The sequence below is a fragment of the Rhinoraja longicauda genome, chromosome 31, assembly GCF_053455715.1.
Source record: "Rhinoraja longicauda isolate Sanriku21f chromosome 31, sRhiLon1.1, whole genome shotgun sequence".
Taxonomy (NCBI): domain Eukaryota; kingdom Metazoa; phylum Chordata; class Chondrichthyes; order Rajiformes; family Arhynchobatidae; genus Rhinoraja; species Rhinoraja longicauda.
In genome coordinates this window covers 13,392,543-13,536,721 of record NC_135983.1, presented here as the reverse complement: position 1 = coordinate 13,536,721, position 144,179 = coordinate 13,392,543, and the positions used below count along the sequence as shown (strand labels likewise).

The following is a 144,179-nucleotide window of genomic DNA, read 5'->3' as shown; positions in this document are numbered from 1 at the left end:
CTTCCTGGGGCTCAACCTTATGGTAATTGTTAAGAGGCCCAGTCTACTCTGTGCTCTTCCTTTGTATCCATTTCCTGTCCTTTGTAAGATTACAACACCCCTTCTGCAATCTCAAGCCGGCATCTACACAGAGATATTCACAAAATGCTGGAGTAGCTCAGCAGGTCAGGCAGCATCTCAGGAGAGAAGGGGAATGGGTGACGTTTCGGGTCGAGACCCTTCTTCAGACTACACAGAAATAGACTTGCAGGCATCTGAGGTATGCAATTTAATTTAGTGACAGTTCATTTTCATGTAGCATTTAGTCACATACACCTTAACCCTTAAATCTCCTTTTCTCCTTTACACTATTAGCTTTGTTTTATTTTAATAAAGAGAAAAATAAAGTTAAAATAAGTAGCAGTCTTGGAGAACTCAATCCTACACTGTCTAGGAATGATTGCTTCACTAAGATACTCAAAAAATAGAACGTTGGACCACACCAAGAGATGGAAGAGACACACCATTCACTCATTGGGAATATGTCTGAGATCATGTTTGATTTTCAAAGAGCAAAAGATGCAATTCCAATTCAAAAAATGCTGATGAAGTACAGCAGGTAAGGCGGCATCTGTGAAAAGAGAAAAACTGTCAGAAGTGAGAAAGAGATGATTGGAGGACAAAGGTGGGGGTCGTTTTGGAAATAAGTTGTACACATTCTCCACCAGCATCTGCAGTTCGTTCCGACACCAAATGACTGAAAAGAGCAATTAGGTGATAATACAGACAGATATCTTTCATTTTGCTAATGGTTAAGCTGTAGGACATGCCCATGAGATTAGGGAGGCCTAATGGAAGAGAGATAGACACAAAATGCTATAGTAACTCAGGACAGGCAGCATCTCTGGAGAGAAGAAAAGGGTGACGTTTCAGGTCGAGACGTTTCTTCAGACTGATGGCAGGGGAGTGGGAGGTACATAGGTAAGGAATTACTTGGGTGGCAACTATGCATTTCATGTAATAGGGCCATCAGATTCATCTACATTTTATGGTTTCACTCGGTTAAAATACTTTTTCATGGTTTCGTCCAAAGTGCAAAACTCAAATTTATCCACATCATATGCCGCCTGCTATCTTTGCTCACTCACTTAATCCATCTACATCCTTTTATATGTTCTTTATCTTCCTCAACTTGCCAACTCCCCTCGGTGCATCATTAGCAAAGTCTCTTCATCCAGGATATCAAAAAACATGAATAGTTGAAGCCCCACTGCTGATCTACGAGACCCAACTGGTTACTGATTACCAGTTTGAAAATGACTACTATCTAAACATTGTTGGTTAGCCATTTCCTTATCCATTACACCCAACCACATGCTCTTGCAAAAACCCAACTAACATTGCAGCAGCACAATGGCACCACTGGCGAGAGCTGCTGACTCACAGCGCCAGAGACCCGTGTTCGATCCTGACATCGGGTGCTTCGGTGTGGAGCTTGCACATTCTCCCTGTGACGATGTGCACTTTCTGCAGAGGCTCTGGTTTCATCCTACATCCTAAAGACATCGGGGTTTGTAGGTTAATTGGCCTATGTAAATTACCCCTAATGTGAGGGAGCAAATGCAAAAATGGGATAACATAGCATGAATGAGTGATCGCTGGACTAAAATGAGTTTCCATGTTGTACCTCTAAACTAAAAATATTACATCTATTGTCTTCCTTTTATCAATCCTTGTAATTCTCAAACTCTGTCCAATCTGTTACTGCAATGTGATAATGCCATGTTAACTCTGTTCTTATTTTCTGAATGTCCAGCTAATACATACCGGTACTTCTCCAATCCGAGATACAGGCTATCATATATGTTTTCCCCACTTTCCTTGAACAATGGCATTACATTTGTAATTTGCCAATTATCTGGGATTCAGAATTTGGGCAGCTTTATTAGGTTATCACTAATTCATCAGCCTATCCTTCAGCTAATGCTTTAAGATCTCATTGTGCAGGCATCAGGTCTAGACAATCAGACCATGCTGGAGCTATATACAGTAGATTTGTTTTGCTGCACCACTGCACTGCCCATTTCCCCTTTATTCCCCGAGCTTCCTTTTCATGTGCAGAAGTCCTCCCTGTTTAATATATCATTCGACTTTGCTCTCAATTATATTCTGCTTTTTATTCTTTAACCAGTATTTTGACTTTTCATACCATTCTTAACTTTAGTTACTGGCAGGCTGAGCTTCTTCATTAGAATTTGCAGATTTAGGAAACATCTTCCATTGTTGTCTGTCATTAGCGATCTACCATCTTACCTTCTAATTCCAGTCGACTCCAGCCAACCATCCGCACTACAACGTGAATATCTTGATTTAAATTTAACCCACCACCATTATCAGATGAGGCACCCAAAAGCTCGAATTCGCTTTTTGGATCGAATCGATAAACCTTCGAAGGGAGGGGCACGTCCCCGGTGCAGTTACTATACCCAGACAAGTTAAAATACCCATTTTTATTCCTCTAAGATTTAGGAGCCAAACATTTAGCATTATCCCAGAGCCCTGCATTAATTTGCGACAGTTGGTATCCGCGATTACTTTGCTATAAAGCTGTTGAAAAGCGTCAGCATCCACGCTCACCGCAGGCCGGGGCGGGTCCCTGCAGAGGCTCAGTTCGGCTCAGCCCGCCCATCCCCGCTGATGCGCAGAGATCAGGGCGTGGCGCTGCGCAAACCCATGTCGAATACCGGGAGGCAGAGCGCGTCGGGCTCCCACGCCCAACTAGGCCCGGCACCCCATCCAATCCCCTCCCCCACCCCGCACCCTGTCAGAGGTGCAACGGAGCCGCCGGGTAGAACCTAAAAGCCACCGCGCTACCCCGACCGCGGATTTGCGCCGTCACTTTGATCCTCGTCCGACCAGGCCCGCTACAGGCGGGCGGACGCGGCACGCACCTTGGCCCCGATCTGGTTACCGCACTGGCCGGCTTGAATGTGCACGATTTCCCTCATACTGCCGACTCCGCTTCCAGTTGGTGCTGCTTCTCCACGATACAAAGAACTGATGCTCAACTGCGCTGCCGCCCGCTGCGTCGCGCTTTATATAGAGCGCACGCCTCCTGCGCTTGGCGCCGGCGCCAACGCCGCTGCTGACTGGCTGCCGTCACGGACCGTCGACCCGCCGCCGCCGCTGACTGGCTGCGGCGACTGTCCGTCAACTCGCCGCCGCCAGCCCCTTTGCACGCGGCCCGCGAGGCCGCCCGCCAGATCGCAGTCGCTTCGTTTCCCATTGGCTGCTGGCAGGCGGCCGTTGCAGCAGCGGCGCGCGACGCCTCCTTGTTGGCCGGGAGGGTCGCCCATTGCTTTTGATGAGGCAGGCAGAGAGAGAGAGAGATAGAGATATATCATCTGCAATCACAATGCGTTCAACTGACTCAGCCCCACCCCATTTGTCCTCTACTGCAAATGCCTCGGCCGTATAGGGAGGTGGCCAAGGTGGAGGGGAAACAAATGGTTTGCTGCAGCAAGTGCCAGCCTCCATGTTGCCAAAGTCTGCCACGAGTGAAGTTTCTGGAAGCAATCTGTGCTGCTGACAAATGCAGGATGGAGAGAGAGAGAGAGAGAGAGGGCGGGCTGGCCGGCACTGCAGTCTCACAGTCTACCTCGCCTCCCGGGTCCAGCTGGAACAATCGATGGTAAATTACTTGCCCGTTACACGTCAACATTCAGACTAAACTTGCCACCAAACCTATTTATAAATGAGTCGTAGAAACTGAAGTACTGTCAAAGAGTGTTTAATTGTCATATGTGCCGGCAGCAGAACAATGAAACTCTTGCAGTAGCTTAACAGAGGCCCGTTAACGCAATTGTACACAAATATATCTACAATAGTGAATAATAAAATACATTAATAATCAATAATACTAGGTAACCACAATAGTGCAAAACTGAAGTCAATAGAAGATCATAGTTGCTGAGGTAGCGATTAGTGTTGTGCCGTGTTCAACAGTCTGAAGGTTGCTGGGGAAAAAAGCTGTATTTGAAACTGTTGGTCATGATTTTCACGTTCCTGTACCATCTTCCTGATGCTAGAAGGGAGGTGAGAATGTGGCCTGGGTGGTGTGGGCCTTTCATATTAGCTGCCTTTTTGATGCAGCACTTCCAAAAGATTCCTTCAGTGCTGGGGAGGTGAGTGCCTGTGATGGCCCAGGCATCATCTACCATTTTCAGCAGCCTTCTTTGTTCCCTGGCGTTCAAGTTATTGAACCAGGCAGTGACCCAACCAATCAGCATGCCCCCAACCATGCCCGCAGAGCTTTGATAGAGTATTTGGCAACATAATGAATCTCCTCAATCTTCTCAGGAAGTAGGGACCCTGATGAGTTGTCTTTGTGATTGCATCAATGTGCTGGGCCGAGGACAGATCTTCAGTGATATTAATATCCAGGAGCTTGAGCCTGTTGATTTTCTCCACCGCTATCCTGTCGACGAAGACAGGATCGTGGATTCATAAACGTAACAATCAGCTCCTTGGTTTTCCGAACATTGAAACAAAGACTGTTGTTCTAGTACCATTTAATCAGATTATTAATCTCCCTCCTGTACTCTGACTCAATCTGTACACTGAGTTGGCAATTCACAACTGGACTACGAGTGTTGGAATAAATCTCTTGTTCTTCCAGCTCCTCTTGACATTTTTTTTAGATCTGGATAAATACATAAATGCCATCATTAATACAATGGCAATAACATTTTATACAAGTGCAGATGCAGAAGTTTTAAGAAGAAACAATCTTTAAGATGTAACAAAGCGGAAAGAGTAGGAGAGATTTTAAGAGTTGTAGGATTTGACCATCTCACCTGTGATAACAAATGGGGAACTGCATGAAGATACAATTGGGAGAACGTAGTCATTTTGGTGGTTTGTAAGATGGGATGAGTCACAGAAAGGGCGGTAAGATATTCCAGTTCTGGGGAGTAGGAGCTCGCACTGGTCTGAGCACCATGCGGAGTTAATTAGAAAGCAGACCCCTCCACCCTTAACCTTGTCTGAGGATGCCACGCAGTTCATCCGGTGCAGCAAGAAGCCCTTGGGTGGAGTGGCACAGCCTGATGAGGCAGAGATGAGCTATGTCTGTAAAATAGATTACACAGCAGTCCTTCTGTGGAAGGTAGACACAAACTGCTGGTGTAACTCAGCAGGACATGCAGCATCTCAGGACAGAAGGAATGGGTGTTTCGGGTCGAGACCCTTCTTCAAACTGATGTCAGGGTAGAGGGCCAAACATAGATAAGGAAGTGTAAGGTATGAAAATAGGACAAAGGGAATGGAGATCAAGGAAATGTAGAATAGATCATTGTTAGCTGGGAGGAGAACTTCAAAGTGGACATACCTTTAGATTTTGCAGTGGAGCAGACAAAATGTGTAGGAAAGAACTGCGGATGCTGGTTTAAATCAAAGGTAGACACTGACTGCTGGAGTAACTCAGCGGAAAAGGCACCATCTCTGGAGAGAAGGAATGGGTGACGTTTCGGGTCGATACCCTTCTTCAGACTGATGTCGGGAGAGGGAGATACATGGATAAGGAAGTGTAAGGTGTGAAAATAGGACAAAGCTAGCTTGATCATGGAGTGTATTGGAAAGGGCCACAGACTTTTAGATATCAAGAGATATGGGGTTGTTATGGTAAAGTGATGCTGAGGTTAAAGATTAGATAATTTCTTATTGATTGATGGAGATAGCACAAGTAGCCAAATGACCAGTTATGGGTGAGGTCAGGGAGGAACAATGAGAAGTTTTAAATCAAGATGACCTGGAACAAATAGGTTAAATTTGTGTGGTAAATGTTCTTGACGAATCCCCCTACTGCCATGTTCCATTCCAATGCTAGTACAAAAAAAACCATATGGTAACTATATCCTATTGTTCTGTACCCTATGCTCCTCCTGTTTATTGAAATGGATGGATTTTATTTTCTGTTATTTTCTAAACGACCAGCAATGCTTGACAAATAGCAATTAGAGATTATATTTTTGTCTGCCAAGTCTCCTTGTATTAATCATAGATCCCCCTCCATGAGGAAGTTTTATTTATTATTTTAAGAAGCATAGGGTTCTTTGTAGTTGGTGAACTCAAAGGGCAAGGTGAAATTCTGGTGCAATTTCCCATAAAGAAAGAGAAGCAATTAAAGCCTAGGTGGGCTTAAAGGTGGATGAACTCCCAAGGTTGGATGAGATTTATCCCTGGCTGCTGTGGGAGGTTGGGAAGAGATTGCCAAACATTGAGCAGGCAAAAGCTGAAGTACCATGTGCAATTCTCTTCAACATGCTGTAGGAAAGATGTGATAACGCTGAAGTGGGCGCAGAGGAGATTCACCAGAATATAATTTGGAATGGAACACTTTAATTATGAAGACAGAATTGAGAGGTTGGTTCTGTTTTTTCCTGGAGCAGTGGAGTTTAAAATGGGACATGATTGAGAATTATAAAATTGGGAAGAAATATCAAAAGGGTAGATGGCAGGATTTTCCTCTTATCAAAGGCAGATAAAAACTACAGGGCGTTGATTAAGGACAAAGAGTAAGAGATTTATAGGGGATTTGAGGAGAACCTTTTTCAGCCAGAGAGTGGCGAGTACCTGGAATGCACTGCCAAAGTACTTGGTGGAAGCAGAGACACTGACAGCATTTAAGAGGTGTCTAATCAAGTTCTTGAATTGCCTAGATACTTAAATGCTACAGTCCATGTGCTGAAACTTGGAAGTAACATGGATGGTGTCCACTGGTTGGCATGGCATGGTGGGCTGAATGGGCTGTTTCCATGCTGTATGACTGCAGAGAAAATTAGGATTTTTTTAGTACACACGGTGAAGTTTTATAATTTGATTGCAATGTCTAAAAATATGGTGAAACAAGATATGGCAATAATTTCAAAACCAAATGGACATAACAGGGGAAGAAAAACTGCAGCAATGAATGGAGAGAGCCAGTAGTGACTGGATAGACATGTGAAGGTGGTGTCCAATGCTCATATTTTGAACTATACAATAAACAATCCTGTCCATATAATGCAGTTAACATTTGGTTTTGACACGTTTTAGAATTTTTGATCCATGTTTCGCAAAAACCACAAGGGAAGGAGTTATATTCAAAAATTGTTTATTTTAAACAAGGAAAACCCACAAATTTAAAAGAAACAGATGGTAGCCACTGGCTTGGAAGAGGTGGGAGAGGAGGGCGATATATTAATGAGCAAACAATACTTAAGTTTGCCAAAACATTCATACAAACAGGCAATAAATTTTAACTGTCACCCCATGCCATAAAGGCAGGAGATTATCAGGATGACATAAAAAATTAAGGGTTGATCAAATTTTAAAAATCTTTTCAAATCCAGATCAGGCTAATGTTGAGTCTCTCACAGCACCTAGCTAACATTCATCAGCAACATCCCAGCTGCTGCCTTTCATCCAGAGACCCTGGTTCGATCCTGACTATGGGTGCTGTTTGTAAGTTCTCCCCGTGACTTGCGTGGGTTTTTTCCGGGATCTCCGGTTTCCTCCCACACTTCAAAGACTTACAGAGTTGCAGGTTTATTGGCTTGGATTATTGTAAATTGTCGCTATTGTGTAAGATAGAACTAGGGTACGGGTGGTCGTTGGTTGGCACGGACTCGGTGGGGCGAAGGGCCTGTTTCCACGCTGAATCTCTAAACTAAACAAAGCTAAATATCCGCTGATCTCTGTGTGAAAAACCTTACCCTGAGAACTGATTTAAATTTCATCCCACTCACCTTAAACCTATGCTCTCTTATTCTCTGCTCTCCTGCCCTGGGAAAAAGACCGATCATTGATCTTACCTGTACCCTTCAAAGCTCTATAACGTTACCCCAGAGCCTTCAGTGCGTATCCAATCCAGTTAACTAATGTTTTATAAAATTAGATCATAACCTCCCTGCTCTTACATTCTACATCTCGGCTAATAAAGACAAGTATCCCGCATGCCTTCTTCACCACCCAATCTACCTGAGCTGCCAATTTTGTGGATCTTGATACTTGTACACCTGGGTTCTTTCGTTTCTCAATACACCCATGGGCATTGTTATTCATGGTATATGTCGTATCCTATTGATCCATCAAAATACATTAACTCACACATATCATAAGTAAATTCCATCTGTCATTGCCCTGCTGATCAATATCATTCTGTAGCCTAAGACTACACTCCTGACTATCAACAACACCACCAATTTATGTATCATCTGCAAACTTACTAATCTTACTTTCTACATTTACATTAGAGTCATTATTGTACAACAGCAAGGCTCCCAGCAATGATTCTTGTGGTACAGATTTCCAATCACAAAAGCAACTCTCAACCATCAATCTCTTGTTTCCTATTATGTCAATTTTAGATCTAATTTACCGCATTGCTGTGGATATGGGCTCTAAATATGGCATACCAAAGTCACGGCATCAACCCTCATCAATTGGTATGAACGTGTTCGGTCAAAGGGTCTGCTTTCATGCTATATGGTTGTATAACTTTGATGACAAATATATTTAGTTACCTGCTCAAAAAACTCAGTTAAATATTTCAGACAGGATCTCCCACCAACAAATTAATGTTGACTATCCCTAATTAATCCTTCCCTTTCCAAGTGTAGATTAATCCTGTCCTTCAGAATTCTTTCCAGTAATTTCTGTACCACTAACGTTAGTTTTACTGGCTTTTAATTACCTGGCTTATCCTTGCTGCCCTTCTTGAATATAGTTACCACATTTGCTGTCTGCTGGCCATCTAGCACCTCACCTGCAGCCGGCAAACATTTAAATATCTTTGTTAGGGTACCAGCAATCTTTTCCCTTGGTTTTCACAGAAGCCTACGATACATCTTAGGTTTATCCACCTATATATCCTTTAAGAAATCTAATTGGTCTTTTAAATTTTTTATATGTTTGAGAATTTCACCATCCAAATGGAAATCTCCAATTACGATGTCTTTCTCCTTTGTGAATACAGATGAAAAATATTAATTTTATACATCACCCATTTCTTCTGGCACCGTACACAGATCGCCGCTTTGGTCCCTTAATGGAACCCACTCTTTCCCTGGTTATCATCAGCCTTAATACACTGATATAATGCCTTAAGATCTTCCTTAAGTTGATCTGCCAGTGATCTTTTGCCCTCTTTGTCTTCCTAATTTATTTACCATATCTGCTCTATACTGAAGAACCTTTCTCGATACTTAACACATGCTTCCTCTTTCCCTCAATATCCTTAAAGAGGGTTATCTGTTATTTTTGTACCCATTTTTAAATTCTCTTTTCTTGTTGATGTTTAATATTTTTCCTACCAAGGTGTAATTTGTCAGCGTCAAATGTCACCTGCAAGTCTTTTTGACAATTCCACCAGCATGTCAATGCTTCCTGGAAGTCTCTTACTATCCTTTGCCTCAACAGTTTGAAATTATCTACAAATTTTGAAATTATGCCTCATACAACCAACTCCAAAGCATTAATATCTACTCCCTACACTTGTTCAAAAAATCTTTCAGTACTGGTATCTATTTATCTACCATTTAGCCAAATTTATATCTATGCAGTGCCTTTTATTCCGTGGGAGACAATTTTATGCCAATCCTATTATGTGACTCCTTATCAAAAGCCTTTTGGAAGTCTACATGTGCCACATTATTCATATTTTTCTCATAGACCTTTTAGTTAAAAAAACATGATTTACCTTTCACAAATCTATGCTATCTTTCTCTAATCAATTCACATTTGTTAAGTAAAATCTGTAACTGGATTATGGACTTCCATACCAATCGGCCCCAGATGGTCAGATTAGGCCCTCACACATCCTCTACTCTCACAATCAGCACCGGCTGCCCACAAGAATGCGTGTTGAGCCCCCTTCTCTACCCCCTCCACCCATAACTGCACCCCCACTCATCCTACCAACACCATCATCAAGTTTGCGGATGACACGACTGTGGTTGGACTCGTCTCAGGAGATGACGAGACAGCCTACAGAGATGAAGTCCAAAAACTGATAGGATGGTGTGCGGAAAACAATCTGGCTCTGAATCCTTCCAAGACAAAAGAACTCATAATAGACTTCCGAAGACACAATACGGGCTACACACCACTGCATATCAGCGGGGTTTGTGTGGAAAGGGTCCCTGCCTTCAAGTTCCTGGGCACGCATATTGCGGAGGATCTCTCCTGGACCACAAACACCATAGCGGCAGTCAAAAAGGCACAGCAGCGGCTCTACTTTCTGAGGATCCTCAGGAAGAACAACCTGCAAGAGCAGCTGCTAGTGACTTTCTACCGTTGCACCATCGAGAGTGTGCTGACGTACTGTATTTCTATGTGGTACACCAGCAGCTCAGAGGCAGACAAGAAAGCCCTTCAGAGGGTCATCAACTCTGCAAAGAAAATCATTGGTTGCCCACTGCCCTCTCTAGAGGAACTTTACTCCGTCCGCTGCCTCAGCAGAGCAGCCAACATCCTGAGGGATCCTTCCCACCCTGGTCATCAGCTGCTCAAACTGCTGCCCTCTGGTAGACGGTTCAGGTCCATTACATCACGGACTAATAGACTCAAGAACAGCTTCTACCCCAGCATCATACGTGAGCTGAACACTGTCAGACACTCACATAAAGCTGAATGGAAGGAACGGAACTGATCGGAACACTGTCAGTTACTTGTCAGAAAACATAAGCCTCAATTTAATACATGTTTACATCCTACTGCTTATATTGCTTAACATTTGCTAAACTTATTACATGTTACACCCGACCGCATCTTATATTTAATTACATTATTTATTTTATATTTTTTTAAAACGGCACTACCGATGTATTTGCAATATGTTAGCTCTCATTGCTGTGCAATAACTTGCTGTCTTGATTGCACTGTACACTGCCTTGTCATTGTTTTGTCTATATTGTATTAGAGGTCAGTTTGTTTAATTCAGTAGATTAGGTTTAGCTTGTTATGGATAAAGGTTTATCCTTTGTACTGTCTGCTGTGTGTGATTGCATCATCTGGACTGCTTTAATTTTGCTGTACTTTGTGTAGTGACAATGAAGGTTTTTTACATTTACATTTAAAATACTCATTTTGTCCCTGATTATTGTTTCTGGAACTTTTCCCACTACCAAGCTTAAAATGACTAGTTTGAGCTAATGAGCACCATCTGCAGTTTTCCAATCCTCAGGCACCACCACTGGATCCCTAGATTTTTGGAGTTTATGCCCAGGGCCTCTGTTACTTCCAGGCCTCCCTTACTACCCTCAGCAATCTCAGATGCATGCTCTCTGGACCAGATGACTCCAGCAGCACCTTCTTTCTTGGTTCATATTTCAGCCATGTTATCTGCTCCAGCAAATACATTTCTTTTTTGATATCTGATTTAACCTTTCTAATGAACCTGGTTTTCACTTGTGCTCATTTGCTCACTTTAAATGGTTGATTTTATGCTTTATGATCATCCAGGGAGTTCTGGCTTTAATTTCCCAACCCTTCTTTCTCTGGGTAATGTATTCAAAAATATTTCTCTGGGTAATGTAGCAGAAATATTTCCATTTTATAGGTCTTCCATGGGTCAATTACAGATTAACTGCCAAGCTTTGATTCCAATTTACTCAGATCAGGTTTATTCTTATCCATTGAAATTTGCCCCTTCTCAAATGACCTTTTTTTACCATGCAGTAGTCCATATCCTCTCCCACAGCTAGGATCGGATCTTTTGATTTAATCTCTTCTGATCAGTGGTTCCCGCCCTCCACTGACAGTAGATGCGTAGAAATATTGACAAATAAAAACCCTTTATTTGAGCCTGCTTTGGCCTTCAATATAACCATAGAACCATATTTCCCAATCACTGTCTGTACCCCTTGATTTTTTAATGTCTTGAGACCTAGCTTGTTCTTAAATATGTTCAAAAACTAGGCATCTACAGCCTTCTGTGGTTTAGAATTTCACCCCATGCAGCCCATCAAGCCCTGTCTGAATTTTGTAAATTTCAGTGAGATCTCCTTTCATTCTTTCAACTCTCTTAATTACAGTCTAATTGACTCAGTTGCCCAAAGTAAGCAAACCTTAAAGACCACCACCCAGTGGCTCTGACATCCACCATGACCAAGTGCTTTGAGAGACTGGTCATGGCGCACATCAACCCCAGACGATGTTAATTCACTGCAATTTGTCTACCGGTGCAACAGGTCCACGCGGTCACAATCTCTCTGACAAAACATTCATCCTTGGAACATCTGCACATGAAGGACACGTACTTCAGACTACTATCCATTTACTACAGCTCTGCCCTCACCTCCATTAGTGGGACTGAGAGTCTCGAGGAGAGTGCAAAGAGGTGTCAAGGAAATATAGATTTAGGCAATTATGTAGAGCCTTAGTGAGACTGCGCCTGGATTATTGCATACAGTTTTGGTCGTCATACCTAAAAAGTATATATTTGTCATAGAAGGATTGCAGTGAATATTCACTGGACTTTCCTGGGGATGGTGTGTCTGCCTTGTGAGGAAAAATTGGGTAGATTGGCATTGTCTTCTCTGGAATTTAGAAGCAAGAAAGAAGGATCACAATGAAATGCAAAAAATCCTTTTAGAGCTCAAGAGGTAGGATACAGAGAGGACATTTTACATGGATAGGAAAAGTTTGGATGGATATGGGTCAGAGACAGAGGAACTTGGATGGCATGGACGGGTTGGGCCGAAGAGCCTGTTTCCATGTTTATAGCTCTTTGACAATATGATATTTATCCTGGCTGAGGCCAGAACAGTCTCAGGATAACGGGTAAATCATGACTGAGATTGGGATGAGAAGACATTTCTTCAAGCAGAGGTTGGTGAACCTTTGGAATTCTCCACCATGGAAGTCTGTAGGAGCTCAGTCACAGAGATAATTAAAACAATCAATAGAAGAATATTAAGGTGAATAAAAGGGATGCAGGGATCGTGCTGGGAAATAGTGCTGAGATGGAAAATCCTGACTGTCCATCAAAGTCAAAGCTGACAAAGAATAATAACGCACGCTGGAACGGCCAAATGATCTAATCCTCCCATATTTTTCATGTTAAAACCTCCCATCCAAATATGTTAAGCCATTACCCTCCAAAAGACCTCCTTGCTATTTATCTCAATCACTCAAACAGTAATCAGTTCCACATTCTAACCGTTCTCTGGATAAGAAAAGTTAATTCTGAATCACTTATTGGAATTATTATCAACTCTTCATATCTTCCCTCATGTGCAAGTACCTGCAGCCAAACTTTAAAACTCTTTCAAAACTTTAAACCTTCCAGTGAGCCATAGAGAACAGTGCCCTTTCCTGAAAACAAACTTTCAGTTCTGTATCATCAATGTAAATCTTTGTCAGAATCGAATCAGGTCTGCACAATATAGACTATAACTTTGGAGTTGAACCTGAGATGTAGGTCTGTGTTTGTAATTGGAAGTCATTTTGAAAGAACAGAAATGCCCAAATAAAGCAACTCAGGCACAAAAGCCAATCTGAGGTCACACTTTTTTTTGGGGCTTTTTTGTTCCTGCAAGCAACATTTTAAATTCATTGAAATAAATCAAGTTGGTTTACAACTGCCCTTCTCGCTGCAACATAAAGCAGCTTAATGTTTTGAATGTATCCATCTAAATCATCCCACTTGAAAGAATGAGAGCGAAAGTGATAGACACAATAAGCAGTGGAATTTAGAACAAATTCTATCATTAAATCCATGCACTACACTATGGTATTATTATATAATGGGAAATATATGGATTCTGCAGAGCATAAAATACCTTACAGGTGTGTTTGGAACTGCAGTACCTAAGTAATAACTAACCAAACCCCCAAATCAAGGACACAAGCAGACAATGAAATTAGTAGAAATTGAAATGTAGAAGGCATTTGAGAGTTTTTGTACCTTATTTTGTAAAGTTTTAAGTTCAATCCTATAAAGTTATTGCTTACAAAATATGTTTCTAGGCTGAATATTTAAAAAAAATCAAGCTGCAGATGCTGGAAATCTGAAGTTAAAACCCTGCCAAAAATTAATGTTTCAGTTTGAAGACCTGTCATCAGAATTGTGAATGTTTCCCACCTTTCTCTTTTAGATCTGGGAGGAAAGCAGAGCACCTAGGGAACCACATGGTTGCAGAACAAGCAAACTCCACCGAGACAGCACCCATGGCCATGACGGTATATGCATTCACTGCTGCACCACCGTGCCGTCCAATTTTCCTCTAGTACAGACAATAGACAATAGGCAATAGGTGCAGGAGTAGGCCATTCGGCCCTTCGAGCCAGCACCGCCATTCAATGTGATCATGGCTGATCATTCTCAATCAGTACCCCGTTCCTGCTTTCTCCCCATACCCTCTGACTCCGCTATCCTTAAGAGCTCTATCTAGCTCTCTCTTGAATGTATTCAGAGAATTGGCCTCCACTGCCCTCTGAGGCAAAGAATTCCACAGATTCACAACTCTCTGACTAAAAAAGTTTTTCCTCATCTCTGTTCTAAATGGCCTACCCCTTATTCTTAAACTGTGGCCCCTGGTTCTGGACTCCCCCAATATTGGGAACATGTTTCCTGCCTCTAACATGTCCAACCCCTTAATAATCTTATACGTTTCGATAAGATCCCCTCTCATCCTTCTAAATTCCAGTGTATACAAACCTAGTCGCTTCAGTCTTTCAACATATGACGGTCCCGCCATTCCGGGAATTAACCTAGTAAACCTACGCTGCACGCCCTACATGGAGGCTGAGATACACTAAATTGAGGTTTATAAAAGTATGGATGTCCTCGACAAAGCAAATAGGAAGGACCAATTTCCTATAATAGGAAGATCAACAAACAAGGTGCATAGAACTAAATTGAACTGTAAAAAGGGAGATGAAGAAAAATGCTGAAGATGAAGAAAAATGGAACTTGCAGAATGAATAGGCAGTAATGCCAGAAATGTTCATTACATTTCAAAAATACTTGAATGTATACTTGGACAGTGGTGACGTTTGTTCCACAATACTTCCTGGAACCCTACCATTCATTTGCATGTCCTACCCTTATTACTCCTCCCAAAATGCATCACATCACACTTACCTGTATCAAATTCCAATTAATTAATCAGACAAGATCTTCCCTGACAAAATCATGCTAATTATCTTTGATTAACATTATTATGGGCACATGGTTGCCATGTGACCAGGATAGAGTGTTCACTGTTTTAGGGTTATACAAAATTAACAGCCTAGAGGGGAAAGCATATGGGGTAGCATTGTTAATTAAAGAAGAATCGGTGTGGTATTGAGTTCTGATCTGGACACAGTAAGCAGTAACAATGGTTTGGGTTGAAATCGAGAAAAGCAGGGGGAAAAAAACACGGGGAATCTATAGACCCCCAAAATGTGACTTCTCCATAAAGTTAAGCATAATGGGAAAATGTCCACGGCATGTTTGAAGGAAATGCAGGTATATAATACATAGATTTATGTGCAGATTTTAATCTAGATATTGATTAAATGAATCAAACTGGGAAGAGTATCACAGAGTCATAGAGCTACACTGCAAGGCAACAGGACCCTCGGTCGGTTAATCTGCCCTTTTTAGCAGAATTAGTGCAGTGTGTCAGTGATTGCTTTTTAGAGCAGTATGTAATGGAACCTACCCAGGAACAGGCTACCTTAGATTTGTTCAAATCAAATTGAGTTTACTGTCATATGCAGAAATACAATGAGGTACAATGTCAGGTTTCCAAGATGTTCTCTGCGCTAAAGATGCATGCTACCTCCTCCTCATCATTCCCTATCTTTCCAAGTGACCATTAAATGCTGCCTCTGAGAACCTTCTTCAACAATTTCAGCTACCAATAAAGCAAGGCTTACTGTCCTGCAGTTTCCAGGTTTATCATTGTTGCTGATTTTGAACAAGGGGACATCATTAACTATCCACCAATCTTCTGGTACCTCACCTTGGTTAAAGAAGATGCACAAATCTCTATCAGAGTCCAGCCATCTTACTCCGTAGCTTCACTGTGATAGATCCTGTCAAGGCTCTGGGGATTTATCCACCCTAATATTTGCCAATATTTCTAACAATTCCTTCTTCCTAATACAGGCACACTCCATCAAGATAGCTTTACCCCCATCACTTTCCAATACAAAGTAACTGTATTGGAGTGAAATGTACTGTGAAGTTTCCCTGTTATAAAGCTTGCAACATGTGGGAATTCCAAGATGCTCCTTGCAGTCTGCAGATGGTGCCTCCATTCTTCTGCCTGGTGATTACTCAATCCTCTGACTGCCGTTCCTGAAATTGTGATGTAACCATCTCTAAACACATACTTTCCATGCAACTTTCAGCCTGGTCATGCATCATGATGTCTCTAGTCGATTGATACTAAACCTCCCATTCCCAGTGCTAACCTGACAACAGGAGGCACCGTCTGCAGACTGCAAGGAGCATGTTGGAATTCCCACAGGTTACTAGCTGTGCAACACATGGGACTGAGCTCACCTGCTGCACATTTAATTTAGGAACAGCTCCTTAAATGTAATCCAATCTGATCCTACACTTAATGTGAATTATAAAAAAAGGTGAAAATGTTAACTTACCAAACTGGCACCATAAGCCAGTGTTCTTAAGATGGCACAAACCCTCCTCACCAAAGCCTACATTCTGAGATGACAGCACTCAACGGTCCACTGTGAGGAACCACTGCATACATCAATTTATTTGTTCTGGTGTTTCTATGTTAACAATTATAATTGTTCCTGTTTCTGACTAGGTCTTCAACATTTGTTTTTACTAACTTTTACTCTTCACATATTTACAGAAACTTTTATGTTCCATGATAGTTTACACTCCCATTCCATCTTTACTTTCTTAATCACGCGTTGTCTTTCTTTGCTAACTTCTAATTCCTCCCAATCAAAGATCTGCCGCTTCTGGCAATTTTGTATGTCTCCTCTTTACCATCATTATTTCCTTCCTTAAGTCCAAGAAAATTACTGGAGGTGATACTGAGGCACAGGACCTACCAGCATTTGAAAAAGCAAGGACTAATTAAAGATAGTCAGCATGGATTTGAGCTGGGGAAATCATGTGACTGAGTTTATTGAAGAGGTGACAAAGAGATTTAATGAGGGCAGGGTGTGGTGGATGTTGTTTAAGTGACCTTAAGGAAGGCCTTTGACAGGGTCCCTCATGATAGGCAAATCTGGAAGGTGAAACCTTATGAGATCCAATTGGATTTAAAATTAGTTTGATGGTAGGAGTCCAAGGGTGGTAGTGCAGGGTTTTATTCAGGTTGAAGGTCTGCAACCAGGGGTGTGCTTTAGGGATTCACTGGTGTTCTTCATCGACATTAACGATTTGGACAAGAATGTAGTTGACGTGGTTAGTATGGTAGCAGAGGATACCAATATTGGTGGTATCGTAGATAGAGAAGAAGGTTATCTATGGAAGTGGGTCAAGGAATGGCAGAGGGAACTTTACTTGGACAATTGTGAGGTGCTGCATTTTAGTAAATTAAACCAGGGTGGGACATAAACAATAAATGACAGACATGGAAATGTTTGCTGATAATCACATAACTGTAGTGAGTGCGGTCACCGCGGTAATCAGGCCAGACGCCAGGTGAGTAGTTAATACTTTATTACCATAGGCACCAAACACCGCACTCAAGAACTCGTGAGTCGACACACCCAAAACCTTACATAGTCCCAGACCACCTGACCCAGGAAGTGACCTAATCCCTCCCGTCCACTGAGTGCCGAGTGGAATGACCAAGGGAGTGGCCTAGCCCCCGGGCGCCGCCACAGGACCCCTCCCCAAGAACCGAAGGCACGAAACGGACAGGGGGACGGACGAAACGGCCAACCCGTGTGCGCGCCACGGCGGGCCCAGGAACCGGAACCACCCCGCCAGGGGAAGGCACCCGCGGGAACTCCGGGGGTAAGGGTCGGGACGCGGGACGACCCCGAGGGCGAGGCTGCGCCAGTAGAACCGGCTGGCTAATGTCCACATGCGCCGGCTTCAGCCGCGAAAGGGAGACCGTCTCAGGACGACCCCCCATGTCCAACACGAAGGTGGCAGAGCCCCGCTCAAGCACTTTGAACGGTCCCTCATAAGGCCGCTGAAGGGTTGGCCGGTGGGCATCCCGACGCAGGAAAACAAAAGGACAGTCCTGCAGGGCGGAAGGGACATGTGACCGCACCGAACCGTGGCGAGACGTCGGCACTGGCGCCAGCGAGCCCACCGTCTCCCGAAGGCGTTGCAGGGCGGCCGAGGGCTGTTCTGCCTGACCCTGGGCGGAGGGAACGAACTCCCTGGGCACCGTCAACGGAGCCCCGTACACCAATTCCGCCGAGGAGGTGGCCAAGTCCTCCTTGGGGGCGGTGCGGACACCCAGTAAAACCCACGGCAACGCGTCAACCCAGTCCGGGCCAACGAGCCGGGCCTTCAGAGCGGCCTTGAGCTGGCGGTGGAAACGCTCCACCAGGCCGTTCGCCTGCGGATGGTACGCTGTGGTGCGGTGCAGGTTAACCCCCAGCAGTTGGGCCATGGATGACCACAGCTCGGAGGTGAATTGTGGCCCCCTGTCGGACGTAATGTCGAGCGGAACCCCAAATCTGGCAATCCAATTTGCCGCCAAGGCACGGGCACAAGTAGAGGCACACGTGTCCGGCAGTGGAACTGCCTCCGGCCACCGCGTGAAACGGTCCACCATTGTCAGGAGGTAGGTGAAACCCCGAGAAGGCGGCAGCGGCCCCACGATGTCCACATGGATGTGGTCAAAACGGTGGCGAGGGGCGGGGAACTCCTGGAGCGGCGCACGCACATGCCGCTGTACCTTTGCAGTTTGGCACGGGATGCAGGTGCGTGCCCAATGCCCAACCTGCTTGCGTAACCCGTGCCAAATGAAACGGGAAGCCACGAGGGTCGTCGTCGCCCGAATGGAAGGGTGGGACAGCCCGTGGAGCACCTCGAACACCCGGCGTCGCCAGGCAACAGGCACGATTGGGCGTGGCTGCCCGGTGGACACATCGCAAAGCAGCGTCGCGCCCCCAGTGCCACAGGGAATGTCCTCCAACCTGAGGCCCGAAACGGCCGTACGGTAGGCGGACATCTCATTATCGGATAACTGGGCCGCCGCCAGGGCTGAGTAGTCGATTCCATCGGCCACTTGCAGGACGGCGTGGACCGCGGGTCGAGACAAGGCGTCGGCCACCCGGTTGTCTTTACCCCCGATGAAACGGATGGAGGTAGGGTATTCCGAGACGTAAGCCAGCTGCCGCTGCTGGCGAGCTGACCACGGGTCGGAAACCTTGGCGAAAGCAAAGGTGAGGGGCTTGTGGTCCGTGTACGCGGTGAAAGTCCGCCCCTCGAGAAAATAGCGGAAGTGGCGGACCGCAGGGTAAAGGGCAAGGAGCTCGCGGTCAAAAGCACTGTAGTTCCGGTGCCAACTGAAAAAAGCGAGAGGCTTCCAACACCCATCCGTGTGCTGTTCGAGCACCGCCCCAACCGCTACTTCCAAAGCGTCGACCGTCAGGCTGGTTGGTGCATCAGCCCGTGGATGCACGAGCATCGTGGCCGCAGCCAGGGCTTCCTTGGCGTGTTGGAACACCGCCACCGCGTCGTCGGTCCATTCGACCTCCCTGCGCTTGCCCGCCATGAGGTGGAACAGCGGGCGCATGATCCGGGCTGCAGACGGCACAAATCGGTGGTAAAAGGCCACCATTCCCACGAACTCCTGGACGCCCTTCACGGTGGTCGGGTGTGGAAACTGGCGCACCGCGTCCACCTTGTTCGGGAGCGGCAGCGCCCCGTGCGGGGTCACGTGGTGGCCCAGGAATTCGATGGATGCCACCCCGAAATGGCATTTGGTGATGTTGATTGCCAGCCCATGATCGCTAAGGCGTTGGCATAGCTGGCGGAGATGGGCAAAATGCTCCTGTCTCGAGCGGCTCGCCACCAAAATGTCGTCCAGGTATACGAAAACGAATTCCAGGCCACGGCACACGCAGTCCATAAGCCGCTGAAAGGCTTGCGCAGCGTTCTTGAGTCCGAACGGCATGCGGAGGAATTCGAATAGGCCAAATGGCGTCACGATTGCCGTCTTGGGAACGTCGTCGGGGTGGACTGGAATCTGGTTATAGCCACGCACCAGGTCGACCTTGGAAAATACCGTGGCGCCAGCCAGGTGTGCATTAAAATCCTGGATGTGAGGGACCGGATACCTGTCGGCGATTGTGGCATCGTTAAGCCGGCGGTAATCCCCGCAAGGACGCCAACCACCGTCTGCCTTGGGAACCATATGGAGCGGGGACGCCCACGGGCTGTCTGAACGGCGCACGATCCCCAGTGACTACATAAGGCGGAACTCCTCCCGAGCGAGACAGAGCTTGTCCGGTGGAAGACGCCGCGCCTGGGCGTACAAGGGCGGGCCAGTAGTGGTTATATGGTGCACCACCCCATGCTTCGGGGCGGCGGAGTGGAACCGGGGGTCCAGAATATCGGGGAATTCGGCCAGAATTCGTGAGAACGCGGCGTCCACGGACGACAGGGGCCCATCAGGACGCACGACCGGGTCACCCAAGCAGAGGAAAACGGGCTGCAGAGTGACAGAGTGCACTAAACGCTGCCGCTTAACGTCCACGAGCAGGGAATGTGCCCGTAGGAAATCCGCACCCAGCAGCGGCTGGGACACATCCGCGATCACGAATTGCCACGAGAAGCTGCTCACCCCGAAGTTGAGGGAGATCGTGCGCACACCATATGATCGGATTGAGGTCCCGTTGGCTGCGGCGAGGAGGGGACCGCGGTTGCCACTGCAGAGGTCAGCACGCGAAGGGGGAACAACACTCACCTCCGCCCCGGTGTCCACAATGGAGGCAGCCACACCGACACCGATTCAGATTAGTTATTGTCATATACATTTAGATTGTTCAGGTGTATATGATGGTCTTGATTGTCCAGGAAACCGGTGCAAAATATACCACTGACATTCTTTCAAAACTTCATTATGGTCAACGTTAGAGCCACTGGGCAGTATTCAAAGAGGCAGGTAACTTTACTTTTCCTGGAACAATCTTCTCACTTATGGAATGGCTTTCTGTGAGTGCCCCACCCAAGGGACATCAGCACAAAATATAGGCTAAGTCTCCAGTGCAGGGCAGAGTACAGCATTTGTTGACACCTGTCCTACATTAGACCAGACAACAGCTCTGGCTGAAAATGCTTTGGAATGTCTTATGGTTATTAGAGGATACAAAAGTAATAATAAACAAAATAATCTTGTTCACTTGAAAGGACAAACAAGTTTAACAGTTCACCCTCTGTAGAATCCCCCCCCCCCCCCCCCCCCCAGTACTGTCCTGCTTGGATTAAGAGCACAGGACTTCAAGAGGGGAAGAATAGGGGTATGGCAGTGAGGTGTGGGTGGTGGAGGTGCCCTGAACTAACAAATAACTAAATCAGGGGCAAAAACTGTTACCACTACTTTTCAGCCACTGTTAACACAGGTCAGTATCTTGCATTGAATGAGCAAATGGAGTCTATATTAATTCCTGTTAAGCCAATATTTATTTGAAGCTTCTGTGTTTTAATGCGTATGGGTGTGTACTCCACCATGGTTGATGCTACATCACTCAAGATGACAATATACGGGTGAACTAATCTTAGATAAAGATTTGTAATGTAAAATTGCTTTCTGAATTCTGACCATGGGGAAGAGAAGTGAGAACACACCTGTAATAATCCTTGGAAACAAGATGTGGTGTTAAATGAAAGTTCTCCTTTTCTCATCATCAATAACAGTGATGTGTTGCAGAGAGCTGAGATGGACAGTCTGGCTGTATCATTTCTAATTAACACTGCATTTCATTACAGCACCAAAGCAGAGCACTGGTGCCAGCTGTTTTGCACAGTACAATGCTCCCACCCAGCTGATTACTGGAAAGGTAGGAAACCACTGAATGGTTACAGCACAGAAGAAAATCATTATTCAGCCAGCTCAGACTAAGTCACTGGTCCACCCTCCCCCCCACCCCCCTCCCCCTCCCCACCCCCCCACCCCCCCACCCCGCTTTAGAGAGTCTCTGTCCCCTGTCCCAGGGGTTCACCTATCCAATATCATTGATCCTACAGCACTGGGGTTGACTTATCACAGTCTGTGGAGGCTAATGTGTGGTGACACAGCTGCAGCTTTTAATGTGGAATCCATCCCACCGCATTCATGTCGCTGAAGTGGTACTGAGAGAAGGCTCCAGGGCTGGGGGCACCTCCTATTGGATGAAATGTTCAACTGCAGGGCATCTGCCTTCTCAGATGGAAGTAAAAGATCCCATCACTTCATTCCTGGAAACAGCTGAGGTGTTCACTCTGGAAGAGAAGCCTGCGACGGCGCCTGCTCAATCTCCCGACAATTCAACGTGTAAACTAATTGCACAATACCAATTTCCTTTCCCTACAAATGAGCAGCAGCTTTCAAGTTGTAAACTGCACAAAATTAAAAATGCATTTGTTTACTTCAGCAAGCAGGAATGTGCAAGTCATTGTGGCAACATTTGTAATCAGCAATTACTGATGCAGCAACAAAAGAAAAAAAAACATATGAAGAATTTACACTCAGATGTCAGCACTGAGGCAGTGCAGGCACCAGAACGAGGCGTTATTAGTGGCTGTGTTCGACAAAGGCCTCCTCTCTCCCTGTTCACCATCACTCTTTATTCCTTTTTAACTCACATGTTTATTGGGTTCCCTTCAAATGCCTCCCCATCCACTTTGAATATAAGGAATGTGTTTCACAGTAAGGCTGTTAACTCCCAGTCCAAAACATGAACCAGCCTCCTCCCATTGTTTCCATCTACATTTCACACTGCCTCAGGAAAGCAACTGTAACATCCTTTGTCTGACTGAAACATGGCTGACCCCGCTGGTGCCTGACCAGGTGATCTGCCCATCCGAGTCCTTCACTGTTTTCCGGGCGGACAGAACGAAAGAATCTGGGAAATCCAAGGGCGGAGGAGTCTGCTTCTTGACCAATAATAACTGGTGTAATCCTGGGAATATTAAGACGCTTTCTCGTTCCTGCTCGCCGGACCTGGAACATTTAACTATCCTATGCCGACCATTCTACCTACCCCGGGAGTTCAGCTCGGTGATCATCACAGCCGTCTATATCCCACCGCATGCGGACACCGACGTGGCACTGTCCACCCTACACGATGTGTTGTGTCAACACCAAAACAAGAACCCTGATGCGGCTGTGCTGGTGGCTGGAGACTTCAATAGGGGAAATCTCAAAAAGGTCATGCCCAACTTCTACCAACACATCACGTGTGTCACCAGGGGGGAAAGAACTTTGGACCACTGCTACACGCCGTTCAGGAAAGGCTACAAGGCCGTTTCTCTCCCTCCTTTTGGGAAATCTGACCACGCTGCCATTTTCCTGCTGCCGGAGTACAAACAACGGATAGTACGGGAAGCGACAGTGACGAGGGACGTAAAGCGGTGGGCTGACCATTCAGAGGCCATGCTGCAAGATGCACTGAGCGAAGTCGACTGGAACATGTTCCAAGCAAGTTCCAGAGACGTAAATGAGTTTGCGGAAGCGGTTACGGACTTCATTGCCACAATAGCCGATACCATCATCCCCACGGTAAGGGTCAGTATCTTCCCTAACCAAAAACCCTGGGTGGACAGGTCTATTCGCGTGGCCTTGAATGCTCGCACCGCTGCTTACAACTCCGGCCTGGCATCCGGCAACATGGACGACTACAAGGGAGAGTCCTACCGACTGCGAAGGGCAGTGAAGGATGCAAAAAAGAGGTACCGGGACAAGATGGAGTCACAGATGGAGCAGCAGGACACCAGGCGCCTTTGGCAGGGGCTACGGACTATAACTAGCTACAGGTCCAGCACCCCCTCAACCGGAAGTGCCGGCTCCTCCTTAGCTGATGACCTGAACTCTTTTTACGCACGGTTTGAGACGGGTAACACCACCAGCTCGCCGTCTAAAAACAGCACCAAAGGGGCGCTGGCTAGCGAGGCTGGAGGGGGATCCACCGCCGGGGATGTGCACACATTCTCGGTGTCCGAGCATGAGGTGAGGTGGGCTCTGACGCGTGTGAACACGAGGAAAGCTGGAGGCCCAGATGGTATATCTGGGCGAGTACTAAAGTCTTGTGCTACTCAGCTTGCTCCAGTGCTCACCACAATATTCAACCTCTCCTTCGCAAAGTCCGTGGTCCCTGCATGCTTCAAAAGATCCATCATTGTACCGGTGCCAAAGAATGCCTCTCCAGCGTGTTTAAATGACTACCGACCGGTGGCCCTCACCTCGGTTGTCATGAAATGCTTGGAGAGGCTAGTCAAGAAGCACATCTGCGCCCTCCTTCCTCGCAACATGGACCCACTACAGTTCGCATACCGTCCGAACAGGTCCACGGATGATGCGGTCTCCCAGGTTCTACACACCGCTCTCTCTCATCTGGACAGCCAGGGGGGCTATGTGAGGATGCTGTTCATTGACTTTAGTTCAGCATTCAACACAATAGTCCCCAGCAGACTGGTTGAGAAGCTGCTGGAACTGGGGCTTAGCACCCCTCTGTGTGCCTGGGTCCTGGACTTTCTCACTGCCAGGCCCCAAGTGGTCAGGATGGGGGAACACACATCTAGCTCCCTCACCCTGAACATAGGATCCCCCCAGGGCTGCGTCCTTAGCCCCCTACTGTACTCCCTGTACACACATGACTGTAGGGCCAGGTTCAGCTCAAACTCCATCATCAAGTTTGCTGATGACACTGTGGTGGTGGGCCGGATCTCCAACAACGATGAGAAGGCCTACCGGGAGGAGGTGGCTGATCTGGCACTCTGGTGTCAGGACAATAGCCTCCTCTTGAATGTCACTAAAACAAAGGAGCTGATTGTGGACTTCAGAAGGGCTAAACATCCAAGGACGTACACGCCACTGGAGATAAATGGGTCTATTGTGGATAGGGTGAGCAATTTCAAATACTTGGGAGTCCGCATCTCAGAGGATCTGACGTGGGCAACGCACATTGCCGCACTGGTGGGTAAGGCTAAGCAGCGCCTTTACCACCTTAGACAACTGAGGAAATTCAGAGTGTCGCTGAGGATCCTCCATTGCTTCTACTCTGGGGCTGTAGAGAGCATCCTGTCCGGCAACATTACAGTCTGGTTTGGGAACAGCTCTGCCCAGGACAGGATGGCCCTGCAGAGAGTAGTGCGTTCGGCAGAACGCACCATGGGAACTACACTCGTCCCCCTGCAGGACCTATACATCAGGAGGTGCAGATCCAGAGCAAGCAAGATCATGAGGGACCCCTGCCACCCCAGTAACGGACTGTTCCAGATGCTACGGTCAGGCAAACGCCTCCGCTGTCACGCTGTGAAAACGGAGAGGATGAGACGGAGCTTCTTCCCACAGGCCATCAGGACAGTCAACTTTGATAACCCCAGAGACTAAATTTTTGTCGACACTTTTTGTGCTATGTTTAGTAACTTATTAACTTTATTTATATGCTGTAACTGTAATTATTTTTGTGCACAACCCGCAGGCATTGCCACTTTCATTTCACTGCACATCGAGTATGTGTATGTGACAAATAAATTTGACTTGACTTGACTTGACTTGATAATTAAGGTATTTATTCACAAAATGCTGGAGTAACTCAGCAGGTCAGGCAGCATCTCGGGAGATTCCTTCTCTCCCGAGATGCTCCCGAGATGTTGCCTGACCTGCTGAGTTACTCCAGCATTTTGTGAATAAATACCTTCGATTTGTACCAGCATCTGCAGTTATTTTCTTATAATATAATTAAGGACCAGTTACATCTCAGACATTCCCTCTTCTCCCCTCACTTGTGGGGAAGAAGTTACTAAAATGTTGTAGAGGTTCATGTGTAGTATAAACACTTGGTTTAATATTTAAACGATACAGCTCAATAATTAGTACAAGTGGGCAGGGTGTGTGTTAACGTGTTGACTGTGAGGCGAAGACTAGCTCCGTCGTCCGCTGCACACTGCCAGCAGACCACCCAGGTCGGTGTTGATTGGTCGGCCCAGATCACGCCAGGTCCATGCGAGTGCTTGAGCTCGACGAACGATTCGAGACCAAAGTGGTTTGGCCCGCCACATGACCCCCCCCCCCCGACCCCCCCCCCCCCCCCCGACCCGACCCGACCCGACCCCCCCCCCCCCCCCCCCCACCCCCAGAACCAGAGTATTGGAGGCGGTAAGGCTGTAGAGTGAGGCGGCCTGATCTTGTGCACGTGTCTCCTGTGTTCGGGGCTGCAGCTGGTTGAGTTGAGGGCGGGTTTGGTCGTGATGGTGGACGCCCACTGCAGCGGGGTTGTGCCACCTGCACTGGTTGGTCAATGTCCAAGTGTTCCGGCTTAAGACGGTCCACAGAGACAGTCTCGTGTCTGCCGCACATGTCGATGATGAAAGTCGCGGCATCGTTTTGCAGTACTCTGAAGGGTCCCTCGTAAGGTTTTTGCAGTGGTGTACGGTGGGAATCTCGGCGAAGGGAGACGTACTGGCAGTCCTGGAAGTCGGGTGGGACGTACGTGGTTGTGAGACCGTATCGGGACGTCGGGACTGGAGTGAGTTGCCCACCTTCTCACGGAGGCGCGTCAGCATGGTCGTGGGTGGTTCTTAATGTCCACACACCGCCGGGATGAAGTTCCCTGGGACCGTAAGTGGGACCCAGGTCGGCGTTGATTGGTCGGCCCAGATCACGCCAGGTCCATGCGAGTGCTTGAGCTCGACGATCGATGGTTCGAGACCAAAGTGGCTCGGCCCCCCACAATGTTATATTACTTATCACCCGTTTCAGCAACAGCTTCTTATACTATTGTATAGTTCTACTTCTTATACACTTATACTTCTTATACAGTTATCATACAACTGAATGGTCCTCCCAAAAGCTAGGCATAGTCCTGATTTCCAGACCTACTTCTTTGTGGCCCTTGCACTTTTTTTTCACCTGCACAAGTTTCTCTGTAACAGTAACATTATAATGCTGTAACACTATATTCTACACTCTGGTATTTTTCTCTTTGCACTACCGGTTGCACGTGTGTGGATTGATGGTACTCATGTATGACATGTTTTGATGGGATAGCACTCAAAACAAAGTTTTTCGCTGTATCATGGTACATGTGACAACAATAAACCAATACCAATACAGCTGGTATATCACTGCAAGGCTGAATAGCTCCACCCATAATCAGTGGACAATCCACAGTGCAACTCGTACACAGAATCATTGTTACCCTGGAGCTGAACATGTGAAAGAGTGGCTTCCACATGTTCAGCTCCGCAACTCATTCAACTTGGTACAGTACTGGACTGGTCACTTGGCTATCATTTCGTGAAGATATGAATCTATCTCCAGAACAAATTGGCTGGATTTTTGTGGAGTTCAGCAAAACCAGTGGACTTCCACAAAGATCTGTCTCATTTATTCACGTCCTTCAGGAGATGAAATCTTCCATTCTTATTCTGTCCGGCTCCAGGGAACGCCATGCCCACCAGGCTTTAGACCATTGGACCATTGAATCCTAAGCCACTTAGTCACATCGTAACCACGACACTGAGTGAAAGAAAGGTAGAACCAACAGACAACTTAGTGTTGGATTTGGACATGACAAAGTCGCTCCCAGCCCCGTCAGCCTTACAGACTCCTCCTCACAGAGGTTTGGGATCTGCTGACTACATTGGGAGAGGTGTCAAGTCAAGTCAAGTCAAGTCAATTTTATTTGTATAGCACATTTAAAAACAACCCACGTTGACCAAAGTGCTGTACATCTGATTAGGTTCCCATGGAAAAAAAAAAAGAAACATACAGTAGCACGCAAACAGTTCACAGCGCCTCCTCAATGAGCCTCAAACGCTAGGGAGTAGAAATAGGTTTTGAGCCTGGACTTAAAGGAGTCGATGGAGGGGGCAGTTCTGATGGGGAGAGGGATGCTGTTCCACAGTCTAGGAGCTGCAACCGCAAAAGCGCGGTCACCCCTGAGCTTAAGCCGACCTGAGGGACCTGGAGTTAGAGAGGGGGGTTAGAAGATTTTTGATGTAGGGGGGGGGGAATGTCCATTTAGGGCTTTATACGTGAATAGGAGGAGCTTGAAGTTGATTCTGTACCGTACAGGGAGCCAGTGGAGAGAGGCCAGAATCGGGGTGATGTGGTCCCTTTTACGGGTACCCGTCAGGAGTCTCGCTGCGGCGTTTTGGACCAGTTGCAGGCGGGACAGGGAAGATTGGCTGATCCCAGTGTATAGGGAGTTGCAGTAGTCTAGGCGGGAGGAAATGAAAGCGTGAATGATTTTTTCTGTGTCGTCGAATTGGAGGAAAGGTTTGATTTTAGCTATGGTTCGAAGTTGGAAGAAGCTGTCTTTTACCACAGCGTTGACTTGCTTATCAAATTTTAATGCAGAGTCAAATATCATGCCGAGGTTTTTGACATGCGGTTTGACTAGGCAGGATAGACTTCCAAGACTGCCTGTTATCAATTTGATAGAGTCGGGGGGGCCGAATAGGATGACCTCAGACTTGCTCTCATTTAATTGGAGGAAGTTCTGTGCCATCCAACATTTTATGTCCTCAAGGCAGTGTGAGAGGCTGTTTAAATTTGACTGGTTGTTGGGTTTCAGGGGGAGGTAAAGCTGAGTGTCATCGGCATAGCAGTGGAAAGAAATGCCGTGCCTTTGAATGATTTGGCCAAGGGGGAGCATGTATAGAGAGAAGAGAATGGGGCCTAGGATGGAGCCTTGTGGAACTCCGCAGGAGAGGCTAGCTGGAGCAGAGGAATAACTGCCTATGTTGATGGCGAAACTCCTATCTTTGAGGTACGAAGCGAACCAGCTCAGGGCAGTGCCATCAATGCCAACCGCGTACCGGAGACGGTCAATAAGGATGGTGTGGTCCATTGTATCGAACGCTGCGCTGAGGTCGAGAAGGAGCAGGATTGCACAGTCGCCGGTGTCGATGGCGAGAAGCAGGTCGTTGTGTACCTTCAACATGGCAGACTCTGTGCTGTGGTGGGCTCTGAAACCTGACTGGAAACTTTCCAGGATGGTGTTTTGGTGCAGGTAGGGCACTAATTGGTTTAGAATTGCCTTTTCAAGGACTTTTGACAGGAATGGCAGTTTGGAAATGGGTCTGTAGTTGCTAGGCAAGGTGGGGTCTAGGTTAGGTTTTTTCAGTAGGGGCTGGACCACCGCGTGCTTGAAACTGGTTGGAACAGTGCCAGTGGCCAGAGAACTGTTGATGATAGAGAGGATGCTGGGACCGGCTATTGCAATGACATCCTTCAGAAGGGCAGTGGGGGCAGGATCAAGGGGGCAGGTTGCAGGTTTCATAGCGGAGACAAGCTTTGCAAGGGAGGATAGAGTGACAGGTGTCACACAGACTGGTCAATCAACATCCTAAGACAGTCGTACTCACTTAATCAGATCCTGCTGGTAATGTGGCAGACTCTACCGGGATTCACTGTGCAAAACCAGATGTGTGCAGTTCTGGTCAGCATACTTGAGGAAGGACATGACTGCACTGGAGTTGCCTGGATAGAGAGTTTCTGTTATTGAGGGGAGCCTGGATTTGATTTCCTTGGAATGGAGAAGGCTGGATGGATTTGCACAAAAATTATAGTTTGGATAATGCGGATATCCTTTGTGGATAGTGAGTTAATGTTTACTTCATGTGATGAAGGGTCTTGACCTGAAACATTGACTGTGTTGCTCTCCACAGATGCTGCCTGACCTGTTGAGTGTTCCAGTATTTTCTGCATTTGTTTCAGATTTCCAGCATGTCAATTTTTTAATTTCTATTTACATGTTGGAAAGACTGCATACACATTAATACTGCAGCACCAGTCCAAAAAAACAGGGAAGTTACAGTGACACAAATATTTTATTCGATAATGAAGTTGCAGTCTGTTTCCTGGGCTTTTGATCACAGGTTCCAAATTGCTGAGGGCATTGGTTTAAAGTGGGTCCATAATAATTTGTCGAACAGGCAATCAACTGGGCTAATAGATTAACCCACAAAATTACTCAGATTCATTCCCACTGGATGAATGTTTATTTTCTACTCCCACTGACTTGTCACCAGCAGTAACATTTGTTCCCTCTTACGGAGTGACAGTGAAAAAATTCCACGCATTCTAAAGAGGTATCAAACACGAGTCACGTCTTCTCCCGCTGTCACTGCCCACTGATGTCTACTGCTTGGGTTTCGTATTCAGCTTTCAATGTCTGGCATATCTCCAACATTATTCAGACTAGCTCTCTGTTGTCCAGACCATACAGTATCCCATTCACCATGCCTGTGCACTGTCTCGGCTGTGTAACTTGTGGGTGACAAATGAAACAGACATACACTAGTCGGTAAGCACAGTGTGATTCTTTATTCCAAGGGTCTCGACTATCTATACACCTCGGAGAGCAGTTAAGGGCATAAATGTGAACCAACGAAAGCAGCATTAAAACCACAGCCACCCTTTAACAGCTGACTTTAAAGACAATGGAATCTCATAAAAAGATGAACGTCTCACTAACATCATGAAAGGCTTTCTGATTGGAAAATGTGCAGCTTATTCCAGAACATGGTTGCTATGGTGCTTCGCTAAGGCCCCAGAGGAGGCCTGTGTGCCGCTGCATTCAATAGATGTTATTCACAAATGGCTGGTTGAGGGGAAAAAAGCATGACAGCAATAGGAAAGTATTTAAAATCAGTGCTCAGAAGGAAATGGAAACTGTGGAGCCGGCTACAGCAGGAGGTGGAGTGCCTCGGCAAGCAAATTAAAATTGACGATTTCCCCAGGCCACTCCCTGCTTGTACAATAAAATATGTGCTGGCAGGCAAATCCTAAGCATTTATCTGCCGAAACTCTGTTAGAATTAAGCAAATAAATAATTAATCTCCCTTAATTATTGAATATGCAGTCTGTAAGTGTCATTGTTCAATCTCACCTCTTGACTGTAGTAATCGAGATTATAGGAATGTGGGCTGCACATTCGTACAATATACAGTAAAATTCTGATTATCCAGGCTCACCAGTTCTCTGTGTTTCCTGCTAACCAGACACCCCAATGCAAGGTTGCTTGATACACACCTTATTTTATTCCCCCCCCCCCCCCACCCTCAAACCCCTTTTTAATCTTCTCAGTATCTGCCCCCCTGCTTCCATTCTACTCATTGGGCCCTGTTTCCCAGTACTCCTTTTAAACAGTGCAGATGTTTCCTGCTCCCTTTGAGCTCACTGGGCAATGTTTCCTACTCCCTTTAGCTCACGAGGCAATGTTTCTGCTCCCCTTTCACTCACTGGGTAATGTGTCCAGCACTCCCAGAAGGACAGTAAAAGCTTCTTTAGATATTTTAAGAGAAAAAGATTATCAAAGACAAATGTGGGTCCGTTGAAGGCAAACACGGGTGAAATTATTATGGATAACAAGGAAATGGCAGAAGAGTTGAACAGGTACTTCGGATCTGTCTTCACTAAAGAAGACACAAACAATCTCCCAGATATACTAGAGGACAGAGGATCTAGGGGGATGGAGGAACTGAAAGAAATTTGCATTAGGCGAGAAATAGTATTGGGTAGACTGATGGGACTGAAGGTTGATAAATCCCTAGGGGCTGATGGTCTGCATCCCAGGGTACTCAGGGAGGTGGCTCTAGAAATCGTGGACACATTGGTGATCATTTTCCAATGTTCAATAGATTCCGGATCAGTTCCTGTGGATTGGAGGGTAGCTAATGTTATCCCACTTTTCAGGAAAGGAACGAGAGAAAGGGGAATTACAGACCAGTTAGCCTGACATCGGTGGTGGGAAGATGCTGGAGTCAATTATTAAAGAGGTAATAATGGTGCATTTGGAAAGCAGTAAAAGGATAAGTCCAAGTCAGCATGGATTTATGAAAGGGAAATCATGCTTGACTAATCTTCTGGAATTTTTTGAGGATGTGACAAGTAAAATGGATGAAGGGGAGCCAGTGGATGTAGTGTATCTAGACTTTCAGAAAGCCTTTGATAAGGTCCCACACGGGAGATTGGTGAGCAAAATTAGAGCACATGGTATTGGGGGTAGGGTGTTGACATGGATAAAGAATTGGTTGGCAGACAGGAAGCAAAGAGTAGGAGTAAACGGGTCCTTTTCAGAATGGCATGCAGTGGCGAGTGGAGTGCTGCAAGGCTCTGTGTTGGGGCCACAACTATTTACCATATATATTAATGATTTGGTTGAAGGAATTAGAAGTAACACTAGCAAATTTGCAGATGACACAAAGCTGGGTGGCAGTGTGAACTGCGAAGAGGATGTTAGGAGCTGGCAGGGTGACCTGGACAGGTTGAGTGAGTGGGCAAATGCATGGCAGATGCAGTATAATGTAGATAAATGTGAGGTTATCCACTTTGGTGGCAAAAACAAGGAGGCAGATTATTATCTCAATGGTGTCAGGTTAGGTGAGGGGGATGTGCAGCAAGAACTGGGTGTCCTTGTATACCAGTCACTGAAAGTTGGCGTGTAGGTACAGCAGGCAGTGAAGAAAGCTAATGTTATGTTTGCCTTCATAACTAGAGGATTTCAGAATAGGAGTAAAGAGGTTCTTCTGCAGTTGTATAGGGCCCTGGTAAGACCACATCTGGAGTATTGTGTATAGTTTTGGTCTCCTAATTTGAGGAAGGACATCCTTGTAATTGAGGCAGTGCAGCGTAGGTTCACGAGATTGATCCCTGGGATGGCGTGACTGTCATATGAGGAACGATTGAAAAGACTAGGCTTGTATTCACTAGAGTTTAGAAGGATGAGAGGGGATCTTAAAGAGACATATAAAATTATAAGGGACTGGAGAAGCTAGATGCAGGAAAAATGTTCCCAATGTTGGGGAAGTCCAGAACCAGGGGCCACAGTCTTGGAATAAAGGGGAGGCCATTTAAAACTGAGGTGAGAAGGAACTTTTTCACCCAGAGTTGTGAATTTGTGGAATTTTCTGCCACAGAGGGAAGTGAAGGCCAAATCACTGGATGAATTTAAGAGAGAGTTAGATAGAGCTCTGGGGGGTAGTGGAATCAAGGGATATGGGGAGAAGTTGGGCACAGGTTACTGATTGTGGATGATCAGCCATGATCAAAATGTATGGCGGTGCTGGCTCGAAGGGCCGAATGGCCTCCTCCTGCACCTATTTTCTATGTTTCTATGTTTCCCTTTAAATTCACTGGGCAATCATTCCTGCCCCCTTTGAACTCACTGGGCAATCTTTCTTGCCCCTTTTAAACTCACCCAGTTCTGCTTCCTGCTCCCTTTAAACTCATTGGGTAATGTTCCTTGCTCCCTTTAAACTCACACGTTTCTGTTTCAGAACTTTATTTAAAACAAAGGCCAATTTCTCCGCATCCTTTTTAAACTCGCTGGGTTCACCGGAAAATTTATCATTCTACTGTGTTACATACATTTAAAAAAAGTAAAATAAAAGTGTGTTGCATAGGAACAATGTCCACGAGTCCCGAAAATCCACAGTTCAGGACGGCATAGTCTTGAGGGTGCCGGACTATCAGACTTTTATTGTGTAAAACAGCCAATTGTTCCTATGATGGGGGCTAGGAATATAATTTGATACCCATCCACATAAAGAAATTAGAACAAGCGAACAATCTTGAAGCAAAACATTTCACAGATGGACTTATACGTGAGTGGTACAAAGACAGAAATATTCAGAGAGGCAACTTCATATTTTGGACCCTGATAGCTAAAACCAGAACTGGCAACAGAGAGAGTGAGGTGCAGGGAAAGGAAATTGGGGATGAACAGCCACTTGTATGTGCTCACAGTGTATCCAACCTTATTATTATTATTATATTATAGCTAAAGTCACTCAAATCCTGGAAATAAATGCTACTTAAAGCATTCATTAAATCTCAAACTACATTATTTGTGCATTTTATAGGACAGCTGCACCTGACAAGTGCCACCCTTACTCATCCGCCTTGGTCATTATTTACTGGCTGGTAAAACATTTTCCTTAAAGTAGCCAGGGTTTGTGATGTTCCCTGCTGGATTGTAGACTGCCACCACAAAGAACGTGCCTTGTCCATCCTTCGCACAACCCACGCCCAACTCTTTTGATGCCTTCCACACCAGCTGGGTGAAATGCCCTGGAATCATAACAAAAAGAAAGAAGGACTTGCATTATCAGAATCACACAGAATGAAAGCAGGCCCTTCAGCCCACTGAGTCCATGTCAATTGACAGCCACTTGTTTGCACTAATCTTTCATTAATCCCCACTTTTTCATTCCCCCTAAGAGCAGCACAGTGGTGTAGCAGTAGAGTTGCTGCTTTACAGCACTTTCAGCGCCAGAGACGGGGAGTTCAATCCCGACTACAAGTGCTGTCTGTACGGACTTTGTACATTCTTGCCGCGACCGGGTGGGTTTTCCCTGAGATCTTCGGTTTCCTTCCACACTCCAACGACGTACAGGCTTGTAGGTTAATGGCTTGGTATAAATGTAAAATTAGTGTGTGTAGTGTTAATGTGCAAAATCGCTGGTCGTTGTGGACTCGGTGGGCCAAAGGGCCTGTTTCCATGCTGTATCTCTAAACTAAACTAAACTCATTCTCATCAACTCCCTGCAAATTCACTCGCCCACACACTAAGGGCTTTGCACAGTGATCAATTAACCTACCAACCCACACATCTTTGGGACAGTGGAGGAAATCCATGCAGGGAGAACACGTACATTCCGTGCAGACAGCCGCGGAGGTCAGGATTGAACCCAGATCTCTGGCGCTGTCAAGCCATGATATTCTGCTGCCCATATTATGTTTTTCATAACTTCAGGATTCCCCAATGCGTTTTACAGTCTTTGAAGGGACTCCTGAAATGCAAGCACAGCAGCAACATTGGAAAATCTAGTCCGAGAAAAGCAAGCTCGCAGAAACTGCAGCAAGAGCAGAAAGTCTGATTTAGTAATCTTAGTGCAGCGTCAACCATTGGGCATGGACGAATATTCCTCTGTGCTTCTAATATTGCCATGAAATCTTTGAGAATATCACAGACAGTTTCAACAGTTAAGACACAAAGGAAGCCTGTTGTGTCAATGCAGGTTGAGAGTAAATGTTAGCTCAATTCCACTTCCCAGCTCTCGGTCTGCCGCTCCACAATCAGGGCTCAACGTGTATACATTCAGATGCTTTTTTAATGTGTATTTCTTTTTCTCTCTCCTCTATTCCCTGACTGGTCAACTGTCATTTTTCACCCAACTCTTTTCACAAATTAACTCAAATCTCAGTCCACCGGTTTCTGACCCCCCTACAAAGGGAAACACATTTGATTACCATTTACTGCATTAACCTCATTAAATTATATATGCGGCTTAATTATTCCAGCAACATTCCACATAGATTGTGAAAATCCCTTGGCTTGTCAGGAGGTGAGTCATTCACCACAGAATGCCCAGTCTCTAACCTGCTCTAGTGCCATGTTCCTTCTGTGGCAGATCCCATTGAAATTCTGATCAAAGGAATCCCCACTGATATTGATATGGGCTGTCAGCAATGGTAAAACCATGCTCGGTAGATGGTCAGATTGTCTCTTGTTGGCGGTGGTCTTTGCCTGGCACTTATGTGATGCACATGTTACTTGTGCATCTACATCGAGAGCCCTGACTATGGAGCTACAAACTATCAGCTTATTCCTGACTGTTGTCTAGGTCTTCATGTGTAGAGGCATGGATTGCTTCATTTGGTGAGTTGGAATTAAATATTTTACAGTTATCAGTGAAGATCCCCACTTGCAACATTATTATAGAAGGAAGGTCATTGAGGAAGCAGGTGGAGGTGGTTGGGCTCACAGCTACCTGACTCAGATCCAACCAAACTTACTGTTCTACTTCCAAAGCCTCAGGTCACAGGGTGAATCTTCCGTGGAAGTATAACCAAGACCAAATCTGATATCTTATCTGAGACTCAAAACATTTTTTGATGTTCAAAGCAGTGTGCTTAGTCCATTGCTCCACTTTCGTTACACCCACGACTGTGCGACAAAGCACAGCTACAATGCCATCTATGAATTGGCCAGGACACCATTGTGGTTGGCCGGGTCATAGGTGGCGATGAATCAGCGAACAGGAGAGTGATAGAATGCTTGGTTGAGTAGTGCCTCTCGCTCAATATCAACAAAACTAAGGAACTAATCGTTGACTTCAGAAAGAGGACGTCGGAAGACTACTTGCCAGTTTTCAAAGGTGGGTTGGCGGTGGAGAGAGTAAGTAGCTCCAAATTTCTGGACATTAACTTCTTAGATGACCTGTCCTGGGTCCAACACACAGATATGATTATGGAGAAGATGCACCAGCGACTTTCTTCGAAGTTTAAAGAGATTCGGCAGGTCAACAAACCAACCTATGCATAGTAAAAAGTATCCTGACTGGTTGCATTGTGGCATGGAATGGCAATTCCAATACACAATAATGCACGAAGGTCGCAGAGAATGGTGGATTCACCACAGTCCATCATGGGCACAGCTCACCCACCATCAAAAGTATCTACACGAAGCTTCTACCATCGAGGATCCCCACCATCCAAGTAATGCTCTCATCTCACTGCTATCATCAGACAAGGGGTACAGAAGCCTGAAGTCCCACACCACCAGGTTCAGGAACAGCTACTTTCTTGCAATAGTAGGGTTTTTGAACTGACCTACACAACCCTAATCCCACCTCAGCAACAGAACACTATGGACCACATTTTGCACCAACCTGGGCTTGTTTCCTAATTGCTTTGTATTGATGCCTTCTCTTTGTGCAGTCTTTTTTTTCACTGTCTTGCAGAATGTATAATTTGTTTTGTCCAGTATGTTGTCTGTATCAATGTGCCTGTGAGTATAAGAAAATAACAGCAGATGCTGGTACAAATTGATTTATTCACAAAATGCTGGAGTAACTCAGCAGGTCAGGCAGCATCTCGGGAGAGAAGGAATGGGTGATGTTTCGGGTCGAGACCCTTCCCCCAGACTGAGGAAGGGTCTCGACCCGAAACGTCACCCATTCCTTCTCTCCCGAGATGCTGCCTGACCTGCTGAGTTACTCCAGCATTTTGTGAATAAATCAATGTGCCTGTGATGCTGCTGCAGGGTGACACAGTGGCGCAACTGGTAGAGCTGCTGCCTCACAGTGCCAGAGACATGGGTTTGACCCTAATCTCAGGTGCAGAGTGTGCACCTTTTTCCTGTGACCATGTGGGTTTCCTCCAGGTGGTCTGATTTCCTCCAGGTTTCCTCCCACATCCTAAAATGTATGAGTGTATAGTTTAATTGCCCAATGTAAAATTGCCCCTAGTGTGTAGGGAGTGGATGAGAAAGTGGGGTGATATAGAACCAATGTGAATGGGTGATCAGTGGTGGGCGTGAACGGTGGGCCGAAGGGCCCATTTCCATGCTTTATTTCTAAACATAGGTACGGTGCGGTACGGTGCTGAAAATCTTTAGTGTAATTTAGAGATATAGCATGGAAACAGGCCCTCCAGCCCACCGAGTCCATGCCAACCATAGACCACCTGTTCATACTGTTTCTATGTTACCTCACTTTCTCATCCACTCTCGACACACCTAGGGAAATTTACAGAGGCCAATTAAACTGCAAACTCGCATGTCTTTGGTATGTGGGAGTAAAATGGCGCACCCGGAGGAAACCCACTTGGTCACTGGGAGTAAGTGCAAACTCCTCACAGACAGAACCTGAGGTCAGGATCGAACCCGAGTCTCTGGAGGTGTGAGGCAGCAGCTCTACCAGCTGCACCACTGTGTTGTTCTTATGCATATGACAATAAACTGGACTTGACTTGAAGATATTGTCTGATTTGATTTCCAGCAGAAGGTTTGTGCAACTCTAAATTGTATCCCCCAGGACAAGCAAGGTGCAGCTGCTTCCTGCAGAGATAGTGGAGTAAAGACTGTGACTGTGGTCATCAAACTTAAGCAACCAACTCCATTATAAAATTGTGAGAAATGGTGACCCCGATGCAGCAATAACCATTGCCATTAAATGTATTTCTAATTTCAGTCCATCATACTCAGATAGACATACCTGTCCCACTGTGAAATCCTGGAGCTTTGAAGTTGTATTTCTTGATTTCATTGTACCAAGATTCACTCACTTCTGCCCCTGAAAGAAATAAAAATATATATTTCATCCACTCACACAGTTCATTTTGGCTCCGCATGTAGATCAAATAGTGATTCTTCAAGTCTTGTACCTGCTCAAGCTAAACCCAAGCTCAATATGTTGCTTCACAACAAAAATGAACAAGGCTGTACCCAGAGTGAAAATGTTCAAGGATCTGACTGCTGTTCTCAAACCTGGAGGCAGGGAAATATTATAGTAGAAACAGGGGGTGAGCCCTGAAGCTTGCTCTATCCGCTGATACTTGCCTCAATTCCTATGTCTTCTGATTCTCTTGGTGCACAATAATCTATTGAACTCAACTTTACATTGATCCAGTCACTGAGAATCCACTGCTCTCAGATCCGTAATATACGATTCTCTGCCTGAAGAAACATTCCATTTCAGTTTGAGATGGCTGAGACTGAAACCGCGGCTCTGGTTTGGATATGTTCTAGATGGACTCCTCTGTCCTCTTCCCACTTCCCAAAGACGTGCTGATTGGTAGGTCAACTGGTTTCTGTAAATTGCTCCAAGAATAGCTGGTGGTAGAATATGGGAAGAATGATGGGAATGTGGGGAAAATAGATTGGAATGAGTGTCCGATTAGCAAATGGGTGCTTGATGGTTTGTGTGGGTTCAGTGGGCCGAACTTATGATTTGACAGCAATGTCAAATCTCAAAGCCTACTTCTAAAAGAATCACAAATCTAAAAAGTAACTTCGGGAATGGTCAAATGCATTGCCAAGCATACCATTAATTATCATTACTCTCAGTTATATAAATGTGGACATGGGCACCACTTTTGTCCCAGAGATAAGCCATTGTGTCACCTTTGTGGTGTTGAAGGGTTGATGAGAAACTAATTGTAAATAACAAACTGCTGGAGGACGTCAAGGGGTCAGGCAGCATCTGTGGCGGGAAATTGACAGACAACGTTTGGGTATTTCAGTCTGAATTAGGGTCCCAACCTGAAACCTTGTCTGTCCATTTCCCCCCCACAGATGCCGAGTTCCTCCAGCGGTTAGATTTTTACCCAAGATTCCAGCATCTGCAGTCTCTTGCGTCTGCAATTTATTAAGATGTTTAGTTTAACTTCTCACTATGAAAATGCATAATTACAGATGATAGAATGCTTCTAAGCATCAGGTTGAACATGAGAGGTGAAGGATTTAATAGGAACCCTCACGGCAATTTTTTCACACAGAGGGTGGTGGGTATATGGAATAAACTGCCAGGGAAGGTAGTTGAGGCAGGTCAATATGAACATTTAAATGGCATTTGGACAGGGACATGGATAGGAAAGGTTTAGAGTGATAGGGGTCAAAAGTGGGCAGGTGGGACTTGCAGGATGGGGCATTTTGGTTGGCATGGGCAAGTTGGGTTGAAGGGCCTTTTTCCGTGTTGTATGACTTAGTAATCCCTCTTTCCTCAATATTTAAATTTACTGTTTAACACAGGTCATTACCATTCATTAATAACCTATTACTAGTATTCAATTCTCATAGTTAACTCTTCCCACCGCACCCATGAGTGATCGCTCCAGGGCGTCTGCGCTCTGACCCCAAGAGCTCATTCTGAGGCCTCAGGTGCCTGACTGGCAGAGGCCACTCTGAGCTGCTACCATTAACTCTGAGCTCTATCAGTGCAGAATATCGCATGGTTTTTAATCAGCTCGATACCTGTCGGTGGCGCTTTCTTGCTGCTCCATTTGTACCAGATGTTCTCCCCATACTTTGTGTCACTGTGCTGGAGGGTTTTGATAGTGACAAGATGCTCAGCCCATTTCTGTGCGTCTGCGGAGAGTTCAGGGTTAACCTGGAGTGGAGGTGACTGGTGTCGGGCTCGTAAGCAGTTGTGCTCTTTCAGCAACTCAGCGATAAAAGCATTATTTTCATTATCTGAAAAACACCCGTCGTTGATTGGCATGTTTCCAAGGATCTCATTGAGACTCTTAGATGGCATCTATTCACATTACTAATTTGTGAAATGGAGATAAAATGATCAGAATTTGTACCTGAGGTTGCTGCCATGTTTCTTCTTTCTGGAGTGCCTGATGTATTGACATTGTCCCTGTGGTCGGTCTTATCCTTCTCCACCTTTCCGCCAGTGGGCAAGACATTTTTTTCAAAGTAGCCTGGATTGGTGATGTTACCGGCCGGGTCGAACTGTGCAACCACGACAGTGAGACCTTTGCCGTCAGATGCCAGGCCAACGCCCATCTCCTTGGAGTCTCTCCAGACCAGCTGTGTGAAATGACCTGGGGGGAGCAAGATTCGAGTGATGTACAACGGCACTGTGCAATGTGATCTGTAGGTGATATATAATGTGTTTTGCCATCACAACCTGTGGTCTATGGGGAAAACCTGTCTCCCATCCACTGTAAACATGAGGTCATAGAAAACACCACTGGTCACTTCTGACCAGAGACTCAACCCAACCTTGCAATACTGCCAAAAAAAAGACATTAAGTGCTGGAGTAACTCAGCAGGTCTGGAGAACATGGGTAGGTGACATTCTGAGTAGGATCTGATTCGTCTGAGTATGATCCCAACCCAAATCATCACCTATCCATGTTCTCCAGGGATGCTGCCGAATCTGCTGAGTTAATCCAGCACTTTGTGTCTTTTTTTGTAAACCAGCATCCGTTGTTCCTTGTTTCTCACATGACAGCAGCTGTGAGAAACAAGTCAGAAGCTGGGCATCTTATAGAGAATAATCAATGGCCGGTGTGGACCTGGTGGACCGAAGGGCCTGTTTCCATGTTGTATGTCACTAAACTAAAATTCCCTGACTCTGGAAGGCCATATGCAAGGCACAAGTCAGGAGTGTGATAATGGGATAATCGCCACTTGCTTGGATGAGTATTATGTTTTCAGAATCATAGAAACATACAGTAGAAATGGGCCCTCATGCTCCACCTTGTCCATGTGACCTTAATGTTAATCCCATTTTTGTGCATTAGTCCCATATCCTTTTATATTGTTCCTATCCACGTACTTACCCAAATGCTTTCTGATGTAATTGTATCTACCTCCACCATGTCCCCTTGCAGCTTGTTCCAGATATTCGTTACCCTCCACCCCCTCAGACCTCCTATAAGTTAATTCTCTCTCACCTTAAACCCATTGTCCCTAATGCACGAGTACAATCAAGGCATTACACAAGCACAACAGTTAGTGCAAAGAGAAAAAATATCAGAGGGCAGAATGTGGTGTTACAGCATTATAGCATTACAGTTACAGAGAAAGTACTGATTTAAAGAAGTGCAAGGTCCACTATGAGGTAGGTTGGGAGGACTACATGCTTATTTTATGAGCTTTCTCTGCTATCATTACAAACAACTGGGTTTATCAAAAACCTACCACAATTACTCTGAAATCCAGGAGAGGAAAAGTCATATTTTTTAATTTCATTGTACCAGTAGTCAGCAACGTCCTGCCCTGTAAACAGTGAACAGTTGTCAGTGTAAGCAAACAAGAGCAATGCTCATGAATATCACTGCCAGCAATGATGCAAACAACTACTTAACAATAAAGTGTTAGCATAAACTTCTGTTACAACATAATTAGTTCCAGTGAACTAAACTGAACACCTGAATAAACTCCAGGTACAGTAAATTCCTCATGTCAATCAGCTGTCACAACAAAATGTCACTGGAATATACTTGATAACTAAACATACATAATAATGATCTGTTATTACTTATTGATGTGATAAATTATAAGGAAAACCAGGAAAAGCAGCACCAGAGATTTACTTGGACAAATGGAGTTTAAGTTTCTACCCACAGCAACACTCTTGACTGACAGCAAAAGGCAACTAAACAGTTCCAATCATTTTGCTAAATGAAGGCTGCATGGAGTTTGCAAAATGTACATGGGCTTCTGTTATAATATAATGGGTGCATAATGGTTACTGACTAATTCCATTTGTTGTAAGATACCTTGGTCAGTAGAGAGATAGTGGTGAACTAACTTTGGAGAGTAAAAATGAAACGGGTCTGAAGAAGGATCCTGACCCAATACGTCACCTATCCATTTTCTCCAGAGAAGCTGCCTGACCTGCTGAGTTACTCCAGCATTTGGTGTTTATCTTTGAAAAATGAAGGTAAGAATGGGGCAAAAGTGATGTTTGTGCTCATGTGGGACAAAAATAAAATTCATCTGAAGAAATTATTAATGAGAGGTTTGAGCTGGTCTATAAATATTGCAGAGATATGCATTGTGGAAAGGAAGTGTGCAATATTTCATAAAACCATTTCAATGCTTTCAATACACAAAGAAAGAAGTCTTAACTTCCGGTACAGATATTGCTAAGAAAAAAATTAAACTAAAAGAAAAAGAAAGCATGAGGAAGAGAAGGGAGGTTGCACAAATTTCTTCAGAGTTCACACTGAATCAAGTGCAAGGAGAATGGATGCACTGCTTAATAAAAGAGTCCCTGCAGTGAAAATACAGTCACATGTACCTCAGTTTTGCAGGAGATAACTTGACAGCCACACTTGCAGGATTAGTAAAAAAAAAACAAGCTATTGCTCTTGATGGAATATTTGAGACACACGATGATCTGGCCAGAAGTGCCCTGGTTCTGTTCTAGGATAAGAATGAAAATAGAGTAAAATGCTCTCGTGGCCGTTGAGGAAATTCTGCTGAATGAGATTTTGAATATTCACAGTTATTATTCCCAGTTCTACACTTTATAGAGACTGAAGCATCTGGAGACTGACATTTAAGAAAACTAAAGTTACTTGATTTTGTAAAAAAAAACATTAATAAAAAGTGAATAAGCAACCCTGAATTAAAACAAGAAATAAAAATTGAATATTCAAGCTTCAAATTACACTTTCATTTCTAATATGTTATGATAACCTCATCTAATTTACTATATGAATTCCTGTTAGAATTACACTCCACCCTCGTTATTGTGGACCTCTTTATAACGGATTTTGAATATAGAGGACAAAATCTGTTGTTACTGAGGCATCCGTTCATATCAGGGACAAAGGACCAAGTTTGTTGTTTCATGGAGTGACCACTAGGTGGTTGGAGCGAATCTTGTCTCAGTCTATGTTTAATTACAATGTTTAAAGTATTATGTATTTTGTGTCCTTTCCTGTTTATTGCATGTCTTATTAAGTGTATGTAGGTGGACAGGGTGCTGAAGAAGACATTTGGAATGCTTGCCTTCATTGGGAAGAGTATTGAGTACAAAAGATGGAACATCATAATGTAGCTGTACAAATTATTTTTTTAAGCTCATTCACATTCCTCCCAAGCACTCACAATCCAGTTTTGTTTAGTATTGTCGGCAAGCTTGGAAAGCTGAGATTCGATCCCGTCAGCCAAATTGTACTGGTGTATTGGTTTATTGCTGTCACATGTATCGAAATACCACGAAAAACTTTGTTTTGCATGCGATCCAGTTAAATATTACAATCAAACTAGATATGCAAAGAGGGAAAGTAAACAGATTGCCAAATATAAACTTACAGCTGCAGAGAAAATGCAAAAAACAGTGCAAGGGTTACATCAAAGTAGATTGGAAGATGTGAGTACATTCTTAACATGAGCGGTTTGTTCAAGAATCCGATAACAGCGGAGAAGAAGCTGTTCTTGAATCTGTTAGTAGTGCTTTCAACCTTTTGCATATTCTGCCTAATGGGAGAGGGGAGTAAAGGGAATGACTGGGGTGTGAGCGATCCTTGATTATGTTGGCTGCTTTCCCAAGGCAATGTGAGGTGTAAATAGAGTCAATGGAAGAGATAAGGTTGGTTTGCGTGATATGTGGGGCTGCGTTCTCAACACTCTGTGATTTCTTGCAGTGCATCTGTAAAAATTGGTAAGAGCCTTTGAAGACGTGCTGAATTTTCTGAGTCTTCTGAGGAATTAAAAGCAATGGTTTGCTTTCTTGGCCGCAATGACAATGTGAATGGACCAAAACACATTGTTGGTGATTTTTACGAGGAACTTGAAGCTCTCAAGTATCTCCACTTCAGCACTATTGATGTGCTACACCCCGCTTTCTGAAGTCCATGACTAGCTCCTTCGTCTTGCTGACATTGAGGGAGAAGTTGTTTTCTTGTTATCATGTTACTAAACTCTTGATCACCTTCCGTCTTGTCATTGTCTGAGATCCGGCCCACTACAGACTGTAAATATACATGGTGAACAACTAAGACCCAAGCAAAATCCCTGCTTACCCCAGCAAGTCACAGCCTGTTAGCCTGAGAAGATCTGCCTATTCTCATGCTTTGCTTTGTGTGATAACCAATTCTCAATCCATGTCATCAAACTTGATAATCTTGATAATCACCCTTCCTTGAGGGAGTTTATCAAATGCCCACTGAAAATCTAAATACATCACATCCACTAGCTCCTTTTTTTCTATTCCACTGGTTGCATCTTTAAAGAACCAGTAGATTTGTCAAACCCAATTTATCTTATATAAATCCATAAACAAGGAACAACAGATGCTGGTTTACAAAAAAAACCCAAATAGTGCTGAGGTAACTCGACGGGTCGGGCAGCATCTCTGGATGATATGGATGAATGACGTTTCAGTTTGGGATCCTTCTTCAAACTGATTGTGTGTGAGGTGAGAAAGCTGGAAAGGAGGAGGGGCAGGTCAAAGCCTGGCGAGCGAGATACACAGGTGAGGGGGGGTTGATATGTAGAAAGATGAACAAAGGCAGAGATGAAAAGACAAAAGTTGTGAGATAAGGATAGAAGTACGAATTGTGAAGCCTGGGGAAAGGGAGAAATGGGTGCACATCCAGGTGGGACACAAGAAAGAAAGGGGACGTGGAAGTGGGGGATGTGAGGAGAGGTTGGATGGGGGGGTTGACGTTAGTTACCTAACATTTGGAGAATTCAAATATCCATACATTTAGGCTGTAAACTACCCAAGCAGAATGGCCCTGTCCTCCAGTTTGTGTGTGGAGAGAGAAAGGTTTTGTACTATGCTAAAATTGGAGAATTCAATGTTCATTCTACTGGGTTGTAAGCTACCCAAGTGGAATATGAGGTGTTGTTCCTCCAGTTTGCGTGGAGTGTTTGACCTTTGTTGCTCATTGTCTCCAGTATTACCAGGGGACCTTGATGCTATACTCAGTCAAATGCTGCCTTAAAATCAAAGGATCCGGAACTCAGCTCTTTAGACCAAGTTTGGATCACGATTATGATGAAGTCTGATGTCAATTGTCGCACTGGAACATGGAGAATTATCAGAACTTTGTGTGCAGTGTGCGTGCCTGTGTGTGTGTGTCTGTGCATGCGTATGTGTCTGCGTTTGTGTTGTGTGGGAGCATGTGTCTGTATGTGTGTGTTTGTCCGTGCATGTGCCTCTGTACATGTGTGTGTGTGTGTGTGTGTGTCTGTGTGTGCCGGTGTGTGCACATTTGTGTGTGCGTATTTGTGTGCACGTGGGTATGTGTGCACATGTGTATGTCAGCCTGTGTCTGTGTGTGCTTGTGTTTGTGTGCATCTGTGTGTGTGTCTGTGTGTGCATGTGTGTGCGGCAATGCTGTGACATACCTGTGACCTGCAGCCCTGCAGGGCCCTGCTGACACCAGATGTTCTCTCCGTGTGGTGTGTCACTATGCTGCAGTGTTCCGGATGCCACCAGATGCTCTGCCCATTTCACAGCTTTCTTGCTGATCGTGGGGTTCAGAGTGAGGGGTGGCGCTCCGTGGCTCGCCCGATGTTCATTCACAGATTCCAGCAACTGTTTGGGAACATTTCCAGAGGCTTTTCCTGAAAGGGAAAGCCATACATGATGATGAGCCACGAGGATCTGCAGTCCAAGGTTGCACCTTGCCTCTCTCTCTCTCCCACACCCTTGGGAATGCGATGGTGCCAGTTTCTCTCCCGGGCCTGGTGATGGAGAGTGTGGAAGGAAAACAAGGAGATACTTGGAAGTACATAGCAGGCAATGTGCAGAATGAACAGCTGCATATTTCAAAACATGGGGTCTGCATAACATCAGGAAAATAAAATATAAATCTTGAATAGTGCAGAACAATTAATAAAAAGAAGGGTTGGCATAAACGTCAACAATTGAGAAATGTCTTGAATTCACCAGCTGGAGACGAAGGATCCAGTTTAACAGTACATTACTGAACTGGTTTCAGCAGTGCCATGATCTTCTGCTTCTAAGCATCTGCAGGGCATTTAGTGAGCAGAAACAGCAGATGTGCACATCTGCACATGCAGGTAATTCTGCAACACCACATGCTTCCATTACACAAATTGGAGATACAGCGAATGATGAATTAGGGAACACTATTTGCATAATGTGGGCTTAATGGTCATAATAAGATTTTGATAAGGGACCAGAGAACCATTTAAATGTCAACAGGAAATTGACAAGCTGAAAAAAAACTCTGTCACTGTTTCTGTGTAACCTCCCCACAGTAATCGGACACCATTGCCTCTTCAGAATACAGCTGTTACTTCAACTGCGCATGGTCATTGAAATTAACAGGCAGTCGTTTCCATTGACACATGCAATAATACTTTGTTAAACAAAGCAAAATTGAGCCTTTAATAATTTTAGCTTGCAGTAATAAAAATAAACTTATTGCTAACTTTCCAGAGCAGCCTGTCACGTGGCATTTTAACAAAGGCCTTGCTGTAGTCCATACAGTCCATGTCTGAATCTTTGCCCTCGTCTACCTTCTTGGTTAGATCTTCTAAAAACATAATCAAATCTCATGAGACACGATCTCCCACGCACATAAATACGCTGCCTATCCCTAATCAACCCTTGTTTTTCCAAATGCATGTATATTTTATCCTTCAGAATCCTCTCCAGTAACTTCAGGATCAATCTTATCCCTTCCCAGAATGACATTGAAGCTTACAGAGTTACGGTAACTGACTTCAAAATGCTTGTTCGCCGACTATTTGCCCAGCTTTATTCTCTGTGATGTAGGTCTAAAGGTGCCTCATCTCGAGTGGGATTATCATGAAGGTACAGAAGCACTCCTGAATGTACTTTAAAAACTTCACCCTGTCTAATTCTTTTACACAAAGGCAGTCCCAGATAATAATTGGGAATTGAGATCCAACTATTGAGATTTGGGAATTGAGATCCACTATTGTCATTAAATCAGAATTTTGTGCTGACTGTTGCCTGGTTTGATTCCTCCACCAAGACCTCCATGTGAACCATTGCCCACATCAACATGGTAATGCACAAGATCACAAAGGTGGCTGCGCCACAGATATCATATTTTCCTACGGACATCTAGGTGGGCCAGAGGGACATCTAGGTGGGCCAGAGGGACATCTAGGTGGGCCAGAGGGACATCTAGGTGGGCCAGAGGGACATAGTACTCAATAAAAAAGTGTTGATGAACCAACTATTGATCGACAATCTCTTGAAACCTCCTTTATTCTTGCTTGCAAAATATAATGCTATGGAAGTTAACCTTCAATTCCTAATTCCAAGACAACCCCACTCAGGCCCTAGATAATTGAAGAAAAGTTATGATCTGTTATATTAACAAATTTCCTGTTTACTCTCTGACTGGATACATGGACATTTTAAGAAATGAAAGACCACAGACGTACCTGTTCCAGTTGGTGCCTCAGGTCCTCTAACATTCTCCCTGTGGGCAGTCTCACCCTTCCCCTCCTTGCTGCCAGCGGGCAGGACATTTTTAGCAAAGTAGCCCGGATTGGTGATGTTACCGGCTGGGTCGAATTGAGCCACCACGACGGTGAGACCTTTGCCATCAGTTGCCAGGCCAACGCCCATCTCCTTGGAGTCTCTCCAGACCAGCTGTGTGAAATGACCTGGGGGGGGGGGGGGGGAGGGAACAGATGGTGTCGTGTGCAGTCCACATGCATCGTTCATTTTACCCCAGCATGATGCAACACTCCAAACACAGTCCATCTGGACCTGATGGAGCAGCCACAGAATGAGGCTTCTCACTCCCAGCAAGGGTACAGCAAAAGGGAAAGCAGCAACAGCATCGTACCTTTAATAAAGGACATCATCAGGAGCTGCTTCAATCAATATCGCTGATACCCTCTAATTCAGGCAGTGTTCTGGCAAACCTATTCTACATCCTCCCTGTAATGGAACTGCACGTAATATACCAGATGCGGCCCAACCAAAGGTTTATAAAGCTGCATCATATCTTCCTGACTGATGAAAGCAAGCATACTATATGCCAGCTTTACCACTCAATAAGTGTTGCTACCTTCAGGAAGCTATGTAATATAATAATAATAATAATAATAATGCATTTATTTTATATAGTGCTTTTCAAGATACTCAAAGACGCTTTACAAAGCAAACAAGACATAAAAACAAACAAACAAACAAAAGATTTGTCCTGAGGGAGAAGCGGCGAACAAACAGCGCCAGCGTCCTCTCACGTCAGGGTCCGGCAGTAAACAATAAAGAACACAAGACACACAATTACAATTTAACACGAACAACCATCACAGTGATTGCTCCAGGCACACCCTCACTGTGATGGAAGGCAAAGAAAAGTCTTATCTCCTCCGCAATCTTCTCCCGTGGTCAGGCAGTCAAACTGCTGCCTCGAGGCGATCGAGGCTCCCGACTTTTGAAGCCCCCGCCGGGGGATGGAAAGTCCTAGGCCGAGCCGAGCAGGCCGATGAAGTTCCTAACCCCCACCGGGCGATGGAAAGTGCCGTGGCCGAGCCACGCAGGGCGATGGAGGTCCACGACCATATCTATAACTGATTTACATCCTGCTGTATGCTTTGACAGGCAGCCTTCCTCACTGTCTGCAACTTCACCAATTTTGATGCCATTTGCAACAAACTCATTTATATGGGAAAAAAAATCGCATCTCCGTCGAGGTAAGAGATTGTAAAAAAGTTTCCCTCAACTTCCCCCCCACCCCCCACATAAAACAAACCAAGGAACACTAAAACATACTTTTAACACATACTTAAAATAACAAAAACAGAAGAAAGGACAGACAGACTGTTGGCGAGGCAGCCAGTGCTGGTGGCGCCACCCGGTGGAAAAGGATCAAGAAAATTAATATACTAAAAGAAAACAATTTCCCCAATAATATTCCTGATAACAAACTGATCCATTCCTATAGAATTCCAACCAACAGGAGCTTTTTACCATTCAAAGGTTTCAAAGGTCTTTTATTGTCATGTGCTTATGATGTCAACTTCTATTGATTCAGTCATTCAGATCAACTTCAAGCTTGTGAATACCTCTTTCTCTGATAAAATCACATATGGACCTGGGTCAAGAAATAAACTGCTGGAGTCAGAGGGTCAAGCAGCAACTGTGGAGGCAAAGAAAGTGCTGATGTTTTGGGTCGGAACCAGATTGTTGCATCTGAAGTGTCTGTGTCTTCACATGTGTATAGGAAGGAAGTGCAGATGTTGGTTTACATCAAAGATAGACACAAAAAGCTGCAGTAAATCAACGGGACAGGCAGCATCTCTGGAGAGGAATGCGTGACGTTTTGGGTCAAGAACCTTCTTCAGACCTTCTTCACATACTGTATGTAACTGGACTGAACCATTAACACAGACTCACTGACAAGACACCTCCTCCTTTATGTGGCATCAACTTAAAACAATTACCCAGTCCTTTAAAATACTGTGCAGTCTGTACCATTGTTGGTCTCAGAAACTACAAATCATTAAATACAAATAGAATCATCAAAAACTTACCACAGTTTTTCTGAAACCCAGGTGAGGAGAAGTCATAATCTTTAATTTCATTGTACCAGAAATCAACAACTTGCTGTCCTGTAAAACATTGAAACATTAAATCCATTGCCATGCATAGTTTGAATGAAAATGAAATTATGTCTCATAACCTTGCAAGAAAGCCTTTGTTCATCTGTTACAACTACCCTCCAGTTATTAAAAAGCTCTTATTATGATACAATGTTATTCTAAACCTGATATGATAAATTGTTGTCATTATGAATAATCTTCCGTAATAATGCACAGTTCCAATAAATCCATTGGAGTTAATCATAAAACCAATTACACTAAAATATTTCTGCTAAATTTGTATTATAAATGGTTTCAAATAATAAAGTTCCAAAGTTAAAATAAAAGTTATAAATTAACTTTTTTATTGTGAGTCTTGGCTATGATTTAGCTCCCCTGACTAGCCTGACAAAGGATCTCAACCCGAAATGTCATCCATTCCTTCTCTCCAGAGATGCTGCCTGTCCCTCTGAGTTACACCAGCATGTTATCATCATCATATCATATATATACAGCCGGAAACAGGCCTTTTCGGCCCACCAAGTCCGTGCCGCCCAGTGATCCCCGTACATTAACACTATCCTACACCCACTAGGGACAATTTTTACATTTACCCAGCCAATTAACCTACATACCTGTACGTCTTTGGAGTGTGGGAGGAAACCGAAGATCTCGGAGAAAACCCACGCAGGTCACGGGGAGAACGTACAAACTCCTTACAGTGCAGCACCCGTAGTCAGGATCGAACCTGAGTCTCCGGCGCTGCATTCGCTGTAAAGCAGCAACTCTACCGCTGCGCTACCGTGCCGCATGTTGTGTCTGTCTTTGAATTAAACCAGCATCTGTAGATCTTTCCTACACATCTATGACACTGAACTCTCCCCCAACATACATAATGCAGATTTCAAATCCTGTTTATTTAGGTAGTGATATGTTTTAGAGGACATTTTGAATGGTCACAAATTTCTCAGATTATATTGCAGCCTAGTTTTGTTTCCACTCTATAGTTCAATTATATGTTCAATTACATTGAGAGCAAAATTCTCTGGAAAAGTCTCAAAGTTATCCCAATACTTCTTAATAATGAATAAGTTTGAAAGTATAGATTCAATAATTATTGTCGACTTGCAAATTCTGAAAAATTTCAGGCATATATCAATCCAATATGGATTTATGAGATAGTTCTTTACCCCAAAACTGGTTAGAATATTACCACAAGGATAGATTGATATTGAAGAAGGAACTGCAGATACTAATTTAAACCGAAGATAGACATAAAAAGCTACAGTAAATCAGCCGGACAGGCAGCATCTCTGGAGAGAAGGAATGGGTGACGTTTCGTGTCGAGACCCTTCTTCAGACTGAAAGTCATGGGAAAGGGAAATGAGAGATATAGACGATGATGTAGAGAGATAAAGAACAATGAATGAAAGATATGCAAAAAAGTAACGATGATAAAGGAAACAGGCCTCTGTTAGCTGTTTGTTGGGTGAAAACGAGAAGCTGGTGCGACTTGGGTGGGGGAGGTATAGAGAGAGAGAGGGAATGCTGGGGTTACCTGAAGTTAGAGAAATCAATATACCACTGGGCTGTAAGCTGCCCAAGCAAAATATGAGATTCTGTTCCTCCAATTTGTGTTTAGCCTCACTGACAATGGAGGAGACCGAGGACAAAAAGGTCAGTGTGGGAATGGGAAGGAGAATGAAAGGGTTTAGCAACCGGGAGATCAGGTAGGTTCAGGCGGACTGATCGAAGGTGTTCCATGAAACGATTGCCCAGTCTGCGTTTGGTCTCGCCAATGTACGAGTCCATGTCTTGAACAACGGACACAATAGATGAGATTGGAGGAGGTGCAATTGAACTCCTGCCTAACCTGAAAGGACTGTCAGAGTCCCTGGACAGAGTCGAGGGAGGAGATATAGGGACAGGTGTTGCATTTTCTGCGGTTGCAGGGGAAGGAACCTGCATTTCATATTTCACTTGGGCAGCTTACAGCCCAGTGGTATGAATATTCATTTCTCTAACTTCAAGTAATCCCAACATTCCTTCTCTCTCTCTCTCTCTCTCTCTCTCTCTCTCTCTCTCTCTCTCTCTCTCTCTCTCTCTCTCTCACTCCCCCACCTAAGTCGTACCAGCTTCTCGTTTTCACCCAACAAACAGCTAACAATGGCCTTTCCTTTATCATCTTTACCCTTTTGCATTTCTTTCATTCATTGTTCTTTATCTCTCTACATCATCGTCTATATTTCTCGTTTCCCTTTTCCGTGACTTTCAGTCTGAAGAAGGGTCTCGACCTTGCACGTCACCCATTCCTTCTCTCCAGAGATGCTGCCTGTCGCGCTGAGTTGAAAAACTCCAGCTTTTTGTGTCTAGATTGATGGTAATATGGAGTTACATGTGGAGACACATTAGCACAGGCAAGGTGGACCAAACAGCCTATTTCATTGCTGTAAATTCTGTGCAGCTCTGTACGCCTGTTGTAACAAAGATTTGAAAAGAATGGGCATTACATTATTTTGCATGTTAATGCAGCATTTTGTGCTCCCTGCTAATGTACGTACAGGTATGTAGGTTAATTGACTGGGTAAATGTAAAAATTGTCCCTAGTGGGTGTAGGATAGTGTTAATGTACGGGGATCACTGGGCGGCACGGACTTGGAGGGCCGAAAAGGCCTGTTTCCGGCTGTATATATATGATATGATATGATATGATATGATGATATGAATGTACAAAGTTCAAATTTACCTCATGCAACCTTTGCAAAGTGAATACTAAAGGAGAAGACAATTCCATTACTTATGACAAAGTCTAGAGGGTGTTGCAAATACAACAGTGGCATTTAAGATACTTTTGGATGGGTACATGGATATGCAGGGATATGGATTATGTGCAGGCAGAAAAGAGTTGGTCTTGGCATCATCTTCGACACAGTAATTGTGGACCAAAGGACCTATCCCTGTACTGTACTGTTCTATGTTCTAACAGAGTGATCTGGGAGTACAGATGCAGGGTGGCGTGTCAGATGGATGTGCGATGAAAAGGGCGTTTGGCACACTTGCCTTCATTGGGAAGGTGTTGGGAACAAAAACTTTTTTTTTCTAACAGTGAAAGTGTCCCAAAGGTACATTACTAATATGTTTGATAAAGTTGTTTGTATCTGTTTTCCAACCGCATTGCGTGTGAAGGTGACGAAAGATACATTTTGTGAAACATAATACCTCTGAGCTCCATAATACCTTCGTGCAATACAAAATGACAACTTGCAACCACGCACAAATGCACTTTGTACACAAAATAATATTTTAGAAGCTGTTACATAGGGATTTTCTTGCCCTTTAAATAGTGCCAAGAAGGCCAGTTAACTTCATTAGATAGTGCGACATCACCTCAGCACTGCACTGTGTCAGCCTGAAATAGGTGTTTAACATTAATACCTGAACCACACCTAGCTGGCATGGAAGTCTTTAGCCTTTAGACTTTAGAGATACAGCGCGGAAACAGGCCCTTCGGCCCACCGAGTCCGCGCTGACGAGCAATCACCCTGTAGACTAACACTATCTTACACATGAGAGATATTTTTTTTCACAACTTACCAAAGCCAATTAACCTACAAACCTGTACGTCTTTGGAGTGTGGGAGGAAACTGCAGCACATGGAGAAAACCCACGCGGCCACAAGGAGAACATACAAACTCCGTACAGACAGCAACCATAGTCAGGTGCTTTAAGGCAGCAACTCTACCGCTGCGCTACAGTGCTGCCCGTAAGAAGTCTGAAGAACGATCCTAACCCGAAACATCACCTATCCACGTATCTATCCTAGGGATGCTGTCTGACCCGCTGAGTTAGTCTAGCACTTTGTGCCTTTTTTTTGCAAACCGGCATCAGCAGTCCTTGTTTCTACATTTTGGCATGAAAGGAAAAGGAGTTTGGTCAAATGAATGGTGCATAGGCTGCTCAACCAAGTCTGGTATATTTCATGGCATTTCAATGGATTTGCATGGAAGATGAATGAATCTGCATAATTCGGGAGCTGTTGTGAGTGCTGGATCAGGTAAACAGTAAGTGGGTTTGGAAGAATCAACCTTGCTGCACCAGGCTTTAACCATGAACCTAACTATAACCATATAACCATATAACAACTACAGCACGGAAACAGGCCCGTTCGGCCCTACCAGTCCACGCCGACCACTCTCTCTGACCTAGTCTCATCTACCTGCTCTCAGACCATAACCCTCTAAACCCCTCTTATCCATATACCTATCCAATTTACTCTTAAATAATAAAATCGAGCCAGCCTCCACCACTTCCACCGGAAGCCCATTCCATACAGCCAGCACCCTCTGAGTAAAGAAGTTACCCCTCATGTTACCCCTAAACTTTTGTCCCTCAATTCTGAAGCTATGTCCCCTTGTTGGAATCTTCCCCACCCTCAAAGGGAAAAGCCTACCCACGTCAACTCTGTCCATCCCTCTTAAAATTTAAAAAACCTCTATCAAGTCCCCCCTCAACCTTCTACGCTCCAAAGAATAAAGACCCAACCTGTTCAACCTCTCTCTGTAGCTTAAGTGCTGAAACCCAGGCAACATTCTAGTAAATCTCCTCTGTACCCTCTCCATTTTGTCGACATCCTTCCTATAATTTGGCGACCAGAACTGCACACCATACTCCAGATTCGGCCTCACCAATGCCCTGTACAATTTTAACATTACATCCCTACTTCTATATTCGATGCTCTGATTTATAAAGGCAAGCATACCAAACGCCTTCTTCACCACCCTATCCACATGAGATTCCACCTTCAGGGAACAATGCACAGTTATTCCCAGATCCCTCTGTTCCACTGCATTCCTCAATTCCCTACCATTTACCCTGTACGTCCTATTTTGATTTGTCCTACCAAAATGCAGCACCTCACACTTATCAGCATTAAACTCCATCTGCCATCTTTCAGCCCACCCTTCCAAAAGGCCCAAGTCTCTCTGTAGACTTTGAAACTCTACTTCATTATTAACTACACCACCTATCTTAGTATCATCTGCATATTTACTAATCCAATTTACCACACCATCATCCAGATCATTAATGTAAATGACAAACAACAGTGGACCCAACACAGATCCTTGGGGTACTCCACTAGACACTGGCCTCCAACCTGACATACAATTGTCAACCATTACCCTCTGGTATCTCCCATTCAGCCATTGTTGAATCCATCTTGCAACCTCACTATTAATACCCAACGATTTAACCTTCTTAATCAACCTTCCATGTGGAACCTTGTCAAATGCCTTACTGAAGTCCATATAGACAACATCCACAGCCTTGCCCTTATCAATTTCCCTGGTAACCTCTTCAAAAAATTCAAGAAGATTAGTCAAACATGACCTTCCAGGCACCATCCCCGTTTCTAATGACGTTTGAAATATTTCCGTCATAGCCCCTGCTTGTGATCATGCTTTAGTTGTTGATTGGGGAAGTTCTGAAATTTCCTGCTTCAACCTACCCGCCTGTCTTTCCATTAACACGGAGTACGTTCACTTACGGAAGCTGATCACCAACTGATGTCCCAAGGGCAATGTGGCTCACCTATGACCTGCACACCTCCAGGGCCTTGCTGACACCAGATGTTCTCTCCATACGACGATGTGTCACTGTGCTGCAACTTTCTGGAGGTGACGAGGTGCTCCGCCCATTTCTCTGCATTCTTGCAGATTTGCGAGTTCAGGGTTAAAGGTCGCGTGCCATGCAGTACCCGATATTTGTTCACAGAGTTCAGCAACTGTATGGCAAAACTTCCAGAATCTTCACCTGGAGGAAAGAAGGGCCAGCGGATGATCAGCCACAGAGAGAGGAAGCTCGGAGACAGGCAATGCTGTATATCTCCCTCCCATCATCTGAGGAATGTGACTGGAGACGATGGGTGTGCAGCAGTGCCCAGATGTGATAGGCTTACATTAATCCGCCACCCACCCAATCAATGCAAGTAATCTAACGCAATCAACACTCTACCACACAATCCAAACTCATGTTAAGTCTGACTCACCATCCCAACTCTTCAAGTCAGAGTCACACCGCACGGAAATAGGGTCTTCAGCCCAACCTTTCCATACCTAGCAAGAAGCTGCATCTGGTAGTCTCATTTGCTGGAATTTGGTCAATATCTCTCCAAACCTTTCCTACCCATGTGCCTGTCCAAATGTTGTTATTGCATCTGCCTCAACCACCTCTTCTGGCAGCTCATTCCACCACTGTCTGTGTTAAAAGGATGCCCCCTCATGTTCCTATTCAATTTTTCCCTCATCATATACCTACAAGTCTGCAATAAATTACAGAGAGTTATGGATGTTCCCAGCCCATCACATAGACCAGCCTCCCCCCACTCTGCCACCGCCATCTCCCCACTGACTCCATCTATACTTCTCGCCGCCTCAGAAAATGGCCTTTCCCTCTTCTTCCCTCTCCCAACGGGCAGAAAAGACAAAAGTTGGAAAGCATGTATCACTGGATTTATGAATAGTTTCTTCCTCAATGTTATCAGATTACAGAATCGTGCTCCCTTAAACTAGGGTGTAGCCCCAATCTTCCAAACAACCTCATTGCGAAGCTTGCACTTTAAAAAAAAATCTGCACTTGCCCTGTAACTGTGATGTTATATAGCTGTGACACTATGCTCTGCACTCTGGTATCACTACCTGTTAGACTTGTGTGTATCTTAATTGTACTCTTGTATAGTATGATTTGACTGGTCAACGTACAAGCAAAAACGTACTGTCTCTCAGTACTCAGTACAATAATAAACCAATACCAATACCTGGTGGTAGCTGGCTTGTTGCTGGCGAATCAGGTTTGCTGGTGTTCCAGGTGCGCTGTTTTGCAGGTGTTCCCTCCTTCTTGCTGCCAGTGGGCAGGACATTTTTAGCAAAGTAGCCCGGATTAGTGATGTTACCGGCCGGGTCGAACTGAGCAACCACAACAGTGAGACCTTTGCCGTCAGATACCAGGCCAATGCCCATCTCCTTGGAGTCTCTCCAGACCAGCTGTGTGAAATGACCTGCGGTGACAACAAAAGGGTAATTCACAAAGTGGAACTTGCATATAATAATAATAATATTCATTTATTGTCATTGCAACGAGTACAACGAAATTAAAAAATAGCAAATCCTGACGGTGCGTACAAACATATGTGCAATAAATGCAAAAACAAATAAATACAATTATATTAAGTACAAAAGATTTTTTAACAGTGTTGCCTAGTGCAGAAGGTAGTGTTCAGTTCTCGTATGGCCCTGGGGTAAAAACTGTTCTTAAGTCTGTTTGTTCGGGATTTGATCGACCTGAAACGTCGACCAGAGGGCAGATGAACAAACAGACGGTGGCCGGGGTGGGATGGATCTTTTATTATTTTGCCTGCTCTACTGAGGCAGCGTAGGCTGAACAGGTGCTCCAGGGAGGGCAGTGAGCAGCCGATGATCTTCTGGGCCGTCGTGATGACCCTCTGAAGGGCCTTCCTGTCCTTTTCTGAGTATTTCATTGTATTGGAGAATATTTCATCCAAAGATTCTATTGTCCAATATCATGGATGTGCTGGAGCCTCTAAAGTGCTGAAAGTAGACCTTGCTTCCTTGGGAAATATCATTCTCCCATCCTCTTCCTCCATCTGTTCAGCATGGGGTTATGTCACAAACAGTAACATAAATAGCCACAAAAACATTGGAAAATCAACCATGCCACAGTTAGATACAGAAATACAAAAAGTATGTCTTCCAAACTGCCCAACCCCATCCTCTAGACCGACTCCATTCTATTTCCAATCCTAATCCACCCGTGGACCACGAATGGGTGGCCGTCGAGAGCTAAGGGGGACTTGGCGTGGAGGGGCCGCCAAGATTTAAGGAGGACCTGATGGGGGGGGGGGGGAGCAAAGAGGGGATGAGTACTTTTTGTAACTTGTCGGCTCCCCTGTGGTGACTCTTTTGTGTATTGCATGTAAAAAATCCCCAAAGATTTTCACTGTACCTAGAGAGATACAAGTGACAATAAAGTATTATCATCATCATCCACCAGACCCATCCCATTCTACCCCTGATCCCATCTCTTCCACAGCACATCCTCACACATAACTCTGTATAGCTCATCTTCTGCTGCAACCCACTCCAAAAGCACGCTACCCTCATCCCCACCCCAACCTGCCCACATCATACTTTAGAAATAGCTCTGTGATTTCCCAACACCTCCCTTATTGTTGACCTATTATTACAACCTTTCCACTCAGTTCATCGCTTCGCCCAACAGTGGTCCTGGAGTTTGATTAGTTTTGAAGTTTGAATGTTGGTTTGAGAAAAACAAAATTACCACAATTCTTCTGAAATCCAGGAGAGGAGAAGTCATAATTCTCAATTTCATTGTACCATGAATCCGCAACCTGTTGCCCTTCAAACAAAGTCACAAAAAAAATAAAAATTAGATATCTCAAAAAATAATTTCAGGTTATCATAACACTAGTTGCAGAGTCCATAAACACAGGAAGACCAAGTCCTTACCAATACTCAAGCAGCCATCTATACTTAACCCATTCTCCAGCACTTGGTCTGTAACCTTCTAACCATGGTGGTTCATGTGCGGATATGCTTCTTATCCTGTAACGTATCTGCACTTGAACCACCATGGGTTAGAAGGCTACAAACCAAGTGCTGGGGAATAGACAATAGACAATAGGTGCAGGAGTAGGCCATTCAGCCCTTCGAGCCAGCACCGCCATTCAATGCGATCATGGCTGATCACTCTCAATCAGTACCCCGTTCCTGCCTTCTCCCCATACCCCCTCACTCCGCTATCCTTAAGAGCTCTATCCAGCTCTCACTTGAAAGCATCCAACGAACTGGCCTCCACTGCCTTCTGAGGCAGAGAATTCCACACCTTCACCACTCTCTGACTGAAAAAGTTCTTCCTCATCTCCGTTCTAAATGGCCTACCCCTTATTCTTAAACTGTGGCCCCTTGTTCTGGACTCCCCCAACATTGGGAACATGTTTCCTGCCTCTAATGTGTCCAATCCCCTAATTATCATATGTTTCAATAAGATCCCCCCTCATCCTTCTAAATTCCAGTGTATACAAGCCTAATTGCTCCAGCCTTTCAACATACGACAGTCCCGCCATTCCGGGAATTAACCTAGTGAACCTACGCTGCACGCCCTCAATAGCAAGAATATCCTTCCTCAAATTTGGAGACCAAAACTGCACACAGTACTCCAGGTGCGGTCTCTATAGATGGGTTAACTATAGATGGCTGATTGATCATTGGCAAGGACTTGCTGTTTCTGTAACTACCTCCAGCACCCATCAGGCACTATGTTCCAGATTCCAGGGTGAAAATACATCCTCTTATGGAAGCTTCTCAAAATCTTACCTCAGATCCTAAAAAAAAAATCAAATTAACTATGCAGTTTCTCTCCCCTAACAAAGCCATGTAATCCCTGTCTTTTCATGTGAAAAATAGTCCTGTCCTTCAGATTAAAAAATAATAACTTCTCTAAGATTATTGTTGGATTTACAGGCCTATAATTACCTTGCTTATCATGAATATTCTTTAATAAAGCTATTGCATTTGCAGTCATTCAGTCATCTGGAACCACTTGAGGCCAGCAAAGATTAAAAAATCTCTGTCGGGGCCCCAGCAATCTCCTTCCTTATCTTCCATAGCAGACTGGGATATGTCTCTTCATGCCCTTGGACTTTTCATACCTTCAACCAAAATAACATCTAATACATCTACTTTTTTAAATGATTACATGTTCTAGAATTTCACTTTATCCCACCCTGAATTCTTCAACTACAATATCTTTCTCGTCAGTGAATATGGATGAGAGGTCATGATTTAAAACTTCACTCACATACTCTGACTCCATGCACAGGTTACCATTTTAGTCTCTAATGGGCCTTACACTTTCTGATTACCCTCTTGCCTTAATATAGTTGCAACTGCACTGTGATTTTCCTTAATCCTATTTGGTACTGGTAATCTGTGCTGCATTTTTGCCCTCTTAATTTCCTATTTATGTAATAATAATGCATTTTATTTATATAGCGCTTTTCATATACTCAAAGACGCTTTACAGAGATTTAGAGAACATAGGGAAATGAATAAATAGATAAATAAGTAAATAAGTAAACGAACAGAGAAAGGAGACAGAAGGTGAGGTGACCTTCAGTGGTTGAAGGCAGTACTGAACAGGTGAGACTTCAGCGATGTTTTGAATGTGGTGAGTGTGGAGGAGTCTCTAACGGTTTGGGGTAGTGAGTTCCATAGGGTGGGAGCAGCGATGGAGAAAGCCCTGTCCCCCCAGGATCTGAGTTTGGTCCGGATGTGGGGGGATAGGAGATTGGCAGCAGCAGAGCGGAGGGTGCAGGTGGGAGTGTGCCTGTGGAGGAGGTCGGTCAGGTAGGATGGGGCCAGGTTATGGAGGGCTTTGTAGGTTATGAGGAGGATTTTGTACTGGATTCTCTGGGGGATGGGGAGCCAGTGGAGTTTGTAAAGGACGGGGGTGATATGGTCACGGATCGGGGTGTGGGTGAGTAGATGGGCAGCGGAGTTTTGAATGTATTGAAGTTTACTGATGATTTTTGAGGGTGCGCCATAGTCCAGGGTGTTGCAGTAGTCCAGACGGGAGGTGATGAAGGCGTGGATGAGGGTTTCTGCAGCTGTGGAGGAGAGGGATGGACGGAGACGGGCAATGTTTTTGAGGTGGAAGAAGGCTGTCTTTGTGATGTGTTTGATGTGTTTGTCGAAGGAGAGGGTTTGATCAAAGATGATTCCAAGATTCCGGATGTGAGGAAAGGTGGATACTGGGAGACCATCAATGTTGAGGATGAAGTTTTGGGTGGATTTGGTGAGCGTTTTTGGACCAATGATGATGATTTCAGATTTGTTGCAATTGAGTTTGAGGAAATTTGATTGAAGCCAAGATTTTATTTCAGTGATGCAGTTTGTCAGTGTAGAGTGTGTGGTGGGGGAGATTGACTTGGTGGAGATGAGGAGCTGGATATCATGTAGCCGCTTTATTTTCTATCCTCCTGAGGGGCATCCCCCTTTCTCAACACTCTCTACCTGTTGTTTCCTTTCCTAATCCAGGTCTTTATCTCTCTTGACATCCAGGGCTCCTTGGCCTTGCTGTCCTCATCTTTCACCCTGATTGGAGCACATTGGTCTTGAGCTCCCATTATTTCACTTGTTAATGATCCCCACTTGTAAAATGTAGACTTATCTGCCAATTGCTGCCCTGGTCTCATTTGGCCAGATCTTGTCTTACATTGAAATTGGCCTTTCCTGCATTCAGGATCTTAATTTCCAGCCCATCCATATTTTTGTCCACAACTGCCATGAAACTTACAAGTCATGGTCACTGCCTCCAAAATGCTCTCCCATGGACAGCTGCATTTCCTAAGATTAGAACCACAGTGCTGCCCTTCTCAAATAAGATATCCCAGGATGAAAAAATCAAATACTAGAGGGCACAGCTTTAAGGTGTGAGCGACAAAATTTAAAGGAGATGAGCAGGACAAGTTTTTTTAAACAGAGGGTGGTGAGTGCTTGGAACACGTTGCCAGGGGGGTGGGTTGAGACAGATTCGATAGTGGCATTTAAATGTCTTTTGGATAGGCATATGGATATGCAAGGAATGGAGGGATAATGGATTATGTGCACACCGAAAAGAGATGGTCTTGGCATCGTGATCGACACAGACATTATGGGCCGAAGGGCCTGATCCTTTGCTGTACTGTGCTATGTTCCATGTTTTACTGGATCAAGAAGCTCTCCTGGACGCATGCTCACTAAGCATTTATCACAAAGATGATTCAGTTCATATTAGGGAAGTTGAAATCTCATTCTAGGACTTTAACATTTAGTGTTTCTCCTTCTGCAGAGGCTGCCTGACCTGATGTGCGTTTCCAGCGTGATTGATTTAAAAAACACAAGCGAGATCGACAAGGTAAAAGATCAAAGAATATGGGAATGAGTTTCTATAAACATTGACCCAGACATCTTTAAACCACATAATCAACCTGAAGGGAAAGGAAGGGTGGAGGCAATCAGGGACGAAACAGGAGATACCTTTGTGGAAGAAGGCATGGGTGTGGTAGGAAGAAAGGTATAGATTTCAGAGAGATGCTGATGATTGGATCAGATGGACAGAAATGTAGTAAGTGCAATTGACTATGAATGAACAAGAGGAAATGTAGGTGGGGGAGTCAAATAATGCACAAGAGCAGTACCAATGCAGGGTCTTGACCCGAAACATCAATTGCCCATTTCCCCTAAAATTGCTGCCTGGTCCATTGACGACGTCAGCAGCTTGTTTCTTTGTTCTAGATTCCAGCATCTGCAGTCTGCTATGTCCCCAAAAGACCGTTTGTGATAGGATACCGAGTAGTATAGAGGCATAGAATGCAGGAGCAGGGAGTTTGTTGTGGAGCATGTAAATCCTGGCTGGGCCTTGGAGAAAGTGCTGTGTACGTTTCTAGTCACTGTGTTATTGGGAGAGTGTAGCGGGATTGAGGTGATAGATTGACTGAGCTGCGGTTGCTTGAAAGGAACTGAGAAAGTATATATCGGTGATGTGTAGGATGTGTCGATGAATTGAGGTCCAGAGAGCAACACACATGATACACTTCGCTTTAAAATGACTTCGATGACAGAGCAGCCATCATAATGTCAGTGTTAAAAGGTTACAATAAAAGACCTTCTGAGGCAAAATTAACTGACAGTTAGGAAAGTGGTGCAATAAATAAAAGGCAGCAAAAATTTGTTCAGGACAAATTGGTTTGGAATTGTAATGCAATGCCTTTTTATTCAATGGGTTTGCATTTTATCACAATACCTATGGAAAGGCATCTTCATGACCTGACAGTGCACATTAATTAAATGCAGGTCCTGGTGCATATGCATGAGAACTGCCATGCATGAGCAATAACATTGAACGATGGCCCGCCAGGCAGCCTTCCACACTGCCACAGGTCGTAACAGAGGACGGAGGCTTCCTATAATATCAATTCTTTTTAAAATATAGGCATAGGTTATCCCTAATAACAACAACTCTGTCCATTATTTCTTTGTTATTTTTAAAATGTGTTGCAATATTTAATCCCCAGTCCTCATTTTTCTGAAACACGTTTCAGCAAGCTGTAGAATGCATAGTTCATCCCACAACATGCTTGCTTCCAGCTCCCCTGTTTTAATTCAGACACTACGCGCTTGCCATGCAGACAGCTTAACTCGTCTTTAATAGGATTTCCTCCCACTTTATCAGTTTACACTCCTTGTATGCAAATCTATTTGTTTCCTTTCCATTAATTTTCTGCCATGACCTTGTTTCTTGCATTTCCAAGTAAATTGTTTATGTTGTTTTTGCAGATTAGCCACAATCGGACTAAATCATCTAAACGAGCAGAGGCTGAGTGGTCTTCTCCAATTGCTATGAGACCAGGAGCAGTAAAGGCACTGAATCAGCTTTATAATAGTTCTGGCTATTGGCCTTGCTCAGACTCATTTATCTTTTGCACAATCTGAATCAGGGTGAGAAGCCAGATTACTGTGTGCGTCAGTGATCACATAGTCTGGTAATTGCAGTGATCTTCAATGATCATAACCTGAATATCAGGATATGCACTTGACTGAAGGGGTTGCTATATTATAAGTTCATAGGTAATAGGAGCACAACTAGACCATTTGGCCCATTAAGTCTACTCTGCCATTCAATCATGGCTGATCTATCTCTCCCTCCTAACCCCATTCTCTTGCCTTCTCCCCATAACCCCATACACCCGTACTAATCATATTGTGGATGTTGTGTGGAAGTTGATGGATCGTGGGCAACAATGTAATTTCATTTCAGCAAGTAAGGATGAAAAAGAGCAAATAAGTTTATTTTAGGATGGAGAAGAATCAGTTGCAGGAGTTTCAGTGGGGCTTGTAGAACTTCAGAGCAGTACACAGATGCAGGTTATGCAAGCAACAGGTTCAATTATCTGAGCGGTTACCTTCTTTTCTACAAACTCAATATAAATTCTCATACTTATTTTCAAATTCCTTCCTCACTTGTCTTGATTTCTGCAATCTCTTCCAGACCTACAGCTATGATACGTCATAGGTCTTGGAGAAACTGAAGGGTCCCGACCTGTAGGAGTCTGAAAAATGACACCGGCCCAAAACATCACCTATTCATGTTCTCCCGAGATGCAACCTGACGCACTGAGGTACTCCAGCATTTTTTGTCCTTTTTTGTTAAACAGCATCTGCAGTTCCTTGTGTCTTTCTTGTGATACCTCTTCATTGCTGGCATTTTGGGAATCGCTTATTTTAATCACCTAACCGTTGGTGATCATGCTTCCAAGTTCTGAAATTTCCTGCTTCAACCCAATCACCTGTCTTTCCTCACCAAAGTTGCTGTCTAAAGATTCCTTCAAAGCTTTTGTCCATCTCTCAATATCTCCTTACATGATCAAATCTTGTTTGGTGATCTTCCCGTGTGGTACCTTTAATACTTTGTCAAAGGCACTCGGCAATAACTGAAGTTATTGTTTGCTCTCCCGCTGTGTTCAACCAGGAAACAGTGTGCCAGTGTGTCAGACAGTGAGATATCTTACCCGGATACACAAGAGACTGCAGATGCTGGAAGCTAGAGCAAACAAACAAGCTGCTGGAGGAACTCACGGTCAGGCAGCATTTGTAGGGGGAGGATGGTGTTTTGGGTCGGTACCTTACTTTTGGTCCATTTCCCTCCATTGACACTGCCTGGTCCATTGATTTGCTCCAGCAGCTTGTTTTTTTGCCTGAGATGTCATACCTGTGACCTGCAGACTGACCGAGCCTTGCTGACACCAGATATTCTCCCCAAGCTGCGTGTCGCTGTGCTTCAGTGTCCTGGATTTTACCAGATGTGCCGCCCATTTCTCGGTCTTCTCACTGACAGTTGGGTTCAGGATCAGTGCTTCTGCTCCGTGCCTCTTCCGGTATTCATTCACAGATCTCAGCAGCTCTGAGGCAAAATTTCTGGAATCTACACCGGGAACAGAGATGTCAGTGAGGTTTGCAAACCAGAGTTGGAAGAGCAGCATTCTGAGGGAGCCCTGGAAAGATAGCATGGTTGCTCTTTCATCCTCACACTGAAGTAACAGAGTGCGGGATACTATTTTGTGGTGCAAAGCCAGTACTTGGTTGTTACCCATGATGGTGCTAAAGACTTGCAAGATTTGTCTGTAACTTAGAGGTCAGGGGCAGAGATGGGTTGTGAATAATGTGCCCAGTATTTACATGCAGCTCACTCAATTGGATATGACATGGACTATTTATGACAATTACATCAAGCAAACCTGTCACAGTTAAAGTCACATTCACATTGCTTCTTCTCTAACTTAAGGACACCCCAGTCTCTGAGATCCTATCATAGTGTAGTCAGTGCTTTAATACAGGATGTGGGAAAGTGTACCAGATGGATCACATATGGCCCCTCGCCCTAAAGCGAGTGCAACAACTGGCCACACCCCAGCACTCTCACCTTGCTGGAGATGCTCAGAATCACAATTCCCTCTTCATTTTGGAATTCCAATGGATATTTGAGGGATTTCCTCATCACTGCCGTTCTGAGTGTCCTTACAAAGGGACTTGTGGAAATTTATCAAAAGGAGAGCATTCCACTGTGCACATCAGGAAAGCTCTTCGTCAGGATCATTGTGTTAAGAGTAAGTAGAGGGTTTGACGGGTTGGGGGTGAAATAGATAACAGATCGGACGAATTCAAAGGCAGAATGCTGTTGATTGCCTCTTTTATGCATACCCGATGTTTCGGTCCCCATGAATCAATTGAATCGATTAGTGAATATGTCGCATAGTGGACAGCAAATCAATGCCAGCTATTTTACATTCTCCATGCACACGTTTTCACTCTCACTGTTTATGGTATCAGCACAATGAAACCAGATTTCAGTTGCTCTGCGTGTCAGTGGCACTTCATTGTGCTTCAATGAAAGCCTGTTGGTTTCTGCAACTGTCAGGGAAGTTACTCTTGTATAGTCTGAGGCTAATTTCATTTGATGGAATAGCACCGCCAGTCAGGAAAACTGCAGGAAGAGTAAAGCCCCAATCCGTGTGGTTGCCAATTGTCCAGGATTATCCTGTAATAATCAGAAAACTGGTATGTATCTCTTGACATTGGTGTGAGAAAAATATCTAAAGGAGTCTCATTTAAACGTTGCCTTTCTGCTTCCCACCGAAAACAAGCAAAAAACAACAAGAAACCAGCAGGTGGAGGAACACGTGGCCAGACTTCTTGTGGGGCTATAAAGAGGGAAGTGCAGGTGGAGTTGAGGAATCATTCTGCTTTCCCACAGTCTTGCAGCAGAAAATTGAGAGGGCCTTTGCCGTCTCTAGACCTGGTTCTGCCCTTTAGCAAAGTCTTTGTGGCTGCCATATTCCTTCTCAGGTAAAATTATCTTCAGCTGCCATTGATATTAAAGGAAGTTAAGAAGCTCTGGGCTGCTTTGGGTGGATGGTTTATCCATCTAAAAAACTTGGCTGGTTGGCATATGAATTGTTCAATGATCCTGTAATCGACCACCTACCTGCCTGACTTCTGCCAGGCCAGAGGGGCTAAACCGTTATCTCTATTTCCAAATCCCTGTGAGAAATGGTCAAGGCTCACACTTGGCCACTGGGTTGTTGCGACTTTTCCAGTGGTCTCAGGGTTCTCCCCCTGGGCTGGGACACCCGCCCATCCTTCACCTTGTTGCCAATGAGCACAATATTTTGAGTGGTATATTTCGATGTTACCTGTTGACTTGATGTGTGCCATGAAAATGAGGCTGATGTTCTCAGCTGCCAGGCCAATCCCGATGCTGTCGGTATGTCTCTAAACCAGCCGTGCGAAATCACCTGTGTTAGAACATATCTTATTGACATGGATGTTTCAGAGTCCAGTGGTGGGTTTCAAGACTTCCTTGTTCACAACTTACAGTTGTTACATCTTCAGGCAGCACGTGACAAATCTACCAAGACAAACTAAAAATCCACACTACACTACCATACAAGTTTAATTTATCGGTACGTATACTTTGACCATCTCTCTCTGGTCTTCATCCCATTGGCCTAAACCCACTCACCCAGTGCGTCCCTTCCTTACTGGTCCTGAACCCTGGGGTCCCTATTGACATGACCTCATTACCTCTGTCTAAATAAGGGTTTGGCTCACATAAGATCCAAGTTAGCTATAGTCAGTTCTAACCCTGAGTGCAAAAGCTGTTCTTCCCAAGGTTCAATGAGTCAGCAGTTACTAATAGATTTGTTTCTTCAGTTCTGTGCAACTCCAATAACCTGCAAGAGAGCAGCACCTGAGTGCTTACAATGTACAGAGCCGATGATGGCGACCTCTGTATCTCCACTCCTGTGTTCTTTAAGTCAGCTGATTAGAGCAAAATGCAAAATGTTTTTGTATTCTTTGCTTTCAGTACACCAGTATTTCTGGTTAAAGAACTCTCTGCAGTCCAAGTATGCATCTACGTGGATGTGTGGTTAACATTAAAGAAGTTAATTGGAAGATATTCATTTTAATGGTCATATAATTAACAAATAAATTTCAAATATTTGGATGTAAAATGGCGCCTTAAATAATCTAAATAAGATAAGAGAGTAGAGAGATCTGGGGTTACGGATGATCACTTAAAATGAGGACAAGTTTGCAAGAAAATGAAAAACAAAATGACACCTACTCAGCTACCTTCCTCCATTCTCTTGTGCAGCAGGCTAGATGTCCGCTAGACTGGCAGCAGGACATTATTAACCACATTAATCCTGGGTTCCCTCTGGTCCACATTGGACACTGCACATTTTCAGATCTGGCAGATTGTTGAGGACAGAAGTCAGCAGCCAGGGTAAACCAGCCTTCTAGGTGTGGACTGGGAATTCTCCGGGGAGGCTGCACTTTGTGATGCTGCGGGCGAGAGTGGTCGTGTTGGATGAAGGCTTGTGATCAGGGTCAGCTGGGTTGTGGAGGGATTGAGCTTGACGACTGGGGCCTCAATTGTGGTCTCAGGAGTTGTTGTGGTTGGCATGAGGAGCGGTAGATTGGAGTGTCAGGAGGTGTAGGTTTGAGATCAGAGTATTGGAGAAGTGGGATTCATCGAATGCTGGTGGGATGGAGGGAGTACAAAGTGTCAAGGCAGGTAACGGCAGTCTAGTGCTCAAAGACTTACAAGTAAATCCCTTCTGTGAATGCATCCTGGCTTGTGGAAAGTTTCTCGTTTTCTGCTTTTATTTCATTTCTTAAACACAATTATCCTAAGAGTCCCCAACAAAGCTTTCTTCAGGGAAAACTAGGACTAATCTCCCCCCCCTAATGCTTCCAAAGGAGTGTTGTGTAGGGAACGATACCAACCTAGGCATCACTGAAGCAGAAATCAGGTCAGGGGCCCTGGTGCTGGAGTAGTCCCTTAGTACTGGAGCAGCTTTCAGATGTGATGCCAAACAGCCTGGAAATGGCAATCATTGTGTCTCATTTGGTGGGGCGGAGGTTATGAGGGAGGTTAAACAATTTCTGATGGTATAATGCTGAGATAAAAAAGGTAATTGGTTGCATTTGTCTGCTTATGTTACTCACTGCACCCACATTTATCCAATCAAGCTCCTGTGTTACATATGCATCAAAAAACAACAAATTAAATAAGGCAGAAACTAGGAACTGCAGAATCTGGTTTGCACAAAAGGACACAAAGTGCTGGAATAACTGATCTGGTCAGGCAGCATCTCTGGAGGACATGGATAGGTGACGCTTCGGGTCTGGACTTGTCATCTTACTGGCTCTTTCCTTTCATGAACCCATTTTGACCATTTGGTTATTTCTATCCAGACAATCTCATTTGGTTCAATTTATAGCAATAACTGCGTCCAATTGGCCGTTGTTTGTCCTGATCCAAACCTGTTGATTTTTAGAAGTTCATTTATAGGATTAAAGTAATACAGATAAAGAGTTTGCGTTGAATGGTCGTTCCGTAAATGGAAGAGGATCTTCTGTACTTGGCAAAATATTTTCCAATTAACCTTCACTAATTTATAAATAATTTTATTTTTACTGTATTATTCTGAAGCCATCCTAATAATTCTTTTGGCATTGAATCCAATTTGTGAATTATTCCTCCACGTCTCTATGTCTCATGTTTCATCCCCCCATGGGGTTCCTTGGAATTCTTGTTTAACGAGGGCTTTATAGCAATTAAATGCTCACTCCCCTTTGTCCTGGAGATTCATCAGCAATTTCTCACAATTAAATTTAAATACCTAGAAACTGGACCAGTTTGTACGTAGAAGTCATTTTCAATACTGGTCTGTGTGCGCGATACACTTTAATGGGCCTTATTTTTCCCAGCATGAAACCATCACTTCGTTAACATGAATCACAACAAAATGTTAGATGTTATTGTTAAAAACATTATGGAGGATACTTGGAAAAGATCAAGATAATCAGGCAAAATTAATCATCATCTTGTTAAAGGAAAGTTATATTCAATCCATCTAAAAGATGCTAAAGGGGTGGGTATACTAAGATTTTCAGAAGACATTTGATAATGCGTTACATGAAAGGTTACTACTAAACATAGAAGCTCATGGTCTGGAAGGTAGAGCATTAGCAGTGACAGAAGGGTCTTGTTCTGGTTGGCAAGATGTAACAAGTGATGTACCACTGGGATTGTTGATGGAGCCTCGGTGTTTTGCAATTTTTCTAAATGACTTGAATCGATGCACTGAAGGTAAGGTGAAATTTGCAGACGATTTAAAGATATGTTGTGAAAGGGTCATAAGGAGATTACAAAGGATGAGTTGGCAAATATCTGGTAATTGCAGAATAATATGCAGAATATAAAGTCAGCAATTATTACAGGTACGGCAGTCATTACAGCAATTATTAAAGTAATACAAATATATTATCTACACAGTGAGAGATTGCAGGACTCTGAGATTCAGGAAGTTTTGGGCAGAAATAAGAGTGATTATATTTAAGACAAAGGAAGTGGATTCTTTTGAAGCAAGTGGGTGAGAGTGCAAGGACAGAAATACCAAGGTGAGATCATGTGGCAGTGGTGTTTAAAAGTTGAGGGCATTGGTTAAGAATAAAATACACTTGTGCATTTAAGTAACATCTTTTGAGCACTTGAACCACTAAAGCATCAAAAGGCTGCAGGGAAGTGGGATTAGTGTAACTAGAAACTCGATGGTCAGAGTTGGTATGTGTAGGAAGGAACTGCAGATGCTGGTTTACACCGAAGATAGACACAAAATGCTGGAGTAACTCAGAGTTACTGTCTGAACTGTCGACCCGAAATGTCACCCATTCCTTCTATCCAGAGATGCTGCCTGTCTGGCTGAGTTACTCCAGCATTTTGGTCTTTGATCAGAATTGATACGATGGGCCGAAGGGCCTGTTTCTATTTAACTTGATTCTATGACTATAATTCAGTGAGGAGGAACAAGATCTGGAAATTTCTTCTCTGATCCTTCGGACCTCAGGAACCAAGCAGATTTATTCAAGCAGGCATTTGCTGTGTCTCAGTCTGAAATTAGTGCGGTTGGAACATTAAGACTGCACACTCTGCATCACAGTCAACGTATGCCAGAGGGTTGCTGCACCGAGGGGCAACCACCTCCTGGGCCTCAGCGTGTTGCTGCTCTAGATGTACTTTCAAGTTGCCTGGGCATCCCCAGCATATTCTGCTTCCTCTTTGCTCTAAACCTAGACAATTTAGTTCCTCAATTCTGACAACTCAACGAGGGATCATTTACCTAACTGACTCTTTACTACAAGTGAATCCCAACTAGGAACGGACACTCCAGATGATGTCTCACAGAATGGCGTCTTTTGTTCTATAAATTCATCTCCATGTCTAGATTGTTTTTTACAGACGTTAATTCAATGTGTATGTAGGTAAATTGGCTGGGTAAATGTAAAAATTGTCCCTAGTGTGTAGGATAGTGTTAATAGTGTTAGTGTGCGGGGATCGCTGGGCGGCGCGGACTTGGTGGGCCGAAAAGGCCTGTTTCCGCGCTGTATATATATGATATATATGATATGATAATGTGAAGTATAAGTAAAGCGACTTACCGGTGTTAACATGAAGAGCAGGTGTAGGAGGTTGTGCTTTGATGCGTTACAGTCGCGTGAACGAGTTCAGAGCTGAGCAACCGTGTAGCACAGAGAAGACACAGTTTACTGATCTGGCAGGTTTTTGAGGGGGAAATGAAACAAACAAAAAAAAATGTGTAAGGGAGGTTCTAACAAAAGACTGGTTGAGGCAAGAAGTGCAAGAGCAAAGCAAAATTTCTCAACCCACTTTAACCACAGAGAATCAAGCTTCAGTTGGCTCGGCTGTGTTTGCGACAGAAATCTTACCAGCAGAATTCAGTTACACAACTTCATTGGTCCTTTGCATGTATGAGTTTGCTACCAGTATACTCTAGTGCCCAGAAATTGGAGAAATTAACACTGGAAAAAACAATGTCACATGAACTTATGTTGACTTTACTTGGAAATGTAAATAACAATAGTTTCTAATCACTGGCACTTCAGGTTGCAATCAAACATTTGTATGTTTTCTTTTTGTATGTTAATCTTTTCCTCGGAAATTTATAACACCATCATTAACACCATCCTCATCTCCAAAGGAAGGAGCTGCTAACTCACAGCTCCAGAGACCCAGGTTCAATCCTGACCTCCGATGCCATCAAGACAGTTTGCAGGTTTTACCTTTGATTTTCTCAGTTTCCCACTGAATGCTCTAGTTTCGTGCAACATCCCAAAAGCGAGCAGCTTGGGTCAATTGCCCCCCCCCCCCATACACTATGGACAGTTGACGGGAATATGGGAAGAATAAAATTGGTTATGGAGGATTTGTATAAATAGATGGTTGGCAGGCTTGGGCGAGAGGACGTGTTTCCTTGCTGCATCTCTTTTGCACTGACTTTAAAAGACACATGTAGCCATGTCAATGCTACAAAATACTTGTAAATATCTGAGCACTTATGCTGAAATGGGTTAACCAGCAACTTAATCGCTATGGTCACAGAATTGTATCTTTAGGCAACATCCCGGGCTCCTCCACTCCAAGTGCGTTGTGTGTGCTCTCTTGCTGGTAGAACAGGGCTGACAGGAAAGGTGATACGTTGGTACACGGCTCTGAGCACATCCTCAGCCTTGACTCCACATGACATGAAATCTCAAGACAATGAATCAAACATGGACTTGGAAACTTACCGCCCACCCTCCACAATTGATGGCCACTTATTGCCCTCTCATGTCTGATGAATCAGAACTCCTCCATCTTCAACACTACTTGAAAGAAATATTGTGAGTAGAAAGGACAGAGAATAGAGTTGATGGCACTACCACTGACGAAACTGGCTGAATGGTGAAGGGTAGAACTGCCAGATTGGCCCATAGCAGACGGTCAGTGATCCAATAAGAAAAGAGAAGACCCTTTGATCTCATTCTCACCAATATACCTCTTGCAGACAGCAGTATTGGTGGGAATGACGACCATGCAGCCTTTGTTGAGATAGTCCAACCAAAATTGTTTATCCAAAAGGCAGTGTGGATTTAGTAACAGCGGACTTGTATTCTGCCATAATCTGGTGATCTGATCTATCCCTCACTCAGCCATTATCATCTGGATGAAGGGGAGGAGAGGGGTGGGTGTGGTTAGAGGGCAGCTAACCATTGTGCAGTGAGGAGTGAAGAAGATCACATGAGAAACATCTCCAGGTTCACCTACAAATGAAGACCATCATTGAAATGGGCGCTCGACAGTTATGGATGGGCTGGCATGTTATCACCTCTTACAAGGTGAAATAGGGTGGCATAAGTGGCAATAATGTATCACTTAGAACATAGAACAGTAGAGCACAGGAACAGTAGAGCACAGGAACAGGTCCCAAGGCCCACGATGTCCATGCCGAGCATGATGTAGGTTTAAACTAATCTCTGCCTGCATGTGATCCATGTTCATCCATTACCTGCATATCCTTGTGCTTATCTAAAAGCCCTGGCAGCACATTCCAGGCGCCCAGCACTCTCTGTGCAAAATAACATGCCTTGTACATATCTTTTAAATTTTGTCCCTCTCACCTTAAAGCTATTCCTTTAGTCTTTGACATTTCCAACCTGGGACAAAGGTTCTGACTGTTTACACTATCTATGCCTCCCATAATTTTGTAAAACTCAGATCGACCCTCGGTCTCTGACATTCTAGAGTAAACAATTCAAGTTTGAGCTCAATTATCTCAATGCCTTCAATGCATGCTTTAAAAGGGAGAATAACACACATAAATGAGTCCTCACAGCCCCTGGCGACCCTGTGGCCTCAGTCTCTGAGGCCGACATTAGAGCTTTGTTCAAGAGGATGAATCCATGCAGTGTCCAACCCAGGAAGTGCTATAGATTCAGTATTGTCTAACTGGTTGGATTATTCAAGGACATCTTCAACCTCTCACCTCTGCGGTCTTAGGTTCCCACCTGCTTCAAAAGGGCATCTGTTATACATGTGCCTCAATGACTACCATCTGGTAGCACTTACACCCAATGCATTGGAAAGCATCAAAGGGTTGGTAGTGGCACAAATCAACTCTTGTCTTTGAAATGACTGGATCCTCTTCAATTTGTCTATCACCACAACATTGGATTGCAATGATCTCGCACCTACCTACCTCACTGCGCCCTTGCACTTTTTTAACTTCACTTTCTCTGTAACTGTAATATTATAATGCTGTGACACTATATTCTGCACTCTAATATTTTTCTCTTTGCACCACCTGTTGTACTTCTGTAATGGCTTGATAGTATAGTATGATTGGACTGAGCTGCACACAAACAAAGCTTTTCACTGTCTGCGTGATAATAATAAATCAAAACCAATACCATTCCCCCTATGCCAACGATGCAGCTGCAAACAAGACTTTCACTGTAATCATACCTCACTGAACTTGTGCATATTATAACAAACATTAGAACAACAAAATCACATTCAGCTATTGCTAGACTGATCACAAAAACCATGAACTGAATCAGGAAGGTAAACCTGCTCAGGCAGACCTGCTACATTCAACAGTGAATGCCGGAAAACAATTAGACATTAAACAGAAATGAATGGCTCCAATTATATCCTCAACAATAGAAGAGCACAGTAAATGCATACCAAAGGCAAGACTAAAATGCTGCAAACACCATTAACCAGAGAAACACGATATTAACACAAATAAGCCGTTCAAGCTTTCATGTCTATTCTACTGTTTCATGGTCATGGTTGATCTTAATCTCTGTGTCACTTTCCTGTACTGTCCTATATTCTTTGATTTTCTTAATATTTGTCATATAAAGTCATAGTATTACACCGCACAGAAACAATCTCATCGCCCCAACTTGCACATTCCGACCACAATGCCCCATCTATACTAATCCTACATTTGGCCCACGTCCCTCTAAACCTTTCCTATCCATGTACTTGTCTAAATTTCTTTGAAATGTTGTTATACTACCTGCCTCAACTACCACCCCTGTCAGTTCGTTCCATATACCCACCACCCTCTGTGTCAGGTTCCAATTGAATCTCTCCCTTCTCATCTTAAACCTATGTCATCTAGTTCTTGATTCCCCTTCTCTGGGTAAACGACTGTGCATTTACCTGATCTATTCCCCTCATGATCTTATACACTTCTATAAGATCCTAGCCTGCCCAACCTCTCCCTATAGTTCAGGCCCTCGATTCTCAGCAATATTTTCGTAAATCTTCTCTGCACTTTTACCAGTTTAACAACATATTTCCTCTGGAATGTTGACCAAAATTAAACACAGTTAGGCCTCAACAATGTCCTGTACAACCGTAACATAACAATCCAACTTCTGTACTTCGTACCCTGACTGAAGAAGGCCAATGTGCCACAAGCCTTCTTGACCATCCTATCTACCTGTGATGCCATTTTCAGGGAACTACATGCCTACACTCCTAGATCCCTCTGCTCTACACTCTCCAGGGCCCAATCATTCACTGTGAATGTCCTACCCTGGTTTGACTTCCCAAAAAGCAACACCTCGCACTTATCTGCATTAAACTTCATCAAACTTTCCTCAGCCCACTTGCCCAACAGATCAAGTGCTGCTGTCATTTTTGATAACCATCTTCACTATCTACAATACCACCCACTTTAGTGGCATCTGCAAACTTACTCACCATGCCTTGTACATTCTCATCCAAATTGTTGATATAAACCACATATAGCAATGGGCCCAGCACTGATCCCCAAGTCACTGCACTAGTCACTGCCCTTCAGCACAAAAAACACCCTTCCACCATCACCCTCTGCTTCCTTCCATGAAGCCAATTCTCTATCCAGTCGGCTAGCTCTCCCTGGATCCCATGCGTCTAACCTTCCAGAGCAGCCTACCATGTGGAACCTTATCAAATGCCTTGCTGAAGTCCTTGTATACATTTACAGCTTTGCCCTAGTTTAGTTTCTTCGTTACTTCTTCAAAAATCTCATTAGATTCAGAAGACATGATCTTCCACGTATAAAACCATGTTGACTATCCCTAATCAGCCCCTTTATAATCAAAATGTATATATATCTTATCCCTCAAGAATCCATCGCCATTAACTTGCCAACCACAGGCTCACTGGTCTATAGATCCTAGGCTTTAACTTGCAGCCCTTCGTAAATATAGAGGCGCATGACATCAGCACCCTCCAGTCTTCTGGCACCTTACCCATGTCAAATGATGGTTCATATATTTCAGATCCTATTTCCTTGTTCCTATCTGAAGTTGTACAGTCCTAGGGACTGAGATCCTTCCATAAAACCAGCTGCAGTGCTGAAAGCCTTCATTCAGTGACTCCCCCTCAACTTTACTGAAGATGTGAACCATCAGAGCACTTTTCCTCTAAGCTTAAAAATGACTATTCAAACCTCACCCTGATGACTTGAGGATAATCTAGACCGATATACATCAGTGCAATATCTGATCACGCATTGCTCTCTCTTCTAATAATACTGCGGCCGGAAGAAGTTGAGTCACACATGAGCAAAGCTGTACGGGTTTCACAGGAACTCATTCTCTATAACTGCTTCCTGATCTGCTGAGTACATCTATGATTTTTTGATTTTATTTCAGATTTCCTGTCTTTGCATGGTTTTAGTGTTCAGTGACACAGAAAGAGACCATTCAGCCAATCATGTCCATGCTGGCTCCCAGCAGAATGACACCAACAGCCCCATTCCCTGTCGCCTTATGTTAGAGATACAGCATTGAAACAGGCCCTTCGGCCCACTGAGTCCATGTCAACCATTCATCACCTGTTCACATTAGTTCTATATTATTCCACTTTCTCATTGACTCCCTATGCACTTGGGGCAATTTACAGAGGCCAATTAATCTACAAACCCGCACGTTTTTTTGGGATGTAGAAGGAAACCAGTGCACCTGGTGGAAACCCACGTGGTCACAGGGAGAATATGCAAATTCTGCACAGGCAGCGTTCGAGGTCAGGATTGAACACGGCTCTTAGGCGCTGCTTGGCAGCAATTCTATCAGCTGTGCCACTGTGCCGACTTACAACATCCTCTGCCTATCCACTCCCATTTGATCCTTATTCAACTCCTCATCAATACAACAGTCAATTAAACTAGTGCCATCTTTTTACAATGAGGCAAGAAACCAGAGCACCTGGAGAAAACCCATGTGGCACAGGGAGAATGTGAAAACTCCCCACAGATAGCATCCGAGGTCAGGATTGACCCTGCGACCCTAGAGCTGTGATGCAGCAGCTCTACCTGCGGCATCACTTTGTTCGCCTGTGTTTTGTCATGTTGCTCCAGAAATTCTACAGAATTCGCTTTGAGGTAGATGATGTACTTAAGTTCATTAGTCATAGGAGCAGAATTAAGCCATTTGGCTCATCGTGTTTACTACATTGTTCTATCATGGCTGATCTTTCTTTCCCTCTCAGCCCTAATTTCCTGCCATCTTCTCACAACCTTTCACACCCTCACTAATCAAGAACCTGTCAATCTCCACTTTAAAAACACCCAACGACTTGGCCCCCACATCCAGCAATAAATTACACAGATTCATCGCACTCTGACGAACAAAATTCTTCCTCATCCCCTTTCTAAAGGTACATCCTTTTATTCTGAAGCTGTGCTCTCTAGTCCAAGACTCTCCCACTGGTGGAAACTTCCTCTCCACTTCCAATCTCTCAGGCCTTTCATTGTTTGGTAAGTTTCAATGAGATTCCCCCCCTCACCCTTCTAAACTCCAGCAAGTATGTGCCCAGAGCCATCAAAAACGCATCATACGTTAACCCAATCATCAACAGGATCCAATGCCAACACATCCCTCCTCAAATATGGGGCACAAAACTACTCACAATGTTCCAAATGCGATCTGACCAGTGCCGTATAAAGTCTCAGCATTACATCCCTGTTTCATATTCTAGTCCTCTCAAAATGAATGTTAAAATTGCATTTGCCTTCCTTACTAACGATTTAACTTGCAAATTAATCTTCTGGGAATTCTGCACTAGCACTCCCAAGTCCCTTTGCACCTCTGATTTCTGAATCCTCTCCCTATTTGAATATGAACCCCGCGGTCTAGGCTTAAGCTCAGGGGTGACCGCGCTTTTGCGGTTGCAGCTCCTAGACTGTGGAACAGCATCCCTCTCCCCATCAGAACTGCCCCCTCCATCGACTCCTTTAAGTCCAGGCTCAAAACCTATTTCTACTCCCTAGCGTTTGAGGCTCATTGAGGAGGCGCTGTGAACTGTTTGCGTGCTACTGTATGTTTCTTTTTTTTCCCATTGGAACCTAATCAGATGTACAGCACTTTGGTCAATGTGGGTTGTTTTTAAATGTGCTATACAAATAAAATTGACTTGACTTGACTTGACTATTTAGAAAATAGTCTACACCTTTATTCCTACTGTTAATGAGCATGACCGCACACTTTGCTATGGCTGTATTCCATCTGCCACTTCTTTACCCACTCTCCCAACCTGTCCAAGTCCTTCTGCAGACTCCCTGCTTTCTCTACACTACCTGCCCCTCCACCTATCTTTGTATCATCTGCAAACCTGGCCACAAAGCTATCATTTCCATCATCCAAATCATTAACATACAATGTGAAGAGCAGAGGCCCCAACAGCGACCCCTGCAGAACTCCATTAGTCAACTTCAGTCAACCAGAAAAAGCCCCCTTTATACCCACTCTTTGCCTTTTACTATTCAAACAATCTTATATCCAAACTGGTATCATCCCTCAAATACAATGGGATCTCATCTTGTTTAACAGATTCACATGTGGCACCTTATCAAAGGCCGTCTGAAAATCCAAGTAAACAATATCCATCGACTTTCCTTTGTCTATCCAGCTATTATCTTCCTTGAAGAATTCTGACAGATTTATGGCAAGATCTCCCCTTCATTCTGCCAGCTGTGGCATGGTGCCAAACCAATTCCCTGGATATGCCCTGTTAGTGGAGCAGTACAGGGTAACGTAGAGACTGTTGCTGTAGCAACTCTCACTACTGGATACTCTCGGAGTAACATGGTTTCTCCAGCTCAATGCCAGACAGGAAGCTGCGTTAAAATGAATACCTCGCTTTCATCCCAAAGTCACCGTTCACCACCCACTGGATTTTGCTCCTGAATCCCTAATCTGCTTCCTCTCGCCGGAACCTGTCATTCCTCTCATGAATAAGAAGAAAATGGAGACCATTCTGTTCAGAGTTAGTGTGTCAGGTCCATGACCCTTCATCAAAATGGAGCATTTTCATCCGAGAGTTGGGGCTGCTACTCTTCACATTGTATGTTAATGATTTCAGTTGCAGAGAAGTTGGGGGAGGGATAACAGGGATTATCTCCAATAGGGTGAGACAATGGGTGAATGCAATAGATGGAAGGCTGGTTAGCTGCTTTCTCTGTGCTACATGTTGCTCTGGGGCCATGGGACATGACCAGCAGGTCAAGAAGAACTAATAGAGTGAGAAAAAACTTGGCTAAATTCACAGATGGACAGCTCGAGAAATTACCAGTCCTGATATGAACAGAAAGAAATCTACGGAGTGTTCCCAGTATTTAATGTTTTTATTATAGTTTTACAGCATCACCAACATTCTTGTTTTTTATTTGCTGTAATTCCAATTACTAATCGACTGATTGTCATTCTCTGATATATCTTCCGCATTGATTCTATCGGTTCTGTTTAGTTTAGAGATACAGTGTGGAAACAGGCCCTTCAGCCCACCAAGTTCATGCCGACCTTCAATCAACCATCAACACTAGTTCTATGTTATCCCACTGCCTAAACATCAGGGGCAATTTTACAGACTAATTAACTTACAAAGTTAATTTATGGCTTTGTGAAGAAGGGTCTCGACCTGAAACGTCACCCATTCCTCTTCTCCAGAGATGCTGCCTGTCCCGCTGAATTACTCCAGCTTTTTGTGTCTATCTTTGGTTTAAACCAGCATCTGCAGTTCCTCCCTACACAACCTACAAAGCATGAGTCTTTGAGATGTGGAAGAAACTGGAGCACATGGAATAAACTCACGTGGTCATAGGGAGAACATGCAAACTCCATGCAGACAGCAAGTGAGGTCAGGATAGAACCCGGGTCTCTGGCGTTGTGAGGCAGCAGCTCTACCAGCTGTGCCACTGTGCTGGTTCTGAGTTTTGTTTTACAATTCCTTCCCCAACATCACATTTATTGTCTTTAAATGGCTGTGATTTGATGGCCCTCTCCCACCACTCAAACCCCACCACAACACAGGCTCAATCAAGTTTGTGATGGTCACGTCAACACAGTGCAGGAAGGGGATGCTGAGTACCATGTGGTGGTGCCTGGTAGCTGGGGTTTGCAGCAGGAAGGGCTATGACCACACTGCCACTGGTGAGAGCTACTGCCTACTGAAGGTAAATGGACATCTTCAGCTCATTCATTTTATGGGGTTGGAGAGGAAAAAACTGTACTTTCTTAGACATTGGACTGAATTCCTCTGTGGTTGTTCAAGAACATGCTTTGCACATTTTTTTTTTACAAACCACATAGTTTGTTGACACGCCTAAAAGGCCTTCCGGCACCTCGAAGGAAGCAATATTACATCAGCATTGCAGTGAACTGACAGTTTAGATTCCAATACTACAAAATCTACAACTGCTGCAAAATGAGTTTTAATAAACTATGTTTAAAATGTTAAATTTCCTGTTATGAATGCATGCCATGTTATAGTTCAACCTATTACAATTAGCTCCTGTCTTACTTTTGCTACAAAAATGTTATCATTATAAACATCTCATAATAAAGTCATTTCCAATTAATCTCTTGTATAACAAAGCATCAATATAGTGAAACATCGTTACAAACTTACTGCACTTGAAGATTCCTCTGATGCGTTATTTGTTTTTCCGCTATGCATATTTCACGCTGAATTGCTCGTCCTTACCTCTCTTGCAGCTAATGTTGTAAGCAGTGGAGCTCCACCCCACCCTATATGCAGTTGTAACCCACGTGAGTGCCCCAGGAACATAGTCTGTTGTTTCACAGTCCCTTGTACTTTCCCAGCCTTCCATGAAATTGCCTGTTAAAGGCAATTTCTACCTCCCTTTTGTCCAATGCATTACAGAAGTATCTAGATGAGCACCTTGTGCTGCCAAAGTACAGAAACTGTGGAATAATTGTTGAATTCCAGGCACCCTGTAGTCTCTGTGAAAGAAAACTCCCCCTCTCACCTTGAGCAATGCCCTTTTTGTTTGACATTTCCACCCTGGGTAAAAGATCCTGGCTATCCACCCTATCTACGCCCCTCATAATTTTATAAATTTTAACCGAGTTATAGATCCTCAGACTACTCCAGGTTCTACACTTCATTTGTTTTACCCATAATATTTCTTGCATTGAAATAAATACCCTTCAGCCAATCATTCCCATTGTTATTAACACAGCACTGCCTGTTTATTCCATTACATTAACTTGACCTAACATCTAGCTTGCCCTCAATTCTTCCACTTGCTGACTTATTCCACTGTTTTGTGCAGCCCTGCCACTCTAGTTGAGACACTCCCGAGTAACACCCTGCGAAGATATTGGTTCCCCTCCAGTTTAGTGCAAAACTGTCTTTCCTGTACAGATCCCACCTCCCTTGGAAAGGACTTGTCACAGTTACGTGATTTTTAAGGCGACTGCCGGCGACTGTCAAAGTCGTAGCAGATCGCCGAAATGTTACAATCCCCATATCTGTGGTCTCCTGCCAGATCAGCTGAGTGAAGTGCTCTAATGGGCAAAGAGATAAATAAAGCACAAATTTAACCTTAAGGGCCTGCCCACTTAGGCGATTTTTAAGGCGACCGCCAAAGTCATAGCAGATCGCCGAAATTTTCTTTTACCCCACGACAATGGCCACGACAATGCCGAGTCAGGTTGATACAAGTTACCTGTATCTTTTAGCACCTGGCTAAAAGATTACTCCGTCTTCGGAAACATCGTGAAATCCCCACGCTTACCTGAGCGTCAAACTGTTGCCTCCAATCTACCTGTCAAATGTCCTGACGGTAAATAAATTGGTTAAACAAAACTATCTTCTGGTATCTTCAAATCCCTTTTCTTAATTTAATATTACATGCTTCTAAATGCATCTGCGACAACCTAGCAAACCTGGAAACAGCATGCGACAGCGCCCGCAATAAGCTACGATACCTGGCGACATGCCAGCTGTCGCCAAGAAATTTCTATCTGGAAAGTTTTTCCGCGACACGCCGAGATCCGTTACGATTCATTGAAGACTCCTCACGATCATGCCCGCGACACCCCGGCAAACATTCGGCGACAGCCTAGTCCCCGGCAGTCGCCTTAAAATCGCCTAAGTGGGACAGGCCCTGAAGAGAGTCCAATGATCCAGGTACATGAAGCCCTCTCTCCTCCATCAACTCTTTAGCCTCACATTCAACTGTGCCATCTCCCTATTTCTTGCCTTGCTCACACGTGACACAGGGAAGAATCTCAAGGGTACAACATGAGACGTTCTGCTTTATAACTTTCTATCCAACTACCTAATTCCCTTTGTAGGTCCTCTACTCTCATCCTACGTATGTTGTTTGAACCAACATGGACCGCGAGCTCTGGCTGCTCACCCTTCCCTTTAAGAATGTCTGGAGCCCAATCGGAGACATCGTTGACCCTGGCATGAGGGAGACAGCGTAACTTCAAATAACCTTTGCTTCCCCACTCCCTTCATCCTTCCCCCATCCTAGTTCTCTAACTAGTTTCACTGTCCTACTGATTAGATTTTACTGATTGCAAGCCTCGTTGTCACCTTCCCCTCAGCTAACAATGAACCATTCTACATTTTCCTTCGTCATCGTCCCCTCTGATCTGTTTTCACACCTTACCCTTCCGTATCTCTATGTTTCCCTCTCCCCTGACTCTCAGTCTGAAGAAGGGTCTCGACCCGAAACGTCACCCATTCTTTTTATCCAGAGATGCGCCTGTCCCGCTGAGTTACTCCAGCATTTTGTGTACATCGTCCTGGAACCTTGCTCACAACCACAGAAACATCTTGTCAGTCCCCCCACTCCCCTATCACGATTGCTCACCTTGACTTTGACCTACTGTACAATTATTTTACTCTCTGATGAAGGGTCTTCGATTTGAAACGTTAACTTTTGTTTCTCTTTCCACAGATGCTGCCTGAACTGCTGAGTGTTTCGAACATGGTGGTGCAGTGGTCGAGCTACGCCAGTGACCTGGGTTCAATCTTGACTATGGGGGCTTGTCTGTACGGAGTTTGTACGATCTCCCCGTGACCTGTGTGGGTTTTCTCCAAGATCTTCGGTTTCCTCCCACACTCCAAGGACGTACAGGTTTGTAGGTTAATTAGCTTGGTATCAATGTAAAAGTGTCCCTACTGCGTGTAGTGAAGTGTTAATGTGCGGAGATCGCTAGTCGGCGCGGACTCGTTGGGCCGAAGGGCCTGTTTCCGCGCTGTATCCAAAACTAAACTAAACTAAATATTTTCTGTTTTAACTTGGGATTTATAGCATCTGTAGTTTTTTAAAATTTATCAGACGAAAGAGATTGTGAGTTCAGAAATAATGTTAGCAAACCTGTTATTTTGGGGCAAATGGGAAAAATTGAAATGAAAGGGAACTAAATGGATGATGAAACTAAGTGGATGATCGTAATAATAAAGAGCTATTTAGCAATACGATTAATACCATTAGGTTGAATACCTTGCTCATATTTCATGTATTAATCTTGCTTTAATTTCAAGCATGCAGGATGACCAGGACACTGCAGTGAATGTCTTTGACCTTGGACTGACCTCCTTGATGGAATGGAGAAGCAGGGAGGAGATGGACAGTTGGTCATATGGGGCAGCAATGTTACATACCTGTGTCCTGCAGGCATTACAGGGCCCTGCTGATACTGGGTATTCTCCCATATGCTGTTCGGTTGGACTGCTGTATTCTGGCATTACCAGGTACTCCCGCACTTCTCACTGAGTGAGGGGTTCGGGGATAACAGCATTGCTCCTGCCACATCCATCATTTATTCACAATTTCAGCAACTGCACAGCACAATTATCATCTGAAAAATATATCAATGAGATCCAAGAAATAAGAGGAGCAGCACCAGGAGAGCGAGGGAGGTGAGACAGTGGCGGCAGCATCGTATAACACCTTTCCCTGTTGTCTGTCTGCATTCTCTGCAATGCAGTCTTCGAGCTGCACCAATCTCTAGGCTGTAAATTCTCACCTCTCTCCACCTCCCCTTCCTAGTTTTAAGCTGCTGCTTGGAACCTTCTGCTTTACTGCCCTTACACCGCCTCACACGGCTCATTCAGAATTTGCACACATTCCTGTGAAGTGGGTGTAAACATTTTAAACATTAAAAGCACAATGCAGGTACATCAATCTTGCCCTGCGCTTAACACCAGCTCAGCCTCACATTTGCCAAGTCCTGTCAATGTCTGTGCATTTGGAGGGTCCAGTCTGAATAATATATTGCAGCTGACACTCACTGATAGGGACGTGATACAGCTGCACTGTCCACAGGTTCACTCCTGTCTATTATCCAGCCACTACCCGTGCTGCCGATTGGTTGCCCATTGCTAATGCTTCTTTCCTGCTGTTCAGCTTAGAACTGGGTGTTGTCACAACTTTTGTTCCTAAACTGTGACCCCTCCAGCTGCACTGATGACCCGCTCTTTAAACTTTAACTCCAGGTCATTTCAGAAATATTTTCTGTAATCTGTCTTTCCCTTGAATCATTATATGGAACCCAAAAGATCATGGCCACTATTTTGAAATCAAGTAAGGAGCTCTCTGGAGTGTCCTGGTCAAGTTTGTCATGCAAGCAGCATTACAAATAATGCTGCATTGTTGTATATAAATTGGTCACTGAGTTCCCCAGTATTTCATCAGCAACCTTCAATGGTTGCCAACCATTTACCCTAAAAGTGAGCCATACCACATCTTGGATCTACCTGATTCATATTAATGTAGTCACGAGGAACTGCAGATTCTGGAATCTTGATCAAAACACAAAGTCCTGGAGGAACTCAACAGATCTGGCAACTGTGGAGGGAATGGACGGACAATGTTTTGGGTTGGAACCCTTTTTCAGACCTTTAGAATTTAATGTACAGCTACCAATAGTGGAATAATGGAAACCGAGGATGTGAAGTGAGTTGCAATTGGAACACTGCAGTGGTAAACTGGAGATGATTTCAGAGATATAGAGGGTTAAAGCCACACAATGGCCCGAACACAAGGAATTTAAATTGGATGATTTTGGACTGGAATCAATGCTTGCCTTAGGACACAGACAGCACTGTTTTGGATGAGCTGAAGTTTATGGAGAGAGGAAGATAGAAAGATATTTAAGGGAATGTAAGAATTTTTATGCAACCAAAGGGAATAGACATGGGGAATCAATATGTCGAGTCATTAATATAAATTGAGAATTAATAGTCAGATACAGCAAGCAATTAGAAGGTTAATTTTATATTGGTCTCTATTGCAGGAAAAACAGGGAAAAATCGAGGCACCATTTTTATATTATATCGTACCCCTTTCAGGTGACATCTGAAATAATGAATACAGACCTGGTCTCTCCACTGAATGATATACTTCTGATGGGAGTGCAGCAAAGATTGCTACCTGGCATGGGGGAGTTTGTCAAGTGAGAACAGCTTAAACAATTTATGCTCTCCGGAGTTTAGGAGAATGACAAGTGATGTCATGTAAATGTACAGAAACCTCCAGGGGCTTGACAGGGCAGATGTGTCTGTGGTGCCTCCAACCAAATATCACAGTCTCACAATAAGTGGTCTGTCATCCTGGATAGAGATAAGCAGAGATATATTCATTGAGAAGATAGTGAATCTTTGGAATCCATTACCCAAGCCAATGCGGTGGACTGAGTCAAGGAGTTTGTTCAAGCAGTGATCAATTGCTTTTGAGAAGGAAAATAACTGCAGGTGCTGCTACAAATCGAAGGAATCACAAAATGCTGGAGTAACTCAGCGAGTCAGGCAGCATCTCTGGAGAGAAGGAATGGGTGACGTTGCGGGTCAAGACCCTTCTTTAGACATCAGTACCAGAGATCGCTGGAGGATTTATCCCAAGCTGATACGTCATTCCAGACAACGTTCAAGCATGTGTAGTTTGTGGCATGAATATTTTTGCCGCTTAAGGTCAGGTAATGACTACCTCTTATAAATGACAGTCATTATCACCAATTTTCCAGGGATTCCAGGGATTACTCTGGACCAGAATGCGCTTGGACTAACACATACATAAATGTAGTGTCTATTAAATCTGGTTGGTAGATGGGTGCCCCAGCAAGTTACAGATCCCTTGATACTCCAAGAGTTTTACATTGTTTACTTGCTTGGATGAGTGCAGCTCGAACAACACTCAAAACAGACACAACAGCTGGAATGACTCAGCGGGTCCGATAACAGAACCTGGATAGATGACGTTCTGGGTCAGGACCCTTTCTCAAACACTCAAGAAGCTTGACACCACTAAGGTGATGTAGTCCAGGTCATAGGAACTGGTATAGACTGATGGGCTGAATGGTTTCTTTCTGGAAGTGTAACAAGGAAATATGAAATATACATGTAAGGAAGCTAGAATAGTGCAATGAAGTCATATACCATGGAAACAGGCCCTTCAGCCCAACTCGTCCAGGCCAAACAAGATGCCCATTTACACTCATTCCATCAGCCCATGTTTGACCCAAATCCCTCAAACTAATAGTTTGCAGCCAGCTTGGCCAGATATCACAACTGCTTTCCTGATCAATGCCAGCACTTCCTTCCTCAAGTGGAATGATCTCATGGAGTTCTAAATCTTTTCCCCTGTTTCAGTTCTGCTATCTATTGGTCATTGAATACTTGAGAGAGCAGGCATCAGTCTGGTTGACAATGGCAGGCCAGTAGGGACTTCTTGTACTGTGGGTCCAGAGCTACACAGTTGTGTTGGAACCACAGGTTGGTAGAGATGGAGAGTAACTTCTATCCTCTTGCATTATTGTTCTCTTTAAATAACTAAATTGTAGGAGGTTAGAAGTCCCTGACCTGCCATTGCCCACCAGATTAATCTCTGTCGTCATGGACGAGTTGGGCTGATGGACATCTTGGTCAACATGGAAGAGTGGGCCAGAGGGCCAGTTTCCATGCTGCATTCCATTACCCTCTGGTTTATTTTTGCAGCTGTCCACCACATTTTGGTAGTCTCTATGCAAAGACCTCCATGTAACTGTGGACTTTCCCCTCCTTTAGACTGATCCTCTGGATGGGCCACTGAAGCTTCTCTGGTGGATTTCTGGGTTTGGGTCGGGGATGACTGGGCCCGGCTGCAGGCTTCAGGATCGTGGCTGCCGCAACCATGCTTCGGGAGATTATTGGGCCTCTGAGGATGGGGAGCAGTGGCAGCCAGGAGTGACTTCACTCTGGAAGACAGTGAGTAGGTGGCAGCTCTAGAACGGCGGTGGGGTTGGGGGGTGGGGAGAGGAAAGGAAAGGGGCTCAGAGGGATAGGTCCAGGGGAGGGGGACAGAGGTAAGGAGGCTGAGCGAGGGAGAACTGGACTGTGCAATGGGAGGAGGGGGGGAGGGGGGCAGCGATGGAGAGAGCCTGAGGAAGACGGTGTGTTCAGGTTGGTTGACCTACCTCAATATCTCTGCAGCAGAGCCCGATCTCCAGTCCTCTTGGACCTTGACACTGGACCAAGTCCTCGCTCCGTCATGTCTCAGTTGTGCCACAACTATCCAGCGATAAACAAATTCATACGCTGGCACTATCCAGTCTTCACAACCGAAATAAATCATCATGGACTCCTGAACGGCCTAAGAAGGAGAAGAGGGAGATTATACTGGAAGGGAAGGAGCGGTGGCAGTGACTGGTTGGCGAGTTCATTCGCATGTGGCGTTCATATTGTGGAAGAGCTGTGCGATGTGCTTGTGTGTGCACTGTGCCTGTGAACACGTGGGATGTGAGCAAATATAGTGTGTTGCCCTGCGATGCTGCTGATGGTCCAGGTCTCCAGAGTGCATTTGTATATGGAATTTTGCTCCTGCCAAATTGTTCCTCTCTTGCAGCACTCAAAAGTCCGTGGTCCTGAGACTTGGTTTTCCTGGTGATCTCCTTCTACAACCTGCAGGCTAGTTGCCTGTGTGTCCTCCTGCACACCCACCCCCTCCCCTTTGCTCCCACCCTCAGTATTACTAGAATAGCTGTCTCTGAGTCCTCCTGCACACCGCCACCATCCCAGTTCCTCGTCCCCTCCCCCCCCCACCCCCCCAACCCGCTTTGCACTGAGAACCTGAGACTCCTCTCTTCTGGCCCCAGCAGCAGGCACACCCCACACCTCCGTGCGTGCAAGCTGCCCGGAGCACCACAAACATTGCTCTTAATTAATGTCTGTGCACTTTGCAATTCATAGCATTTGCACCTCGAGACTGTTTTAATGCGATAATAAGCAAGTGGCCTCAGCGTGATGTGGTAAAACCAGACTTGTAAATAAGCTTGCCATTAACCGTAGACTGCCTTTCACCATCTCCTCTCTACAACTCTTCGTCATACCATGGCTGTTTTGATGCTACTTACTGCCTGGGGAACCGTGACAGTTGTTGACCTGCCGTTCGCCATTCTCAGTGGAAGGCACATATTAATTTTACATAAAGTGGCAGAGCCTTCTGTGGTGAATGTCAATCCAGTGAGAAAACATGTGTCTGCATATTTAAGAATATTAATCAGCCCAGCTCACAGATTAAATCTTGTGCCTACTGATGCTGGTAGTCCTGTTGTGTTGGCAGTGATGGCGAGGCAGTAAATGGATTATATTCTGTTAGGTTTGTTTACGCAAATACAGATGGATTTCACCCACCATTTGTTAAAGACATAAATAGATGCATTTATATTTCAGTGAAGCTTTATTTCCCAAATGCCTGAGTGCCACGTATTTATTCCTAGTTTTTCCTGGAACTGGTAGTCCTTATTGTTCTACACCACCCTAAAGTTGACCATTACTCGCATGGGCTTCGCTCTGCCTTCTTCAGCTTTGGATCCTTCTTCCTGGGACAGTGGCGATGTGCTTTCTTCTTTTCTTCCTTCGGAGGGGCTGCAAGGCAGCACACAAACCTGTCAGTATATGTTCAAACACACTCGCTTTGTTAAACAAATTGTCTAACACATGCCCGTGACATATCCGTGGGTTGGTAAGAAGGGCAGAAAAATGGCAACTGGGATTGAGATCCATGAAAATTGTATCGGGCGGATGTTGGAAAATCATGAATCCACAGAGAACAGTTTCTGAAAGCAATATATCACGGAGCCAAGCAGGGTTATCTTGGATCAGGTAATGGCTAATGAGGCAGGTTTAAGAAATAACCATGGAGGAAAAGTATAGAGTTAGAATAAGGGGCAGCACAGTGGCAGGTAAACTCGCTGCCTCACAGTGCCAGAGACCTGGGTTCGATCCTGACTACGGGTGCTGTCTGTACAGAGTTTGTCCATTCTCCCTGTAATCGCATTGGTTTTCTACGGGTGCTCTGGTTTCATCGCACACTCCAAAATGTCAATTTGTAAGTTAATTGGCTTCTGTAAAATTGTCCCTAGTGTGTAGGATAGAACTAGCGTGCAGGTGATTGCTGTAAAGTGTGGACTTGGTGGGCTGAAGGACCAGTTTCCATGCTCTCGAAATGTGAACTGTATAATAAAATGTTATCTTCTGCTGGAGGGAGAAACCTGGATCAGAAGCAATCAACGTCAAAGGGAATCACAAGGGACTGGGGCGAACAGCTGAGCAGGGAGGACAGCAGTCAGACATTAGAGGTAACTCATGACACTCAGCAAAAATACATCCCAGGACAGTGGAAAGATTCTAAGGGAAGGACCAACCAACTATGTCTAACCAAGGAAGGTAAGAATGTTGTTAAAATGAGGTAAAGAATAACAATAACCCTGAAGCTTGGGATAATCAATTAATTAATTAATTAAAAATTTATTAAGCAGACTCATGGTCCATTAGAATACACATACAGTACACAGTATATACATATAAAATTAAATTAAATTAGAAAAGGCAACAATACCAATGTTTCCACATAGGTGACAGGTATCTCACGGCACTGAAACCAGGATTTACCAGCAGCACAATGATGGAATTCTGAGAACCATTCAATCGGCATATAAATTTAAACATGGCGGCACGGTAGCGCAGCGGTAGAGTTGCTGCTTTACAGCGAATGCAGCGCCGGAGACTCAGGTTCGATCCTGACTACGGGTGCTGTACTGTAAGGAGTTTGTACGTTCTCCCCGTGACCTGCGTGGGTTTTCTCCGAGATCTTCGGTTTCCTCCCACACTCCAAAGACGTACAGGTATGTAGGTTAATTGGCTGGGTAAATGTAAAAATTGTCCCTAGTGGGTGTAGGATAGTGTTAATGTGCGGGGATCGCTGGGCGGCACGGACTTGGAGGGCCGAAAAGGCCTGTTTCCGGCTGTATATATATGATATGATATGATATGATATGAGATTCCTCAACAGGGCATGAAACGTATTGACTCCTGCACTACAAAACAGTTCACTTGCGCTGCACCACCTTGGCTTTCTAAGCAATATGCGCATGCAGTCATTATAGGCAACCTTAAGTTTATGGATGCTTGACTTATTAAACTTTATCCACAAAGGAGCAGTGTAAAGAGGAGTACAGTGTAAATTCAGAAGCCAGTAAGGAGAATAATGAGGGAAAGCAAACTATGAGGGATAACTCGTGAGGAACGTAAAAAAGTGCAATAAGAATTTCTTTAAGCATACAAAAAGGGAATTCATTCAGACAACCAGCAAAGTCCTTCACCTACCAATGCCAACGATCAATCAGTTGCATTAGTCCAGCATTTGATCCTCAGCCTGCCAAGTCTGCTTAAATGTCATGAGAACACTTGCCACCACTACCCCCTCTGGCGGTGAGTTTCAGATTGCAACCATCCTCAGGGTGAAAATGCACTTCCTCAGAACCTTTCCAAACCCTCTGCTCATGCTATAACATTTTTCCAATAGTGTAGTGACCAGAACTGCATGCAATACTCCAGCTGAGATCTAACCCATGGTTTTATAAAGTTGGATACAACTTCCCAGTTCTTGTGTCCAGTGCTCCAACTAATGAAGGTCTGTATCCCATATGCTTTCTTCACACGTTATGTGTACCTGCACTGCTGCTTTCAAGGATCTTTGCACTTATACACCAGGGTCAATGTTTTTCAACACTCGCTTGGACATGACTATTTACGGTGTACGTGTTAGCCTCATTAGTAATCCCAAAATGTATTACTTTATATTTATAAACATCTACAGTTTCTCAGCCCATTTAACCAACATACTGATGTATCTCTCTGGAGCATAAAAAGTGAATAGCACGGATGTTGATTACTATCCATCTGTACTAGAGTCTCCTAAATGTAGAAACTAAAGGAACTGCAGATGCTGGTTTACAAAAAAGACACAAAGTGCCAGGTTGAGACCCTTCTTCCAACTGGCCTGACTCCGCTGAGTTACTTCGACACTTTGTGTCTTTTGTTCTTGGGTGTCTCGAAGTCTGGTCATAATAAATTCATGTTCATAAATGATAGGAGCAGAATTAGGCCATTCGGCCCATCAAATCTACTCCGCCATTCAATCATGGCTGATCTATCTTTCCCCTTTAACCCCATTCTCCTGCCTTCTCCCCATAACCCCTGACACCTGGACTAATCAACATAACCCCTGACATCCGGACTAATCAATAATGGTGTCTAATAGGCCACTGTCAATGCCACAATGTGATTTCCTTCCAGCCGGTGCTGGTTGCTTTACTTTAATCAGTACTGGTGTTTATTGTCCCAGTATGTTTATCATATACTGTCAGTATCAATCTGTTTTATCCCTCGGGTTTCATTGGTATTTATTATTATATGGACAGTGTTGGTCTGTTTCATGTCGTCAGTGTTTAGACTGTTCCTCTGCATTCATTCTAAAATGGCTTCTAATGTTGAAGTCCCATTCGGGCGCAGGGGCCACTCACCTTGTTCTAGTGCTGCAGCAGGTTCCTCAGATGGCTTCCCCTCCGCTTCCGGCTCCTCGGCTGCTTTCGCCTCGGCCGCTAGCTCTTCAGCCGTTTTCTCCTCTGCTGCCGGCTCCTCGGCTGGTTTCTCCTCAGCCCCTGGCTCTTCAGCTGGTTGCTCCTCGGCAGCTGGTTCCTCTGTTGGAGGAGAGGCCGCTGTAGCCAATATAACAGTAAGTATATAAGTATACGTGCTGCATGAAAATATCTCTGATACGACACGAGAGTATAATACGAATTCTGCGACATTCCTCCAGGACACACAGTGAACTCCACAAATGACCCAGATCAGCGTTTGTGTATAAACCAGTCTGCACATGTGTCAGAGAATGGCTGATGAGTAGAGTCATAGAGTGATACAGTGTAACACACCGACCAACATGTCCCATCTACACTAGACCAACTTGCCTGCATTTGGCCCATCTATATAATATCTTCTATCTATATAATACTAAAACTCTGCGGTCCAACATTCCGTATGTATGTATGTATATGTGTATGTACGGAAGATTACTTACAAACCCTACTCCTCCTAGACGGTACACCAAAGCGCTACGATTTTTGTACCGCCGTATTCACCATTAACCTGGGCAACTATTGTAAGTACTTTCGTTCAAATTGAAGCTACCTTTTTAAAGCTAGAGAGATATTAAAGTTTAAATTTTCATTTCTAACCCTTTTCTTCAAGGGGCTACATTTGTTTCCAAAAGTTTACAGAAAAGGATTTAGTTTTCAGCAAGGATTTAGTTTTCAGCTTGTGACGGCGGCTACATTGTTTCGAAAAGCTTCCAAGAAGTCTTTTTTGTTATTGCAAGTCAAGTCAAGTCAAGTCAAGTCACTTTTATTTGTATAGCACATTTAAAAACAACCCACGTTGACCAAAGTACTGCACATCTGATTAGGAAAAAAACCCAAAACATCTGATTAGGAAAAAAAAAAAAAAAAGAAGGCTATAGTGGTCACTTGACATACACAGATCAGGAGGACAGAGTAAGAGTGGGGCTGGGGGAGGAGAGAATGGGGGGTGTGGGGACGGGCCCAACGGGCCCTCCCCAACGGGCACACTTGGAGAGTAAGAGTGGGGCTGGGGGAGGAGAGAATGGGGGGTGTGGGGACGGGCCCAACGGGCCCTCTTTTCCGGGCCCAACGGGCACACTTGGAGAGTAAGAGTGGGGCTGGGGGAGTGAGAATGGGGGGTGTGGGGACGGGCCCAACGGGCCCTCTTTTCAGCAAGGATTTAGTTTTCAGCTTGTGACGGCTACATTGTTTCGAAAAGCTTCCAAGAAGTCTTTTTTGTTATTGCAAGTCAAGTCAAGTCAAGTCAGTTTTATTTGTATAGCACATTTAAAAACAACCCACGTTGACCAAAGTACTGCACATCTGATTAGGAAAAAACAAACAAACATCTGATTAGGGAAAAAAAAAAAGAATGAAGGCTATAGTGGTCACTTGACATACACAGATCAGGAGGACGGGCCCAACGGGCACACTTGGAGAGTAAGAGTGGGGCTGGGGGAGGAGAGAATGGGGGGTGTGGGGACGGGCCCAACGGGCCCTCTTTTCCGGGCCCAACGGGCACACTTGGAGAGTAAGAGTGGGGCTGGGGGAGTGAGAATGGGGGGTGTGGGGACGGGCCCAACGGGCCCTCTTTTCTAGTATAATACTAAAACTCTGCGGTCCAACATTCCGTATGTATGTATGTATATGTGTATGTACGGAAGATTACTTACAAACCCTACTCCTCCTAGACGGTACACCAAAGCGCTACGATTTTTGTACCGCCGTATTCACCATTAACCTGGGCAACTATTGTAAGTACTTTCGTTCAAATTGAAGCTACCTTTTTAAAGCTAGAGAGATATTAAAGTTTAAATTTTTCATTTCTAACCCTTTTCTTCAAGGGGCTACATTTGTTTCCAAAAGTTTCCAGAAAAGGATTTAGTTTTCAGCAAGGATTTAGTTTTCAGCTTGTGACGGCTACATTGTTTCGAAAAGCTTCCAAGAAGTCTTTTTTGTTATTGCAAGTCAAGTCAAGTCAAGTCAAGTCAGTTTTATTTGTATAGCACATTTAAAAACAACCCACGTTGACCAAAGTAGTGCACATCTGATTAGGAAAAAAAAAAACAACATCTTGGAGAGTAAGAGTGGGGCTGGGGGAGGAGAGAATGGGGGGTGTGGGGACGGGCCCAACGGGCCCTCCCCAACGGGCACACTTGGAGAGTAAGGGTGGGGCTGGGGGAGGAGAGAATGGGGGGTGTGGGGACGGGCCCAACGGGCCCTCTTTTCTAGTATCTATATAATACTAAAACTCTGCGGTCCAACATTCCGTATATATGTAATACTAAAACTCTGCGGTCCAACATTCCGTATGTATGTATGTATATGTGTATGTACGGAAGATTACTTACAAACCCTACTCCTCCTAGACGGTACACCAAAGCGCTACGATTTTTGTACCGCCGTATTCACCATTAACCTGGGCAACTATTGTAAGTACTTTCGTTCAAATTGAAGCTACCTTTTTAAAGCTAGAGAGATATTAAAGTTTAAATTTTCATTTCTAACCCTTTTCTTCAAGGGGCTACATTTGTTTCCAAAAGTTTACAGAAAAGGATTTAGTTTTCAGCAAGGATTTAGTTTTCAGCTTGTGACGGCGGCTACATTGTTTCGAAAAGCTTCCAAGAAGTCTTTTTTGTTATTGCAAGTCAAGTCAAGTCAAGTCAAGTCACTTTTATTTGTATAGCACATTTAAAAACAACCCACGTTGACCAAACTACTGCACATCTGATTAGGAAAAAAACCCAAAACATCTGATTAGGAAAAAAAAAAAAAAAAGAAGGCTATAGTGGTCACTTGACATACACAGATCAGGAGGACAGAGTAAGAGTGGGGCTGGGGGAGGAGAGAATGGGGGGTGTGGGGACGGGCCCAACGGGCCCTCCCCAACGGGCACACTTGGAGAGTAAGAGTGGGGCTGGGGGAGGAGAGAATGGGGGGTGTGGGGACGGGCCCAACGGGCCCTCTTTTCCGGGCCCAACGGGCACACTTGGAGAGTAAGAGTGGGGCTGGGGGAGTGAGAATGGGGGGTGTGGGGACGGGCCCAACGGGCCCTCTTTTCTAGTCTATATACTAAAACTCTCGTTGGTTTGTTCGTTTGTTCCTGAACTACTGCCAAAACGGTACACGATAGCGCGACAATTTTAAGCCCACCTTACTCACCCCGTCATCCCTTTGGTGCTAATGGGAGACGTTTCATTGAAATCGGTGTTATATTTTTAAAGTTATTCACATTTTAAAGTTTAAATCTATCTCCTAGGGAGGGAGGGGGAGGATAAGGAGGGAGGAGGGAGGCTAAGGGGGGTTGAGGGGGATGGAGTGCGGGTGGAGGGAAAAGGGGGGGGGGGAGGGGGGTAGGGGGGTAGGAGAGGGTGCTGCACCAATGCAGGAGAGGTTTGGGCCCAACAGGTTCACTTGGTCTAGTGTCCCTCTAAACCTGTTCTATCCATGTACCTGTGCAATTGCTTCTTAAACGTTGCAATTGTCCCTGCCTGAACTACCTCCTCCAGCAGCTCGTTCCATGCACTCACCACACTTTGTGTGAAAAAGGTACCCCTCAGATTCCTATAAAATCTTTCCCCCTTAACCTTAAATCTATGCCCTCTGGTTCTCGATTCTGGACAAGAGACTCTGTGCGTCCACCCGATCTATCCCTCTCAGCAGTAAAGCAGAGGATGCCTGATATATCAGTCAGTCCCTGCGTTCCTTCAAGTACACACATGTATAAAGACAAGGAAGGCACACCATTCTATGTCCACAGACATACCACATACCAGTGAACAAAAGCCAACATGCCTTTTCATCATCGTCATAGAGGGAGAGACAGCATAGCAACGGGGCCTTTAGCTCACAATATCCATGCCCAACATGATGCCAAAATCAACTCCTATATGTCTACACATAAACCAGATCTTTCCCTTCCCTGCATACACATATGCCTATCCAAACATCTCTTAAATGCCACTATCATGTCTGCCTCAACCACCACCCCTGCTGGAGAGTTCTGCCCACCTACAACTCTCTGTGTAACAAACTAGTCCCAAACATCTCCTTTAAAGTTTCCTCTTCTCAACTTAAACGTATGCAGTAATAACAGTACCCCATTCCTGCTTTCTCTCCATACCCCTTGATTCCGTTAGCCCTAAGAGCTCTATCTAACTCTCTCTTGAAAACATCCAGTGAATTGGCCTCCACTACCTTCTGTGGCAGAGAATTCCACAGATTCACAACTCCCTGGGTGAAAAGGTTTTTCCTCATCTCAGTCCTAAATGGCCTACCTCTTATTCTTAAACTGTGACCCCTGGTTCAGGACTCCCCCAACATCGGGAACATTTTTCGTGCATCTAGCCTGTCCAATCCCTTTAGAATTTTATATGCTTCTATAAGATCCTCTCTCATCCTTCTAAATTCCAGTCGATCCATTCCCAGTCGATCCATTCTTTCATCATATGTCAGTCCCACCATCCCGGGAATTAACCTGGTGAACCTACGCTACACTCCCTCAATAGCAAGAATGTCCTTCCTCAAATTAGGAGACCAAAAATGCGCACAATTCTCCAGGTGTGGTCTCACCTGTACAACTGCAATAGGACCTCCTTGCTCCTATACTCAAATCCTCTCGCTATGAAGGCCAACATGCCATTTGCTTTCTTCACTGCCTGCTGTACCTGCCTGCTTACTTTCAGTGACTGATGTACAAGGACACCCAGGTCTCGTTGCACCTCCCCTTTTCCTAATCTGACACCATTCAGATAATAATCTGCCTTCTTGTTCTTGCCACCAAAGTAGATAACCTCACATTTATCCACATTATACTGATCTGCCATGCATCTGCCCACACACCCTACCTGTCCAAGTCACCCTGCAGCCTCATAGCATCCTCATTGCAGCTCATACTGCCATCCAGCTTTGTGTCATCCGCAAACATGGAGATGTTACATTTAATTCCTTCATCTAAATCGTTAATATACAGTATATTGTAAATAACTGTGGTCCCAACACTGAGCCTTGCGGCACCCCACTAGTCACTGCCTGCCATTCTGAAAAGGACCCGTTAATTCCTACTCGGGATGAAGGAGAGTCTTTTTATCTGTATTTTCAGTTCATCTGAGTCTCTTTCTGCCCAACTCGCCCAAATCATCTTCCCTCTTGCCTTAATCTTGTACACCAGAAATATTGTATGCTCCCTCTTTGCTCTTCTATTTTTTAGGCACTCCCCTACAATTCCCCTACTCTTGAAGGGCCGGCAGAGTCTTCAGTTCACAGTCTTCACCTGCCTTGTGATTTGTGTTTTTTTGTTCGCCACACTTTCAATTCCTCAGAATCAGAGATGGGATTTTTTTAAATGCCCATGTGTCATGCACACGTACTCTGAAATCCCACAGGTTGTTTTCACTGGCAACTGCAGAAGTGACAAATATGTAGCACTTAAAGACTAATTCAGGCCATCCTGTAATTATTTATTCTGTAGAATCTTTAGTTTCTGTCATGAGAGTACACACACCTTTTAGCTTATCATCCCATTTCCACCCAGGCTGAAACTCATTCTTTTTTTCTCTACAAACACTGATGGAATGTGGAAATATAAGGTTGAAGGCCAAGCACTGAATCCTGGAAGTGAAATATTATCTCTGCACGGTTCGCATTTACTGCTGGCTGTGGTGGCTGACATCAGTCAAAATCCCAGCCTTGAGACCACAATGATTGGGTTAATGTATGATGAGCAGGGATGATGGGGTTAACATGAGATGAGCGTTTGACAGCACTGGGCCTCCACTTGCTGCAGTTTGGAAGGATGAGGGGGTGACCTCATTGAACCTTGCTGAATAGTGAAAGGACTGGATAGAGTGGATGTGGAGAGGATGTTTCCACTAATGGGAGAGTCTAGGACCAGAGGGCAGAGCCTCAGAATAAAAGGATGCACCTTTAGAAAGGGGATAGAGGAATTTCTTTAAACAGAAGGGTTGGTGAATCTGTGGAATTTATTGCTACAAGTCATTGGGTATTTTTTAAGCGGAGATTGACATATTCTTGATTAGTAAGGGTATCAAAGGATATAGGGAGAAGGCAGGAGAATGGGGTTGAGAGGGAAAGATAGATCAGCAATGATTGAATGGCTGAGTAATCTCAATGAGATGAATGGTCTAATTCTGCCCCTATGACTCATGAATTAATGAATATTCAATTCTATTCAGTTTCTAAGCAAGACTAGGACAACTTTCAGGCATGGACCAGAAGGTGAATGAACTCATGTTGGAGATATCAACACCTCGTGAGTTCACACGTGAAGGGTGGCGGGGATACGCCAGATAATTATTGGCCTGTGAATTCAACATCAGTGGAAGATAAGTTATTGGAGAAAATTCTGAGGAGTTCATCAACACTTGGAAAGGCAGTGATTATTAAAAGGTGGTTGACATGGTTATGTTGGGGAGATATCCTGTATGAGAAATTCAATGGAATATTTTGAGAAGATAACAAAATTTGGTGATGTGGGAGATGCAGTTGATGCGGTCCACATGGACTTTAGTCAGGTTTGTAATGACACCCTACATGGGAAATTGGTGCAAAAGATTAGATCCTGTGAGATTCAGAGTAAATTGACAATCCAAATCTAACATTGGCTTGGTAACAATTGGCAGGGGGTGATGGCACACAGCAGTTTTTGTGAGTACGAGCTTGTTACCAGTGGTGGATATCCGGGATCATTGTTTGGATCTTTAATGTTTGTTTTATGTTAATGATATGGATATGAATGTAGGAGGTATTATAATTAAGTTTGCAGATAACATGAAAATTGATGATGTTGCTAATGCCTAGGAGGATAATCCAAGGTAATAGGATATTAATCAGCTAGTTAGACACATAGATCAGTGGCGGGTGAAATTTAATCCTCTAAATGTGAGGTGATGCACTTAGGGGAGGATTAATAGGAGGATAAGTGCACTGAATGGTTGGGCACTGGCGGGTATCGAGGAACAGAGTGACCTTGGTGATGTGCACCTGCAAAGATGCTTAAGCTGTCAGCATTGGTGGGAATGAATCAGAAGCATACTGCCTAATATATACCTCACAATATCTGATAAATATCCAGACATGCATCTGAATCACCAAAGCTTAGAAGGTCATGGACTAAGGGCAGGTGTGAATAGGATTAGTGCAAAATGGGTACTTGTTGGTCGCATGGTCCTCTTGGGCTAAAAGGCATGTTGCTGTGCTATACAGCTCAATAACTCTGGGTATTGTCATTGCTGAGTACCCCCCATCTGGCCACCACTGAATAAAATGAGGTTTTGTGTCTGGGTTGAAGAAACCCTTCATCAGCTGCACTACAATTTTTAAAGAAGCTGACTCACCACAACCTTCTCTAGGGCCATTGGAGAGATCCTGACCCTGCCGGTGATCCCGCGTACAATAGAGTGTGAGGGTGGACAGCTGAACGAATTTGCTCTCTCGTGCATCGGCCTTTTCTACTTGCCTTGTGCTGGTTCTTCTGCGGGTTGATCCTCAGGGGAAGGTTCGGGCTTGCTGAACGAGGGGTCCAGAGGTTGAACATTCGTGGCAAAGGATTCTGCATCGGTAGTGTTCCCGCGGGTCTTGTACTGAGCCACCACAAAAGCCCCTTTGTCACTCACGACATACGCAATCCCCATATCTGTGGTCTCCTGCCAGATCAGCTGAGTGAAGTGCTCTAATGGGCAAAGAGGTAAATAAAGCACAAATTTAACCTTAAGGGCCTGCCCACTTAGGCGATTTTTAAGGCGACCGCCAAAGTCATAGCAGATCGCCGAAATTTTCTTTTACCCTACGACAATGACCACGACAATGCTGAGTCGGGTCGATACAAGTTACCTGTATCTTTTAGCACCTGGCTAAAAGATTACTCCGTCTTCGGAAACATCGCGAAATTCCCACGCTTACCTGACCGTCAAACTGTCGCCTCCAATCTACCTGTCAAATGTCCGGACGGTAAATAAATTAGTTAAACAAAACTATCTTCTGGTATCTTCAAATGCCTTGTCTTAATTTAATATTATGTGCTTCTGAATGCATCTGCGCCAACCTAGCAAACCTGGGGACAGCATGCGACAGACAGCGCCCGCAATAAGCTACGATACCTGGCGACAAGCCAGCTGTCGCCAAGAAATTTCTATCTGGAAATTTTTTCCGTGATGCGCCGAGATCCGCTACGATTCACTGAAGACTCCTCACGGTCATGCCCGCGACACCCCGGCAAACGTTCAGCGACAGCCTAGTCGCCGGCAGTCGCCTTAAAATCACCTAAGTGGGACAGGCCCTTAAAATTAGTCTGTTTGCACAGATACGAGTACAAATATAAACGTGACTGTCAATGTTCATATATACATACACATGCTGTATGTGTAGGTGAGAGCGGGTATATATATATTAGACATTTATGTGTGCATCAATGTAACAGTACAAATCTGCAGATATATGTGGGATGTATGTATATTGGATGAGCAGATTAGTGTATGTCGTGAATCTGTAAATATAGATTTCTAAATGTGTGTACAAATGTCTGACTGTGTCTTGTGTGATCAAGAGTGTACGTGTGTGTGTGCCTGCGTGAGTGTATCGGCATTTTGGTATACCCATGTGTAAGTTTATGTGCGCACAGTGTTTGCATGAATTTGTGATAGTCTGGATGTACCCAAAAATGTTCATGTATGGAACTGTGTGAACATGTTTAACAGTGCGACTATATATTTATCAGTATGTGTACATGCCAGATTTCATGTCGGTGTATACAAAAATATATAAAAATCTATGAATCAGTTGAAGGAGTAGGTCACTTGGTCACTTGAGCCTGCTTTGCCATTTAAAGCTATCATGTTGATCTGATTGTAACTCTACATTCAATCTACCCATGGTAACCTTTAAAATATATTAAGGCTGAACAAGGTAGGTACTTGATAAGGAACAGGATCAAACACGTTGCTCCCACCACTCCGAGACTCCATTAGGAAACCTTGTATGGTACGGTATATTGAAGGTTTGATCAGGATAAAACAGGGAAGCATTCGACAGGTATAGGAAACAGGAACAGAGTGAGTATCTTGCAAAACATAGAAGTTACAGGAGAGAACTAAAGGAAGAAATTAGGAGGATAAAAAGTGCCATGAGATATCCCTGGCAAGTAAGATTAAGGTGAATGAGCACTCTATAAGTATATCAGAAGCAAGTGGGTAACTAGAGAATGGGTGTCTAAAGAGGTCTATGTATGGATCCAAGGAATGTGGAAGAGATTTTCTCATCTGCATTCACATGGAAGAAGAATGTGGAAGATAGTGGGTTGTGGGAAGGGTTGAAGCCTTTTGGTATTAAGAAGGAGGAGCTGGAAGAGGTCATGGAATACACAAGGATTGTCAAATCCACAGGGCCAGGTGAGATCTATCCCCGGACTTAGTGGGAACAAGGGTGGAATTGCTGGGGCCCTGATAGAGATGTTTGTATCTTCACTGAGCACAGGCAGGCACAGAAGACTTGAAGATAGCGATATTGTTCTTTTATTTATAAAGTGCAGCAGGAATTAGCCGGGTAACAACAGGCTAGTAAGCCTTAAGTCAGTGATAGCGAAATTATTGGAGAAAATGCTATGGGATAGGGACATTTGAAAAGGCAGGGGTGAATCAGCGATGATCACCATGGCTTTGTGAGGGCAAATTCCTGCCACACTAGTTTCTCTGAATTTTCTGAGGAGGTGAAGTAGAAGGAAGAAGGCAGGGTGGTAGACATTGCCTGAATGCATTTCATTACAGCATTTGATAAGGTCCTGAAGATTAAGACACATAGGATTCAAGGCAATCTGGCTTATTGGAACTAACACTGGCTTGGTGATGGGATGCTGAGGGTGAAGCTGGAAGGATGCTTTTCTAATTAGAAGTCCGTGAGCAGTGGGGTGTCACAGGCATCAGTGCTAGGAGCGTTGTTGGTTGTGATCTGTATTAACCACTTGGATGTGAATGTAGGAGGTATTTGTAAATTTGTGAATGTTAATAAAATTGGTGGTGTAGTGGACAGTGAGGAAAGTTGTCCCTCAGGCTACAACGGATGGAGATCAGATGGAAAGTTAGATAGAACATTGGTATAGTTGAGTATAGTTGGGATATTATATTACAGTTATACAAGACATTGGTGAGGCCGCACTTGGAGAATTGTCTTCAGTTTTGGTCACCCTACTATAGGAAGGATATTGTTAAGCTCGAAATAGTACAGAGAAGATTTATCAGGATGTTGCCAAGACTTGAAGGCCTGAGCTGATGGGAGAGGTTGGAAAGGCTAGGACTTTATTCCTTGGAGCGCAAGAGACTGAGGGATGATATGGAGATGTATACGACCATGAGGGGGATAAATAGGGTGAATGAACCCAGATTAGGGGAATCAAGACACCCAGGGAGATAGATTTAAGGTGAGAGGGGGAAGATTTAATTGGAACCTGAGAGTAATTTTTTTTTCACACAGAGGGTGGTGGGTATATGAAACGAGCTGCTAGAGAAGGTAGTTGACGCAGGTACTTGAACAGCATTTAAAAAATCATTTGAACAGATACATGGATATGTAATTTAAGAGGTTATGGGCCAAATGCAGGCAGGCGGGGCTGGTGTAGGTGGGGCACTTTGATTGGCATTGGCAAGTTGGGCGAAGTGCCTGTTTCCCTGCTGTGTAACTCCATGTCTCTAAGAGGGCATGCAACATGCTTGCCTTTGTTACCCGGATTGGAGGACTTTAGTTATGGAGAGAGATTGGGTAGGCTGGGCTTGCTTTCCCTCAAGTGAAAGAGGCTTGGAGATAAACTAAACTGAACTGCCTGACAAAGGTATAGGAAATAACAAAATGCTTCGATGGGGTTGAAACCCAATATCTTATTGATGATGGCATCCACCCAATAGGGCATTAGTTTAACGATGTGAGAGAAAGGATTTTACAGGCGATATGAGGGGAAGGTTTTTTTTTTGGTTGATATAGAGTGGCGCCATCAGCGATGGCAGCCTCGCCAACAGTCTTGTCTGTTTTTTTCATCTTTTTAATTATTTTTAGTGTGTTTTAAAGTTTGTGTTAATGTTCTCTGGTTTGTTTTATGTGGGGCGTGGGGTCGGGGGAAACTTTTTTTCAATCTCTTACATTGCCGGCGATGCGATTGTTTTCCGGATCGTATCTCCGGTCACTCTGCGGCCTAACATCATGGAGCTGGCGGCTTTGCTCGAGACTGACTTTGAGCCCCACCGCGGGGCCGTGGACTTACCTTCGGAGCCTGCGATCCCTTGCCTGGGATCGACGCTCCAACCGCAGCCTGCGGATTTCAACATCGAGGAGCTCGCAGCCTTGGGTAGAGACTGATGTTGGGAAGCTCCAAAGTCGCAGGAGGTTTGACTAGCCCCAACCCGGGGTCTGATCGCCCAGCGCAGGGAGCTGAGATCCCCCCGATGCGGGAGCTTGATCACCACGATGCAGAGGGCTTGACCGGTGGCTGCTGGAGCCAAGATCACCACGACAACGGAGGTTCGAGTGCCCCGACCGCGGGACAACAAAGAAGGGAAGAAGATTGAACTTTTGTTTTGCCTTCTTTCACAGTGAGGATTGTGGGGAGTTGCTGTGGTGGATGTTCATGTTAAAAATCTATTTGGGTGTCTTGTTGCTCTTTATTGGTATGACTGTACGGCAAATCAAATTCCTCATAAGTTGCAAAACATACTTGGCTAATAAATGACTATTATGATTATGATCTATAATTCACTGCCAGAGGAGATGATGGAATCAGACACAATCACTATGTTTAAGAAATGGACTTAAATAGGCATGGCATAGAAGGATATGGGAGCTAATGCGAGCTAATAGAATAGAATCCTGATACATTGGTAAAAAGGTTGGCGTAAATGTGGTGGGCTGAAGGGCCCATGGTTTCTGTACTCTATGACTCTATGACATATACATTCTATAAATTAAATTGTGTGTGTTCATGCAGGCATGTGCATGTGTATCTGAATGTGCATTTGTATCTGATTTGCATAAGCAGTTCTACCTGTTCATGTAGGGACAAGACTATGTAGGGAGGTGCAGAACCTGGCGGACTGGTGCTCTGATAACAACCTGTCCCTAAATACCACCAAGACCAAGGAGCTGATCATCAACTTCCGTAGATCACACAACGGGGAATACGCCCCGATCTTTATCAACGGGGAAAGTGTGGAGAGAGTGTCCAGCTTCAAGTTTCTGGGCACTCACATTTCGGAGGACCTAACATGGTCCAATAACACTGCTGCGCTGGTCAAGAAGGCACAGTAACGACTGTTCTACCTAAGAACACTGAAGAAGTCTGGTCTATCCCAACAGCTGCTGATGACATTCTACCGCTGCACCATAGAGAGCATCCTAACACATGGAATCCCTGTGTGGTACCTCAGCTGCACGGAGGCAGAGAGGAAAGCTCTTCAGCGGGTGGTCCATAGAGCTCAGAGGACCATCGGAACACAGCTACCAGCCTTGGAGGGCATCTACAACACATGATGTCTCAGAAAAGCCACCAGCATCCACAAAGACTCTTCACACCCCTGCAACTGTCTGTTCGAACTTCTACCCTCGGGCAGACGATACAAGGCCTTCTACGCCCACACCTCCAGACTCAGGAACATCTTCATCCCCAGGGCCATAGCTGCTATGAACTGGTCCTGCTGAGCCGGATGGTGACATCGCACAGATCTACTTGCACTTTATTCTGTTTTAAAACTGTTACAATTTGTTTCATTGGGTTGTTTAAATTAATACTGACTAGCTAATTAATTTATTGCATCGTATGGGAGGCGCATTCCCAATCTCGTTGTACCCCTGTACAATGACAATAAAGATATATTGTATTGTATTGTATAAATTTGGGTTGATAATGTGTTTGATAAACTGTCCTCTACTCCACCCACTCCACTATCTACAAAGTTCCCACTAAATTTGGGGCACAGGTTACCTGGGCAGCTGACTGAGATTTTTTCAAACACACCCACGATAATCTCGCCATTGCTTTCATTTGGTTACACGACAGGACAAAAAATAAACATTTACCGGTTTTTGTGGAGGGAGCAGGATTTTCATAGTCATAGTATTTAATTTCAGAGTACCAGTGGTCCACGGCTTCATTGCCTAAAACACATTGAAGACAAATCAAGTAGAAATTATTGGAAAGTGAATGTTGACCTGGAAGTAAAAGTAGTGAAAGAACAAATTAACAGATTAATATCGTGTTCAGATTACTTTTTAAATAGCATTTGTTGGATACAAAGGCAAAATGGCGCAGTAACTCAACAGGTCAGGCAGCATCTCTGGAGGGCTTGGATAGGTGGGCGTTTTGGGTCAAGATCCTTCTGCAGACTGAAGGGTCGGAACCCTTCTTAAGTCTGAAGGAGGATCCTGACCTAAGACCCCCAGAGATGCTGCCTGACCCACTGAGTTACTCCAACACTTTGTGTTCTATGCAAGGTTCAAGTATCTGCAGTTCCTTGTGTCTACACTTGTTGGATATGAACAGGATGAGCTTTCTGCAAGACAACTCCTTCACAATATCTCTCAGAGAGAGAATAAATGTCAATATCCAAGCGAGACCAAGCTGGAGGTTATGCAATAATATGTGGGGACTGATATCTATTTAAAGTAATATATGATGCACTTCTTCATAAAATATGATTCAGTACTCCGCAGAACCTGTGATCCCACTCGCCACAGAACACGTGATCCGGTAGTCCATGTCACATGTGATCCAACATGCTACTGAACACTCGATGAGGAACTGCATGTACCATGTGATCCCACACACGACAGACCACTTTATACAATACTGCATGTGACACGTGATTCAATATGCCACAGAACACTTGATTCAGTACTCTGTGTAACATGCGATCCAACATGCCACAAAACATGCGATCTAGCATGTAACATGTGATGTCACGCTACTGTCGCCCTGTACCTTCAGGAGTCCAGGGTGAACGTTGCTCTCATCAGCTGAGCCCGTGTAGTGAGAGCCCACTTGGCTCCTCCGCTGCACTCCAGCCTGGTGTAGTGGGAGCCCACTTGGCTCCTCTGCTGCAGTCCTGATCACTATGATGATTAATACGTGGGGATCGCTGGTCGGCGCGGACCCAGTGGGCCAAAAGGGCCTGTTTCCAGGCTGTATCTCTAAACTAAACTAATCTCTGTCTTCATTATCAAGGTACTTTGCGGAATACTTTCAACCGCAGTGCAAAAGTCAAACCATATAAAGCAGCGGGCGCAACAACACAAACCTTTGATTTCTCCTTCAGTGATGCTGGGATTGGACCAGATATTCTCCCCAAAGTTGGTGGGACTCTGTGCAATGACACCATCCTGTGTGAGGACATTTGCCCAGACGCTGCAATCCTTGCTCATCTCCCTGTTAAACGTCAGAGGTGCTGTGTTGTGATGAGCTCGGTACTGATTGTGAGCCTCCAATGCCTCTTTCTCAAACGACGACATTTCTGAAAATGAAATCCAGATTTTGTCGGTTGTACTGCAGCACCCAGGATGGAATAAACCAACAGCCATTTGCTCACACCACTCCATCACCCACTCTGCAAGTACCCTGGTGCAGAAGCCGCAGGCTGGAGGATGGGATTGGTACAGGTAGCATGGACGGAGGGGCCAAATGGCCTGTTTCCATGCCCCTATCACATTGATCATCCCGATCCAGAGGTCCAATTCTCCAGCTCTTGGCCGTACAATTCACTGGTTGAGTGATCGAGCCATGGAGAGATACAGTACAGGTCCTTGGTTCCTTCACGTCCAAGCCCACTGCCAAGTACCCATGAACACAAACCCCATCCTCCCCAGATTCATGTTCCCCAGACTTCCGAATACTCCCCCAAGATTCCAACACTCACTTACAGACGAGGGGGCAATTTATAACAGCCAATTAGCTATAAACCCCACAGGACTTTGGGAATGTGGGCCGGACTGAAACTCCCGGGGGAAAGCCCACGCAGTCACGGGAAAAATGTGCAAACTCCAGACACAACACCTTGAGGTCAGGATCGAACCCACGTCTCTGGAACTGTGAGGTTGTGGCTCTACCCGCTGCACAATGAGCTGCCCTCATGTGGCAGAACTACACAACCTCCTTTCAAAAGACTTTACCATCAACAAACTCAACCCAGCCTACCCTCCTACAAACCAACCCCTCCTACACATTGCCTGATCAACCAAGTCAACCCATCACTCTCCTCTTTTACTCAATCCATCCCTGCACACTCCCTACCAACCATCCCATCCCGGCACACTCCCCTATTACTCAACCCATATCACCACACTCCCTTTCAACCAACCCAACCCAGGGCACACCCCTATTACTCAACCCATCCCAACTAACCCCCTTTTCCCAATACTCCCCTACCAACCGACCCATCCAGCATGCTCCTCTAAGGCGTGACATATTTCCTTTGCACTAACACCCGCAGTACTTACCCAACACCACTCCTATGCCCAGCCTGGTACACGGACCCCTGTAGACCACACCATGCAGTTGCTCATGGAAGGGGGTGGGGTAATGGGGCCAATGGGCTTGTTGCCCTGAGCCAACATGGACCCAATTGGTCAAATGGCCTCTTTCTGCTGCATTATCAGTATAAGGTAAGGAGAAAGTACTAACTCCATGAGTTGTAAAACCACCCTCTTCGTCTCCCCATTGGAAGGAATGTCATGCTTACATGATGTATGACTCTGTCAGGAAACCCTGGATGGGACAATATATTGCAGGTTTGATCAGGATAAAACAGGGAAGCAAATGACAGGCATAGGAAACATAAATGGAGTGAGTATCTTGTAAAATATAGAGGTTGTAGAAGAGAACTAAAGGAACATGAAGACATTTCTGCCCATTATGTTAAATCCATGTCCTTGGATTATATCATTTCTGCCCGGAAAGAAAGACTATTCCCATCTCCTCTTTAAACCATCTCATATTCATGGTGACCATTCCCATTCCTACCTGCTGTCCCATCGTCACTGGCAGTCCGTTGGGAATCCTGTTCCGCTTTTTCTCTGGAACCCACCGATTGCGAATCCATTGGTCGCACGTTAATTTGGAAGGAATGTCGGTCAACGAGATTTCCAACTGGGCTGTACTGGGCCACCACAAAGGTTCCATGCTCACTTTTGACCGATGCTATGCCCACATGCGTAGTCGCCACCCAGATCATCTGGCTGAATTGACCTGCCGAGAATGAAACATTCCAATAAAAGATTTATAAACAGAGCACGTTCGTGTGTATGCATGCCCACGGTTAAACAAGTATCCGAGTACTTGCAGTGGGACCATGCACAATGATTGAAGCTGGATGGACACTTCCTCTACTCTTTCACACAAGCACCAAGCAGATGCAACAATTATGAATGGTTTTTACTCTGTTACAACGGAACACAGCTACCAGACTTGGAGGGCAACACACGATGCCTCAGAAAAGCCACCAGCATCCACAAAGACTCTTCACACCCCTGCAACAGTCTGTTCGAACTCCTTCCATCGGGCAGACGATACAAGGCCTTCTATGCCCGCACCTCCAGACTCAGGAACAGCTTCATCCCCAGGGCCATAGCTGCTATGAACCGGTCCTGCTGAGCCGGATGGCCACAACGCATAGATCAACTTGCACTTTACCCTGTCCAAAACTGTTACAACTGTTCGTTTCGTTGGGTTGCTGCTGTCTAAATTACCTAAATTATTGCATCGTATGGGAGGCGCATTCCCAATCTCGTTGTACCCCTGGGTACAATGACAATAAAGATATATTGTATTGTATTGTATTGTATTGTATTGTAACTATGCGTTGGTGAAACATATGCATCAGCTGACTCGCCTTTCTCCCACTCTCATAAATCACCTTTGTTTCCTCAGAATATGCGGTTGCATTTTACAGCGGAGGCAAGACTATTTGGCCCATCATCTGCCTCCCAGCTCTCCGGTAAATCTCTTACTGGTCCAATTTTATTGAATGTTTGTCAGCAGCAAGTTGAAAATATCAAGGGAGAAAATGGAATCAATAAAGAACAAGGACAAGCACAGTTCTTGGATTGAAGGCCCTGCATTCTGCAGAGGTGACAGAGATTCCTGTCCAAACTGCCTCCAGTAAAGGTGCACATTCCAAGGGCAGGCAGCCAGCCTGCTTCTGATGCTGCTGATTCTGCACTGTCTCAATGCAGGGGAGGCCTGATATTATTCTGTTTCTCCCACACTTCCTGCTGTGAAGCCTCTTTGTTTACGACAACAGAGCAAAGGCATGAAACCTTCTGTCCATTCAAAGATAATAGCACACACTCCCTGCGACTCAAGACTCAACAGAACAAGACACTGCGTAAAAAGTTTATTTCAAGCTTTAACTAAACTTTTGCCATAACCTTCTTATGATTTCTTCAGGCACAAAGTGCACTGCAGTGAATTATCATATATTATTGACAGCCTCCCTCTTTTACAAATCCTGATACCACTGTTACAATTGATACAAATTTGTATGATATAAATCTCCTGCTGCCAATGTTCGAATCCTTCTCAGTATTACTAGACATCTTATCAGTTATCTCCCACTTTCATAAATCACCTTTGTTTCCACAAAATATGTCTTAGAATTTTTCAGCAAAGCATAGAAACATAGAAAATAGGTGCAGGAGTAGGCCATTCGGCCCTTCGAGCCTGCACCGTCATTCAATATGATCATGGCTGATCATCCAACTCAGTATCCCGTACCTGCCTTCTCTCCATACCCCCTGATCCCTTTAGCCACAAGGGCCACATCTAACTCCCTCTTAAATATAGCCAATGAACTGGCCTCAACTACCTTCTGTGGCAGAGAATTCCACAGATTCACCACGCTCTGTGTGAAAAAAAACTTTCTCATCTCGGTCCTAAAAGACTTCCCCCTTATCCTTAAACTGTGACCCCTTGTTCTGGACTTCCCCAACATCGGGAACAATCTTCCTGCATCTAGCCTGTCCAATCCCTTAAGAATTTTGTAAGTTTCTACAAGATCCCCCCTCAATCTTCTAAATTCCAGCGAGTACAAGCCGAGTCTATCCAGTCTTTCTTCATATGAAAGTCCTGCCATCCCAGGAATCAATCTGGTGAACCTTCTCTGTACTGCCTGTGGCAAGAATGTCTTTCCTCAGATTAGGAGACCAAAACTGTACGCAATACTCCAGGCGTGGTCTCACCAATGCCCTGGACAACTGCAGCAGAACCTCCCTGCTCCTATACTCAAATTCCCTCGCTATGAATGCCAACATACCATTCGCTTTCTTCACTGCCTGCTGCACCTGCATGCCTACTTTCAATGACTGGTGTACCACGACACCCAGGTCTCGTTGCATCTCCCCTTCTCCTAATCGGCCACCATTCAGGTAATAGTCTGCTTTCCTGTTCTTGCCACCAAAGTGGATAACCTCACATTTATCCACATTATACTGCATCTGCCATGCATTTGCCCACTCACCTAACCTACCCAAGTCACGTTGCAGCCTCCTAGCATCCTCCTCACAGCTAACACTGCCCCCCAGCTTCGTGTCATCCGCAAACTTGGAGATGTTGCATTCAATTCCCTCGTCCAAATCATTAATGTATATTGTAAATAGCTGGAAAGTTTCCAGTCAGGTTTCAGAGCCCACCACAGCACAGAGTCTGCCTTGTTGAAGGTACATAACGACCTGCTTCTCGCCATCGACACCGGCGACTGTGCAATCCTGCTCCTTCTCGACCTCAGCGCAGCGTTCGATACAGTGGACCACACCATCCTTATTGACCGTCTCCGGTACGCGGTTGGCATTGATGGCACTGCCCTGAGCTGGTTCGCTTCGTACCTCAAAGATAGGAGTTTCGCCATCAACATAGGCAGTTATTCCTCTGCTCCAGCTAGCCTCTCCTGCGGAGTTCCACAAGGCTCCATCCTAGGCCCCATTCTCTTCTCTCTATACATGCTCCCCCTTGGCCAAATCATTCAAAGGCACGGCATTTCTTTCCACTGCTATGCCGATGACACTCAGCTTTACCTCCCCCTGAAACCCAACAACCAGTCAAATTTAAACAGCCTCTTACACTGCCTTGAGGACATAAAATGTTGGATGGCACAGAACTTCCTCCAATTAAATGAGAGCAAGTCTGAGGTCATCCTATTCGGCCCCCCCGACTCCATCAAATTGATAACAGGCAGTCTTGGAAGTCTATCCTGCCTAGTCAAACCGCATGTCAAAAACCTCGGCATGATATTTGACTCTGCATTAAAATTTGATAAGCAAGTCAACGCTGTGGTAAAAGACAGCTTCTTCCAACTTCGAACCATAGCTAAAATCAAACCTTTCCTCCAATTCGACGACACAGAAAAAATCATTCACGCTTTCATTTCCTCCCGCCTAGACTACTGCAACTCCCTATACACTGGGATCAGCCAATCTTCCCTGTCCCGCCTGCAACTGGTCCAAAACGCCGCAGCGAGACTCCTGACGGGTACCCGTAAAAGGGACCACATCACCCCGATTCTGGCCTCTCTCCACTGGCTCCCTGTACGGTACAGAATCAACTTCAAGCTCCTCCTATTCACGTATAAAGCCCTAAATGGACATTCCCCCCCCCTACATCAAAAATCTTCTAACCCCCCTCTCTAACTCCAGGTCCCTCAGATCGGCCGACTTGGGGCTACTCACTATCCCGCGGTCTAGGCTTAAGCTCAGGGGTGACCGCGCTTTTGCGGTTGCAGCTCCTAGACTGTGGAACAGCATCCCTCTCCCCATCAGAACTGCCCCATCCATCGACTCCTTTAAGTCCAGGCTCAAAACCTATTTCTACTCCCTAGCGTTTGAGGCTCATTGAGGAGGCGCTGTGAACTGTTTGCGTGCTACTGTATGTTTCATTTTTTTTCCTTAGTACCTAATCAGATGTACAGCACTTTGGTCAACGTGGGTTGTTTTTAAATGTGCTATACAAATAAAATTGACTTGACTTGACTTGACTGCCTGCCATTCTGAAAAGGACCCGTTTATTCCTACTCTTTGCTTCCTGTCTGCCAGCCAGTTCTCTATCCACATCAATACTGAACCCCCAATACCATGTGCTTTAAGTTTGCATACTAATCTCTTATGTGGGACCTTGTCGAAAGCCTTCTGGAAGTCCAGATGTAACACATCCACTGGTTCTCCCTTATCCACTCTACTAGTTACATCCTCAAAAAATTCTATAAGATTCGTCAGACATGATTTACCTTTCATAAATCCATGCTGACTTTGTCCAATGATTTCACCACTTTCCAAATGTGCTGCTATCCCATCTTTAATAACTGACTCTAGCATTTTCCCCACTACCGATGTTAGACTAACTGGTCTGTAATTTCCCGTTTTCTCTCTCCCTCCCTTTTTGAAAAGTGGGGTTACATTAGCTACCCTCCAGTCCTCAGTAACTACTCCAGAATCTAAAGAGTTTTGAAAAATTATCACTAATGCATCCACTATTTCTGGGGCCACCTCCTTAAGCACTCTGGGATGCAGCCTATCTGGCCCTGGGGATTTATCGGCCTTTAATCCATTCAATTTACCTAACATCACTTCCCGACTAACCTGGATTTCACTCAGTTCCTCCATCTCATTTGACCCCCGGCCCCCTGCTATTTCCGGCAGATTATTTATGTCTTCCTTAGTGAAGACAAAACCAAAGTAGTTATTCAATTGGTCTGCCATGTCCTTGTTCCCCATGATCAATTCTCCTGTTTCTGACTGCAAGGGACCTACATTTGTTTTAACTAATCTTTTTCTCTTCACATATCTATAAAAGCTTTTGCAGTCAGTTTTTATGTTCCCTGCCAGTTTTCTTTCATAATCTATTTTCCCTTTCCTAATTAAGCCCTTTGTCCTCCTCTGCTGGACTCTGAATTTCTCCCAGTCCTCTGGTAGGCTGCTTTTTCTTGCTAATTTGTACGCTTCATCTTTTGTTTTGATACTATCCCTAATCTCCCTTGTTAGCCATGGATGCACTACCTTCCCTGATTTATTCTTTTGCCAAACTGGGATGAACAATTGTTGTAGTTCATCCATGCGGTCTTTAAATGCCTTCCATTGCATATCCACCGTCAACCCTTTAAGAATCAATTGTCAGTCTATCTTGGCCAATTCACGTCTCATGCCCTCAAAGTTACCTTTCTTTAAGTTCAGAACATTGTTTCTGACTTAACTAAGTCACTCTCCATCCTAATGAAGAACTCAACCATATTATGGTCACTCTTGCCCAAGGGGCCACGCACATCAAGACTGCTAACTAACCCTTCCTCATTACTCAATACTCAGTCTAGAATAGCCTGCTCCCTCGTTGGTTCCTCTACATGTTGGTTTAGAAAACTATCCCGTATACATTCCAAGAAATCCTCTTCCTCAGCACCTCTGCCAATTTGATTCACCCAATCTATATGTAGATTGAAGTCACCCATTATAACTGTTTTACCTTTGTTGCACGCATTTCTAATTTCCTGATTGATGCCATCTCCAACTCTACTACTACTGTTAGGTGGCCTGTACACAACTCCCACTAGCGTTTTCTGCCCCTTAGTGTTTCGCAGCTCTACCCATATCGATTCCACATCCTCCAAGCTAATGTCCTTCCTTTCTATTGCGTTAATCTCCTCTCTAACCAGCAACGCTACTCCACCTCCTTTTCCTTTCTGTCTATCCCTCCTGAATATTGAATATTCAACAAAGCTATTTGGCCCATCATTTGTCTCCTAGCTCTCTGGTAGACTTACAATACGATGGAACTTTATTTACCCCAGGGGGGAAATTGATCTGCCAACAGTCGTAAGACACATGATACATGAAATTAAAGTGACGAGTGGAAAGGATTGGGGATGTGCAAAGGTGGGGGGGGGGGCGGATTGGTGATGGAGTCATTCTACCCCATGACAGAAGGGGGAGGAGTTGTACAGTTTGATAGCCACAGGGAAATCCCCAATTATCCATCTTACGCTAAAATTATCCCCAAAAGGAGGTGGGGTAGCGTTGCTGGTTAGAGAGGGGTGAGCTGTATTGTCCAAGATACTCTGCAGTTTGAGGAGCATCCTCGCCTTCAGACTTCTCAGTGGTCCCACTAGTTTGACCTTTCTGAGGGGTTTTCCTGCTGATGTATTTTTCCAATTCTATACCAAGGAGGTGGGAAAGCAAATAGTAAAAATTGCAACAGGGAACATTTGAAAAAATCTTGTTGAAATCAATACATTTCCCTTACCTCGTGTCGACATTTCGTTTGCAGAAGTATTAGGACGAAGAGGGTGATGAGCAAAGGTCTCTTAGAAACACGTGATAGTGACGTTGCAAATGGAGACAAGGACATGGCAAGCATTTGGAATGAATTCGTGAGTCAGTGTTTACAGCTTAGAGAAAGGACAGGCATCACGAGAAAAGTAACACCCCAATGCCAAAGTTAGCGTAAGATGGATAATAGTGTTGAAGAAAACAATGCCAGGAGACGATGATGTCCCCCAGGATGGCTCTGTTTAGGTTTTAAAAGAAAGTAGGTAAGAACTTTGTATATGCCTCAATTATGACTTTTCACAGCTCCAAAAGACCTACTCTGGATGAATCATTTGGAAAGAAAGTTTGGTTCTTGCATTGAGTGGAGCACGGCACAATCAACTCCAAGGGTTAAATTACAAGGAAAGATTACACAAACAACCTCAGACAAGGATGATTAATGGATGATTTAACCATGGTTTCCATGATACGCAAAGAAACTGTTCAGGTGGACGGAGGTGCAGTGATTCCACTGGTTGATTGATCCAGATCTGGCAGAAAGTATCTAAAATATATTTCTGGGCTTTACAGGATATTTTATATGCAGAGAGGAAGAAATCTGAGACTCTTCTCTGCAAATGGCAAGTGACGCTGGGTCAATGTTTAACTCTACATCTAGGATTGATAATTAATTGTTCATCAAGGACATAGAGGGGTTTGGGAAAGGCAGGAATATGGGGTTTGGTCACAGATTAACCATGATTCCATCAGATGGTGAAAAGGCTCAAGGGGTTCAATGACCTATTCTAATTCCCATATTACTATACTTCTACGATCCTGTTACATTTACGAATTGATCTGCTTGCAAAACACTTTCTGCTCAGGCATTGCAGACCATTACTTCCTTGGTCAGGGAAACATAGTTTTCCCACTGTTCATTCACTTTAAATATCCATTGTCAGGTTCCCTGCCACACTTCTGCCACAGAAACGACTTCACTTTATTCACGTTATCAAAAGCCTGCATAATTTTGAAAAAAAACATTGTTCGATTTCCCCTTAACTATCTCTGCTGTAAGAACAATCCCAGCTTCTCTAATCTGTCCACAGGACTGAAATCCTCAGAGGAAAAGCACCAAAAAAACACAAATGTAGAAGTTGAAAATCTGAAATAAAAGCAGATAACGCTGGAAACACTCAACAGGTCAGTCAGCACCCGTGGAATGAGAAGTGAGTTAATGAACTTTCATCAGAGCTCCCTTGCACCTGTCTCCTCTTCCATCATTGTTACAATAGCCTGCGATTCCTTACGAACCTCCACAGAATGGGAGATATGCCTCAAGTATCGAACAGATATCTTACTGCTGCACATCGCAGATTACGGCAACTTTTTCGCAATTAGAAACTTCATGTCATGTTGTTTCAAAACTGTTACAAACCTCCCTCCTCGATGTTTCAAGATCTCACGGAGTGGCAATTTCAGTTGTAAAAGTAAAGCATGTTATGTACATTATAAAGTCCTATCTGGTATAACCCTCCCCTCCTTCCAAACTAAACAGTAATCTGACATTTAGATTCAATTTCATACCTAACAGGAGCTGCTCACTCATGTCTTTTGTTCACAATATTGCTACTTTTCAGAGAAACTCGAAAGCTGTGAGCTAAGCAGTTTTAATATATGATTTTTATTCCTTACCATCGGGTTCCAAGTTGAAAATGCTTACCTGTCAGTGCACTAAAGCCAGGGCTATTAAAGTCGTAATCATTGATTTCATCATACCAAGCAATAACTGGGTCCTTCCCTAAAAAAAAGGACAAAAGATAAATATTCCTGACAGTTGACATTGTAAGATATGAACATCAAATAGTGAAAAGGAGAATCAGATCAATATATGGTCGCGTAATTCAGTCAGGTTACTTTAAACCTGTGGGCTGAGACAAACAGCCATTGCTGGAAACGTCCAAGGAAGCTTCATTCAAGGAAAACCCCAAGGTTTTTCACAAGAAAAGAGGGTCACCAAGGAAAGAGTGGGGCCCACTGGGGACTAAAGTGGCAGTTTGTGCATGGAGCCAAAGGACATGGGCGAGGGCTTAAATCTAACCGGTCTTCTGTAGAGAAAGATATCGTAGTTGGCAAATTGGTGAAATTGTAGAATGTTATCATTGTACATGAAGGCATGAAGAACTGCACATGCTGGGTTACAAAAGAATTGCTGGAGTAACCCAGCAGATCAGGCATCATCTCTAGAGAACATGGACAGGCAACCGTTTGTGTCAGGATACTTTGAGACACCTTAGCGGACTTAAAAGTGGATAAGTCCCCAGCGCCTTATGAGATGTAGCCAGGGCACCTGCGAGAGTTAAGTGAGGAGATCACAGGGGCCGTGTTGGAGAAAACTTTGCAGACCTCTTGTGATGTTCCAGATGACAAATGGTGGTGCCTTAATTGACTAATCTGGGTAATCACAGGCCTGGTAGGAAATGACTGGAACATTTCTGAGGGATAGGAGTCATCTACTCTTGGAAATTCAGGGATTGATCAGCATGATTATTTGAATGAAAGAATGAATGAATGAATGAATGAATGAATATGTTTATTGGCCAAGTATGTGCATATACAAGGAATGTGCCTTGGTGCTCCGCTCACAAATGACAACACAAACATACAGTTAACAATTAAGAATAATGCATAAACACATCAAAACAGTAAGGATACACCATTACGGTCTAAACATGTGGGTGAAAATAAACCAGAGCAAAAAAGAGACTATAGACTTTGGTTATTGAGTAGAACTAACACCTGTGGAAAAAAATCTGGTTTTATGTCTGGCTGTGGCTGCTTTGACAGCCCGGAGTCGCCTTCCAGATTTAGGGGGAAATCCTAACCGGCCAAATAGAATGAATTTTTTTAGAAGAGATAGCAAAATACATTGATGAGGGTTGTGGTAATTGGCGTCTACAAGGAATGTACCAATGCCTTTGACAAGAATCTACACAGAAGACAGATCCAAAAGGTTAGAACATATGGGACGTGGAGGCACTTTGGCAAACTAGATCTAAAATGGGATGGCGATAGGTGACCTACCTCCCACATTCCTGTCCAAGACATTAATGTACGTTAAGAGGTACTGCCTGCTGTCAGACACACATTGTAGAGTTTAATATGAGATATATACTGTGGGATGGCAAAGAGTTGTTAAAGACATGGGGAGAATACATAAAGATACAGGGCAAAGGAGATGAAAAAAGAACCTGTGACTTCGGCTTCAGTGGAGGACCAGAGGTTCTCGCCATTCTTGGTACGGCTCTCTTCCACGGCTCCTGTGGATGACAGGTATTCTGCCCACTTTCTGCATTCGTCCCTTAATTCATAACTGTATTGAAGTGGTGGTGCTTCATGCAGAACTCTGTAATGATTGTGGGCATCCAAGGCTTCTGACTCAAACGGGCTCATCTCTTGATCTGTGAAATGAAACACACGCATGAGTGCAATGAGGAGGAAGTCAAACTCTCAGCTTCTGCATCTAAAACCCTAGTGTGTAGTGTGCAATAGTGGGATAACACAGAACTAGGGTGAACGGGTGGGTGATCAATGGTCAGCATCGACTTGGTGGGCCGAAGGGCCCGTTTCCAGGTTGTCTGTCTGAACTCTAAAGTACACTGAGCTTCTGTAAATGTTCAGACATGATCTTGTTTAATGACAGAGCAGATGCCAAGGAGTTTCTTACTCATTTTCCTGTGCGTGCTTTCCACTACGTCACGTCACCCACACGATTAGATGTCATTTGTTGAATTGAGCGACGGTGCAAGGAATGGCTTCAGGGATAAATACAAGCCCTCCTAAATCTAAAGGATCTGGTCAGCAGTTGTGGCAATGAGGAAGTCAAACAATAACAGCCCATGGAGACACAAGGAATTGCAGGGTTGTTGAAATAGCTCACGTATTGTGTTTATTATGTGAGTGGCTGCCAAGACCAGGAGACAGAAACATACAGAAGATGAGCAACAGATTTACTGATTATTTGATATTATGATTCTGAACTTCCTTTTGCAGTTAAAGTCAGGATCACCGTGGAATAATTTTTTCCTCTGAGACAAAGGGCAAGATCTTGGCCTGTAGTTAGAAGATCTGTTGTGCCTGGTGAAGACACAAGGCTGTGATTGCAGCTGCCCAGGTCATTAATATTGGGAGCCAAGGATGGGCAATGTTGGGGACCTGGTAAATGGGGAACCCAGTAAAGGATTGGCAGAGGTAAAACAGGATGTAAGCATGGATTGCCCAGTGTCCAGAGAGGGATCAGAACCAGCCAGGACAGCCAGTGATCTTCACTTGAGAACTAGGTTGAGGTTAGTACTTAGTTATTTAGACCAAATTATCCATTACAATGAAGACACCTTATAATCATAAGATCATAAGTGATAGTAGAATTAGGCCATTCAGTTCATCAAGTCTAATCCGTCATGGCTGATCTATCTCTCCCTCCTAACCCCATTCTCCTGCCTTCTCCCCATAACCTCTGGCAGCCGTACTAATCAAGAATCTATCTATCTCTGCCTTAAATATATCCACTGACTTGGCCTCCACCTTAGGTGCGTCGCTGAAAGTTGCACCTCCACTGAGGCTGCTCTTCATTTGCTATGGTCCTACCTGCAGGTTGTTCCACAGCTGCGGGAGCTGCCTCTTCCGTTACTTCTTCTGCTGCCTCTGGAGGGGTTGCGACTGTAGAACACATGGACAACCAGAGAAAGCTTTAGGAAGGGTCAGAAGAGTAAGAACGTACAGCATACAGCTGTCATGCAGGTTATCATCTAAGATGATGAGCAGGTTACATAATATAACATGGAACATACAAGCACAGGGGTAGGCCATTCAGCCCGAGCAGTCCATGCAGACCCATCCTCCCTCATCAGCTGGATAGTGCAGTGAAGACGGCATAGAGAATGCTGGCCTTCATTAGGTGGAGTATTAGGGGAGGAGTGAGGAAGTTATGGTACAACTTTATAGCTTCATACAGCATTGGTTCAGCTACAGGCCAGAGTACTGTGTGCAGTGCCATCACGGCACTATAGCAAGGACATGATCTCACCGGTGTGGGTGTACAGGAGATTCACTTTGGTATTGCCTGGGGTGGAGTGTTTCAGTGATGAGGGGAGACCAGAGAGGCTGGTTTGTTTTCCTTGGAGTGGCGTAGGCTGAGGGGGTGGGGGTGAAGGTGCCAAAATGGGTTTATAAACTTGTGAGAGGCGTAGATAGGGTATAGAGTAAGAGCAGAGGGCTGAGGTGTACAAGGACTAAGATGGATCTGTTGAGAATTTTTCCAACAGAGGATGAAGTCAGGAGCGTGCTGCTTGAGAAGGTGGTGGCGGCCATTTAAGAAGAGCATTTAAATTGTCAAGACAGAAAGCTGTGGACCAAGTGTAAGTAAATTAAATTAGTGTAGCCAGCTACTATATGGACATGGAGGCTGAAGGCCCTATCTTATTGCTGTGTCATTCTATAGGCTGTGTGATACTTTGGTCTGAAGGCCCCATCTTATTGCTGTGTCATTCTATAGGCTGTGTGATACTTTGGTCTGAAGGCACCATCTTATTGCTGTGTCATTCTATAGGCTGTGTGATACTTTAGTCTGAAGGCCCCATCTTATTGCTGTGTGATTCGATGACTTTAAGACATTGACCGTTGTCATCCCTTGGTCTGGCTTGGTTTTCGTGCATCTGTACAATTCACCTCTCCAGCCTGACCACAAGATCTGGCTACTTTCTGAGTAAAGGAAAGAATTGAATTCACGTTTTATTCCTCTCTTCGCCAAAGACTAAACCACCTGCCCACTGATGAACCACCTCCTCGCCCGACATCGCACCTATTTCCCACACCTGTGATCTCAGCCCTGAGTGGAGCAGGTACCTGACCTCACCTCCAACCAAATCCCACAACTCGGCACGTTTTTCTCTTCCCTTTCAGCATTCTCCCTGGTCAGAACCACACACTCCACCAACCTGCCTTCTTACTTTGTATCTTCTCACCATTAGGGACCCAAACAGATGATTTGTTCACGCTTCTTCCGAACCTGCTGCTCTGCATTCGGTGCCCTCAAAGTGCTCTCCTCTACTCTGGAGAAAACCAGACCCAGATTGGCTTTGCAGAGGACCTGCATTCAGTCCGCAAGCGTGGCCCTGAACTCCACTTGAATTCTCCATCCCTCGCACACTATGACCTGTCAGTCTGTGGCCTCCTGTGAAGCTACAAAGAGGCCTGGTATGAGCCTGAGGAGCAGCAACTCCTCTCCAGTTTGGCGCTCCCGACTCAGTGTGGAATGTTACAACCAAGGTCACTTCACTTTGTGTTTGCATTGGGCCTGGCCAGTTCTGCTGCAGCTCACCCATCTATAACATTGGCTCCGTTTTCGTTTCTCCCTCCTCTACCGCGGCTGACCCGCTGCAGCTCTGAATCACGCAACCACTGTGCTCTTTTGTTCCTGTTCTCTCCAATTTCCCTCATTTGCCGTCCTGCTTATCCCCATGGCAATCTTGGTCTCAACCCAAACCATGGTATCCACTTTATCTAACCCTGATGCCAGAGGAACAACATTCCCGCTCAGACACAAAATGCTGGAGTAACTCATCGGGACAGGCAGCATCACTGGATAGAAGGAATGGGTGACGTTTCGGGTCGAGACCCTTCTTCAGACTGAGAGTCTCAACCTGAACGGTCACCTATTCCTTCCCTCCAGAGATGCTGCCTGTCCTGCTGAGTCACCCCAGCATTTTGTGTCTTTCTTCGGTGTAAACCAGCATCTGCAGTTCCTTCATACACACTGCCTGCTGTGGTGGTGACATTGGAGATGACTGTCGCCATACCTACAGGTGCTGCCTCTGGCGATTCCTCAGGTGGGCTGACTTCTTCCTCTGGAGCCACGGGTTCTGCTGCCTCTTCCTCTGGCTCGGCCGCTGGTGGTTCCGGTTCAGCCGCTGCTTCTTCCGGCTGAGCCTCTGCTTCCTCTGGCTCTGCTGCTGCTGGTTCTTCTGGCTCTGCAGAAGCGGAACATAGAGGGATAGCGATTCTGGGTTGTGCAAGGACAAGGAGTAATGCAAGGAGAGTAACACAAGGAGAGTAACACAAGGAGAGTAACAAGGGAGATGCATGGGCAAGAGGGTGGAGGGTGGTATGAGGTGTGGGCTAGAGAGCTGTAGCCATGGTAAATCTCTACCATGGTTCAGGTGTGAGGCTGCCTGGGTGTGTTGGTTTAGTTTAGTTTAGAGATACAGAGTGGAAACGGGCCCTTCGGCCCACTGAGAGGGCCGAACTAGTGCACTAGTTCTGTCCTAGTGCACCCCGTGCACTAGTTCTGTCCTACACTCTAAGGACAATTTACAGAAGCCAATTACACCTATAAACCTGCTCGTCTTTAGAATGTGAGAGGAGACCAGAGCACCCGGAGAAATCCCAAGTGGTCACAGGGAGAAGGTGCAAACTCCACACAGACAGCATCTGTAGTTGGGATCGAGCCCAGGTTTCTGGTGCTGTAAGGCAGCAACCCTACTGCTGTGCCACCGTGCCGCCCAAAGTTGGTGTGAGGACAAGCGTGTTTCACAGGCATGTGTGTGTGTTGGTGTCCTGGTCTGTTCCTGTGGGTTGTGTGTGGCAGGGGTGGGAGTCTGGATACAGATGGGGGTGGTGGAGGGGCTCTGTACTGAAGCTGTGTGTCGGTGAAGGTTGACCAGTGCAGAATATGTCACTGACCTTCAATCCTAGCTTGTGCCACGCGGTTGGAGGGAATGATTTGGGGAGTCCACTCCCCACTAATTTCCCTGAACAGCCAAAAATAAGAAATAGAAATAGAGCACTTCGAATCCCCGAGCACCTTTAATAAGGTCATGGCTAGTCTGGTTCAGCACCCCATTCCCTCAGCTGTTCTGTGGAGCAAGAATTTTTCTCCGTCTTCAACACATCCAATGTTTCAGTTCATGGGGAGAGAATTCCAAATGTTCACAGCTACGCTTCGAGGAGTAATTCCTTCTTTAGTTTAGTTTAGTTTAGAGATACTGCACGGAAACAGGCCCTTCGGCCCTTCGGCCCGTGCCGACCTACAATCCCCGCACATTGACACTACCCTCCACGCGTGGGGGACAATTTACAATTTTACCAATTAGTCTGCAAACCTGTAGGTCTTTGAAGTGTGGGAGGAAATCGGAGCACCCGGAGAGAACCCACGCGGTCACAGGGAGAACGTACAAACTCCATGCAGACAGCACCGGTAGTCAGGATCGAACCCGGGTCTCTGCCGCTGTGTGAGGCAGCATCTCTGCCACTGCACCACCATGCCGCCTGTGTTTCATGGACTAGGACTCCCAGATACCTCCATACTGCCAGCACCCTGTTGTATCGCTCCAGGTAACCACTCCACGTTATCAAGCAACCCTGAGAACGTTTTTGTAAGTGTGAGGTGAGCAGACATGGGGTGTGGGAGAGGATCATAGAAACAGTTGGGTGTGGAGAGCGAGCAGGAGCGGGGAGAGTGGTCGCCAGGCGGCCTCACTGACTCTGTGAGCGAGTTAGTTTGCTCAGCGCTCCCTGGTCTGCTCGCCTCCACCCAGCCCCCGACTGTTGGGGCTCAGGCATGTGGCAATGGCCCAAACCCATCCGGCTGAAGATCCCGACAGCCCCCACAGAATCCCGCAAATCCATCCTCCTGGACTCCCAAATGCTTGTTCGTATGTACTGGGTCATCCATAAATCATGTGTCTGTAATCCAGGGAGCACTGATAGTCCACTGTTCTACTCTTGCTGCCAGCGTGAATAACTTCACCACTTCCCAAATCATATTGCATCTGTCAAACCCCTGCCCACTTGGCAAAGCTTCTTTATCTCTTCACAGACTCATGTCTTACTGAAAACTTGCCTTTCCACCTCTCTATCATCAGCAAGATTAGTTCCAATACACCAGTTCCTTCATCAAGTCACTGCCACAGATTTGAGCCACTCAGTGTTGTTGATCCTTGATTCCTTGGTCAGTAAGGGTGATTTCTTGGTCAGTAAGGGTGTGATTTCTTGGTCAGTGAGGATGTGATTTCTTGGTCAGTAAGGGTGTGATTTCTTGGTCAGTAAGGGTGATTTCTTGGTCAGTAATGGTGTGATTTCTTGGTCAGTAAGGGTGATTTCTTGGTCAGTAATGGTGTGATTTCTTGGTCAGTAAGGGTGATTTCTTGGTCAGTAAGGGTGTGATTTCTTGGTCAGTAAGGGTGATTTCTTGGTCAGTAAGGGTGTGATTTCTTGGTCAGTAAGGGTGATTTCTTGGTCAGTAAGGGTGTGATTTCTTGGTCAGTGAGGGTGATTTCTTGGTCAGTAAGGGTGATTTCTTGGTCAGTAAGGGTGTGATTTCTTGGTCAGTAAGGGTGATTTCTTGGTCAGTAAGGGTGTGATTTCTTGGTCAGTGAGGGTGTGATTTCTTGGTCAGTGAGGGTGAATTCTTGGTCAGTAAGGGTGATTTCCTGGTCAGTAAGGGTGTGATTTCTTTATTCAGTGAGGATGTGATTTCTTGGTCAGTAATGGTGTCTGGGGTCATGAGGAGAAGGCTGGAGAATGAGGTTGAGAGGGAAAGATGATGGAATGGCGGAGTAGACGTAATGGGCCCAATGGCCTAATTCTGCTCCCAGAAATGAGCCCAGACAATTTCTTTGAAAGGAATTGGTAGATTGTGCAAGTGTTTGTCAATTTCCCATTCTAACTGGCTTTGAGTAAAGGACCTTTTCCAACCTCCCCCTGTAATTCCTGCTCTGAGGAACTGGGACCCATTGTATGGTTGGCACTGTGCCCACCTTCCCACTGTTGCAGCTGCCAGTGGCCGGTTGGGTGACTCAGCAGAGGTCCTACCTGCAACGGGTTCCTCGGCTGGTGGAGCTTCCTCCTCGGCCTCTGCGGCGGGTGCTTCTGCTTCTTCTGGCTCAGCCTCTGGCGCGGGTGAAGATGAGGACACACAGCATCAACCGGAAGAAGACTCATCGCGTAAAGAAACCGCTCGCCCGTCGCACCGGGGCTGACATTTGGCTGTACATGAAACATCAAGTCTAAACCTCCCACCCAGCACCTTTCACATTTTAGAAACGAGGAACTGCAGATGCTGGTTTGCACAAGAGGACGCAAAGTGCTGGAGTAACTCAGCGGGTCAGGCAGCATCTGTGGAGAACATGGATAGGTGACGTTTCGGGTTGGGAACAGCCGGTTGACACAGTCTGAGCTAAAGAAGGCTCCTGACCTGAAACGTCACCTATCCAGGTTCTCCAGAGTTGGCCGCTTGAACCATTGAATTACCCCAACATTTTGTGACCTTCCATATTTTCCCAGCTTTCTAATAATTACCAAATTACTTTTAAAGGAATGGGCAGATTTTGCAAGCATTGGTCAATTTCCCATTTTAACTCACTTTGAGTAAAGAATGTTTTTCCATCCTCCCCCTTTAATTCCTTCTATGGGGAACTCGAGCACATTGTGCTCTGGTTGGCATTGTGCCAAGTCCACCATTGGCACTGTACAGACCACCAACAGGACGTACAGTTGGCATTCTTGAGTCAAGGGCTATGAAGTCCAACTTCTCAGATGTGGCTCCTCATCCCTTTTAACATCCAAATGGAAATGGTCTTGACCCTTTCCATCCTCAGAGTGGAATGCTGATATTGGACACTCATCATGTTAGGAATGTGATGGGACAAGGCAGCAGCAAAAAATACACAAAAGAACTATAAAACATTGTACCCATGATGATATAACACTCAGGAAAACTGAACAGAAATGTGCTCCTTTCTATAGAAGGTGCCACACCTGAAGGAGATTTTGCATCAGAGTCTATCTGAGGATCTCCGATTCCCTGAGGAGTGTTAATCATTGAAGGACAACAAGCCTTGCAGTTAGGATACTGAGCTTGGGAAACAGGCACGTCTTGTGTTCACTGACATTGCTCCTCTGACGGTCCATCACCCACCTTTAACAAAGGGGATCTTCTCCCCCAGGTGCACCACCCTGGCGGATGATTTGACCAGAGCGTTGGCCGGTTGAGGTTAGTGGTTCAAGCTAACTTGACGGGCGTTGATCCTGGCTGAATCACCCCTTGTCTGCCACCCTATGGTTCCCATTTTGGTTTCTACCTGCTGTCTCGGCTTCAGGCTCTGCTGGAGGGGCGGCCAGGGGCAGGACATTTCTCTCAAAATACCCCTCGTTGGTGATGTTCCCAGCCGGGCTGTAATGTGCCACCGCGATTGCTGTCTGCCCACTCACCGAGTAGGCGATTGCCATTTCGTTGGTGTCCTTCCACAGCAGCTGGGTAAAATGCCCTGACAGAGACAAAACCAGTCAATAAACGCACAGTAGTTAGCTAGTCAGCATAGAAACAGGCCCTTCAGCCCACTGAGTCCACGCCGATCACTGATCACCCTAGTTCACACTAGTTCTGTTATCCCACTTTCTCATCCACTCTCTACACACTTGGGTCAATTCACAGCGGCCAATTAACCGACAAACACTCACGTGTTTGGGATGGGGGGGGGGGGGGGGAAATCGGAGCACCGAGAGGAAACCAACGCGGTCACAGGGAGAATGTGCAAACTCCACACAGACAGCACCCGAGGTCTCTGGCGGCTGCTGAGACAGTGGCACTACCAGCTGCACGAAAAAGTGCAGCCCTTAAACATTAGCATCAGCTCAGAAAAACTGGTGAGGTTCTGTGTCAGCACCAGGGTGAGTCTGTGTGAGGGAGGGCAGAAGTATACAGCTCCTGCCACTGGAATTACTGACTATATAACAACAGGATGCCAGTCCTCCCCCAGCTCCCTCTCACACCGTATTTCCTGTGCTCACTGCCTCCAACCACTGTACGTTCCCTAACCCGACATCCACCCACCTCAGGGCCGCTAGCAAAGCAGTCCCTAAACTTCTCATGCACCCCCTCAATACTTCATCCTGTTTACAATCACCTCCTCTATTCTTTTCATCTCACCCTTCACATCCTCAAATGCAGCCATCGACGCCGCATCCAGTCCTCGACGCCTCTTTCTTCCACAAACCCCTTCATCTCTGCTCTTCCCCAGCCCCAACCTCTCCACCTGATCACCTCTCACCAACACTACATCCGAGGAGAGACACAAAAAGCTGGAGTAACTCAGCGGGACGGGCAGCATCTCTGGAGAGAAGGAATGGGTAATCTGTCATCCTCAAAACGTCTCCCATTCCTTCTCTCCAGTGATGCTGCCTGACCCGCTGAGTTACTCCAGCTTTTCGCGTCTATCTTCGGTTTATACCAGCATCTTCAGTTCCTTACATCCGACCGCATTGCACAGGCCCCTCTGTGCGGCCACCACCACACTCACCCAATCTCCCCTCATACCCACCCCCACACCCCCACAACCACCCGCACTCTCACTCAACCCAGCCTCACACCCAACCTCGCACACCACACAACCCAGCCTCACACCCAACCTCGCACACCACACAACCCAGCCTCACACCCAACCTCTCACACCACTCAACCCAGCCTCACACCCAACCTCGCACACCACACAACCCAGCCTCACACCCAACCTCGCACACCACTCAACCCGGCCTCACACCCAACCTCGCACACCACACAACCCAGCCTCACACCCAACCTCGCACACCACTCAACCCGGCCTCACACCCAACCTCGCACACCACACAACCCAGCCTCACACCCAACCTCTCACACCACTCAACCCAGCCTCACACCCAACCTCGCACACCACACAACCCAGCCTCACACCCAACCTCGCACACCACACAACCCAGCCTCACATCCAACCTCGCACACCACACAGACGCCAGGTCTCAACTCCTCCGCCCTCTTTACACCCGCGGTCCTTGAGCCCGTCCACTTTACAGTATCTCCTCCCTCTTGCCCTCCATAGGAGACAAATTCTTCTGTGAATGCAGGAGACAAGGTGTTGTTTGTCGGTTCAAAGCCACGTCAGTAAGCAGCTGAACGGGAAGGACGTCAGTTAAAGAAACACACGGAGCACTGGGTTTATGTAGCAAAGTGCTGTGGGAGCGGGAAAACAGACGTAGGAAGGGAATTGTGGAGATTATCAGAGGCTGAGGGAGAGGAAACGTTTCAACATTTCATTGCAAGTGGAAGATAGCTGCGACTTTCGAGTAAATAATTATGTTAAACTGGGGATGAAGACGATGAGGTCTTCGCCTGGTGTTAAGCTTCAGTGGATGGTGAAGGGCACTGAGGTCAGTGGGCTTCAAGAGACGAAGCTCATGTCCTGAGTGGACGGAATGCAAAGTGCCCACCCCATCAACATTCACCTCCCCGGCGTAGTGGAGATTTCAGTCCACGCAATGGTTACAATGAACAATTTGGGGTCAGAGGAGAGTGTTAAAACCTCACGAAATGTCATAGCCTCAAAATAACTTAGAAGATTGATTTAAAAGAGAAAATACTTCTAAATCTCAGTGGGTCAGGTTATATCTGTGAGAGAGAAAACAGAATGCACTGTTATGGGATGATTTTGACAAAGGGTTTTCCCCCTGAAACATTCATTCAACTTCTCTCCCCAGAGATACAAACTAACCCGCTGAAATGTTATAAAACCGGGCGGCACGGTAGCGCAGCGGTAGAGTTGCTGCTTTACAGCGAATGCAGCGCCGGAGACTCGGGTTCGATCCTGACTACGGGTGCTGCACTGTAAGGAGTTTGTACGTTCTCCCCGTGACCTGTGTGGGTTTTCTCCGAGATCTTCGGTTTCCTCCCACACTCCAAAGACGTACAGGTATGTAGGTTAATTGGCTGGGTAAATGTAAAAATTGTCCCTAGTGGGTGTAGGATAGTGTTAATGTACGGGGATCGCTGTGCGGCACGGACTTGGTGGGCCGAAAAGGCCTGTTTCTGGCTGTATATATATGATATGATATGAAAACAGTTTCTATATTTACTTTAGATTTCCAACATTGGCTGGTTTTGAGCAAAAAATAAACTGCCGTAGCATCTCTGGACAGGAACAGATAGACAATATTTCGGGTCAGGACCCTTCTTCAGATTGATGGGGTAGTTGGTTGAAAGGGTTTTTGCTTGGTGAATTTGCTGGTACATGACCCTTTCTAGCTGAAGGATGGATGAATCACGGAGATCTGCAGCACAGAAACGAGCCCTTTGGTCAACCATGCCCTTCTACCCACCGAGTCCACGCTGACCAGCGATCCCCATATTCTACCACTATCCGACACACCAGGGTCCATCTACACTAAGAGGTGAAAGGTGAAATGGAACGGTGGATTATCACAAAGCAAGGGCACTGGTGCTGACAAGGGAAACCGGTGTGGTGATACAAGGTACTTGGTGTGGATACTGATGTGCAGTGGGTGCAGCTGCAGTGGGTGCCTGCACCTCTGGGGTATTTAACTGTCTAGTGAAGAGATAGTTGGACTGAGAAGGAATGTATTCAGACATCAACACACTTACCAGTTTCACTGGCAAATCCAGGATTGTTGTAATCATAGTCCTTAATTTCGCTGTACCATGCATCTGCTGAATCCTTGCCTGAAACAAAGTAATTTGTCAAACTTTTGCAGCCAAGCAATCTAGCAATCCAATCCGCATATGCAAACGCGAATCAGACAAGAAGTGATCGCCACAAATTCGGCAATTGCATAGGCCACACTAGTGCAGTGGATTGAGGTTGTGGTTTCAGGACATTAGCAATGTGATCCTTGCTTTGGTGCAGCATAGATTTATCTCCATCTACACTCCACGCTGCCTTGCCTTAGGGGGCAGCCAATGTAATTAAGGACGATTTACACCCAAGTCATTCTTTTCCCCCTCTCCTGTTGGGCAGAAGATACAAAAGCTTGAATGCACGTCCCATCAGATTCAGGAATAGCTTCTTCCATGCTGATCTCAGACCACTGATCGATCCTCTCATAAGCCAAGGGTGTTGTCCAGATCTTGCACTTTTCTTTCACTTGCACTTTTTCTGTAACTGTTAAGGCTAAAATACTGTAACACTATATTTTGCACACATTGTTTTTTTTCTTTGCACCACCTGTTGTATTTGTGTAGTTTGCTTGCACTCATGTCCAGTATAATGTGACTAAATAGCACGCAAACAAAGCTTTTCACTGTATCTCGGTACACATGATAATAATAAACCAATAGCAATACCAATACTTTGCATACAGTGACTGAAACCATTGCAGATTTTGTTGTAAAGAGTAAAATGAGATATAAATCAGGAACGTCATTAAAATAGCACTGTGTTCCTGAAGCTAACAGTATTTCCAACTAATAACCGATTATCTCAAGCAACCAAATGTATTCAAATACTATATTTTGGAACTTAGCTTCCTGTTCAGTCACAGGATGTCATGTTCCCACAGATTCTCCTGAAATGTTCCGGCATTCCTGCCCAATGTTAAAGAGGCTTGTGCAAGATGTTCTTTTAAATGCAACATTAGAGACCCTTGTAGGTTTGTAATCACAGCACAGAATCAATGCCATTCAGCCCATCACAATTGTGCCAGCACTTGGATGCATAAAGCACCGAAACATGCTGTTTTACCAGCATTCGATTCATGGCCTACCATGGTGAATCAAGTGTTTGGGCCGATGCTTCTGAAATGCTGTGAGACAACCTGTCTCTGCCATGATCCAGAGATGGAGTAATCCAACTAGGCCCACTCCCTGAAGATAGACACAAAAAGCTGGAGTAACTCAGCAGGTCAGACAGCATCTCTGGAGAAAAGGAATAGGTGACCTTTCGGGTCGAGGCCCTTCTTCGTCTAGTCCCACTCCCCTACATTCCCCCATATCCTAGCAAACCTTTACAGATTCTCACACAGTCTACTTTGATCATGATCCCTGGTCTCCAGACCTGACCACAGCCCAAACAAGCCTTTCCACCTGGTTCTTTTCCTAGTCATCTTTATTATATCTCTTTTGTTTATTGACTCACACAGCATGGGGGAAAACCTCAGTTTTCTGGATTAAATTGAATGTGCCTTTTCTCTGTCCAATTCATTGAAACTTACAGAATAATGAAAGGCATAGATAGAGTGGAAAGGATGTTTCCACAGGTGGGAGAGTCTAGGACCAGAGGTCATTGCCTCAGAATTAAAGGGTGTGCTTTTAAGAAAGAGGTGAGGAGGAACTTCATTAGTCAGAGGGTAGTTAATCTCTGGAATTCATTGCCACAGAGGGCTATGGAGGCCAAGTCAATAGATATTTTTAAAGCAGAGATAGACAAATTCTTGATTAGAACGGGTGTCAAGGATTATGGGGAGAAGGCAGGCAAATGTGATTAGGAAGCAGAGATCAGCCATGATTAAATGGCAGAGTGGACTCAATGGGCCGAATGGCCTAATTCTACTCCTATAACTTGTGAACTCATTAATATCATTCGATAGCCAAAGACCAACCTTGTCACTGTCAACCACACCGCCAACCTTCATATCATCTTAAAATATCTCTGTCATTCATATCCAAATTTGCAATGTACGTAACAGACAGCAAGGGTCTCAGCACCATTTGCTGTGCTCCCCCACTGGTCACTGACTTCCAATTGCAAACACAACCCTCCACCATCACCCTCTGTCTTCTATTAACGAGCCAAACCTTGGTCTAATTTGCTAACTTGCCCTGGGTCCCATGATCTCTAACATTTTAGACCCATGTGAGATCTTGGCAAAGGCCTTAAGAAGTCCACTTAGACTAAATTGACTGAACTATTCTTATCGCAACATTCCGTCACCTCCTTGAAAAATTTAGCAAAAGTATTCGCGGAGTCTGCTGCCCATCTCTGGTCAACCTCTGCCTCTCCAGTCTAGATTACTCCTGTCCTTCAGAGATTTTGTCACAGTATCTTCCCTAACTCAGAGGGCCGTGATTACCTAGCTTATCCCTTGTTGGCTTTCTTAAGTAAAGGTACCCCATTTGCAGTCCATCAGTCATCTGGCACTTCACCAGTGGCCAGAAATGATTAAAATATCTCTGTCAGTTCCACAGCAATCTCGTTCTCTGCTGCATGCAACAGACTGGGGTACATCGCATTAGGCGTGGAGATTTTTTAAAAAAATGAGACATTCTGCATGGGAACAGACCCTTCAGCCCACCGAGTCCACACAGATCACCCGTTCACTCTAGTTCTATGTTATCCCACTTTCTCAGCCATTCAGTACAAACTCCACGCAAACAGCAACTGAGGTCAAGGTCAAATCCGGGTCTCTGCAGCTGAGACTGCAGCTTTACCAGCTGCTGCCCTGATTTCTGTGCTGCATGACTCTATAGATTGTATGGCAAGAGAGCTTCCCTGGGCATCAGATGCACCATTTGGCTGTTGATTTGTGCAATGCAAATGTAATGACTCCGGATCTACTGACTGCTCCACAGTGGCCAAACACCAACCTGTAAACTCCATCTCTCCAGAGCTCCACTTGTACCAGATGTTCTCTCCGTTCTTCGTCTCACTGTGCTCCATTTCACCTCTGGGTGCCAGGACGTCAGCCCATGCTTGGCAGTCAGCAAGCATGCTCGTGTTGTAAATCAGAGGGGGAGTTGCGTGCAGATTTCTGTAGTAATTGTGAGCATCTAATGCCTCCTGCTCGAATTGTGAAAGTTCTGAAAAAAGATGCATTCACCTCGGTGTTAGCTCGGACCTTGCTGCATCAGCACACCACCCTCTCAACACCAGCTGGGGGCACAGCTTGGCACAAATGACCCAAGCAATGGATGAAAACCTCTAAGAACTGGACTGAACCCGACGTTCTCTCTCCTCCCGCCCTCTTGTCTTGTCTCCACGTCACTTCAGCTGCTGAACACCTCTCTGTACCTCTCCTGCCAACCCGTGAGAGACTCTGGCTTCTGAAGCAAACGCTTGGGGGATTAAACCTTGCCATGGAAACGTGACACATAAACCAAAACTGTGCAGTCTTGACAGAGTGTTGCATTGTTCCCGGTGACAGTGTTTAGGTGAGGCATCAAAGCAAAGCTTTGTCCAGTCTCGGCTGAATCCAGTCATTTCAAAGTTGTTATGTCCAGGTCATTAGTTATCAATGAAACTGGTTACTGGCCACCCCTACAAACACTGTGCACAATTCCTGCAGAACTGGCACCACATTGCTAGTTAAGCCCTCTGGGAGGCCCTGTGATTACGCAGTGTGTAATTTTGCAAATCATTTCACCCCTCCATCATCGATTCCTTTTCTCTTCCCCTTCTGCTTTACTCTCCTCAAACCTTCCCTCCCACATTCTTCCCGATCCCTAACAATTTTCAACAGGGGATAGTGCACGACTCACGAGGGGTGCTCTGATAAAGCTGCCTCTCACTCCTTGATGGTTCAACACTTGTTGCTCTGGGGTTGGGGGGGGGAGGCAGTGCTGGGTTTTGGACCTTGAACATCAGGAACGCAGGGTGACCTCCAGCCAGAACCAAGGTCCTGAGTGCATATGTATTTCCTTTGTACCTTTGTACTCACTGGGTTCCCTGGAAAATGTGTTATCCTATAGCATATCATGTAAAAAAAGGAAGTACGGGAGTATTTGGATATTAACAGAACATCCAATAGTCTGGAAAATGAACCACAAAGTCCTAAGGGTGCTGGATTATCAGCGTTTTACCAAAGTCTTTACCTGGTCCAGACAGTGGGAAGTTCTGAGAGTGATCATTGTCTCAGGTGCAGGTTCAGTCTGAATCCGACTGTTCTGCCCTCACGGACAATCATCCAGTTCCCTTTCACTCTGACGCGCACTCATACAGCAGTGCCCACTCTGACAGCACCTTCTGCGAACATGGGGTTGGCTGGGATTCCTATCTCCGGGACAGCAGCAGCTAAGGGTTGGATTAACACCTACCTGCATCCTCAGCCATGTCTCCTGGTCAGTGTTCTGCTGATTCAACACTGAATCTCAGAAGCCGTCCTCCTGTAAAACAGGAATGGAATCACTGGGAAAGGCAGCGGTCTGAGTGCACTCAATAAAAACCAGTAAATGAACACACATTCCCCACAGAACAACCTGCAGAAGGAAGCCTTTAATCTAATGAACGGTAAGAATGTGAAATTAGCCGAGGTGAAGATCATGGGTACTTTTGGAGAAGTGAGACCACAATGATGGGGAGTAACCACTCGAGCTATGGTGGAATGGGCAGTATATGAGAGTTTGGGACCAATTGATGAGTGAACATAGTATCACTGGACAATGAAGGTTAAAGTGAAGGGTAGATGCATAGCATTGTGTTGGAAATGATGGCAGGTGATCTCCCCTCAGTGAGGGGAGGCAATGTGAACGTTGTCATGTTTGTGGGAAGGAAGGGGAGGGTTACGGGACTTTGTTTGTCATAGGCACTAGAGTTGAACTTCTTACAAAGTGAAATTCTTACAAAGTTTACAAAGTAATATGTTGGAAAGAAATCTGAGTGAGACGAGAACAAAGAACTTTTGAGGTCCCCGACAAAAATGCAGACAGAGCAAGGCAATGCTCTTTCTCCAGCATTTTGTGTCTGCTCTAATAATCTCTGGCCAGGTTAATGAATGCAAGCATCAGGTAGACACCACCCTATTGAAACTGTGCTGCCACCTTCAGGGATTTCTGCACAAGTACACCAAGGTCCCTTTGTTGCTCAATACTCCCTTGGGCCCGACCATTCATGGTGTATTTTTTAGTTTAGTTTTTAGTTTAGAGATACAGAGTGGAAACAGGTCCTTCGACCCACTGAGTCCACGCCGACCAGTGATCCCCAGCACTATTCTACACACGAGGGACAAATTACCATTTTTACTGAAGCCAATTAACCTACATACCTGTTGTACATGCGGGTGGAAACCAGAGCATCCGGGGAAAACCCACGTGGTCACAGGGAGAATGTACAAACTACGTACAGACAGCACCTATTGAAGTGTCACTGGCACTGCAAGGCAGCAACTCTATCACTGTGCCACTGTGCTGCCCCAAATGCCAAGTATATGTTCTCACTTTATTAGTGCCCAAAAACACAGCTCCTCACAGTTATGAGGTAGGATTACAACCCGTCAGCTCTTGCTCTGCCCAATTTACCAGCTGATCACTATGATTCTTAGTTTTAGTTTTAGAGATACAGCGCGGAAACAGGCTCTTCGGCCCACCGAGTCCGTACCGACCAGCGATCCCCGCAAATTAACACTATCCTTCACACACTTGGGACAATTTATACTTATACCAAGCCAATTAACCAACGTCTTTGGAATGTGGGAGGAATCCGAAGATCTCGGAGAAAACCCACGCAGGTCACGGGGAGAACGTACAGACAGCACCTGGGTCTCTGACGCTGCAAGTGCAGTAAGGCAGCAACTCTACCACTGCGCCACCGTGCTGCCTTTGAATTCTGTAGCCTAAGATTACCCTTCTTGCTCTCAATATCTCCATCAAATTTAACGGCACATGAAAACTTATTAAACATTCCTTTTTCATTTAGTGATTCACGATTGGACAAGGGCAACCCACCACATCCCTCTCTGCCTCCTTTCACCAAGCCTGTTTTGAGTTCAAGTTGCCAATTTGCCCTGGATCCCAGGGGCTTCAACCTTTCAGAGCAACCTTCCATGTGGGATCTTGTCGAAAGCCTTACTGAAGTCCATATAGACCACAACAACCACACTACCCATATCAATGTATTTAGTTATCTCTTCAAAATACTCTTTTAAAAAAGTCCGGCACAATCTCCCACCAACAAATCCATTCTGACTATCTTCCCTATCACTAACTTCCATATCACGACCATTAGACTAACTTGTAATGACCTGGATTATCCCTACTGCCCTTTTTGAATAAAGGTACCACATTTGCTGTTTTCCAGTCATCTGGCATCACACCTGTCGAGTGGTTGGGCCCCAGCAATCTCCTACCTTGTCTCCCAGATCACCAGCTCCTGGGGTTTTATCCACCTTTATGCCCATTAAGACACCTTGTACTTCCTTTTTCAAGTAATTGAGCTTAATCTGATCCGACTCAGAAACAGATCACTTGGCCAATCTTGTCCATGCCAACCAAGTTGCCTAACCGAGGTAGTCTACTTGGCTGCTTTTGGCCTACATCCTTTCAAATCTCTCCTATCCATGTACTGTCCATGTGTCTGTTGAAGGTTGCAATTGTACCGGCCTCTACCACTTCCTCTGGCAGCTTGTTCCATATATGTAATCTTTACATAGAAACATAGAAAATAGGTGCAGGAGGAAGCCATTTGGCCCTTCGAGCCAGCACCGCCATTCATTGTGATCATGGCTGATCATCTACAATCAGTAACCTGTGCCTGCCTTCTCCCCATATCCCTTGATTCAACTAGCCCCTCGAGCTCTATCGAACTCTTTTAAATACATCCAGTGAATTGGCTGCCACTGCCTTCTGTGGCAGAGAATTCCACAAATTCACAACTCTCTGGGTGAAAAGGTTTCTTCTCACCTTAGTTTTAAATGACCTCCCCTTTATGCTTAGACTGTGTAACCTGGTTCTGGAATCTTAATGTGCTCTAGAATTCCTCTGACCCAACTGATTCTCCAATTATCGTGTCTCCTTAGTGAATACAGATGAGAAGTATTCCTTTAGATTGCCCCCATTCTTTGGATCCATGCACAGATTACTCCATTGGTTCTCAATAAAACCCACTAGGTTACTCTCTTGCTCTTAATATACCTATAAAATGTCTTGTGATTTTCCTTAATCTTATCTGCCAGTAATATTTTGCAGCCTTTCTCTATCCTCATAATTTCTTTTTTATACTGTGTACTCCTGAACGAGCTACCCCTCTTTCCAGTGCTCTAAACTTACCATAGCCAGCTTGCGGCCTTCTCCCAATTACCGGACTATCCTCATATCCTCGACGGCCTTTGACATTCAGGTTTTCCTAGACCTGCCCTTACAGGAGCACCCAGACTATTAAACCCCCACTATTTCATTTTTAAGACTCCATTTCCCAAATGTAGATCTACCTGCAAGTACTGTAGGAAGGAAACGCAGATGCTGGTTTAAATTGAAGATAAGACACTGTCAGTCTGAAGAAGGGTCTCGACCTGACACGTCACCCATTCCGTCTCTCCAGAGATGCTGCCTGTCCCGCTGAGTTACTCCAGCATTTTGTGTCTACCTTCCACCTGCAAGTAGCTGCTTCCAGTCAACGCTTGCGAGGTCCCATGTAATGATACTGAAATCGGCCTTCCCCCAATCACCAGACTATCCTCATCCCTTTCCATAACTACTTGGAAAGTGATAAGAGTTATGGTCGTTATCCACAGAGTGCCCCCTCCACCTCTTCCCACTGACACTTCATCCGCTTGCCTGGCTATATTTCCTTGTACAAGGCCCAACAATGTCCTATCCCCAGTAGGACTATGCACGTAATGCCTCAAAAACCTCTCCTGGATACCCTTTAGAAATTCTTTCCCACCTAATCCTTTCACGCCAAGTCTGATATTGGGGAATTTGAAATATATATTTCAATATATATACATATATCAAATATATATATAAACTATAATCCCATTCCTCCTACACCTCACCGTGATGTGACTATAAATCTGATTCTCTACCTCTCCCTCTCACTGTTGGAAGGTCTGTACTATACAATAATTCAGAAAATGTGAGAGACTCAGGTCTGGCAGCGTATGTGGAGATAAAGCGATTGAACCTTCTTTTTATTCCTAAACTCTGTTGGGCTCAGTTGAAGAACTTTCTATGATGTCCTCCCTCATTACTGATGTGATGGTCTCCTTGATCTTTCACACAATGCTCCTCCTTGTTTACAATCACCCTTCTCGTGCCTGAAACTTCTCCTTCCTGGAATGTTGAGTCCAGCCATTTTTCACCCAGGTCCCAGTGACAACAATAGTATCTTATTCCCCAGTGCTGGTCAACGTTCTAAGTTCATCAGCCTTACCAGTCAGGCTCTTTCCCCTGAACTAAAGGTGTTATATCTAAATGCACGCTGTCTTTGAAACAAGGTGGATTATGTGTTGCCCCTTCATCTGACCCATCCTTCTATTCCTATACACACGGCTTTGGAAGATATCCAGGAATTACAAGCTACTCAGCCTCTTCACTGAAGCCCCCTCCCACACCAAGGGGGTCCTCCGAGATCACTCCTCTCTAGGATCCACTGTGCAAAACCACACTGTCATTTGTCTGCCTCCCTGTGATCCACTCAAACAGCACTAATTCAAACTGTTTGACTTCATTGACTTCAAATGAAAAGGTCACAACTACAGCTAGTTACCACTCAAGGCAATGATTTATCTGCTCACCTCAAAATGCAAGCTTCCGCAAAAAACCCTGCAAGAGTTAACTATAAAAATGTACCAGCTTTGACTGTTAGGATCAATAATATATTCTTCACCTCACTTACTCACCAAACAGAGTACAGAGGGAAGCTAGAAACAAAATGCTGGAATAACTCAGTGGGACAGGCAACATCTCTGGAGAGAGGGAATGGGTGACATTTCAGGTTGAGAACCTTCTTCAGGGGAGAGGGAAAGTAGAGAAATGGAAGGGTAGAGAGAGCATGTAAACCAGCATCGACAGTTCCTTCCTGCGGAGTACAGAGGGATCTGTGTTAAAGTGAATGAGCAGAATAAAAGAAATCAATATAGCTGTCATCATACCAAAAGATTGTGGTGGAGATTTGGAGAGGACAAGATTTTTTTATGCATATCCAAACGTGAAGAGGTGCCAAGGCTGAGGAATCTGGGGCACAGCACAACATGGGCACTGAGTGGCATAAACAGTAAGCAGTGGATAGATCCAAGTGATCTTCCAACCAACAGGTCAGATTGAAGCTCCCCTGTTGAGATGTGATAGGTGATGGGCAATGGACGTGAAGGTTCCAATGCATTCGCATCAGCAATGGTGCATGGTGGTAAGAGACAAACCTAAAGCATTCTCAGCCAGAACTGCTCATTAATCACACTGTGTCCTGAGATCCCAACCGTCATGGAAGCCCATCCTAGGACAATTTAATCCACTCCACATGACACTGGGAATTTTGTTCTTATTCTTTCTTCAGGATCTGGCAGTAGTTGGCAAGGTGGATATTTATTGCAATCCTTAATCGCCCCAGTGAAGGAGGAGGTGAGCAATCTTCTTGAGCCACCTCACCTCAACCTCTCTGACAACACCTCCCAAATGCATGAGCTCGTCACCATGAAGGAGAAGTGCAGCAGATGCATGGGAGCACCATGAGATGCAGGTTCCTCCCATCATTCTGCATCACTAACAGTTTTCAGACGCAGGTTCCCAGATGTTTGTGAGAACTTTGCATGGTCCACTGTGCAGAAAGCGACTCTGATTCTGATTCCTAGGTTAATGTCCGGTTTTATTCCTTCCTCTGTTTCACTGAAGCCAAGTGGTTTGACAGGTCAGTTCAAGGCCCCGTACATTGGTGGGGCCCATGTTGGTCAGTGTGGGCAAGTTGGGCTGAAGGGCCTGTTTCCACACTGTATGACTCTATGTACATTTGTGGGTCTAGAATCATAAATAGTCCAGCTCAAGTGTAGGGATATAATTTCAAGCCACTCAAGGGGTTGCTACAACTGGTGAAGCACGTTATATAAAGGAATAAGTTGCTGGCTTATCAACCAGGTCAGACCTAATTCATGTAATCATATCTCCAAGCCTGCCTGCACAACTAAGAACAAACTAGTAAGAGAAGGACTTAACTGACATGCCGGCTCCAGAAGCAACTTTGCTAGATAATTGGTCACTGCAAATTGTATTTAGTGTGGAGGTGAGATTCTGGAGAGAATCGATGGGAAGGTGGGGGTGGGGTGGGGGGAATAAAGCTGCATTAGTGCGGGTTTAGTGTAAATACTGAATGTTGGATACAGTGGGGTGAAGTGTTTGCGTCCACACTGTATGACTGTGCAAAGGGGCTCCAGGCTTGTTCCTAAAGTACTGACCTCTGCAGAAATGCAGGGAGAGGTGATAACTTCTGAAATACATCCGTGTCGCATGGCAATGTTAGTTCTTTGCATTCAACGTAATGTCCAACCCCATCTTAATCCTCTTCTTAGATTACATTCCCATTGATTGCTCCTCCTTATCTTTTACTGTTGTCTTTATTCACGCCATCCTAAATGCAACAATATGTCTTAATCTGTAATTTGCCCTGGTTTTTTTTTTAAAGCATGTTTCCTACTCTTGTCAGATGGGGAATGAGGTGAGTATGTTAATAATTCGTTTGGTATTTAATGCAATGCATGAGTGGTAAGTTGCATTTTTTTAAAAATTGTGTCTTTTGACACCTTTCAAAGTTTTGCGGTTGTAACTTTTTATAATGAGCCAATTTGTCCTGTGGGATCATCTGGGATATTTTGGACCCCTCTTTGCCCATCCCCACTCTGTGTGTCTGTGTGTGTGTGTGTGTGTGTGTGTGTGTGTGTGTCTCTCTCTCTCTCTCTCTCTCTCTCTGCTCTCCCTCACTAGCCACCCATTCTTTCCTCTTCACCACACACCTCTGGTGAATACACACACACACACACATCTCTCGCCCAGTACTGGGAGATTTACACTCACTCACTGGCGGCGTGTTTCAAGGATGTTTACAATTTGTAAGTTGTATCATCCATCCCACCAGTGCGTTAACTCATGGCTCTCTCTGCCTGGGGTGGTGGGCACGGTCGGGGCCTCTGTGCAGTGACTGAGCCCAGGTTGTCCCAGGATGTTCACCTTCCCAGAGCAGACATCTCTTACCACAGAACGCCTTTCAGCCAGGGTCTCGCCCGTCGTCCAGGGCTCTGCTGCCCCAATTACCAGGCGCCTCCTAGACCCGGGGTCAGCCGTCGTCACTATCACTGCTTACCCCGTCACTATGGGCCGCCTATCCCCGGGACCACCGGGCGTGACTGCGGCCGGAGCGGCACAGCTCGCAGCCCCACCCTGGCCGGCCCGGGACCACCTGTCTCACCGGACAGTGAGGGGGCGGAGGGAGAGGGATGAGGCAGGGGGGGAGGGGGAGAGAGTGGGGTACAGGAGGGAGAGTGAGGGGGAGGGAGAGAGTGGGGTGCAAGAGGAGGAGTGAGGGGGAGGGAGAGAGTGGGGTGCAAGAGGGGGAGGGAGAGAGTGGGGTGCAGGAGGGAGAGTGAGGGGGAGGGAGAGAGTGGGATGCAGGAGGGAGAGTGAGGGGGAGGGATGAGGCAGGGGGGAGGGAGAGAGGGGTACAAGAGGGAGTGAGGGGGAGGGAGACAGTGGGGTGCAAGAGAGAGAGTGAGGGGGAGGGAGAGAGTGGGGTACAAGAGGGAGTGAGGGGGAGGGAGAGAGTGGGGTGCAAGAGGGGGAGTGAGGGGGAGGGAGAGAGTGGGGTACAGGAGGGAGAGTGAGGGGGAGGGAGAGAGTGGGGTGCAGGAGGGAGGGAGAGGGATGAGGCGGAGAGGCAGGGAGTGGGTGCAGGAGGGGGAGTGAGGGGGAGGGAGAGAGTGCGGTGCAGGAGGGAGAGTGAGGGGGAGTGATGAGGCGGGGGGGAAGGAGAGAGTGGGGTGCAAGAGGGGGAGTGAAGCGATGGAAGGAATGTGGGGTGGGGTGGGGGGGGTGGTGGAGGAGAGAGAGTGAGATGGAGGAGAGAGAGTGAGATGGAGGAGGGAGAGTGAGATGGAGGAGGGAGAGTGAGATGGAGGAGGGAGAGTGAGATGGAGGAGGGAGAGTGAGATGGAGGAGGGAGAGTGAGATGGAGGAGGGAGAGTGAGATGGGGATTTGAGGGAATAGGCATGGGAGGAGGTGGAGATGGAGGGAGAGTGGGATAAGGATGGAGCAAGATGATACCAGGGACGTGAGAGTTCATAAATTGTAGGAGCAGAATTAGCCAATTCGGCCCATCAGGTCTACTCCGCTGTTCAATCATGGATGATCTATCTTTCCCTCTCAATCCCCTTCTCCTGCCTTCTCCCCATAACCCTAACCCTGACATCATACCAATCAAGAATCATATCAATCTCCACCTTACTGATATTCATTGGTCTACACAGCCTTCTGTGGCAATGAATCCACAGATTCACCACTCCCTCACTAAATAAATTCCTTCTCATCTCTTTTCCAAAGGTACGTCTGTTTATTAGGAGGCTGTGGCTATCTGAAGAAGGGTCTTGACACAAAATGTCATGTATTCCTCTTCTCCAGAGATGCCGCCTGACCCGTTAAGTTACTCCAATATTTCGTCTATCTTAGGAGGAGAGGATGAGGCAGGGGAAGGGAGATTGATGTAGAGAAGGAGAATGATGGGGGAGCGGGAGGGGGAGGGAGAATAAAAATGAGGCAATCTCTGCAGGAATCAAGGTCTCTGTCAGGTCACCTGTTGGGGTAAGTAGGCAGCAGGTGGGCTGGATCCCACCCCCCCCCCCCTACTTCACTCCCTCTTTCCCAGTGCAGGTTGGTTAGTGTATGGGAGGTTAGGAAAGTTGGGAGGTGGGGCTGAAGAAAATGGTGTTTGAGGGATCCTGGAGTTGGAAGGATGTCTGAAGACCAACTGTGGACCAGTCTACCACTGAGCCCGGGCACAACCTGGACATAGACACAAAAAGCTGGAGTAACTCAGCGGGCCAAGCAGCATCTCTGGAGAGGAGGAATGGGTGGCGTTTCGGGTCGAGACCCTTCTTCAGACTTGATCCGAAACGTCACCAATTCCTTCTCTCCAGAGATGCTGCTTGTCCTGCTGAGTTACTCCAGCTTTTTGTGTCTATCTTCGGTTTGAACCAGCATCTGCAGTTCCTTCCTACACATACAACCTGGACATGGTGGTTTTGGACTCACAGAGGAAGTGGACTCACTGAGAAGGAGCATTTGAAGCACAGCCACTGAGAATCCTGGGGCACAGAACAAAGTGAAACAGGGTGAGCATTTCAGGTCTGACTATTTCAGGTCATCAACTATTTCTCTCTCCACAGAAGCTGCCCGATCCACAGAGTGTTTCCAGCATTTACTGTTTTTATATAACCGTCAATCACTGTCACACTCAACAGTGATGTCAAGACTTGACACTGTCTGAAGAAGGCTCCCCTTCTGAAATGCCTGATGAGCGTTTGTTGGCACTGGGCTTGTACTGGCTGGAGTTTAGAAGGATAAGGGCGGAACTCATTGAAATTGAATAAATACTGAAAGTCCTGGATAGAGTGGATGTGGAGAGGATGTTTCCACCAGTGGGAGAGTCAAGGACCAGAGGGCACAGCCTCAGAATAAAAGGACGTATCTTTAGAAAGGAGATGAGGTGGAATGCTTTTAGTCAGAGGGTGGTGAATCTGTGGAATTCATTGTCACATACGGCTGTATCATCCGGTATTTTTAAAACAGAGATGGACAGATTCTTAATTAGGAAAGGTGTGAAAGGTGATGGGGAGAAGGCAGGAGAATAGAGCTGAGAGGGTAAAATGGATCGATTTATTCACAAAATGCTGGAGTAACTCAGCAGGTCAGGCAGCATCTCGGGAGAGAAGGAATGGGTGACGTTTCGGGTCGAGACCCTTCTTCAGGGTAAAATGGATCAATCTTGATTGAATGACAGAGTAGATTCGATCGGCCAAATGGCCTAATTCTGCTCCAATGACTTATGAATTTAAGAAATCTCATCCATCCATGTTCTCTAAGGACCAGCCTGACCCGCTGAGTTAAGCCAGCATTTTGTGTCTTTCCTTGTTCAACCAGCATCTGCAGCTCCTTGTTTGTACATTTTGACTGTCACACTTCTCTTTATCTTACTCTGCCATAGTACAACTTGACAACCCACACTCAAAGTCACACACCCCTCTCTCTCTCTCTCTCTAATCAAGGATCTGACTGCACTGGAGAGGGTGAGGGGGGGTTCACCAAGATGTTTACTGGGAGTACCAATCCCCAGATTCTACTAGTCACCTACACACTCCCTGAGAGTGATTTAAGGTGGCCATTTAACCTAAACCAACGTGTCTTTGGGATGCAGAAGGAGTACTTGGAAGAAACCTATGCAGCCGCAGGGAGAACATGCAAACAGACAGCACTGTAGATCAGCGTTCTGGAGCTGTGAGGCAGCAACTGTTCGAGCTGTACCACTGTGGTGCCCATCATTTTATATACTTCTATCGAAGTTCCCTTTAGCCTTTTTCCCCACCGCCCAAAGTAAACAGATCGATCCTCTCAAATCTATCCTTGTAACCAACGGTCCTTCAACCTCTTTCTCAGGAAGCATCGTGGTAAGTCTTCTCTGGATCCTCTCCAATGTGTCCACATCATTCCTATAACGAGCTGACCAGAATTGAACACAATTCTCCAGCTATGGCCAGATCGGTGTTTTAGAAAGGTTCAATATTACTGCCCTGCTTTTATATTCTGTGCCTCTGTTGATAAAGTCTACAATAGCGTATGCCTTCTGAACTGCTTCTGCACAGTGCCCTGCCACTTTCAGTGACAGATGCACGTGTCTCCCCAGGTCTCTCTGCGGCTGTACCCATTTTTAGAACAGGATTATTCATGCTTTATTCTTCCCACCAAATGCACCGCTTCCCATTTTGCTACATTAACTGTCATTTGCCATTATATCCACCTGTTTATCTCTTGTTGCAATCTATCACTATTACCTCACAGTTTACTACTTTGCCAAGTTTTACGTAATCTGCAAATTTAGAATTGTAGCTTCTACCCTCGGGTCTGCCATTAACGTAGATCAGACCAGCAATGGGTTAACAGTGCGGGAGGCACACCACACTCAGCTGAGCTCTGCTGCCATGCCTCACCCTCACTAATCATAATCTGCAAGGTACAAGTGTCAGAAAAGACAGCATCCACTGACCCAACTCGCGTTGGTGTCACGCTGTTGAATCAAAGCTAGTGTTGAGATTCTCCCACAGACCCTGCTCACGGAAGCCCCATTATTTATCCCACATGGACCGCCACTCCCACACACTGCTGCACTCCAGGGTGGCTGCACACTAACTAAATTTCATGCATCGTGAAAGTGACCGCACTTCAAAGGTACCCCGCTGGTGGAAAATGCTCGGGGTGTGAAAAGTGCTTTACAATTGCAAGTGATTTTGATGGTCTGTATCAGAAATACAAACTGCCTTCCGCATGGATGCCACACTGTTAACAGCCTTACCCTTGCTTTGAAGAAAGCTGCACTGGATCTCCCAGGACTAGTCATGCGCATTCGATGGCCATTCACTGACTCCCAGGTGAAACAGTCACTTGTGTGCGAACAATAGAGGGGGTGGAATTCTGATCAGAACCACAATGGCTTGAAATTCCAACAGGCTCCGGGAAACTACCCAAACAT

The 144,179-nt window shown here is 45.2% G+C and overlaps 3 protein-coding genes across 3 annotated transcripts in view; all 3 read right to left on the bottom strand.

The window, feature by feature from the left end:
• Positions 1-3,071, bottom strand: part of LOC144608454 (tubulin beta chain) — a 15,540-nt gene extending 12,469 nt beyond the window's left edge. Inside the window, exon 1 of the mRNA XM_078426226.1 lies at positions 2,931-3,071. Coding sequence (XP_078282352.1) covers positions 2,931-2,987 — 57 coding nt within the window. The 5' untranslated portion in view covers positions 2,988-3,071. The remainder of the gene's footprint in view (positions 1-2,930) is intronic.
• A 27,346-nt stretch (positions 3,072-30,417) lies between these two features.
• On the bottom strand, positions 30,418-83,683 carry glipr2 (GLI pathogenesis-related 2). The gene is made up of 15 exons (XM_078426510.1): positions 83,389-83,683; positions 71,064-71,176; positions 66,746-66,847; positions 64,765-64,977; positions 58,276-58,353; positions 56,735-56,974; positions 55,510-55,731; positions 49,873-49,950; positions 47,767-47,991; positions 45,727-45,945; positions 41,557-41,634; positions 40,209-40,451; positions 39,874-40,092; positions 38,117-38,194; positions 30,418-34,187 (listed from the first exon to the last, which is right to left on the bottom strand). The coding sequence occupies exons 3-15, from the start codon at positions 66,765-66,767 to the stop codon at positions 34,027-34,029; spliced, it is 2,076 nt and encodes a 691-aa protein (XP_078282636.1). The 5' UTR covers positions 66,768-66,847; positions 71,064-71,176; positions 83,389-83,683; the 3' UTR covers positions 30,418-34,026.
• Positions 83,684-88,449: 4,766 nt separating this feature from the next.
• LOC144608559 (uncharacterized) lies at positions 88,450-131,691 on the bottom strand. The gene is made up of 14 exons (XM_078426509.1): positions 131,335-131,691; positions 128,398-128,475; positions 125,069-125,254; positions 123,801-123,878; positions 120,788-120,958; positions 118,578-118,649; positions 117,182-117,391; positions 115,654-115,731; positions 107,668-107,892; positions 105,950-106,162; positions 104,733-104,810; positions 99,139-99,351; positions 91,566-91,760; positions 88,450-88,626 (listed from the first exon to the last, which is right to left on the bottom strand). The coding sequence occupies exons 1-14, from the start codon at positions 131,561-131,563 to the stop codon at positions 88,532-88,534; spliced, it is 2,121 nt and encodes a 706-aa protein (XP_078282635.1). The 5' UTR covers positions 131,564-131,691; the 3' UTR covers positions 88,450-88,531.
• Between the last annotated feature and the right edge of the window lie 12,488 nt (positions 131,692-144,179).

Coding starts and splice junctions, on each gene's coding strand:
- glipr2 (XM_078426510.1), bottom strand. CDS start 66,767: ATGGCACACATCAAGTCAACAG. Junction 40,452..41,556: donor TGGATTTCAGAGTAATTGTG/GTAGGTTTTTGA, acceptor TGCTCCCCCCAG/GTCATTTCACACAGCTGGTC. Junction 40,093..40,208: donor AAACATGGCAGCAACCTCAG/GTACAAATTCTG, acceptor GGTGTTTTTCAG/ATAATGAAAATAATGCTTTT.
- LOC144608559 (XM_078426509.1), bottom strand. CDS start 131,563: ATGCATCTTTTTTCAGAACTTTCACAATTCGAGCAGGAGGCATTAGAT. Junction 125,255..128,397: donor TGGATTTGCCAGTGAAACTG/GTAAGTGTGTTG, acceptor TGTCTCTGTCAG/GGCATTTTACCCAGCTGCTG. Junction 88,627..91,565: donor TGCTGCAGCACTAGAACAAG/GTGAGTGGCCCC, acceptor GCTGCCTTGCAG/CCCCTCCGAAGGAAGAAAAG.